This window comes from Myxine glutinosa, chromosome 7 (genome assembly GCF_964187855.1).
Source record: "Myxine glutinosa chromosome 7, kmMyxGlut1.1, whole genome shotgun sequence".
NCBI lineage: Eukaryota > Metazoa > Chordata > Myxini > Myxiniformes > Myxinidae > Myxine > Myxine glutinosa.
In genome coordinates, this window is record NC_136267.1 from 46,567,637 (window position 1) to 46,669,619 (window position 101,983).

General features: G+C 46.3%; 1 protein-coding gene across 2 annotated transcripts; it reads left to right on the forward strand.

Annotated features, from left to right (window-relative positions):
• Positions 1 to 540: 540 nt before the first annotated feature.
• Positions 541 to 93,356, forward strand: LOC137431197 (sulfotransferase 1C2). 2 transcript variants are annotated; one of them, XM_068122235.2, is made up of 9 exons: positions 541 to 927; positions 19,576 to 19,752; positions 51,552 to 51,671; positions 82,792 to 82,889; positions 90,930 to 91,056; positions 91,385 to 91,479; positions 91,604 to 91,781; positions 92,214 to 92,349; positions 92,445 to 93,356. In XM_068122235.2, exons 1-8 carry the CDS (start codon positions 915 to 917, stop codon positions 92,324 to 92,326), a joined length of 921 nt encoding a protein of 306 aa, XP_067978336.2. In that variant the 5' UTR covers positions 541 to 914; the 3' UTR covers positions 92,327 to 92,349; positions 92,445 to 93,356. The 2 variants fall into 2 exon arrangements, with proteins under 2 accessions (XP_067978336.2, XP_067978337.2); XM_068122236.2 differs by lacking the exon at positions 51,552 to 51,671 and having other exon boundaries at positions 782 to 927.
• Positions 93,357 to 101,983: the final 8,627 nt, after the last annotated feature.

The following is a 101,983-nucleotide window of genomic DNA, read 5'->3' on the forward strand; positions in this document are numbered from 1 at the left end:
TATTAACCTCCCGCACCCCTCCACCCCAAGCCCACTTCCTTCCAAATTTCCAGTTTTCCCTCCAAAAGGGCTTGCATCCATCTTGTCCACCCATGCGATTTGCCTACCCCTCATTCCTCCCCACACCTCCAAGTCTATCTCTATTTTGTCCCTTCCACCTTGGTGTTTCCCCCTTCTCTATTCTTTTCCTCTTGTTCTGTTGCGTCTTGATATGTTCTGTGTTCTATCTCTTCCATGAGCCTCAACTCTGCACATTATACAGTACAAGAAATATTTTACCTTTCTGTGTAACTAATCTCGTACCTGAATGTTATCCAAGGTGACGTTATTTATCACTTATGCAAATGATATTCAAATGAAGTTTTTGGGTGCATTCGGTTTTCTTTATTCCTAGGATTGATGCAATTATTTTGATTTGATTTTTGCCAGAAATTTGGGACAAATGGATCCATTGTCTTGTGCTTGAGGTACAATGGTAATTAAAGAAGAAGTTGTCGAAGATTGCTGCGCACCAAACATGGCAGTAATTGTAGTCAAACCAGATTCCGTGTGGAGTCGAGCTCAAGGTGAGAAGCTCAAGGTGATAAGCTCAGTGTCGATCAATATCGCTGGCTTAAAGTAATCCAACGTACCTGTTCCCAAGTGGAATTTTGATGTTTTGACCACAAGTTGCCCCGCCTCTATGAAACTTTTCACGAATCAGTCATTGATCCTTGTTCCACCCCTGAATCCGATCCGTCCACTTACTTGTCCCTCCTGCAAATAATGGACCAATGAGCGAGCAGTTTCCTTGTTGTTCCAGACGAGTCACAAAATAAATATCCTGTCCTACATTCAGTTCTGCTTGCACATCATTGCATGCCTGTCGATACTTCCCTCTTTATCCACCTGCATAGCATCCTCACCATCAATCTATGTCTTCTCAAGGTAAGGGATGAACGGATTACCTTTGTTTTTGTTTGTTATCGTTCATGTAAACTGTTAAGCCATGACATGATGAACTTTAAAAAAAACTTTCGTAGCTGTTAACTAGTTGTGAACGAAATGCGTAGTGGAAAAACATTGCTCCTCCTTCTTCTTTGTTTCTCATGTTTGTTTTTTCCATCACAGACATGTTAATATGTCCGTCTGTCTATCGATATTGTTTGGCTTCATTTTGCCTTTGGTTTCATCATACAGTATGCGAATATGCTTTAGTTTTGGTTTTATCGGGCCATTTTGTGGTATGGGTTTCCCGACAGGAGCTTGAGAGGTTTTACGTTGTGGTTTAATAAAGGCTTGACTCGGACGTTGAACCTATCGGATGTCTTTTCTCGAAAGCTAAAATTGAAACAGTCAGCAGATCCGAGTAAGTCAGAGCTCATCTATAAAGTATAATGAAGAACTAATCTTGCTGGTGTTACCACAACAATGAGTGAGTGTTCATCCTCAGTATAATGTCAATTATTCTTAGGACAATACCACTTCAAATATAATTAGTAAGGGTGATCTTAGTTGTGCAGTTTATGTGACATACGGTAATCGACTGTCATTATGAGAATAATGTAAAACTCCAAGTCATGTAAAAATCCAAGTCATGTAAAAGTAACTTTTTATCTAGTTTGGTATTATTAGCAAAGAGCTCTCTCTGTGTGATCAATGTGTCATTACCTTTTTCTTTTTTTTTTCTTTTTTTTGTATACTGATTCGAGGCTCGTGAAAGAGCTAACATTTACTTCACAAACAAATCAACCAGACAAACGAGATATATAAAAAGAGGGAGTGGAAAACAAGATGGGGAGAGAAGGGGAAGCACACAAACACAACATTTGAGAGCAGGCAGATGTGTGGAAGGGAGAGGGCTTGGGGGGAGGGAGAAGTATAAAACACAAGGACACCAAGGACTTCCAGGACAGAAGTTGGTATTTCAAAAAAGTGGAATTCGGGTGAAATTAGCGGGGGTAGAAAAGATCAAGGTTTTGGATGGGGGAAGATAAGAGATGGTGGTGAACAGCTGTTTTAAAGACCTGGAGGGTAGAGTGGGATTGAAGAGAGTGAGGGAGTTTGTTCCAGAGGTGGGAGAAGAGAGGAAAGAAGGAGTGAAGGTGAGCAGAGAGTCTTGATTTTGGCAGTTTAACCATAAGAGGGTTGCAGGCAGATATTGTGCGACCTGTAGGAATATTTGCGGGACAGAGCCCAGAGAGAGCTGGGGGGGCAAGGCCAGAGAGGAGTCGGTAGAAGACGGAAAGACCACCAACCTGCCTGTGGTGAGTGAGTGAGAGACCCTTGGAGTTAGCTTCATCGCGGGAGATTCCAATAATTCTGAATGCTTTGGTTTCAACAGCGTGAAGACGAGCTAGGTGTGAGGCAGGAGCACCAACCCAGAGGGGAGAGCAGTATTCCATTGAGCTGCGGATGAAAGCCTTGTATGTGGTGAGGAGCTCAGGTGTGCCAAGGAAGGACTTCGCACGACGGAGGATGCCCAGTCGGCGACTGGCTTTGGAGGCCAGATTTGAAATGTGGTTTTCCCAGGAAAGATCATGGCAGATAGTGAGACCCAAAAGCTTGAGTGACAGAACTTCTTGGAGAGGATTATTCAGAAAGTGGATGGGAGGGTTGTCCAGTCGGTCTTTACGGAGAGACATCGTAAGAGTGAGAGATTTGTCAGGATTGAAAGACGTGTTCCACTTGTTTGCCCAGTCTGTGATTTTGTCCAGGTCTGCAGAGAGTGAGGAGGCTGCAGACTGCCGATCTGAGGGATGAAGAATGGAGCGACAGAGAGTAGAGTCATCAGCAAAGAGATACAGAGGATTTTCAAGAGAGTCAGAGAGATCATTGCTGAAGACCAGAAAAAGCACAGGGCCCAGAACACTGCCTTGTGGAACTCCAGCCTGAACAGGAAGAGGAGATGAGAGAAACCCATTCAGGGCCACACGTTGACTATGACTCGAGAGGAAGTCCGCCAGCCATGCGTGGAGATTTCCATGGATACCAAAAGAGGAGAGTTTGGTGAGCAGAGCAGGGTGCCAGACCGTATCGAAGGCACGTGATATGTCAAGGGAGACTGCTCTAATTTCCTATTTGGCATTGAGGACCTCCATCCATTGTTGAGAAAGCAGAAGCAGCATGTCCAGAGTAGAGTGTCCAGGTCTGAAACCAAATTGATGATCAGAGATCAAGCCATTGGAGAAGAGGAAAGATTTCATATCTGAAGCAATGATGGATTCCATGACTTTGCTGATAATTGGGAGAGGCTGAGGTCTGTAGTTGCTGGGATCTGTTTTTGCACCTTTTTTGTGCAAAGCGGTGATGTTGGCAGATTTCCAAGCAGATGGAAGATGATCTTGAGCAAAAGAGAGGGTGAAGAGAACAGAGAGAGGGAGTGAAATAGCGGAAGAACAGGATTTTAGGACCCGTGGGCTGATGCCGTCAGGTCCAGTTGCAGAATCCGAGTCGAGGGTTGACAGAAACTTTTCCACCTTGTCAGTGGGAAAGGCCACAGAGTCCAGGAGCAGCTGGGTACGACTGGGTACGGTGGGTACAGAGAGGGATGGGTTTGGGACACAAGATTTAGAGGCAAACACAGAGTTGAGGCATTCAGCTTTTTCACGTGCGGAGTCAGCCGTGTGGCCATTTGAGGTGAGGGAGGGGATGGAGGGGGAACAAACACCAGAAACAGATTTGACCAGACGCCATCAGGATTTGGAAGAGGGAGACAGATAAGAGAGTTCGGTCCTGAGAACGGAGAGATATTGTTTCCTGGCTCTCCTGAGGGTGGACACAAACTTGTTTCGGGCTTTGTGAAAGGAAATGAGATTTCCTTCCGTTGGATTTGCTTTCCAGGAGACGAAAGCAAGTTGTTTCTGGGCAATAGCCTCACCACAAGATTCCGTGTACCATGGACGGGAGGAAGGGTATGACAACAGAAGACGAGATGGGATAAATCTGTGCATGAGAGAGAGCAGTTTGCTTTGGAAGAATTCCCAGGAAGAATTTATGTCAGAGGCAGTAGAGATGGGAGACCAGTCCAGATGATTGATGGCTGCTTGAAGACCGTGCCAGTTGGCCTGAGTGAAATTCCAGACTCGTCGACGCTGAGGAGGCTCTCTGAGAATGGTCAAGTTTAAATTTGTTTTTTTGCCAAGTTTTTTGCCAAATTTTGTTTGCCAAGTTTAAATTTATATTACCTCCACCACCAAAGGTGGATGGAGGTTATGTTTTCACCCCTGTCTGTTTGTCTGTCTGTTTGTTTGTGAACATATCTCAAAATGTTGTGGACGGATTCCGACGAAATTTGCAGAGATGTAGTGTATGTGACAAGACCGAAATGATTAGATTTTGGGGAAGATATGGATCCGGATCCAGCTACTAGAATTTTTAAAGTGATTCTTCACCATTGGGAGATTGGGCCAAAAACGATACAGAGCAGGATATCTCAAAAAGTTGTGGACGGATTTGGACGAAACCTGGTGGACCTGTTGGGTGTCTGACAACGACACATATGTTCGATTTTGGTGAAGATCTGAATATGGATTCGGATATGAGAATTATTAAAATTTTAAAGTGATTCTTCACCATTGAGTGATGTGGCCAACCAGTTGAAGGTATGCTCTCCACTGAGTGCCATTCTTGTTACCCTCACCAAAGGAGAGGGTATTGCATTTGAGTCTGTTTGTTTGTCTGTTTGTTGAGACATGGCTCATTGTAAAGAACTCTCCATGGGGAATAAAATATGTAAATGATGACGTCATCGGTCACGTGGTTCGGCCGCCATCTTGGAAAAACCGAAAAACTTATCTCCTCTATATCTCCGAAAGTGCTGAATAGAAAAAATTGAGACATGGCTCATTGTAAAGAACTCTCCATGGGGAATAAAATATGTTAATGATGACGTCATCGGTCACGTGGTTCGGTCGCCATCTTGGAAAAACCGAAAAAATTTGCACCTCCATATCTCCGAAAGTGCTGAATAGAAAAAATTGAGACATGGCTCATTGTAAAGAACTCTCCATGGGGAATAAAATATGTTAATGCTGACGTCATCGGTCACGTGGTTCGGCCGCCATATTTGTCCTAAATGGCTGATAAAAAAGTAAAGTCTGGCAATCCTCGGTCTCTGACCGATTTTTCATCTGTCTGTTTGTCTGTTTGTTACTTGCCGGAAAAGATCCCGGCAAGTATGTTGATCGGTTGGTTTGTCTGTCTGTTTGTTACTTGCCAGAAAAGATTCCGGCAAGTATGTTGATCGGTTGGTTCGTCTGTCTGTCTGTCTGTCTGTCTATTTGTCTTTTTGCAGCACTACGTCTACACCGTTGCATGTAGAATCGCCAAACTTTGCACACATATTTGTCTTGTTCGGGAATAGACTGTGCCCAATTGATGACGTCATCGGTCGCGTGGTTCGGCCGCCATTTTGGAAAAACCGAAAAAATTTGCACCTCTACCTCTCCGAAAGTCCTGAACAGACAAAATTGAGCCATGGCTCATTGTAAAGAACTCTCCATGTGGAATAACATGTGTTAATGATGACGTCATTCGTCACGTGGTTTGGCCGCCATCTTGGAAAAACCGAAAAACTTAGCACCTCCATATCTCCAAATGTGCTGAATAGAAAAAATTGAGACATGGCTCATTGTAAAGAACTCTCCATGGGGAATAAAATGTGTTAATGATGACATCATCGGTCTCGTGGTTCCGACCGCCATCTTGGAAAAACCGAAAAAATTAGCACCTCTATATCTCCGAAAGTGCTGAATAGAAAAAATTGATACATGGCTCATTGTAAAGAACTCTCCATGGGGAATAAAATATGTTAATGATGACGTCATCAGTCACGTGGTTCGGCCGCCATCTTGGAAAAAACGAAAAACTTAGCACCACGACATCTCCGAAAGTGCTGAATAGAAAAAATTGAGACATGGCTCATTGTAAAGAACTCTCCATGGGGAATAAAACGTGTTAATGATGACGTCATAGGTGCCTCCATTATGATGTCATAATTCCATAAGTACAAAACTTCATCCCATCAAGATGCAATTTCTTGAGCATCATCAAGGAATTAATTTAGTTTAGAAAACAAATAATGATGACGTCATCGGTCACGTGGTTCAACCGCCATATTTGTCCTAAATGGCCGAAAAAAAGTACATTCCGGCAAGTCCTCGGTCTCTGACCGATTTTTCATCTGTCTGTCTGTTTGTCTGTCTGTCTGTTTGCAGCACTACGTCTACACCGTTGCATGTAGAATCGCCAAACTTTGCACATGTATTTGTCTTGCCCTGGAATAGATTGTGCCCAATTGATGGCGTCATCGGTCACGTGGTTCAGCCGCCATCTTGGAAAAACCAAAAAATTTGCACCTCTATATCTCTGAAAGCACCGAGTAGAAAAAATTGAGACATGGCTCATTGTAAAGAACTCTGCATCGGGAATAAAATATGGTAATGATGATGTCATCGGTGCCTTCATTATGATGTCATAATTCGACAAGTACAAAACTTCATCCAATCAAGATGAAATTTCTTGAGCATAATCTGGGAATAAATTAGTATTGAAAAAATATATATGAAAAAATGATGTCATCAATCACATGGTTCACCGCAAGGATATATCAGGGCACGCCGAATGACATTTGCGCTCTTGCACAACCAGTTCTCTCTGGCGCAGCACGTCCCTCTGGCCCTCTTGCACATCCAGCTCGAACCCTTGTGCTTTCTGGCTGTCTCTGGCTGTCTCGTGCTCTCTGCGCTTCCCTGCTTGGTCTTGGGAGATCCCTGGTGGTCGTTGGCTCGGGCCTTTATGGTGCAGCGGAGATTGGAGCCAAGTGGGGATGACAGACCACAGACAGATAAGGACGCACCACAGAACATTACACGACGAGACATTTCCTTTCGTAATCCATTTGTGTGTGGCGTCTTTGAAGTGCGGTGTGTGGTATCCCAAATTAGGACTTTTATTTGATTACCGTCGTGTTTCATTGTTATCGGGTGCCGGGAATAAACGTGTTTATTTTTGTACATTAAATATTGTGGTTGTTCAGTTCATTAATTCCCTGCAGGATCGAAGCCGCGGTCGGCGCGCTCCAGGTAAGCGCTTTTGCCGCAGCTTTCCACTTCCCTTCCTCTTCCCGCACTACATAAGTAAAATCCGTGTTTGGTCGTCGCCTCAAGTAAATCCGTTCTGGTCCATCTGCGAGCCCTGGTATTAACCGAAGGGTCCACACGACAATATTATACAGAGCAGTTGAATGTTATTCATCATCTTTCATATTACACTACACCTTGCCTAGAAGTACACAGACTGAAGAAATCACAGATGGATGTCATGGGCATATGCATCAACATATATGTGGATTTAAATCAAACGACAATAGCACCCAGACTCTGAATAAATCACTGGTAGATGTCATGGGTTAGTATGGGATGTAAGCGTCAACATATATGTGGATTTAAATCAAACAACAACAGCACCCAGACTCTGAATAAATCACTGGTAGATGTCATGGGTTCGTATATCATGTAAGCATCAACATAAATGTGGATTTAAATCAAACGACAATAGCACCTAGACTCTGAATAAATCACTGGTAGATGTCATGGGTTAGTATGGGATGTAAGCATCAACATATATGTGGATTTAAATCAAACAACAACAGCACCCAGACTCTGAATAAATCACTGGTAGATGTCATGGGTTAGTATAGCATGTAAGCGTCAACATACATGTGGATTTAAATCAAACTACAATAGCACCCAGACTCTGAATAAATCACTGGTAGATGTCATGGGTTAGTATAGCATGTAAGCATCAACATATATGTGGATTTAAATCAAACGACAATAGCACCCAGACTCTGAATAAATCACTGGTAGATGTCATGGGTTCGTATAGCATGTAAGCATCAACATATATGTGGATTTAAATCAAACGACAAGAGCACCCAGGCTCTGAATAAATCACTGGTAGATGTCATGGGTTAGTATAGCATGTAAGCATCAACATATATGTGGATTTAAATCAAACGTCAATAGCACCCAGACTCTGAATAAATCACTGGTAGATGTCATGGGTTAGTATAGCATGTAAGCATCAACATATATGTGGATTTCAATCAAACGACAATAGCACCCAGACTCTGAATAAATCACTGGTAGCTGTCATGGATCATGGATGTAAGCATGTAAGCATCAACATATATGTATATTTAAATCAAACGACAATAGCACCCAGACACTGAATAAATCACTGGTCGATGTCATGGGTTAGTACATCATGTCATATATGAAGACGGAATTGAAATAAAACCACCAATGGGGTGGAAACAACTCAGGGAAAAGTTATCACATGCATAGACGTCAATCAACAATTGAAACATTACTGTAGATATGAGTCTATGCACTAACTGAAAACATTACTGTAGATATGAGTCTTTACGACATCAACACAATCAGGATAAGTCAGCAATCGTGCAGACAACCAGGCGGTCGCCAAGCGTGACTGGAGCCATGCAGGTCGGGTGCAGACGATAACTGAGGGTCGGTCAGTTGTAGCACCGAAGCACGGATGACTGGCTGACCCGCTGACCACAGCGTGGAAGGTAGCGATCCATACAAGTTTGTACGGCTGTGGCAACCTCCAAAGGGACCACCGGGACCAGGAGCGGCACAGGCGGCAGAAGTGGTATAGGTGGTGAAACAGGGGGTGGTGGTGTCCAACAATCCCTGGTATACTCCAGGTTGCAATCAGACTCACAATGATAGGGTTGCAAGATCGCGCCGGCGGAGGAAGGATGGACGTGAGCCGGAACCCGCCAACATCAGTCCTGGCGAACCCCATCGGCGGATGAATGCAGCTGTCCGCCCATGATTCCGTGGACAGAACACCACGGGAGGTCCAGTGATGCCACAATATGTCGGTGTCGTGCCGAGGACATGCCACGATCCACAGCGAGGCAAACGAGGCCACCAACGGGAGGCAAATCCACACACAAAGGAGTCAGAGCAATGAGCAGTGTCACCCTATGCCCGTCGTTGACAATACAAGCGGTAGTAAAGGAAGTGACAGTCCCACGAAGAACAAGGACCAACCGGCGGTAGTATTTAAGGATGTCGGTAGCAAAGGAAACTGCCACCGTGTCCGGGGAGCTCACAGTTGTCTGCTCAATAGCCAGGTAAGGAAAGTATGGACCGAGCTTTATGGGGAGGTCCGTGGTGCTAGAACTTCCGCCCTGACCGGCCACAGAGTGAACAAAGGAAGGCTCAGGCCAAAATTGTGTAGGTTGCTCTCCACAGTAAATCTGTTCAATGTCAGAGGTCGTCATGAGTTGCGAAGCTTGATGCAGGCTGATATCATTTGCAAATCACCCATAGGGTTCCCACGAGCAGATTCCCATTCACACATCTGAGCCAGCTTGGGGCTGGCAATATAAGGTCTCACATCAAAGTAGTCTTCTTCTTCAGAAAAGTGAAAAGTCTTCTTCTTGCCTCAACTCTGTGTTTGCCTCAAAATCCTTAGTCCCAAACCCATCTCTCTCTGTTCCCACCTTTCCCAGTCGAACCAAACTGCTCCTGGACTCTGTGACCTTCTCTCCTGACAAGGTGGAGGAGTTTTTGTCAAACCTCGACTCTGATTCTGCAACTGGACCTGACGGCATCAGCCCACGGGTCCTAAAATCCTGCTCTGCCGCTCTATCTCACCCTCTCTCTGTTCTTTTCACCCTATCCTTTGCTCAAGGTCATCTGCCAGCATCCTGGAAATCAGCAAACATTACCGCTTTACACAAAAAAGGTGCAAAAACAGATCCTTGCATCTACAGACCAATCAGCCTGCTCCCAATTATCAGCAAAGTCATGGAATCCATCATTGCTTCGGATATGAAATCTTTCCTCTTCTCCAATGGCTTGATCTCTGATCATCAATTTGGTTTCAGACCAGGTCACTCTACTCTGGACATGCTGTTTCTGCTGTCTCAACAATGGATGGAGGTCCTCAATGCCAAACAGGAAATCAGAGCTTTCTCCCTTGACATATCACGTGCCTTCGATACGTTCTGGCACCCAGCTCTGCTCACCAAACTCTCCTCCTATGGTATCCATGGAAATCTCCATGCATGGCTTGCGGACTTCCTCTCTGGTCGTAGTCAACGTGTGGCCCTGAATGGATTTCTCTCATCTCCCCTTCCCGTTCAGGCTGGAGTTCCCCAAGGCAGTGTGCTGGGCCCTGTGCTTTTTCTGGTCTTTATCAATGATCTCTCCGACTCTCTGGAAAATCCTCTGTATCTCTTTGCTGATGACTCCACTCTCTGCCGCTCCATTCCTCTTCCCTCAGATCGGCAGTCTGCAGCCTCCTCACTCTCTGAAGACCTGGACAAAATCACAGACTGGTCAAACATGTGGAACATGTCTTTCAATCCTGACAAATCTCACACTCTTACTATGTCTCTCCGAAAAGATCGACTGGACAACCCTCCCATCTACTTTCTCAACAATCCTCTCCAAGAAGTTCTGTCGCTCAAGCTTTTGGGTCTCACCATCTGCCATGATCTTTCTTGGGAAAACCACATTTTCAAGCTGGCCTCCAAAGCCAGTCGCCGACTGGGCATCCTCCATCGTGCGAAGTCCTTCCTAGGCACACCTGAGCTCCTCACCACATACAAGGCTTTCTTCCGCAGCTCAATGGAATACTGTTCTCCCCTATGGGCTGGTGCTCCTGCTTCACACCTGGCTCGGCTTCACGCTGTTGAATCCAAAGTTTTCAGAATCATTGGAATTTCCCTGCGATGAAGCTATCTCTGAGGGCCTTTCACTCACTCACCGCAGGCAGGTAGGTGGTCTTTCTGTCTTCTACCGACTCCTCTCCGGCCTTGCTCCCCCAGCTCTCTCTGTGCTGTGTCCCCCAAATATTCCTACAGGTCGCACAAGATCTGCCAGCCACCCTCTGATGGTTAAACTGCCAAAATCTCGGCTCTCTGCTCACCTTCACTCTTTCATTCCTCGTTTCTCCCGCCTCTGGAACAAACTCCCACACTCACTTCAATCACACTCCTCCCTCCAGGTCTTCAAAACAGCTGTTCACCACCATCTCTTATCTTCCCCCATCCAAAACCTTGATCTTTTCTACCCCCACTAATTCACCCCAGATCCACCTTGTTTGAAATTCCAACTTCTTTCCTGGAAGTCTTGGCAGTGTCCATATGTTTTATACCTCTCCCACTCCCCCCCCCCCCCCTTCTCATGCCTCCCCCCAAAGCCCTCTCCCTCCCACAGTTCTCTCGATGTCTCCATGTCTCTCGGTCCCTGCTCTCAAATGTTGTGTTTGTGTCCTTCCCCCTCTCTCCCCATCTTGTCTACCGCTCCCGATGTTATTTGTTTTGTGTGTCTGTTTGTCTTTCGGTGTGATTAATGTTCGCTCTTTCACGAGCCTCGATCTTGTATACAAAAAAAAAGAAAAAAAGAAAAAAAAAGTGGTTAAACCCACGTGCTGAGCACTAACCTCAGAGGCATGAGGGACAACATCAAGGTTGGCTTCCTCTTCTTCTTCTACATTGCAATCGCTAATGGTTAATGGGTAGTCGTTACTCCATATGCCACAATCACTGACCTCGTAGTTGTGAGGCTCAGGTTTCACGTCAAAGTTGTGTTCTTCTTCTTCTTCCCCGTTGGAACAGTCGGTAATCCACAGTTTGTTGTATTCTTATTCTTCTTCACTGTCATAGATCCACAAAGGCTTCACATCAAGGTACTCATAAGCATGAGGGTCAGACTCTACACCAAGGTTGGCTTCCTCCTCTTCTTCTTCATAACAGTCATTGAGCGTTAATGCGTAGTTGTTAATCCCGATGTCACAAGCACTGACCTCGTAGGCATGATGATCAGGTTTCACGTTAAAGTTGTGTTCTTCTTCTTCCCCGTCGGAACAGTCAGTAACCCACAGTCTGTTGTATTCTTCTTCTTCTTCTTCTTCTTCACTGTCATAATCCACATAGGCGTCACATCAAGGTACTCATCAGCATGAGGGTCAGACTCCACACTGTCATGTATGAAGCTGCAAATATTCACCGTTGTATCCCTACACCGTGACCGCATTGTATCCATACGCCCCAGCTCGGATGGCGCTGCAGTTAATCGGGCCTGTATCGGCAGGGTCAATAAACGTGTGCTACAATCAATCGTAGTTTGTCGAGATACCTTACATGGCGACGAGGATAAACATCTAGACCATGACTTCTTTCGGCCATATCGATGAATTCGACCCTCATGAGGGGGATTTTGACACGTATTCTGAGCGGTTGTCTTTCGACTTCGAGGCAAACGACATCGCGACCGAAGCCCAGATGAAGGCCGTATTCCTGTCCGTTTGCGGGGGTGAGACGTTCACACTCGTTAAAAACCTGATTCGTCCTCGGACAATCCAGGAGCTCACGTATGCAGAGCTCAAGGCCGCTTTGAAGGAACATTGTAATCCATCTCCTTCAGTCATCCTGTGTCGGTTTAATTTTTACATGTGCAGACAGCATCATGGTCAGTCGATCGCAGACTTCATTGCACACCTCAAAAAACTGTCACATCTGTGTGAGTTTGGGGACACGATTGATGACATGACCGTGACTTGCTGGTGGTTGGCATGTCCGATGACCGCACTCGTAGATGCCTGCTTGCTGAGAGAAGACTGACGTTCCAAAATGCCAGAGACACTGCCATTTCCATGGAAAGTGCTGAACGCAATGCTACAAGCATCGGTGCCACTCGCTCATCTGGTACCAGCCCTGCTGTGAATCGGTTGGATCATGATCAGCCAAAACGTTGGAACAAGTCTCTTCGTCAGAAGCCAGTGCAGTCTCAAACACACAACAACTGTTTTCGGTGCACCGGAAAGCACCCTCCAGAGACGTGTCGGTTCAAAGATGCAACCTGCCATTTCTGTTCGAAAACTGGCCATATTGCTCCAGCTTGCATCACTCGCAAATTGGGAAAAGGGAAAGCTGCTGACAAGAAGATTCATCAGTTTATCGGTTCGGAGGAACCTGAGTTTGACCAGGTGAGCTCTGTTTCCGACAACTCAGAATCGTGTGACCTGTTTCATATTGATTCTCACCATAAGCGGGACCCTCTTCTTGCCATTGTTGTCGTCAACAATCGACCATTGCAAATGGAGGTCGACACTGGTACGGCCGTCTCGCTCATCAGCCATGCTGTTTTCACAAACCTGTGGAGTGATGCTGACCGACCCCATCTGAAACCTACTACCTATGGACTCTCCACCTATACAGGTGGGAAGATTGTTCCCTGCGGTACATGTGACGTCACGGTGGGCTACGATAACCGTGAGTTTCACCTACCCCTGATCGTCATTCCTGGAAAGGGCCCTTCCTTACTCGGCAGCGACTGGTTGAGCATAATTCGACTGAAGTGGAAAAGCATTCATCAACTCCGGGCAGCCAACGTTTCTCCTACCGCAGCATACACACTCAAAAATGTGCTGGATACATACCGGGATGTCTTCAAGGATGAGCTTGGAACCTTGAAAGGACATACGGCTAAACTCAGGGTTGACCGGGATGCCAATCCTATATTTTGCAGAGCTCGCCCAGTCCCTTTCGCCCTGTGGGAGCGGATTGACAAGGAACTGGATCATCTTGAAAATCTGGGCATCATCGAGCAAATCCAGTATGCCGAATGGGCGGCGCCCATCGTTCCGGTCATAAAATCGGACCAGTCCATCCGTATATGTGGACATTATAAAATGACCGTGAACAAGTGTTCTTCATTGGATAAATATCCAATCCCGAGGATCGAAGACCTTTATGCTCGCCTCACGGGAGGCAAGACTTTTACGAAACTCGATCTCAAATCCGCCTATCTACAGCTCCGCTTGGACGAGAATTCGAAACAGTATCTTCCCATCAACACACGTCGTGGGTTGTACAGGAACCACCGACTCAGTTTTGGAGTGAAATCTGCACCTGGAATTTATCAGCGTGTCATGGACAGTTTGTTTGCCACCGAACGCAACGTCGTTTGTTACCAGGATGTTATTCTGGTTACTGGTCGTACGGACGCAGAACATCTACAGAACCTGGATAGAGTTCTGAAGAAGATTTCGGACTCCGGCCTACGTTTGCGTCGAGACAAGTGCAAGTTTATGGTGCCATCAGTCACGTAACTGGGTCATACGATTGATGCCGAGGGTCTACACCCGGCAGATGAGAAAGACCAAACTATCAAGGATGCTCCTGCTCCACGAGACGTGACCGAATTGAAGTCATACCTCGGTTTGCTTCAGTTCTATGGTCATTACATCCCGAATGTGACCGACGTTTTGGGCCCCCTTTATCAGCTTTTGAGGAAAGGAGTCTCCTGGAGCTGGGGATCCACTGAACAATCAGCATTCCAGACCTCTAAGGATCTGCTCAAATCGTCCAATGTTCTCGTTCATTTTGATCCAGAGAAGGATCTTGTGCTGACATGCGATGCCTGTCGGTATGGAGTGGGGAATGTATTATCACACAGGATGCCTGATGGTACGGAAAGATCTATCTCAAATGCAGATGCCATGAGTCGGTTACCCCTTCCAGAATCCGTTGACGATTCGCCTACACCAGGATCCATTATCGCACTAATGGATCATCTGGAAGATTGTGCTGTCGATTCCGGCCAGATCCGCACTCATACTCGACGAGACCCCGTTCTGTCCAGAACTGTCTCGGCTGTACAGCTTGGATGGCATTCGCTACCTGAGGGTGACCCAGCTATTGCGGCTTTTAAAGCACGTAAAAACGAACTCAGCGTGGAAAATGGTTGCCTACTCTGGGGATGTCGTGTCGTGATCCCGGAAAATCTGCATTCCAGGGTCATGGATGAAATCCATGACTGTCACCCCGGGATTGTGAAGATGAAGTCACTCGCTAGAAACTATGTGTGGTGGCCGAATCTTGATGCTGATATCGAACATCATGTTCGACATTGTTACCCCTGCCAGAGCACCCAGAATACACCTGCGAAAGTGCCACTGCATCCCTGGGATTGGCCCAGCGAACCGTGGCATCGCCTACATCTCGATTATGCCGGGCATATTAACGGCAGCATGATTCTAATAATTACGGACGCATACACAAAATGGATTGATGCCTATGTGACGCATGGTACTACGTCAGCCATTGTCATCGAAAGACTCAGACGCTGTTTCGCCACTCATGGTCTGCCCAGGATGATCGTGAGTGATAACGGTACGTGTTTTTCCAGTTCCGAGTTTGCCGAGTTCACACGTCGGAACGGCATCAAACATAAGTTTGTCAGCCCACATCACCAGGCTTCAAATGGCTTGGCCGAACGATCCATGGGAATCATCAAATCCGGATTGCAGAAACTTCAGGAGGGAACCCTGGAAACAAAGCTTTCTCTTCTCCTGTTCAAATACCGCATCACGCCACAATCAACAACCGGTGCAGCTCTGTCTGAGTTATTGATGAAACGACACTTGAGATCGACACTTGACAATCTCAAATCAGACATATCATCAAACGTTTATCAGAGCCAGCTTCATCAAAAGTTGGTGCACGATAAGACGTCCAACAGTCGCTGTATCAACATTGGAGATCCAGTGTTTGCCCGAAATTTTGGTGCAGGTGCGACGTGGCTACCGGGGGACATCATCGAGAAGCCAGGTCCACTGTCCTGCGTGATTCGCCTGCAGGACGGCCGCGAAATTCGTCGACATCAGGACCACATAACCTACCGTCACTGTGAGTCGATAGAGCCTGCAGCATTGTCACAGTCAAAACGACAGTTCGACCCGCCACTGCCGGAGATTGTCGTGGCCGCTCCAGCCGGCTCGGATGCCACGAAAACCTCTGCGAACGCTACACCCTTCGTGGAGACCAACGGAATCACCTCGGACTCTGTATCCACTGGTACACCGCCACTCAAAGGGATCACCTCGGACTCTGTATCCACTGGTACACCGCGACGCTCAATGTGTGAGAGAAAAGCACCCGACCGGTTGAATCTTTGAAGATGTTTTTTTCACGTTCATTGGGCTTGCTCAGTATTTCCAAAGGTATGTCAGCAACCTAAGCACTGAGCTTGCAGCGCTGACTCAAATGTTGCGTCGAGATGTTCATTGGAGATGGAGTTCGGCGGAACAAGCAGCATTCAAATGAGTCAAAGCTCGCCTTACTGCAGACGCGGTGCTCGGTACTCGGACATTACAAACCTTCACGTCTTCTCATTTTGGCGTGTGCACCTCGACGTACGACGTCGGTTGCCGTCTTGTCTCAGGTAATGAGAGACGGTGCTGAGCGTCCGGTGTGTTTTGCGTCACGTGCTCCGACACCTGCAGAGCAGAATTATGCTCAAATTGAGCATGAAGCGCTGAGTTTGGTATGGGGCGTGTGAAATTTCGTCAGTACATGATAGGTCTGCATTTTCTTCTGCAAACTGATTACCAGCCGCTTCAGTTGTTGTTTAATCATCAGGTCATTCCAGTCACTACCGCTGCTCAGATACAGAGATGGTGTCTTGTCCTCAGTGTGTACGACTATGAAATCAAATTCTGTGCTTCCGAATGGCACACTAACTGCGATGGCTTGTCTCAATTGCTGTATACAATGGCCGGTGCTGAACCTGGAGATGAGGTCGAGGTGTTCATGTTGGAACAGATTGAATCTGGTCCGGTAATCGCTGCGGAAATGGCTGCTTACGCTCGTCGTGATCCCGTGCTGTCACGTGTTGCACACGTTTTGTTACGTTATTGGCGCGAGTTGTCCTCAACGTCAGAATATACTCCATATATGTCGTGTGCGTCCGAGCTGTCTTTAGCTCAAGGTTGTGTGATGTGGGGCATGAGGGTGGTCATTCCTGCTTCTTTGCGTCAGCCCTGTCTCAATATGAGTTGCATGAGGGTCATTTGGGTATATTCAAAACAAAGAGTTTAGCCCGGAGTTTGTTGTGGTGGCCCGGGCTTGATGCGGACATCGAGCAGACGGTAAAAGCATGCGATACGTGTCAAACCGATGCTGATAATCCTTCACGTGTGTCGTTGTTATGGCCGCCTGCTGATAGAACGTGGCAGCGCGTTCATGTAGATTTTGCAGGGCCAGTCATGGGGCGGGCTGCATGTTCCTGGTGGTTGTTTTTGTTTGGTATACAGCCTGTGGCTGCTGGTTGCATCATTTCTCTGGAAGTCCATTTGCGCCGCTGATGCAGTGCCCCAATTACCAGTGAGCTGGTACTCAATTTGCCGACCTTGAAAGGATGACAGGCTGAGTCAACCCCCCTGGCGTTAATTCAACGATCACCGTAAATTCAAACTCAGGATCCTTGGATCCCAAGCCAGCACCCTAACCATTAAGCCAACACAAGGCTCTTTCTGGTGGTGATCGACGCTTACTCAAAGTGGAAAGAAGTAGCTACAATGCAGTCCACCTCAACAGAGAACATGGTGGAGCGTCTGCAGAGTATTTTTTGCGAACAAGGGGTTTCCAGAGATTTCAGTTTTGGATAATAGTTCGCACTTTGTATCTAAGGTGTTTGCTGTGTTCATGCATGCTAATGGTTTGAAATACCTGAGGTCAGCGCCTTACCACCCTGCTACAAATGGTCAGGCTGAGTCATTTGTCAAAGTGTTGAAACATGCCTTGCGTAGAGGCCAAGCAGTCCGATCTGTGCAGAGTAGGGTTCATGTGTTTTTGCATGCTTATCGTAATTCAGTGCATTCCACTACACAGGAAACGCCTGCATTCCGCATGTAGGGCAGACAGTTGCGGTCGCGCCTGGATTTGCTTCGACCTGGTGCACCTGAAGTTGTTACGGAGACCAATGTTCGTTCATTCACGGTGGACCAGCCGGTTTTGGCATGGGACAATGTACACCAACAGAAATGGGTGCCGACTGTTGTGGTCCGAGTTTTTGGTCTGGCTAACTACATTGTTTTTACTTCGGCCAGGCTTATCTGGACACGTCATGTGAATCAGTTGTTGGCTCGTGGGTCCGGTCATTCACACACAACCAATTATTTTCTGTCGTGCGATTGTCCTCATCCATTGAGGTGCCCGTGACCACATTTCAGCCAGCTGCCAATCCATCTGTGGATCCGGATGTTCAGGGCAGTGAGAGTAGCATGGATGTTCCTCTGGTTCCGGTTGAGCCTAATTTGGTGTCTGGTGGGGAGTCGTCATCTGTTTCCAATGCCTCACCGTCGCCGGTCGTGTCCATGGCTCAATTCCCGTGTGTTTCTTCTAGACGCATTGTGCGACCAGAATATTTGAAAGACTATGTGACTTAAGGGGGGGAGAGGAGTTTATGCCGTGCACGGCTGATTGGGAGCCGCTGTGGGTAGGCCGAGTGAGGCCTGTTTTTCCTGGAATTAAGATGGGGCTTAATCCTCTCTGCATGTCTGCATCTGTGTACTAAAAACACCACAACATGTTCAGGGACATGTCAAGAAAGATTTTAGAAATAGAGGGAACTTTAAAAATATCAAGGGTGACCATCTTCCAAGATGATTCCAAGATGGCATTCCATCCAATCCCCGGTACACTGGCCAGCAAGGAGAGTTTATGCGCCGGCTCTTCTGAGCTTACCACCAGATCGACAATCCACCCTCACTTGGACAGTTTTCCCACCACCTCACACCCCTCAAGGATACTCCATGCTGCGCACGCCGCGAGGATCCTGTAGTGCCAACGTGGTTTCCAAATTCACCAAAATTTTCTCGCTCACGGATCCTGTAGTGCCAACGTGGTTTCCAAATTCACCAAAATTTTCTCGCTCACGGGGAGCTCACCAGTCCCCTCAGTCACGCTAACCACTACCCATGTTTGGGTCGATGCCTCACTTGCTAACTGATGCACTCCATTTTACCGATGCACTCACACTCCGCACAATTGGCACTCCAAAAAACCCGTCTCAATCCCACAACAAATAAAATACACAACTGCACCAGCCCACACTGAAACGCTACAACTACCTCTAACATAGATATATTCATGCAATTGTTACTATTGTCACCTATGACAGAAATGTAACATGTTTTTTTTAATTTTTCATCCCACATGGTTTTTTCGTTTTTATATAATGTTTTTTCTGACTTGTCATAACATAATGGTACAACATATCACAGGGTAGTACTCCTGGTTTTACTTAGATCGTTTGAGCAAAATTATTCTCAACCACATACAAACACTTTGTTGTTGGCTCTCCATTCCGTGTGACAAACTTTTACTTCCCATATTTTCCTCCTTTCTGAATCATGAGGGAAACGATGCATCTTCTTCCTGATGTCCAGACATTTGGCATCTATTACACCCCAAAACTTAGAGACCACACAGATACACCCAATCTTGCATTTTGCTTGGTGAATATGGGTAACAAGATGGTGTCTTGCAGTTATGTGATAACGTATCCTCCAATCACAGTCGTTTTCACTGAAAGCAAGTTCGCCCAACTCTATTGTTCTTGGGCATTGTAGTCACCAAACTCTCCCCCAACCCATATCTTCACAGATCCCCTAGAATGACACAGATGTGATTGATTGGGGAGATGTCCTCTTCATGTATTCACACTCCTTTTAATTCCCTGTGTTATTTGTATTATATTGCAGGAGATCACAAGCCAGGATCAGTTGGCAAAGGTGCAGCTGTTGGAGAACATGAAAAACCTGAACCAGTTATGGCTGATGGATTGTTGGTGATGCCAGGAACTCTGCGGCAATGGGAAGAAATAAAGAGTTTTCAGGCCAGGCCTGATGACACCTTCATTGCTACATATCCCAAATCAGGTGTGTGTAAATTTGGGTACTTTTTTCCACTGATTCTTTTTAACGTTTTGAACGTGGGGTAGCATGACAAAAGTTCTGCACGACAAGCAAAGGAATGACCACACATGAAAAAGAGGAGGGGAGGCAACATAGTACCACCATAACCTGCAAGAACGAGGGGGGTGGTGGTGGTGGTGGTGTAGTAGTAGTAGTAGTAGTAGTAGTAGTAGTAGTAGTAGTAGTAGTAGTAGCGGTAGTGGGAGTAGTAGTAGTAGTAGTGGTAGTAGTGCTTTTGTTGGAAAGGCTATAGAGATTTGCGTTCAGAGCTCATGCAAGCTCAGGCAAACATATTATGTTCCCAGTTTAATGTCGCTCAATTCCTCATCTCTGCAAGTCCATGGTTTGAACTACAGTAGACAAGGTTGAGCATTTTGAAGAGAAAGCACCACCAAGACAGATAAGGGGAAGGTAAAAGAACGCCAAAGAACACCAAAAAAAAGAACGCCAAATAACACATTTATACAAATAAGAGCAAAGTATCTTGTGGGGAGACCGTACAAAGTGCATCATTTATAGTCCAGGTTTCCTTAAACTTTTGAACAGTGTTACTATATTCTGCCGCCTTGTACTCCGAAATAATGCGTGAGCGTATTAAGCCCTTCAGACATACAGAACTGTGTTCCACCACATCTCTCTCAATTTTTGCCTTCCTGGTTTTATATATTGCCATTTTTGCACAGGCTAAAATAAAGTTAACAAGGAGATCTCGTGACTTGCTTAGTTTCTTTACCGGTGCCCGATGATAAAAAGTGTTGGAGAGAAGTGAAGCCAGAAGCGCAAGAGAAGATTTTTCATCAGTAAGAACACTGGTTCAAGACGGTGGCATTGAAGGTATATGTGAAATATAGTTTCCCTTTCACCACAAAAGCAGCATTCCTTTAGAGAGTTAGTGAAATGGCGCATCATAGAACCAGAGCTCAGTGCACCATGTAGCAACCTCCAACTTAAGACTGCCATCATTCTTGGCGTTGGGTAGAGATAGAGTGAATACCAACGTGGATGAACAGTCAAAGGAAGTGGAGGAATCTCACGCCAGGGAGTATCTCTAGTCGGGTTGCAAGAGCTATATAATGGAGCGAGTGGATCACTAGCAGGTATATATTTTTCCTTGATAGCCCACAGAACGACATTTCCACTGTGCCAGGGGTCTTACTCATATTGTTTGCTGGTATTGGCTGAGAGAGCTCGCAACATCGTGGTCTGATTTTAAAATCCATGGAGTTACCGATGGACATCTGTCCAGATCCATCACCCTCTTTGGGATTCTCTAGATATTCCAGACAATCGGGAGGCAAGGAGCTTTTGACCTCTTCAAGTATCCTGGAGGGGATCCTGATTGTCCTTAGGCCCATTTTTGCTGTGAGTTCCTTTGGTAAAATAAGCCTTCTCTTCCCATTGGTCAGAAGGTCTCCCACTGTGGATATGCTACCAGCTAAGAGGTTCCTTCTTACTGAAAAGGAAGCCAGAGTTGGGCCCTGTAGAAGAGGGTTGAGAATGAGCGGTTCTTCTAGCAGGTCCTTGCCTGGATAAGGAACTGTTCTTTGTACGTCGACTACATTCCAAGCCTTCAGCATTTCTTGATAAAAAAAGAGGCAATGTAGCACTAGACAGGCTCCGAGATGTAATGATGAAAAGGTTCCTTTTGTACCCAAGATTGAGCACTTTGCTGAAGAAGTTTGATGCCAGTGAGCACCATTGCGGTGCAGGGCTCACATGTAGGTAACGTTGTATGGTCTTCAGCCTGGATGCGTGGAAGTGGCTTCGAAGGCAGGGAAAAGACTGTCCACCTTTTGCAAAAGGCAAGCTCAGAATGCCCAGGGAAACCCAGTGTTTACCATTCCCAAAGTAGTCCAATAGCTTCCTCTGCATCTTAACCAGAAACTCCTCGGGAGTGCTTATGCAAGAGAGCCTGAATACTAACTTCGGAATTATAAACTGTTTAATAAGGAGTGTTTTCCCCTCAGAGACAGGACTTTTAGTAGTCCACTCCAGTCTCTCAACTTTGCTTCGATCTTGTCCCCTAAAGTGTTCCAGTTAATGAGTGGTGAGTACCCATGGGAAGTGGACAAGTGCACCCCCAAATATTTGAGCCCATTGCGACTCCAGGTCAATTTCTGAAAAAGTGTTGGTAACTCCTTTACCTGCATTTGTCCAATTAGAAGCCCAGAGCTTTTCCTCCAATTGATTGTAGCAGACGATGCTGCTGAATAGACCTGCTGACAATCATAAAGTACTTGCATATCCCTTGCATTACTGGCAAACACGAGAACGTCATCTGCATATGCAGACAGCTTGAGGTTGACCCTGTTGTGTGGCACCACAAATTCACAATGCCAGTTAGCCTTCTTCTCATCAAACAAAGGAAGGGTTCAATACATAGGGAATATAATTGGCCGGACAGGGGACATCCTTGTCTTATTCCTCTCTCAAATGGAAAGGGCGCGAGCAAGAAACCGTTGACCTTAACTAGGCATTCTGCTGACATGTACAACATCTGAATCATGCCTACAAATCTCCTCCCCAACCCAAAAGTTATCAAGGTTTCAAAGAGATACTCATGGTTCATCTGATCAAAGGCTTTCTCCTGATCCAAGGAAAGGAATCCGACTTGAGTCCGAGTCATGTCCACATACTGTATCAGGTCTCTGACAAGGGATATGTTGTCATGTATTGTCCTGCCTGGAATGGCATAAGATTGGTCCGGGCTGACTAATTTTGTCAGGACTGGTCCGAGACGGAGTGACAACATTTTAGCCATGACCTTGTAATTCACACACAGCAGAGACACAGGGCGGTAATTCTTCAAGGCTCTCAAGTCACCCTCCTTGGGGATCAAGACCAGAATCGCTCGACGCCAAGAAAGGGGCATTATACCTGTATCACATGCTTCCTGAGCTACGCTTAGGTAATCAGGTCCAACCAAGTCCCATACTTTTGTATAGAATTCACATAATAAGCCATCCATGCCGGGAGATTTATCTCTTGATAGGCTGTGCAGGGCGGTTTTCAATTCTTCCAGAGATAATGGAGTCTCCAGCTGCTCCCGGTCTTCTACAGAGGCTTCAGGAAGATTACTCCACAAAGTGCCACCTGCACCTGCATCTGTGCTCTTACCCGAATATAGCTGAGCGTAAAAGGCTCTAATTCGTTTTTGAACACCCTCAGAGCCATTTAGCAAGAGACCATCTTCTGCGAGAACACTCGATATAGTCCTGAATTGACCTTTGCGTTTTTCCACCCCTTTGAGATAATTCAGGACATATTCATCCTCAGAAATAAACTGTAAACGAGAGCGCACATACGCCCCTCGTGCCTTCACACGACTACATGCTTTACGGGTGCTCTTATTTTCTTCGTATGCCTGCAGTTCAGTAGAGGTAAGGGTGGTCAGGTGCTTCTCAAGGTGCAGCAGTTCCTCTTCCAGTCTTTTGATCCCTACCCCAAGTGTTTTGCTCGAACCATACGAGTATTCCTGACATAGCAATTTCAATCGTACCTTGCCTACATCCCGCCAGAATCCAAGTGAGCAAAAATCTCCTTTTTTATTCCTCCAGGCTTGCCAAAAATTCAAAAAGATTGACAAAAAGGCTTCATCCTGACTTAAAGCATTGTTCAGGTGCCACAAGCCAGGGCCTCGCCTTGTTTCCGCCAGGGAAAACTTAATCCAGGCCAAGTTGTGATCTGTGAAATGGGCAACTTTTATGCCGGAGTCACTGACACTCTTACACCAACGGTGAGACACGTAAATTCTATCGAGCCGGGATTGTGATATATGACCACCTCTGATACTCGTATACGTGAATGTTCTGTCTGTGGGGTGTTGTATGTGCCAAGTATCTCCCAAGTTTAACAGTGTTATGGTTTGTTGTAATATTCTAACAGAGGGATTATGCGGCTCCTGACCTATTCGATCAAGGGAGGGGTCTAGAGTGCAATTAAAGTCTCCTCCAAGAATTACACACTCTTCACCAGGCAAGGTGAGCATGAATCTCTGCAACCGGTTGAAGAAAATCCCCCTTGCAACTCCTACACAAGGTGCATAAATGTTGACGAAATTGACAACAAATTCTTCAAACGTTGCTTTTATATGTAGCAACCGCCCCACACTGGCTTCCTTTACGACAAGTATTTCAGGTTTCCTCTTTGGTGAAAAGAGGGTAGCCACTCCACAAGATGTGTCCATTAGGTGACTGAAAAAGGCCAAACCTTCCCATTGGTTTTCCCATCGGGATGCAGCCTCTGGGGTCGTGTGGGTTTCCTGCAGAAAGGTTACTTCAAGTTTTTCCTTCACACAGAATGACAATACCTGGTGCACACGGAATGCATCCTTACAGCCGTTGACATTCAATGATCCTATTCGTAAGTTTGATGTTATTATTGTATTGAGAGTTTTGTTTCTGTGAAATTCATCATCTTAAACCAATTTATATTCAGGCCGTAACTCAACAGCTTTGCTATAAACTTCCTGACTCGGGCTTGTTCGGCCGAGCCTGAAGTCCTTGTTTTATGTCCTTCTCTCCTTAGTACGTACAAGGAATGCACTAGCAAGTCATAATCTTTCCACCGTTTCAGCGCATTTTCCACTTTCTTCCTGCTATGCAAGCTTTGTTCCAGGAACTCGAGTATCTCCTGGCTGGGAATGCAGAAATGGCGTCCTGCAGGTAGGTCTGTCTCTAAACCAGTCAGTGACCCTTGATAGTCTTCCCCATCACCAATACTTTCCTCATCATCGCTGTCTGGAGGTTCAAGATCCTTCTCCTTTGGTGTACTTGTACAATGTGTCAAGTCTTCTGCCATGTCGTCTCTCAAGGCTGACTTGGCATAATCTTCTGGTGCAGAGGAACGCTCCTTTGGCTCTGATGCGGCAGACGTTGCTTCACCTGTGGGAATGGATGCCTCCTCCTCAGTTGGTATAGGAGATCCAACCTTTTGGGGTGGTAAAATAGAGATGTGCTCAACTATTCCCCTTTCTGCACCAACAGTGAGTGAAGTGACATCACCTGAGATGTCGGTCAGTGCCAGCAACTTTATTGATGCTTGTGTGTCTGGTTCCCTCTCTCTGTCTGTCCCACCGATGAATGCTACTTCAGCATCCTTTGAAACTTCGGTGTTAATCCTTCGGTTCAGAACTGCTCTTGTAGATGTTTCAATCCCTGGTTTATTTTGAAGCTTCGTTGCAGTTGTTAGATAGTCAGATGTGCGGGGTATCGTTGAGTCAGATACGGATGTGCGGGGTATCGTTGAGAGAGAGGAAGACAAATGATGAATTGCGAAAGATGATAGGAATAGAGCCTGTGATTGATGCTGTGAAGAGGAACAGGTTGAGATGGTTTGGTCATGTGTTGAGGAAGGATGAAAGTGACTGGTTGAGAAAAGTGATGGAAATGAATGTCGAAGGAAGTAGAGGATGGGGAAGACCGAGAAAGACTTGGCTAAAGATGGTGGAAGAAGAAATGTGGGCAAGGAGGTTAACAAGGAGAGATGCAGAAAATAGGGCAAAATGGAGAAGATTGTCATGGGGACCGCAAGGCTAACCCCCGCTCTAGCAGGGAAAATGGCCTTTAAAATGCATGTTGTTGTTGTTGTTGTGTTGTTGCAGTTGTTATTATTGGATGCATTTTCTCAGGAACCAACATCACAGTATCGTTTGGCCCTGTCAAGTCAGATACCTCTATGTTGTTTATCTTTACCATGCTGGGTTTACTACCTGACGGTCTCCCTTCCTGTTCATTCTTCAAACTGTCTTTGGGTGGATCTGAGAGAGAAGACTCTCCATATCCTGTCGTTTGATAAATAGTTTCCTCTTCTTCTACTTCCATTTCTTCAGATTGGGTTACCACTCTTTTCTCATTCAGAATACTGGGCCTTACAAATCCCTTTGACACATTACTTCCCGTGTCATCCTCAATTGTACCAGGGTGTTCCGTGGTCCCATCCTCTGCGGGTTCTGATTTCCTCTTCTGTGCTGTCTTTGCCTTCCCTGCTCCCACTGTCTGCCATTGATTTATGGCAGCGGAAGAGATGGGATGAGAAGCTGGTATAGAACTTTCTTGAGGGGCCACTGCCGTCGAGCACAAAGGAGCAGCCGCCTCTCTTAGGATACCTTCAGTGACGCTGGGATCCTCTCGAGGCTGATCTGGACATTGAGGAGCTGCAACCTCTTTAATGATAGTGGGGCAGTCTGTTCTCCTGTGATCCTTCGCTTTGCATACAAAACAACGGGGTTCGTTTGTCATATAAAACACCCTGTAATTCTTTCCGTCAAAAGGAATAACAAACGACCCCTCACATTCAGCATCCTTTCCCAATTCAATGGAGACTTGTCTTTAAAAAGACCAGACATGTTGTAGGGAGGGCTCATGACAGCCCAAAGACACAGGCTTGATGGGTGATCTCAACACTCCCAGTCGTTCCAGGAAAGGCACCACGACATTGTCAGGCACGTAAGGGGGTATATTAGATATAATTATCCTTGTACCAAGACTTGAGAGCGGCTCGACTTGTACAAAGAGGCATCTATATAATAATAGCTTAAGGACTCGACTTTGTTATCCCTTTTACGCCGCACCCAGTGACCCGATGCCCACGGCACTAATGGATTTATGATCTACGAACCGCGCTCTTTGTTTATCACGTACAGACATACTCGAAGAATCTGAATTAGCCGACGTTGGGGCCCAAAAGCATCCGATTAACTGCCGATACGATGCCATCTTACGACTCCATCGTATTGGCGTCTGCTGGGCGAAGGCGAAGCAAGCCGTCCGCTGATTGGACAGGCGAAGGCGAAAGCAAGTCGTCCACTGAGTGGACAATCCAGAGCATGCATTTGTGCCGGCGTCGGCGATCGTTGTTCATATACGCACTCTTCATTCTCATCTTTCTTCCTAACTCTTACTCGGACAAGCAAATCCCCTATGCCATCCATAATGGTACACTCTATCCATACACCACATCCTCCCTTCCGTGGATGTTCCACGGGTTTCGGCTAGTGATTACTATTAACGGTATATTTCCCGTCAAATGAAAATGAAAAAAAAGTATCAATTAGCTCATTCAAGCTTTTGCTTATTTTAGCACGACCGTACCGGTATGCTAATGATTAACTCAAAAGGATAATCAAACGCGAGCTGAGCAAATAACTTATCGGCTTAATCGCCAAAACTATGCAAATTTAGCACAGAAAGTCAAGGGTGATTAAGCAAAAACAAGGAAGTCAAACAGTTTGTGATACGCCACAAATCGGGTGCGGCAAAACTAGTCCCACACGGGTGCTGCCGCACGCCGCGGCTAGGCCCGAACACAAAAGGACTAATAACTCAAACGGGACGTCAAAGTAAAATAACAAAATGAACCAGCTCGGTTCAGATAACCCAAATAAACCAAAAATACAAACGAAAACGGAAGAGGATGAGGAGGAAATGTCGAAAATAGCACGGCTCGAGGAGCAGCAAAATGGCGTGGCATAGTAGTAGTAGTTGTAGTAGTAGTAGTAGTAGTAGTAGTAGTAGTAGTAGTAGTAGTACTACTACTACTACTACTACTACTACTACTGCTACTACTACTACTACTACTCCCACTACCGCTAATACTACTACTACTACTACTACTACTATTCCCACTACTACTACTACGACTACTACTACTACTACTACTACTACTATTCCCACTACTACTACTACGACTACTACTACTACTACTACTACTACTACTACCACTACTACTACTACTACTACTACTACTACTACTACTTGTAGTACTGTAGTATAACCCCAGACAGTTCTCTCGACCAAGCCTACGGCAGAGGGAGAGAGATACAGAGACAGAGAGAGAAAAAAGGGGAGGGGGGGGGGGGGGAGGGAGATAGAGAACGCATGGATAAGCCTCGACCCATTTTGTAAACATATCTACGATTACTAAAATATAGCTGAACGACATGCTCGGTTGCATGTTCACAAAATCGAATTGGATGTGTACAGTTGGACCCCATGGTTGAGGGTGGAAAGCATCATGTGCATGTCTCGGCGGTGCCCCCCTATTGTGTTGTTGGCGAACCACGCATGACTGACATACGAGGGACGCAATAGCTGACAACCCCGGTGCCGCCAAAGAATATCTTACCTGCTCCATCACCCCCCTCTTGCACACATGGCCATTCTGGTGCACCATACGTGCAAGCCAAGGTAGCAGTTCCTTAGGTGCTATCGGTTTTCCTCCGAGGGTCCAGATCTCACCGTTCCTGGGTCGTGCTGCCCCCCTTCTTACCCAATCGTCATGTTCCTCTGGCGGTGCTGCTTCTTGCAACCTGAGAATGTCGTTATTGCCTCTCCTCAGTGAAAGACACATGAAAGCCCGCTTGGAGTTTGCAAAAAAGCACCGAAAGGACTCTCAGACTGTGAGAAAGAAGATTCTGTAGTCTGATGAAACCAAGATTGAACTGTTTGGCTTCCATCTGGCCACTCTGCCTTAAAGCCCAGATTGGTGACATATCACAGTCTGACATATCACAGTCTGTTGCAGTGATGGTTGTCCTTCTGGAAGTTTCTCCCATCTCCACACAGGATCTCTGGAGCTCAGCCAGTGACCATCGGGTTCTTGTTCACCTCTCTTACCAAGGCCCTTCTCCCCCGATTGCTCAGTTTGGCCGGGCGGCCAGCTCTTGGAAGAGTCCTGGTTGTTCCAAACTTCTTCCATTTAAGAATTATGGAGGCCACTGTGCTCTTGGGAACCTTCAATGCAGCAGAAATTATTTTGTATGCTTCCCCAGATCTATGCCTCGACACAATCCTGTCTCTGAGCTCTACAGGCAGTTCCTTCAACCACATGGCTTGGTTTTTGCTCTGATATGCATTGTCAGCTGTGAGACCTTATATAGACAGGTGTGTGCATTTCCAAATCATGTCCAATCAATTGAATTTACCACAGGTGGACTCCAATCAATGTGTAGAAACATCTCAAAGATGAAGAGAGATGGGAGGCACCTGAGCTAAATTTCAAGTGTCACAGCAAAGGGTATGAATACTTATGTCAATGTGATATTTCAGTTTTTTCTTTTTAATAAATTTGCAAAACTTTCTAAAATCCTGTTTTCTCTTTGTCATTATGGGGTATTGAGTGTAGATTGATGAGGTCAAAAATGAATTTAAACGATTTCAGCATAATGCTGCAACATAACAAAATGTGAAAAAAGTGAAGGGGTCTGAATACTTTCTGAATGCACTGTGTGTGTGTGTGTGTGTGTGTGTGTGTGTGTGTGTGTGTGTGTGTGTGTGTGTGTGTGTGTGTGTGTGTGTGTGTGTATATATATATATATATATATATATATATATTGTTGTGGATATGAGAATGTTTTTTTTTTTTGTTTTGTTGTGGTAAAATGTTGTTGTAAAAGTTTGTGGTAAAATGTCACCCTCCTTCCTGCAATTGTTGTTGTATAAAGATCAAAGGGCGTTCCCCTAGTTAATTCCATAAAGCATACACGAAGGACACCATATATCCCTGTTCAGTAGTTATATCCTTATTATGTGTATTAGGCTAAGGATTTGTCTTCCATTAATTTGACACTCCATTGCACTGCATTAAATAAAGTAGATCCCTCCGACATGGCATCTTCCAAGTGCCAGGTTTAGCCACTTTGCTGCATTTCATCTGCCGTCCACTTTGCTGCATTTCATCTGCCGTCCACTTTGCTGCATTTCATCTGCCGTCCACTATGCTGCAATTGCCAACTGCATTTTGGGCGGTTTTCTTCATTGCCATTGCTGCCCTTTGGCTGGGGCTAGCTCGAATCGCCCCCAAAACCACCATTGGCCACGAGGCAAGGTCGGGGAAGAAGGGCGTGTCTCCACCTCGTCATAGAGGGGAGGAGTGAACCAGCCCTTGCCGACCAACCCAGAACGAGGGGTTGGCTTTAGAGGGCGGAGAGAGAACGTTTGGGGGAGGTTCGCAAAAGGGTCAAGGGTGGGGCTTATATAACCCGAGGCAGAGGCCCCCAGAGAGAGTCGAGGAGGGAGGAGATCAGAACACCGAAAAGCCTGGAAGTTGTTGTTGGACTAAGCAAGAGAGGAAGTTGTTGGACTGGGTTGGACTAAGAAAGAGAGAGGAGAGAACCCGTCACGCCAGACCCCCCACCAGCGCGTCGGCTCCACCAAGCAGCTCCGACCCATGATCCCACGCACACGACAGGATCGGTGGCATCGGCGGCCGTCGAGGTCCAGCCCGACATCCCGTGCGGGATCAAGCTCCAGCCAGTGCCGTGCCTTCCTCCCCCTCCAGCCACCCACCTCCTTCCAGCCAATCCACTCTGCAATTCCCCGTGTGAGTCCGTCTTTGTTTGTTCTGTCCAGGGAATAAGTTAAGCCTGTTAGGTAAGCTAGTATTTTCACTGTGCCTCTGATTTCTTCTGTAAACTGTTTTATTATCCTTCCTTCTCCTTGGTTTCTTTGATTGTGTAAATAGTAGGAATAAATTTAGTAGCATTTCAAACCTTTTTGTCTTCTTCTTCTTCTTCTTCTTCTTCACATCCGTGTCGCCTTTGACTTTTCCCTATTGAATATCTGTGGCGCGATTCGGCCAACGTCCAGGAATCGGGTTAGTCGGGGTAACTGTTAGGGCCGCGGCGCCATCCGCTCGGCAAATCAACATCTTATCCGCAGTCCGTAACAATTGGTAGTCAGGAGTTGGGATTCGAACCTGGGACTAAATTTATTTAGCCCAAATTTCGGGACACCAATTGTACTATTGGCCGTAACAATTGGTGTCTGGGAGTGAGATACGAGGCCCGAACCAAATTTTTTTTTTAAACATCTCGAAAAAATTTGGTCAAAATTTGGAGCGGCCGAAATTTGTTTTGTTTAAAAAAAAAAACCCGAACTTTGAAATCGCGCCATGGCTAGTCAAGGCGATCGGATGCAGGTGGGTGAGCTAGAAGAGGGGTTAGGGGTAACACAGGACCACAGGGAAGAAATGGAGGAGAGCAATGAGGAGGTGGTTGAGGAGGTATCAGGTGCACAAAATGGCGCTCTCGCGCACGTGGTATCAGACGCACAAAGTGGCAGCTCGCAGGAGCGCGGGGTAGCCGCGCCCGCTGTGCAAATAGGGGGAATTGATGTGTGGGACCTCATGGCGCAGATTAATGCAGCTATACTAATGGCGAATATGGGGCTAGAAGCCAAAATGGGAGAAATGGGGGGCAACATGGGAGAAATGGGGGGCAAAATGGGAGAAATGGGGGAGCGGCTGGAAGCTAAATTTGAGGGGTTAGACAATAATTTTAAGGGGTTAGACAATAATTTTAAGGGGTTGGACAATAAATTTGAGGGGTTAGACAACGGGATAAAAGAGGTGAAGAATGGGTTAACGGGGGTGGAAAATAGAATGGCTGCCCAGGAGAATCAGATAGAGGGGGTGAAAAATGGGTTAGAGGGGTTAGAAAACAATATGGAAAACAAATTGCGGGAAATAGGGGAGCAATCGGCCCGGGAAATTAAACAAATGGGAGAGCAGATAGAGGAGGTGAAAATCGGGGTAGAAACCAAATTGGATGCCCAAAGGGATGAATTAGGACAGATGAGGGCGGCATCCACAAAAGAGATGGAAGAGATGGAGGAGATGAAGGAGGAAATACGACGAGGTGTAAGCGAGGAGGTCTCGGGGGTAAAGCGAGGTGAGAAGCGTATGGAGAAAGAGGTGAGGAATAATACGGCTAGGTTACAGGGGGGCATAGAGGGTCTGACGAGGGGAGTAGAACAGCTGACAGTGGGACAAAAAGAACTAGTGGATCAAGTACAAAAGAACACTGCGGTACTAGGAGGGTTAAAAGCGACACAAAAAGAAATCAAAAATGACTTGATAGCGACGAAGAGGGAATGTCAGATGGTACGTGAGGGACTGACAACGAGGTTGGACGAGGTGACAGAAGTAATGGAGACGAAGGACCGAGAGGTGAGGACGCACATAGAAACGGTTAAGGTGGCGTTAGAGGAAGAAATAGAGGGGGCGCACCGGGAAATGAAGGAGGTAAAGGAAATATTAGAGGAGGTGGAAGAGGGGGTGAGTGAAATTAAGAAAAGACGGAGGGAAACTAAAAAGGAGATAAGGGAGGAAGTGATGGAGTATGTGCAAGGTCTGTGTTCAAATCATGATGATGTGCTCATTAACCAAATAAAGAGTTTGCAGGTGGTGAAGGAGGTGCGGAGACGAGGTGCCAAGGTGAGTGGCGATATACGTGTAAATGTATATGATGTGAGGGGAGCTTCAGTCGGCTTGGGGGTTGATTTGGATCCGGGTGTTCGTGAGAGGCCGTTGGTGAAGTGTGCGACAGGTATGGTGTGCGAAAGAGGAGGTGTGCGAGAATGTCCGACTCTGGGGTGTGTGAGGAAAAAGTGCGCGCCGAGGAGTGAGTGTGCTGTCGAGAGTGAGTTGGTCGTAGCGCGTGTGCGAGGGGGCACATGGAAGCGTGGAGTGGGGAGTGTTACAGAGGATGTAACGAGAGAGTGCACACCTGTGGCGAGTGTTACGGAGGGTGTAACGGGAGAGTGTGCGCAAGAGGATGCGCAAGAAAGGTGTGTAACGGACGGGTGCATGAGTACAGAGTACGCTGTCGAGAGTAAGGGTGAGTGCGCGACCGAGTGTGGAGGTGAGAGTAGTAAGAGTGACACGGAGCGTGAGTTGGTTGTGGCAGGTGAGAGAGGATGTACACCTGGAATGGAAGGATGCACACCTGGAATGGTAGAGCGTGTGTGGGAATGCACACTTGAGTTAGTAGTGAGGCACATGGTTGGGTGTGCAAGTGAGAGCACACCTGTGGTTGTCACAGAGGAGGTGACCGAGGAGGGGGCGCGAAGAGGTGTGTTGGTGAGGTGTGCGAACGATGAGTGTGTGCAAAGTTGTGCGATGGTCAGGTGTGTGACCAAGTCTGTAAGCGGATTGAGTGTACCTGGGTGTGTCAGGGAATGTGCAATGACAAAGAGCATGGAGACAGCTGGATGTACGAGCAAGGAACGGGCTGCGGGGTGTGAGCATGCAAGTGGAGCATCGACGGTAACCGGGTTAGCGGTTAGAGCGACGTATAGCCGAATCGGGCCTTCGGTGCGAACCGGGCAGCTTTGCGTGCCGCGGGGATCCGCGGCGGTTTGGAAAGAACCGCCGTGCGAGATCCACGCCGGGCCGCGCTTTGAACGGCCGCGTCCGTGCTCCACTAAGCGGAGCGGGCGGCCCTGTAGGAAGGGTCGTCACGACAACCTTTTGTGGTTGAGGCGTTCCGGCAGGTCGAAATCGGGCCATTGGACGGCTCCATGCCGAGATGGTGCGTGGGATCTCAGCCCGGGTAAGCCCCCGTCCCTGCACCGAATGCCGGACAGACCCATCCGCTGGCAACGAACCACCCGCATCCATTGCTCGGCTTTATGAAGCAGAGCTTTGGAAACGAATTGGCGCACCGAGAGGATCCAGTGAGTAGACGGGTGATGATGATAGTGGTTTGGACCCGAAATTGCAAAACAAAATTTGAGAATTGGCAAAGGATTGGCAGAGTGATGATTGGTAATGGTAGAGTGATTGGTAGTGATTGGCAAATTTTTGATTGGCTGGAATTTGGTGAGCAAAATTTATAGTGAAAGATGCCCGATGTGGTGGGATGGCAACTCTGCCATCGCTCACACACAACGGGGGCAAAGGAGCACTAGTTTATGGGGTTTATGGCAGTGAAAACTAGCCCGGGAGGGTTAGGATATAACGGTAGGGATCTAGAGAAGATGACAATAGGTAACGGTAAGGTTTAGGTAGTGACAATGATATGATAGTGGGGACAATGATAGTGGGGACGCAGGTAGGTTAGTGTGGATGATAATGACGAGGGAGCGCAATAGTTTAAAGGGACGACTGGGAAGCGCAAGTTCCAGAGGGGAGTAGTTAGATGAGATGATGCCGTGTGTGTGAGAATCGAAAGTTTATTGAGCAGGGTATGAGTAAATGATTGTGAGTGTGAGTTGGAGGTGAGATTGCACAGGTGTGCAACTGGACAGGTGTATGGAGCAGTGTGTGAGTGAGTGAGTGATAGTGATGTGAGTTGTGCTGACCAAATGGTCCAGGAAGGAAGGAGGGTGCAGGTGGCACCAGGTATGATGGCACAGGTGTGCAACTACCGGTGAATGGAGAATGGTTGTGTGGAATACATGGAGTGTGGAATATATGGAGTATGGAATGGATGGTCGTGGAGTGAGTATGGTGGAAACTGTGGAGTGGAGTGGATGGTGCAAAGGTGTGGATGGGGGAAAGGAGGATGGACCCCATCACGAATACCCGGGGAGGGTAGTGTAAAAGTTAGGTAGAGGGTACAGGTAAATTGTGGTTGGATACTGGCATCTGTGGTGCGTGGTGGAAGAATGGTATTTGTATGGGTGCATTAGTGGAAATGGCTGGGCGTGTAGCCTGTTAGTGTGTGTAGTTGGTTGACACTCCGCCACTGTTAGGATGTCGGCCAGGTGAGGCCGCAGGTGGGCTCTGGGAGCCGGTAGAGTTGTTGTGGATGGGGCCCGAGGATCCGGAGGACGGACCCAGGTAGCCCAGTGCCAGAGGGCACCAAGGGGTGACAGAGCCAGGAGGGGCCTTCCCCAGTTAGATAGGTTAGGGTGAGGAGCTAGGTAAGCTTGGGTGGCAACTGCAGTGGTGGAGGTGTGCAGGTGGGTAGGCCTGCTGAGAGAGCTACACGCCCCAGTCCTGAAATTGTGCAAGGGCACAGGGAGTTGCATCGGGGGAGTGAGACCTCAAATTGAGAAGCACCACAGTTTGGTCAATGGGAATTGGGTTTTTTAAACCGCATAGAGTGTAAGATTGCCAATGGATTGGCAGGGAAAGACCCCGGGTAGTGTAAAGTGTGTTAATGTCATTTAGAATGTAGATAAGATTAAGAATCTCCTCGCACCATCTACATCCACTCACCTGGGATGACGTAACTCCACACCATGCCATGTTTTATTATTTTTATTGTGCAGATGTTTGGAATGTGAGAAGCATCATGACGTGGGTGTGACATTGTGCTTGTTGTTCCATCTCTCCCTCCTTATGAGGATTGATGATGAATTGGGTGATGGCAAATTTTGGTTAGAGGGATTGTGGTGACGAATTTGGTATAGGAGAGATATGGGGAGAAGTGACAGTAGCGACCAATTTGTAAAGGTGTAGATTTTGTAAATATGGGGTAAGGGTAGAGTAGGTGACAGGGGGGGTGACATACGGTAGGGACGAGCTTTCTCACTTCGCTCTCCGTACGCACTTCGCCTTGCATTGCCTTGTTTGATGTGTACCCTTGAGACCTTACCCCTCGCTCATCTGTCTTTCCTCCCCTTTTGTCTCCCACATGAGGACCTGTGTGCCACTGGGCGCCGAGGGGAGCGTGCGTGAGTCCGCCATTGGGCTCCCGAAACTCTCGCAACCACAGCTGTCTGCATCGATGCACCACCTTATGGACCACATGTCTGTGGCTGAGCACCACTTATGGACCCCATGGGTTGGGGCATGGCCCCTCTGCTGGAACCAGCCATGAAGGCCCGAGATCTTGCTGGCGGACCTTGGTCACAGGGCACCGATGCCCCACAGGTGAACCACACTAGTCGGGCCTGTGGGCCATAAATAAATAAAAAATGGACACGTTGGGTGCATTTTATTATTGCAAATAGGCCGCCAGCAAAGAAGATGACAACACCTGGAAGATAGCAATAGCCAGCAGAGGGAGCCGAAGAGCAAGACACCACCAAGGGTTTGTTGTTTTTATTTTCATGAACAGTGATGACTGTGCACCGATTGGTGCTTGAGGGTGCATTGATGCAGAGCAGACTGTCTCCCCCCCCCCCTAAAGAACGATCACAGGTCCTGGGTTACGTTTTGTAAATAAAAGTAGAGTCATTGTAAATAATGCGCCCCCACCGTAAATGTATAGTTTGAAGACCATTCCGCAATTCGGTTAGCTGTGGGCGTGAGTCTGTTAGGTAGGGTGCAATGGAGCAGTGGGACATATTTATTGGTGTTTTAAAACTGTCACACTCAGGGTCAGGTTAAAAGTAGAGGGAACTACACCTACGTGCCACACTAAGGTAAAAGTTATAGGCCCGGGATGTGCCTAAGGGGAGGAGGGTGCAGTGTTGTGGATATGAGAATGTTTATTTTATTTTATTGTTGTGGTAAAATGTTGTTGTAAAAGGTTGTGGTAAAATGTCACCCTCCTTCCTGCAATTGGTGTTGTATAAAGATCAAAGGGCGTTCCCGTAGTTAATTCCATAAAGCATACACGAAGGACACCATATATCCCTGTTCAGTAGTTATATCCTTATTATGTGTATTAGGCTAAGGATTTGTCTTCCATTAATTTGACACTCCATTGCACTGCATTAAATAAAGTAGATCCCTCCGACATGGCATCTTCCAAGTGCCAGGTTTAGCCACTTTGCTGCATTTCATCTGCCGTCCACATTGCTGCATTTCATCTGCCGTCCACTATGCTGCAATTGCCAACTGCATTTTGGGCGGTTTTCTTCATTGCCATTGCTGCCCTTTGGCTGGGGCTAGCTCGAATCGCCCCCAAAACCACCATTGGCCACGAGGCAATGTCGGGGAAGAAGGGCGTGTCTCCACCTCGTCATGGAGGGTAGGAGTGAACCAGCCCTTGCCGACCAACCCAGAACGAGGGGTTGGCTTTAGAGGGCGGAGAGAGAACATTTGGGGGAGGTTCGCAAAACGGTCAAGGGTGGGGCTTATATACCCGAGGCAGAGGCCCCCAGAGAGAGTCGAGGAGGGAGGAGATCAGAACACCGAAAAGCCTGGAAGTTGTTGTTGGACTAAGCAAGAGAGGAAGTTGTTGGACTGGGTTGGACTAAGAAAGAGAGAGGAGAGAACCCGTCATGCCAGACCCCCCACCAGCGCATCGGCTCCACCAAGCAGCTCCGACCCGTGATCCCGCGCACACGACAGGATCGGTGGCATCGGCGGCCGTCGAGGTCCAGCCGACGTCCCGTGTGGGATCAAGCTCCAGCCAGTTCCGTGCCTTCCTCCCCCTCCAGCCACCCACCTCCTTCCAGCCAATCCACTCTGCAATTCCCCGTGTGAGTCCGTCTTTGTTTGTTCTGTCCAGGGAATAAGTTATGCCTGTTAGATAAGCTAGTATTTTCACTGTGTCTCTGATTTCTTCTGTAAATTGTTTTATTATCCTTCCTTCTCCTTGGTTTCTTTGATTGTGTAAATAGTAGGAATAAATTTAGTAGCATTTCAAACCTTTTTGTCTTCTTCTTCTTCTTCACATCCGTGTCGCCTTTGTATTTTCCCTATTGAATATCTGTGGCGCGATTCGGCCAACGTCCAGGAATCGGGTTAGTCGGGGTAACTGTTAGGGCCGTGGCGCCATCCGCTCGGCAAATCAACATCTTATCCGCGGTCCGTAACAATATATATATATATATATATATATATATATATATATATATATATATATATATATATATATATATATAATATTATATATATATATATATATTGTTGCGGAGATGAGGACTGTATTTTTTTGATTGTGTGCTGTATTATTATTATTATTGTTTATTCTGCGCCCCCCTACCTCCGGAGCTGTGTAAAGGTGAAAGGGCATCCCATAATTAGTCCACAAGCATACACGTCAGCCAAGTAATAGAATACCCCTGTTGATAGTTATCTCTTATTCTGTGTTCTAGGGTAAGGCTGTGTCTCCCATTAATTGAAGTACTCCATTGCACCAGTGAAAGAGAATAGATCCCCTTTCATTCCCATCCCCAAAACCTCCATTTCCTATCACATCCCCTTTCGTCATTGCCGAGCCTCGATTGCCCATATTACATCCCCTCTCGTCATTGCTGAGCCCTCGATTCCCAATCACCTCCCCTCCAATAACCGCCATTGACCACGAGGCAGGGTCGGAGAAGAAAGGCGTGTCTCCACCTCGTCATAGAGGGGAGGAGGGGCGTACCCGCCCGTCGTCATCGAGGGCGGAGCCCGAGGGTCGCGCGACCAACCAGGGCCGAGGTGAGCACCCCGATGGGCGTGTCCAAAACGCCGGCGGCTTAATCGCTGGAGGCGCTATAAAAGGCGCGCACGGAAGTGAGTCGTGAGTTGGTCTGAGTTGGTTGAGAGTCGGTCGTCAAGTGGAGAGTGGTGAAGAGTCAGTCAGTAGAGTCGGTGGTCAGTTGGTTGCATTGGTTGCGGTGAGGAGTCGGTGGTGGTGGTCAAGTGGTTGCGTTGGTTGCGGTGAGGAGTCGGTGGTAAAGAGTGAGGGACCAAGAAAGAGTTGAGGGTTTGGACCAACGAGTCAGACAAGTCCTGGGACCGCAGCGGAGGCCGCAGCAGCAAGAACACCCAACAGCCACTTGGGGCCTGAACGGCGGTTTGGAGCAGGGCCGAAAAGGAACGGCGGCTGCTAAACGCGCCGGTTGAGCTGCAGGACCCCCTTGGACCTCCCTCTCCCTCCAGCCATCCACCTCCTGCCTTTCCATCCTTCTTGTGTACGTGAGTTTGTTTTGGTTTGTTCTGTCCCTGGGTATTTAATTAAGTCTGTAGGTAAGCTAAAATTTGCACTGTGTCACCTGCGTCTTATGTGTTGTAAATAAACCTTGATTGCTCCTTTTTGCTTGTGTAAATAATAAATCCAATTACTCTTCTGTCCGTCTATTCGTTTTATTCCTTTTCCTCTTTGCATTCGTCGTTTTAGTCTTTTCCCCTCATTGAGCAGCTGCGGTGCGATCCGGCCAAAGTTCTGGGTGAATCGGGTGAGTCAGGGATCCTGTAACGGTCGCGGCAATACCACCGCTCGGTAAATAACATCTTAATCCGCGATCAGTAACAATATATATATATATATACTGTACATATATATATATATCTATATATTGTAGCGGTTACCGGAAGCATGACACAATTACCGTGCACCGGCCGATGACGCAACCGGCGAGCGGTCATGTGTCCGGACTCGCCCGGGCGTATCCAGACTTGCCCTTCTTGGGCGAACACTTGCCTTGCATACCACGCCCCGTCGGGAGGCGTGACTTACCTATTTTGCATACCATGCCCCGCCTGAGAGGCGTGGCTTTTGTGTGTTGAGTTTGCGATATAAATTGCCGCCCGTTCGAGGGGCGGATTCAGTGTGCTTTTGAGTTCTTTGGTTTTGAGCTAAATAAATAGCTCGGTGAAACTTCGTTCCTGTGTCGTCCATTTTGTCTGGCTTTATTGTGCGAGAACAGCTCCCACAATTGGTGACCCCTTTCTAAGAACATGGCGATGGAGTCAGCTGCAGCTTTGAAGCTCCCGGGCTTCTGGGAGTCGCACGCGGCCGTTTGGTTTGCTCAAGCGGATTCTCAATTCGCCCTGCGAAAGATTACGAAGGACACGACGTGCTACAACCATGTGGTCTCTGCGCTCACCGCCTCCTCCACTGCCCGGGTCCTGAGCTTCCTCCAGCACCCGCCGAACGCCGAAAAATACGGCGCTCTCAAAGGCCTACTCCTCGGTGCGTTTGGACTCACGGAGACCGAACGCGCACGACAACTACTACACCTCCCGGAGCTGGGCGAGGCCCGTCCATCTGAAAGCATGGACCACATGCTTGCTCTTCTCGGTGACCACAGCCCGGACGTCCTCTTCCGCGAGCTGTTCCTCCAGCGGCTACCCGGGCAGGTACGGTTAGCTTTGGCTAATTCGCCCATCACGGACCCTCGCGCCCTGGCCAAGGAGGCCGATAAATTTTTCTCGGCCAGGCGACATGTCAGAGCGGCCACCTGGGACCCTGGGCCGACCGAGGCAACGCCTGCACCATGACCAGCGCCTCCACCGGCCGTGTCCGCGCCACTGACAGCAGCGGCCGCCGCGACACCCCGTCGACCGAACCCGACGCGACCGCCGGAGCCTCCACCAGAGCGGACCATGTGCTATTACCACGCCAGGTTCGGGCAGAAGGCCAGAATGTGCCGCCCACCGTGCACTTTCGGCAGGTCGGGAAACGACCAGGCCGGCGCTCGCTGCCTGCCATGAGCGTTGGCCTTTCAGGCAGCCTTCTGTTTATCACGGACACGGAGTCCGGGCGGCGTTTTTTGTCCACCTTGGTCGCCGCAAACGGTTCCTCCATCCACACCTTCGGTTCGCGCAGTGTCGCATTCTGCTTCGGGGGCCAGCGCTTCAGATGGGACTTCATCACGGCGAACGTGCCCATGGCCTTGCTGGGTGCAGATATTCTTTGTGCGCATGGGCTTTTGGTCGACGTCAAACGGCGTCGGCTCATCAACGCGGAGACCTTCAGCTCGCTCGCTTGCTCATTGAGCGGCTCCGCTCCGACCAAGCTAGCCTGCGTGCTCCCGGCCGTGGACGATTTCACCCGCCTACTCGCCGAGTTTCCCGCCCTCACGCAGCCGACGTTTTCGGCCGTCACCGTCAAGCACAGCGTCGAGCACCACATCCCGACCACAGGTCCACCGGTCGACGCCAGGGCTCGCCGCCTCGACCCAGCCAAACTCGCCGTGGCGAAGGCGGAATTTGACGCGCTGGAGCGATTGGGCATTGTGTGACGCTCGAATAGCGCATGTGCCTCGCCCCTGCACATCATGCCCAAACCGGGTGGCGACCATGCGGCGATTACCGCTGCCTCAACGACGCCACCACCCCCGACCGGTACCCGATACCACACACACAGGACTTTTCCGCCAGTTTGGCGGGGCGGGTGATCTTCTCCAAGGTCGACCTTATTCGGGGCTACCACCAGGTACCTGTCCGGCCGGCCGACGTTCCGAAGACGGCTGTAATTACACCTTTTGGCCTCTTTGTGTTCCTACGAATGCCGTTCGGCCTTAAGAACACGGCCCAGGCCTTCCAGCGGCTGATGGACAGTGTGCTGCGCAATCTCACCTTTCTGTTCGTCTACCTGGATGACATTCTCATCGCCAGCACTTCCTGGGCGGAGCACCTCGTACACCTGCGCATGCTTTTTGAGCGCCTCGGCCAGCATGGCCTCATCATCAACCCGGCGAAATGCCAGTTTGGCATAACGGCCGTCGACTTCCTGGGGCACCGCATCACGAAGCGCGGGGCCGTCCCACTGCCTACCAAGGTGGAGGCAGTCACAAGTTTCCCGCGCCCCCGCTCCATCAAGGCCCTACAGGAATATTTGGGGATGGTAAATTTCGACCACCGGTTCGTGCCTTGCGCCGCCCAACTCATACGCCCCCTGTACGAAGCCCTCCGGGGCAAGCCGGCCAAGCACGACGTCGCCTGGACCACAGAGATGGACGCGGCGTTCACGGGCGCTAAGCTGGCCCTCGCCAACGCGACCATGCTGGCGCACCTGGCGCTCGACGCACCCATCGCCCTCACCACGGACTCTTCCGACTACGCGGTGGGCGCCGTGCATGAACAGTGGGTGAACGGGGCTTGGCAACCGCTGGCCTTCTTCAGCCGGCAGCTTCGCCCTAACGAGCGCAAGTATAGTGCATTCGACCGCGAGCTCCTCGGCCTTTACCTGGCTGTTCACCATTTCCGCCATCTTTTGGAGGGCCGCCCGTTCACGGCGTTTGTAGACCACAAACCCCTGGTCTTTGCTATGGCCAAGGTTACGGAGCCGTGGTCGGCCCGCCAGCAGCGCCACCTCTCCGCCGTGTCCGAATTTACGACGGACATCCGGCACGTCACGGGCAAGGACAACGCTGTGGCCGATTGCCTCTCCCGGTCCGGCGTGAACGCCGTCCACCTGGGTGTGGACTTCGCCCGCATGGCGGCCGACCAGACCACTGACCCCGCGGTGCAAGCCCTCCGGACAGTGGACACAGGCCTGTGGTTGGCCGACGTCCCCTTCGAGGACACAGGCACAGTTCTCCTGTGCGACGTTTCCCTGGGCCAACCTTGCCCCATCGTGCCCACTAGATGGCAGCGGCACATTTTTGACGCCCTCCACGGCCTTTCCCACCCGGGCCGGGAAGCATCACCGAAGCCCGTGGCAGCAAACTTCGTCTGGCACGGGCTCCGTAAGGACGTCCGCGACTGGGCCAATGATGCCTGTGTCACCTGCCAGCGTGTAGTATAACCCCAGACAGTTCTCTCGACCAAATGCCCATCTTCATTCCCCATATTCTCCGACCATGTCATCACTCTCACCCGCCCCCAACTCCAAATTACATGTCCCAATTTAATAAGCAAGTCCTGAAGCCTGGGACAGTAAACATCAAGGCCTTACCTCTACCTTGATGAGCAGGTAATTACCGGTTGGTCAGGTCCAAAAGTGCCATCCACCCATAAAATCCCAAAATTTCTCATTGGACCAATCAAATTTCACCAAATCTCACTTTTCTCCCCACTATACTGGCAGGTATGTGGGTCCGCATCCAACGGTGATTATCACTACACATCTACCTGTGGCCACGACAGCTCCACACGCCACATGCTCGGGCGGCGCCCCGACGGACAAGGGACGCCACATTCCACCAAACCCCCCATGGGGCCGAGGTCGTACCTCGACACACAAGGCTGGACCCCACGTCCAAATCTCGCCAGCACAGCCCCCCAGCTGGCTGGCATAACATAATTTCCAAAGGGGCAACTTTTGCCCGAGGCCATCACCAGTGACCTCGCCTGGTCCACATTCTGCAGCCCACGGGACCAACTCCCGTCAAGGCTGTTCCAAATCACATTCCCATTTCCATTTAATTTTAAATTTCCTTTTAACAATTTTTATCTCCCACCCCAAACCACAGCTGCAGGTAACAACCCCTACCACAGGTTGTTCTGCCCCTCCCTGCAGCTGGTCCAAATTCCCAAACGGGGACCAAATTATCTGAGGCTCGATCTCCCGATCCTCCAATGTCCAAATCCAGCCCGGAGCCAAAACACTCCCCCAACTGGTTGTCCAATTTCGGAGCCTCCGCCACCAAACCGCAGTGCGTGGTGAGGGTCCCTTCGGTCACTTCAACCACCTCCTAGGACCAACTCAACTCATCCCCAAAGCTCCATTGGATCTGGTCAACCTCTACCTCCATGGGACTGTCCCAGGTCCCCAGCCGCTGTCACATCATGTACATCCCCATTAATCATTTGCGGCCCCCACAGGCCTTGATCAATAAATACCCGGTCCGGCTCCATTACTCGGACCCCCTATTGTTATCCCCTCTTGCTCTGCACCACCACCCTGGTGCTGCACCATTCCAAATCCATCCCCCTGTTGATGTGTTGTGGCATCCACCCGGCCCCGATAAACCTCCAGGCCAGCATGTAACAAACATTCGCCATTACAATTTTCACATTCCCCATTTCCTTCCAAATCTCCTTCCCTACCTTCCCCATTTATTTCAATTGCCATTCCTGGCTTCTGACCCCCATGTGAATCATTCTTTTGTTCTTCCTCCAATTCCTTTGTCCATCCTTCAATTTTGTTTTCCACTCGCTCACTCCATGCATCCATTTTGTTAATCATTCGCCTCATGTCTCCCTTCAATTCGCATTTCATTCCATCAATTTTATTTTCCAATCGCTCACTGCTATCGTTTAGTGCCTTCGTGCTGTCATTAATTTGCTTCATCAATTGCATTATGACCTGGTTGTCTATGGGGGCCGTCCCTACGGCGGGGAGAGCTCCATCGCTATGCTCCACCCCAACCACCTCCGATTCACTTCCAATGCTATGCCCATATTCCATTCTCCCTTCCTCCATATCGCTCACCTCCTCCTCCGTTTACAAGAAGTAGCTTCCCTGTGCGTTTTATCTCAGAAACCGATTACATTTAATGATGCGCCGTTCGCGTCTCGCACACCGATCGACTATTCAAATTTATCGCCTCGGACTACGAAAATTTTGTTTCCAAATTATCCACACTCTTGACACCAAATTTATAACAAGGTTCTATCCCACTTCTGACACCAGTTGTCGTGCGAATACCCTCCGGTTAATACAAGGGCTCGCGAATGACCAAACAGCTTTAATTGATGCGACGACCAAATACGGATTTTGCCATCACAGCATGAGAGAAAGAATGAAGAAGAAGAAGCGGAAGCGCTTATCTGGAGAGGGAACGAACTTAGATGGGAATCCGGGTTTAGAAGGAAATGGAAAAGAATACAAGGGTTTATTTTACAAGATATAGCGGGACAGGAAAATGCGCGATGATAAATAAAGTGTCCTATATCGGGATCCCGCACACCTCACCTCAGAAACAAGACAAAGGAAAATGAATTACCAAAAATAACTGTCCGTCGTGTAATGGTTCGTTGGTGCCAGCTTATCTGTCTGTAGTGCAGTGCCCGCCGTCCAACACGGCTCCGAGCTCCGGCGTGAAGGAACCCTCCGTCTGCCTCGCTCGCACGCTTCGCCAGGCCCCGCGTAGCCCGCACCGCTCCAAAGTCCGAGTCGATTGCACACGAAGCCCCAGCACCACTCCAAGCTCCGAAAGCACCGAAAAGGACCGCTCCAAGCACCACACACCACGAAGAACGTGATCTCCAATCCCAGCGCCGAGAGCACTAAATTTGCATTTATGTTTATTTAAATTATACAATGAACTACAAAATGTAAATGTTTCATGATATTTGTTATATTATATCACCTTTATATGTCAATATATATATATGTACACGGAGGAATGATCAGTGTGAAATCAACAGAGAGATACAGACAAATGGTATATTAATGTTTTTACACACATACAGATATGTACAGTACGTACTGCGGTACTGCTCTGCATTTCATCAGTGACATCACATTATATTCCCATGTCATCGTTTGGAACTTGGAAGTGCCGTCGTCTACAGCTCACCAGAAATATTTCCTCTCATGAGTGAAACTCTTTGACATGTACACAAAAATACGATTAAAACAAAACAAAACAACCTATATGGAGGTTTTCGTATTTTCGTCGTTAGAAGCACATGCCGTGGCAAATTTGGGTTTTTAATCACTTATTCGTATATGCGGATTCGTTTAACCCATTTTATCCGAATGGCATTTGGCCATTGGCCAACACTCCTGTGTTTATTTACATCATTACGTCAATACAGCGATTAATTATCATTTAAGAATTTATTTTTTTTTTTTTTTTTTTTTTTTTTTGTATACAAGATCGAGGCTCGTGAAAGAGCGAACATTAATCACACAGAATGACAAACAGACACACAAAACAAATAACATCGGGAGCGGTAGACAAGATGGGGAGAGAGGGGGAAGGACACAAACGCAACATTTGAGAGCAGGGACCGAGAGACATGGAGACATCGAGAGAACTGTGGGAGGGAGAGGGCTTTGGGGGGGAGGCATGGGAAGGGGGGGGGGGTGGGAGAGGTATAAAACATATGGACACTGCCAAGACTTCCAGGAAAGAAGTTGGAATTTCAAACAAGGTGGATCTGGGGTGAATTAGTGAGGGTAGAAAAGATCAAGGTTTTGGATGGGGGAAGATAAGAGATGGTGGTGAACAGCTGTTTTGAAGACCTGGAGGGAGGAGTGTGATTGAAGTGAGTGTGGGAGTTTGTTCCAGAGGCGGGAGAAAAGAGGAATGAAAGAGTGAAGGTGAGCAGAGAGCCGAGATTTCGGCAGTTTAACCATCAGAGGGTGGCTGGCAGATCTTGTGCAACCTGTAGGAATATTTGGGGGACAGAGCACAGAGAGAGCTGGGGGAGCAAGGCCGGAGAGGAGTCGGTAGAAGACAGAAAGACCACCTACCTGCCTGCGGTGAGTGAGTGAAAGGCCCTCAGAGATAGCTTCATCGCGGGAGATTCCAATGATTCTGAAAGCTTTGGATTCAACAGCGTGAAGCCGAGCCAGGTGTGAGGCAGGAGCACCAGCCCATAGGGGAGAACAGTATTCCATTGAGCTGCGGATGAAAGCCTTGTATGTGGTGAGGAGCTCAGGTGTGCCTAGGAAGGACTTCGCACGACGGAGGATGCCCAGTCGGCGACTGGCTTTGGAGGCCAGCTTGGAAATGTGGTTTTCCCAAGAAAGATCATGGCAGATGGTGAGACCCAAAAGCTTGAGCGACAGAAATTCTTGGAGAGGATTGTTGAGAAAGTAGATGGGAGGGTTGTCCAGTCGATCTTTTCGGAGAGACATAGTAAGAGTGTGAGATTTTTCAGGATTGAAAGACATGTTCCACATGTTTGACCAGTCTGTGATTTTGTCCAGGTCTTCAGAGAGTGAGGAGGCTGCAGACTGCCGATCTGAGGGAAGAGGATTGGAGCGGCAGAGAGTGGAGTCATCAGCAAAGAGATACAGAGGATTTTCCAGAGAGTCGGAGAGATCATTGATAAAGACCAGAAAAAGCACAGGGCCCAGCACACTGCCTTGGGGAACTCCAGCCTGAATGGGAAGGGGAGATGAGAGAAATCCATTCAGGGCCACACGTTGACTACGACCAGAGAGGAAGTCCGCAAGCCATGCATGGAGATTTCCATGGATACCATAGGAGGAGAGTTTGGTGAGCAGAGCTGGGTGCCAGACCATATCGAAGGCACGTGATATGTCAAGGGAGACAGCTCTGATTTCCTGTTTGGCATTGAGGACCTCCATCCATTGTTGAGACAGCAGAAGCAGCATGTCCAGAGTAGAGTGACCTGGTCTGAAACCAAATTGATGATCAGAGATCAAGCCATTGGAGAAGAGAAAAGATTTCATATCCGAAGCAATGATGGATTCCATGACTTTGCTGATAATTGCGAGCAGGCTGATTGGTCTGTAGTTGCAAGGATCTGTTTTTGCACCTTTTTTGTGTAAAGCGGTAATGTTTGCTGATTTCCAGGATGCTGGCAGATGACCTTGAGCAAAAGATAGGGTGAAAAGAACAGAGAGAGGGTGAGATAGAGCGGCAGAGCAGGATTTTAGGACCCGTGGGCTGATGCCATCTGGTCCAGTTGCAGAATCAGAGTCGAGGTTTGACAAAAACTCCTCCACCTTGTCAGGAGAGAAGGTCACAGAGTCCAGGAGCAGTTTGGTTCGACTGGGAAAGGTGGGAACAGAGAGAGATGGGTTTGGGACTAAGGATTTTGAGGCAAACACAGAGTTGAGGCATTCGGCTTTGTCACGTGCGATGTCAACTGTGTGGCCATTTGAGGTAAGGGAGGGGATGGAGGGGGAACAAACACCAGAAACGGATTTGACCAGACGCCACCAGGATTTGGAGGAAGGAGACAGGTTTGAGAGTTAATTCTTGAGTGAGGAGAGATAGTGCTTCCTGGCACTCCTGAGGGTAGACACACACTTGTTCCGAGCTTGGTGGAAGGAACTGAGATTTCCTTCAGTTGGATTAGCCTTCCAAGAGGCAAAGGCAAGTTGTTTCAGGGCAACTGCCTCACCACAAGATTCAGTGTACCATGGACGGGAGGAAGGGTAAGACAACTGAAGGCGAGATGGGATAAATCTGTGCATGAGAGAGATCAGTTTGCTTTGGAAGAATTCCCAGGAAGAATTGATGTCAGAGGCAGTGGAGATGGGAGACCAATCCAGACGATTGATGGCTGCTTGAAGACCGTCCCAGTCGGCCTGAGTGAAATGCCAGACTCGTCGACGCTGAGGAGGCTCTCTGAGAATGGCCAGAGAGATGTCCACTTTGACAAGCACATGATCAGAAGAACCGATTGGAGCAGAAGAAGAGCAGCAGACATTAGCAGGGAAGTTAGTCATAATCAAGTCTAGAAGAGAAGATACTCCATTGGCTGAGATCCGGGTCGGGAAATTGACAGATTGTGTCAATCCCAGTGAGTCACAGAAGTCCTTTGCTGAGGTGCCATGACTGGTGAGAGAGGAACCCACACCCAACCAGGTGGCATGATGACAATTGAAGTCACCACATATGAGGAAGAGAGAGTTGGGATGAGTGGATAGAAGTTGGTCCATGTTGTCGGACAGTGAAATGTAGATGGAGTCATCACTGTTTGGGGGACGGTACAGAACACATATGAACAAAAGGTGGGAGCGGAGAGGAAGCCGTAGCCAGAGGTACTCCTGGGGGTGAGGAGGAGAGAGGGCAGTGCAAGGAGAGTGAGGAAGAGAGTTTTTGATAAAGATAGCCACCCCACCACCAGGCCGAGGCTCAGGTCTATCATACCGGAGGAGGGAGTAACCAGGAAGAGATATTAAGGAATCAGAGACATCTTGAAGGAGGAAAGTCTCTGTTAAGCAGATCAAGTCTGGATTGTCAGAAGCAACCTGTATGGAGAGATCAGTCAGGTTTGAGCGAAGGCCCCGGATGTTTGAGGTCCATACCGTTAATGAAGAGAGAGGGGGAGCATCGGGTACAGGACAGGGGACGGGAGGAGTAGGGTAAGATGAAGGATGAGAGGGGGAGGTAGGGAGAGCAGTTGTTAGTGTGTCAGCGATTGCAGAAGAGTTCCAAGAAAGGGAAGGATGAGGAGGATGAAAGGTTTGAAAGTGAAGGGATGAGGCACAGTGAGGGGTTGTTTGAGGAGGGGCAGAGGAAAGAAGAAGGTTGGGGGGGGGGTGGAGGTATGAGATAGAAGGGAGACGACGTGGGGAGGAGGCAGCTTTGAGGAGGAGGGGGGAGGAGGGAGAATTGGAGAGGAATGGTATGGGGGGAGATTTGAATGGGAGGGGTTGGGGGGGAGTTTTGAAGGGGAGGAGTGAGGGGGGAGTTTAGGAGGGGAAGGGCAAGGGGGGAGTTCAGGAGTGGAAGGGCAAGGGGGGAGTTCAGGAGTGGAGGGGCAGGGGGGGAGTTTAAGAGTGGCGGGGCAAGGGGGGAGTTTAGGAGTGTAGGTGCAAGGGGAGGGATTTGGATGGGAGGGGCAAGAGGGGAGTTTAGAAAGTGGATGATTAATGAAAGACGAACATTGAAAACAAATTGGGTTTGTTGTGATTTTCAAGTTAGCAATCCGGTTCAGAATGATGGAGGAGGGATGGAATGAATGTGAATTTAGACCATGTAGTGAGGGAGACGTATAAGATATTGAATTTCTTTTTTTTGAGGTGGAATGAGTTGGAGAGGAAATTGAGAAAAGCCTTTTAAATAGGAAGAAAAACAGCGTGTTGTAAAATACCACTGAGTAAAACACTGAAGGGGAAAGGTTATACATATTTAAATAATATTTAAACAGAACCGTGAACAATCTTATGTGCACAAAAATACCAACGGGGGGAGAGCCGAGAGGGACCACCACGAGTCACGTGAAGGGCAAACGGTGGATTGCAAGGAGTTAATGGGGGCGGGGCGAACAGCACACCTGGACAGAAAATACAGGATGAGTCAACAGTACACGTGGAGAAAAGAAAAGAAATGTTTTTTTTTTTTTTCTGTTTGTGTGGTTTTTGGGGGTGGTGGGGGGGGGGGGGAGGTGGGGATTTAGAACGTTAGACAGAGTATTATGTTCGGGGTAGAAGGGAAAAAAACTAAGAGCCAAGCAAAACACGATTAAGATAACAAACACCGACGGGGGTACAACTACAAGGCCGCACACGAGGAGCAGAACACGATTAAATAATTACAAGTTACAGGAAATTCAAACCAAAAGTAACTATAATCAAAACAATAACGCATGGACGATAAAATAACGAGTTGAAATTTGACAATCTATCTGGGGAAATGGGGGAGAAACACGTGGTCGAAGAACGAATGAACAAACGAATAAGAATGAATAAACGAATGAGAACAGAGAAGGAAATGTTTTTTTTTGGATTTTTTTGAGTTGTGCTTTACACAAGGAAGAGGGCTATGGGGTGAAAAGGTTGGGAAAACAGAGAACGAAAGTTATTGGATCACAAAAACACGGACCGCTGAGAGAAAAACAAAGCCTCAAGGTTGTACAGTGTTCACTGTACAACTACAAGGCCTCAAAACACGACCCGAATTAACACGATTTTCAATACAGGTATGAAAGATTTGCACCGAAAATCTTCGTCGGGAGACAATATATACACCATAAAATAAATAGTTATAACGAAAATACAAATGGGAACAATTACTTAACTTCGATTTCGATGGATAGCATGGAGAGCTGAGAATAAACGAACCCTCGCCAGCAAGACCGGAAACGGAAGGAATTCTTCCCACAGTAGTTTATTCTATGTGAGAGGGTGACAATAGCATAATACTCCCCATGGCAATGTAATTATATTTATAAGGATAATCCCATAATGAAACAAAAAATTGAAAGAATAATTATGGGCCCCTATTAGGTCCATGCCTTGGGGTGGTCTCCTCCCTCACCCTCTCTCGGTGGCCCTGTCTCTTCCCCAAATATTCCTCAAGGACGCACAAGATCTGTCAGCAACCCTCTTCGGGTGAAACTGCCAAAATCAAGACTCCCTGCTCACCTTCCACTCTTTCATTCCTCTTGTTTCTCGCCTCTGGAACAAATTCCCTCACACTCTTCAATCCCACTCCTCCCTCCAGGTCTTCATAACAGCTGTTCACCAACACCCCCCATCTAAAACCGTGATGTTTTCTAGCCCCATTAATACACCCCAAATCCACCTTTTTCAAATTCTGTTTTCTTTCCTGAAAGTCCTTGTAGTGCTCATTTGTTTTATAGTGTACCCCACCCCAGGTCTCTCCCTTCCAGAGATCTTCCGATGTCCAGATCATGATATGGTGATGCTTTTCAGCGGCAGGGACTGGGAGACTTGTAAGGATAGCGGAAATCAATGAATGGAGCCAAAATACAGGCAAATCCTTCTGGAGAATCTTCTTCAGAGTGCAAAAGAGCTTTGACTGCAGCAAAGATTTACATTCCAACAGGACAATTACCCCAATCATACAGCCAAAGCAACACTGCAATGGCTTCAGAACAAGAATGTGAAAGTCTTTGAGTGGCCCAACCAAAGCCCAGACTTGAAACCCATTGAAAATCTGTGGAAAGACATGAAGATTGCTGTTCACCGACGCTCCTCATCCAAATTGACAGAGCTTGAGAAAATCGGCAAGGAAGAATTGGAGAAACTCTCCAAATCCAGATCCAGATATCAGATAAAGCTGATACAGACATACCGAAGACTCGAAGCTGTCTTTTACAGGAAGTAAAAATATTACAAACCAAAAACATGTTTGATTACCTTTTTAAATAGTCGATAAAGCTGTTTAACAAGGACCTGAAATAAATTTGGAGAAATCCGGAGATTAATCCATGCTTCGATCATGTCAATGATCGCTCCTGATCGTAGATCTACTGCGGTCTATATACCCCACAAGGGTTAATAACAAGACCCTTCCTGCCGCTTTTGTGGAGTTCTTCCAAGGCATTTTCATGGCGTTTTTCAAAGCTGCTTCTCATTACAAAAGTAACAAGAAAGAGCAATCAGAGATTGCAGACCCTCGCCAGGACGTGTTTTCAGTGTTTTTTTTTAGGGCTTTTGTGTTAAAACAAATATGGCGGCCGTACCATGTGACCGATGACGTCATCTTTTTTTTTTCTCCACCAATTTATACCTGGATGATGCTCAAGAAATTTCATCTTGATCGGATGAGGTTTTGTACTTGTTTTCCAAAAACATGTTTTCACTTTGACATTATGGCGTATTTTGTGGAGATCGGTGACAATTTTTTTTAATGTAATCAATTTTAAATCCAGGCTGCATCCTAACAAAATGTGAAAAAGTGGAGGGGCATGAATATTTTCTGAAGGCACTGGATATCCAATGAGGATGAGACAACTGTTTGTGATGAAATTTTTGTTGTTTTATTGGGAATGAATATGTTCTATTTGGAAACACTTTGTGACCATAAACCATATTTTATGAACTGCTTTGATTCTCAAACGGACCACATATTCTTTCTTTCCAGGCATGGTGTGGTCAACACAATTGATGGAAATTATTCAGCTCCAAGGAGATGTTCAGGCCTACAAAGTCAACAAGCAAAAGCTTTCCTTCTTGGAAATTAGCATACCAGATGATGAACCAGGTTTTTATATTTTGTGTATTTTCACAAGTGATTGCCCTTGATAAAACCGTTGAGTGTTATTACTACAACAAATACTCATTCTTGCTCTTTATCTACTTTGCCACAACATGAGGAATAGCCATTCCGTCCCCCTCGGATTGCAATTTATAAACGGTCTTTTCAAGTTACATTACATCCTACTGTGCTGTAGATAACTGGGTCAATTACCTCCGAAGAGTTAACAACCTTTGCTTCATACCGGCCACTGAGTTAATTTGACCTTCGGAAGTGTTACAATGAAACAGAGTTTGTTTAGCAAAGGACAAGCAAGCATTGCAGGTGCAGTGTATTGTGTCGATGGAGATGGGATTACCAGGCACAATGGAAATGGTAAACAGGTTTTTGAATACTAATTAACTTATCTCCCAACGTCAGCCAGAACGCTCCAGGAAGAACGGTGCTTGATGTCTTAAAACTCTTTACTTTGAAACTTCTCTTTACCTCAATATCATTTTTAAAACTTACTTATTTGAACTCGATTAAAATATTTTATATCTATATATGAGTATATTTTAAAGGCAAAACGTAACGATATTTCCCTAAATCATAATTCGACATCGTACAGATGAATCAATAGCATGTAATATCGTACCAATGAACCAAATGGTTTATCATTGTCTTGTTTTGTAAGGAATTAAACAGGAGATTGTTTGATACACATGTTTAACATGTTAAAAGATTTCCTAAATTGTAATTCGTCATGTATGTAACATGCTATGAAAGATTTCGCCATTATAGTAACGGAAACATGAAAATCTGTTAACTAAATTGTTACCAAAAAATTTCTTCACCAATATGTTTGTAAAGGTGTGTAATAACATGTGTTAAAATGTTGAAGGTCAACTCCCGTGGGAAACCCAGAAAAAAAGCTGTTGAATTCGGGTACCGAAAAATTATTTTCGAGAATTTTTTTTTTTTAATCGGCCCTTAAGTAACTTATGAGGGGTCAAATAAGGGTTTTTCATGATTCTGAGTTGATTGTTAACATTTATATTTCACCACAGACACTCCTTTGTGGAAAAATAATTTCTAAATATATCTCATTTTCTACTTTGCAGGACATGGAGTCTAGCAACATGGATGAAGACGTTACTCCACCCGTGCTCAATTGCTTCATCTGTGCACGCTCGGATACACCAGCTGAAAGGCTCATACAGGCAACTCCAAAGGGAGACTCAACTTTATTGAAACAAGCAGAAACTGTCGAAAATGTTACTGTTGTGGAACGTATGAAGGAGGCTCAAAAGGAAGGAAAACTGAGGTACCACCAGAAGTGTAAAAATGATCTGTACAACAACTTTGTTGCAACCACCAAGAAGTCAGCTCAAGCATCAAAGGCAGAGAAAGAGTCATCAAAGTTGAAGAGAAGACGCACTACTTGTGAGTTCAGTTCATCAACTGGCTGCAGTTCTAGAAGATCACAGTCAGTTGACCTCCTGTATAAGGATGTATGCATTCTTTGCAACCAACCAGCCCAGCTCTACAAAAATAATCGAGCACAAGCTAGAAAGAAATACAGAGTGCCAGATAATTTGACTGCAGATACACTGAAGGCAAGCTTGCTGAAGACAGCACGGAGTCGCGGGGATGACTGGGGCACTGAAGTCACTGGACGCCTGGAAGGGATCAACGACTTGGTAGCAGAAGAAACACTGTACCATTTGCGATGCAAACTTATGTTTGCGAGAGGTGACAGTTTGTCCAAGACTGATGAGGAAGGAAAAAGGAAGAGAGGACAGAGGAGTATTGATGAGGAGCGAGAGGCAGTTTTTATTGAATTCTGCGAATGGTTAGACTCAGAATTAGAGCATGGGGTAATGAACATGGACCAAGTCCATGAAAAGCTGCAGGAGTTTGATCAGTCACCAGAGAAGAGCCTTTCTTATTCAAAGCATTGGCTAAAGATAAAACTTCTAGAGAAATACGAAGACACCTTGTATTTCACAACACAGGAAAGAAGGGCAGATGTACTCTGTCTCAAAGATGGCACCGACAATATTCTGCGAGAGCATAATGCTAATCTTGACCATGGAGATGAGAAGGCTCAGATCATAAAGACGGCACTCAAGTTAATATCCAATGATATTGCCTTGATTGATTTAGGTCCAAAGTCATACCCCACAACACACAGTATGACTGACATCGATAGTCAGCTGACACCCTGTTCCTGCAAGCCTTCAGATGTTCTTGAGACCGATTGTCAAGACAGACGAAAGAGTTGCCGTTTGGGGGCAGAATTTTATTAAGGCCTGTCGACCTCGGTCTGGAGTATTGCCACACCAAATGGGGCTTGCCATACAACTTGATCATAGATTTGGGTCAAAATGGATGCTCAACAAGTTCCACCGGCTGGGATACACTGAGTCTCACACGGAGACACAAAACTACAAATACTGCTTCCTTAATAGTAGGAGTGGAGATGATGTTCCAGATACTTCTGGCACTCTTGACACCATTGTGGAGGAAACAGATGAACAGATCAATGATGAGGTTGCGGTTGATGCTGCGCTTGAGGATCAATCAGTGATGACAGCCAAAGTGCCAGCCAGCGAAAGTGAATTGTCAAGTAATGATCAGGTGGTCTTTATGGAGGTTGGGGAAACAAACAATGCAGTCACTCAGTTTGTTGGAGACAATATAGATTTAAACATTGTCTCTATTCACGGAAACACTCCCTTTCACTCAATGGGTTGGATCGAGGGTGCAGCCTCCAACAGAGGGTGCAGCTGCACAACATTCACTCCGTGCCTACCTGCAGACCCGGGACTGGATCCTTTTACAGAGCATGTCTCTGAACCCCAGTGACTATGGATGGACAATAGGTGTGCATGGGTATGAGCCAGTTCCCACACTGGACCCCACGGCTCCTGAGGAGCTATTGCAGTTCACGAGCTGTAATTGTCATGGAGATTGCAGCAACCGGCGATGCAGCTGCAAGAAGAATGGGGTCACGTGCATCTCGGCCTGTGGAGTCTGTAATGGCATTACATGCAGAAACTGCAGTCATGATGTTGTTGAGTCTGAAGAAGACATAGACAATGACTGTTGAAACTTCTGACATTGTGAATGAAAAATAACTCTTGAGTATTATATATGTATGTGAAATAAAAGCTACTTTGTGTGTAAATGTAAAAGTGAAAATATAAATGTTAACAATCAACTCAGAATCATGAAAAACCCTTATTTGACCCCTCATAAGTTACTTAAGGGCCGATTAAAAAAAATAAAAATTCTCGAAAATAATTTTTCGGTACCCGAATTCAACAGCTTTTTTTCTGGGTTTCCCACGGGAGTTGACCTTCAACATTTTAACACATGTTATTACACACCTTTACAAACATATTGGTGAAGAAATTTTTTGGTAACAATTTAGTTAACAGATTTGTGAAATATCTCATAAAATGCCCTTACTATTAAGAAAACTTAATTCCAACATCATGTTGAAATGTTAAAGCACATATATATAGTTACGGATACGGGGGACGGCTCTCCCGTTAGCAAGGGGTGATAAGCCCCGTGTCCTGTTAAGCTGGCCGTCTCCCCGGTCCTGGTACTTGTAACGCTATCCCACGGGATGGAACGGATCAGGGTTATGGGTCCAGGGTCTATCCCGAATACCTTTATCCGTCCCTCCGCAGACTAGGGAGACAAGTACCACTCAAACCCCAGTTTGGATGGTCTAGTTAGTTGCCGAGCGGTTTTTAGCAACCCGAAGTTCGAGTCATTAGCCTTCACTAAACCCGATCCTGAACGTTGGCCGAATCGCGCCACGTACACTCAATATGGAAACCTCTAAAGCGACCGAAGAGCATGACTAAGTAAAGACAAAGTAGGGAATAACAAGATTTATTACTATTTACACACAACTAAAGCAGAAAAGAAATGGAATATGATTTACAAGGCAATGGAAGGAGCAGGAGACATAGTGCAATGATTAGCTTATATATATATGGCAGTCTTACTTATAAACCCCAAGACAACATGAAAGACGGACAAACGGGCACACTTACACGGGGGAAATGATGGCAGGAATCACTGGAGGGAGGAGAAGGTCCAAGCCGATGGCAGGGCAGGAAGGTCCGGGCAATTCCACACCGTCGAGGTCCACGTTCCGTGCTCGAAGCGAACAGCAGCTGGCAGCTCCGTGTCTCCACAACTGGCAATAGGGCCTAGAGGGTCTCGGCATATTGCTCAGTATCAGCACCCCCTCACGTCTCGTTCTCTCTTGGCTGCTTTAGCTGGATCGCGCATCTGCTGCACCTCTCTCTCTCAATCTTCTCCAAAAAGCCAGCTCTATAGAAACCCGCGCGTGTCCTTTTATAACGTGCTTTTGGGTTTCTTACCCGCGTGCGTTGTAAACGCCCCTCGGTCAGCTCGCCTCGGCCTTGATTGGTCGCGAGGGCTACCGATCCCGCCCCTCTTGATGACGTGTTGGCAAAGCCAAGCCTTGTTCCTCGCGCTTGGCTGACTCCTCCCCCCCCGATGATGAGGTGGACACGCCTTTCTTCTCCGTTGGTTACCTCGTGCGTAATGGAGTCAAATGCAGCAAACAGTGGATGAAATGCAGCAAAGTGGCTAACGAAGTCAATTGCAGCAAACCTGGCAAACCTGGCACTTGGACGATGCCATGGGGCGTCGGAGGGACCTACTCTTATTTAATTCGGTGCAATGAAGAGTCAAACTATTGGGAAACACATCCTTAACCTACATAAAATAAGGGACTAACTATTTAAAAGGATATATGGTGCCCTGTGTGTAGGTTTATGGAATTAACTAAGAGGACGAGCTTCGACCTTTCTTTACCTTATGGAGGGTGCCATGTACACACAACAAAACCATAATTCTCACATTCTTTACATTTTCTCAAATTCGTTACACTTCTCAAATTCGTTACACTGCACCCTCCTTCCTTCAGGCCCGTGCTCGGGCCTATAAAACTTTAACTTAGTCTGACACGTAGGTGTAATTCCCTCTACAATTAACCTGACCCTGAGTGTGACAATTTAAAAACACAAATAAATATGTCCCCCTGCTGCATTGCACCCTGCCTAACAGATTTGCGCCCACAGGATAACCAAATTACGGAATTGTTTTCAAGCTATACATTTACGGTGGGGAGCATTATTTACAATGACTCTGCTTTTATTTACAATACTAACCCAGGACCTGTGATCGTTCTTTTGGGGGGGGGGGGAGACAGTCTGCCCTGCATCGATGCACCATGAAAGCACCCAAAAACGCACCAAAGCACCCTCAAGCACCAATCGGTGCACAGTCACCACAGTTCAATAAAAAATAAACCGACAAACCCTGCTGGTGGTCTCTTACTCTTCGGCTCCCTCTGCTGGCTAATGCTATCTTCCAGGTGTTGTCATCTTCTTTGTTGGCGGCCTATTTGCAATAATAAAATGAAACTTGCACAGAACGTGTCCATTTTTATTTTCTTTATTTATGGCCCACAGGGCCGACTACGTGTGGTTCACCTGTGGGGCATCGGTGCCCTGTGACCAAGGTCCGCCAGCAAGATCTCGGGCCTTCATGGCCGGTTCCAGCAGAGGGGCCATGCCCCAACCCATGGGGTCCATAAGTGGTGCTCAGCCACAGACATGTGGTCCAAAGGTGGTGCATCGATGCAGACAGCTGTGGTTGCGAGAGGTTCGGGCGCCCAATGGCGGACTCTCGCACGCTCCCCTCGGCGCCCAGTGGTGCACAGTCCTCATGTGGGAAACAAGGGGGGAAAAGACAGATGAGCGAGGGGTAAGGTCACAAGGGTACACATCAAAAAAGGCAATGCAAGGCGAGGTGCGTATGGAGACGGAGCAGAGAAAAGCTCGTCCCTACCGGACGTCACCCCCCCTGTCACCTACTCTACCCTTGCCCTTACCCCATATTTACAACAATCTACACATTTACAAATTCGTCACTACTGTCACGTCTCCCCATATCTCTTCTATACCAAATCCGTCACCACAATCCCTCTAACCAAAATTTGCCATCACCCAATTCATCATCAATCCTCATAAGGAGGGAGAGATGGAACACAGCACAATGTCACACCCACGTCATGATGCGTCTCACAATCCAAACATTTGCATCAAAATAAAATAATAAAAACAACCTGGCATGGTGTGGAGTACCATCGTTACCTCAGGTGAGTGGATGTAGATGGTGCGAGGAGATCTTAATCCTAACTATCCTCTAAATGACATTAACACACTTTACACACTTTACACTTTACACTTTACACTTTCCCTGCCAAACCATTGGCCATCTTACTCAATGTGGTTTTAAGAACCAAATTCCCATTGACCAAACTGTGGTGCTTCCTCAATTTGGGGTCTCACTCCCCCGATTCATCTCCCGGTGCCCTTGCACAATTTCCGGGCTGGGTCGTGTAGCTCTCCCAGCAGGTCTCCCCACCTGCACACCTCCACCACTGTAGTTGCCACCCGAGCTTACCTAGCTCCTCACCCTAACCTATCTAACTGGGGAAGGCCCCTCCTGGCTCTGTCACCCCTCGGTGCCCTCTGGCACTGGGCTACCCGGGTCCGTCCTCCGGATCCTCGGGCCCCATCCACAACAACTCTACCGGCTCCCAGAGCCCACCTGCGGCCTCACCTGGCCGACATCCTCACAGTGGCGGGGTGCCCATTTAACTACACACACACTAACAGGCTACACGCCCAGCCATTTCCACAACACTAATGCACCCATCCAAGTACCATTCTTTCACCACGCACCACAGATGCCAATATCCAACCACAATTTACCTGTACCCTCTACCTAACTCTTACACTACCCTCCCCGGGTATTCGTGATGGGGTCCATCCTCCTTTCCCCCATCCACACCTTCGCACCATCCACTCCACTCCACAGTTTCCACCATACTCACTCCACGACCATCCATTCCAATACTCCATATACTCCAGACCATTTATTCCATACACCTGTTCTCCATACCTCCTGTAGTTGCACACCTGTGCAATCACTCCTGGTGCCACCTGCACCCTCCTTCCTTGCTGGACCATTTGGTCAGCACAACACACTTCACTATCACTCACTCAAACACTGCTCCATACACCTGTCCAGTTGCACACCTGTGCAATCACACTTTTTAACCATACACACGGCATCATCTGAACTACCTGTTGCCCTGCTAACTTAGTGCTCCCCGTCTTCCCTTTAAACTAAGCACATACCACGTCATTATCATCCAAACTAATCTACCTGCGTCCCCACTCCAGGTATCATTGTCACTACCTAATCTTACCGTTACCTAAGGTCATCTTCTCTAGATCCCTATCATTATCCTAACCCTCCCGGGCTAGTTTTCACTGCCAACCCCATAAATCTATTGCTCCTTTGCCCCCGTTGTGAGAGATGGCAGAGTTGCCATCCCACCACATCGGGCATCGTCCACTACAAATTTTGCACACCAAATTCCAGCTAATTAAAAATTTGCCAATCACTCTATCAATCATCTGCCAATCATCACTCTGCCAATCCTTTGCCAATCATCAAATTTTGCTTTTCAATTTCGGGTCCAAAACACTATCATCATCATATGTCTACTCACTTGAGCCTCTCGGTGCGCCAATTCATTTCTAAAGCTCGGCTTTGTAAAGCCGAGCAATGAACGCGGGTTGCTTGGTGCCGGCGGCTGGATCCGTCCGGTACTCGGTGCAGGGAAGGAGGTTTACCCGGGCCGAGATCCCACGCACCATCTCGGCACAGAGCCGTCCAATGGCCCGATCTCGCCCTGCCGGAACGCCTCAACCAAAAGGGGTCGTCATGACGACCCTTCCTACCGGGCCGCCCGCTCCGCCTAGTGGAGCACGGACATGGCCGTTCAAAGCGCGGCCCGGCGTGGATCCCGCACGGCGGTCACAATCCCCGCGGATCCCCGCAGCACGCAAAGCTGCCCGGCACGCACCGAGGGCCCGATTCGGCTATACGTCGCTCTAACCGCTAACCCGGTTAGCGTCGATGCTCCATTCGCATACTTACACCCCGCAGCCCGTTCCTTGCTCACACATCCAGCCGTTCCCATGCTCCTAGTCATTGCACCTTCCCTTACACATCCAGGTACACTCATACCGCTTACAGACTTTGTCACACACCTGACCACCGCACACCTTTGCGCACACTCATCGTTCGCACACCTCACCAACACACCTCTTCGCGCCCCCTCCTCGGTCACCTCCTCTGTGACAACCACAGGTGTGCTCTCACTTGCACACCCAACCACGTGCCTCACTACCAACTCCAGCATGCATTCCCATACACGCTCTACCATTCCAGGTGTGCATCCTTCCATTCCAGGTGTACATCCTCTCTCACCTGCCACAACCAACTCACGCTCCGTGTCACTCTCACTACTCTCACCTCCACACTCGGTTGCGCACTCACCCTTACTCTCGCCAGCGCACTCTTTCCTCATGCCCCCGTCCGTTACACACCTTTCTCGCGCATCCTCTTGCGCACACTCTCCCGTTACACCCTCCGTAACACTCACCACAGGCGTGCATGCTTCCGTTACATCCCTTGTAACACTCCCCATGACGCGCTTCCATGTGCCCCCCCGCACACGCGCTACGACCAACTCACTCTCGACAGCACACTCACTCCTCGGCGCGCACTTTTTCCTCACACACCCCAGAGTCGGACATTCTCACACACCTTCTCTCTCGTACTCCGTACCTGTCGCACACTTCACCAACGGCCTCTCACGAACACCCGGATCCAAACCAACCCCCAAGCCGACTGAAGCTTCCCTCACACCATATACATTGCCGATTATATCGCCACTCACCTCGGCACCTCGTCTCCGCACCTCCTTCGCCACCTGCAAACTCTTTATCTGGTTAGCGAGCACACCATCACGATTTGAGCATCGACCTTGTACATATTCCATCACCTCCTCCTTTATCTCCCTCTTAGTTTCCCTCCGTCTCTTCTTAATTTCACTCACCCACTCTTCCACTTCCTCTAACTTTTGCTTCACCTCTTTTATTTCCCGGTGCGTCTCCTCAATTTCGTCCTCTAATGCCACCTTGACCGTTTCTATGTGCGTCCTCACCTCCCGGTCCTTTGTCTCCATTGCCTCCGTCACCTCGTCCAACCTCGTTGTCAGTCCCTCACGTACCATCTGACATTCCCTCTTCGTCGCTATCAAGTCATTTTTTATGTCGTTTTGTGTCGCTTTCAACCCTCCGAGTACCGCAGTGTTCTTTTCCACTTGGTCCACGAGTTCCTTTTGTCCCACTGTCAGCTGTTCTACTCCCCTCGTCAGACCCTCTATTCCCCCCTGTAACCTAGCCGTATTATTCCTCACCTCTTTCTCCATACGCTTCTCACCTTGCCTTACCTCCTCGCGTGCCCCCGAGACCTCCTCGCTTACACCTCGTCTGATCTCCTCTCCCATTTCTCTAGTAGATGCCGCCCTCATTTGTTCTAATTAATCCCTCTGAGCATCCAATTTACCTTCTAACCCGACTTTCACCTCCTCTATCTGGTTCCCCATCCGTTTGATTTCCCGGGCGGATTGCTCCCCTATTGCCCGCAATTTTTCGTCCATCCTAGCTTCTAGCCCCGTTAACCCATTCTTTACCTCTTTTATCCCATTGTCTAACCCCTCAAATTTAGTGTCCAACCCCTCAAATTTCTTGTCTAAACCCTCAAATTTATTTCCCATATTGTTTAACCCGTCTCTTAATTGCTCACTAGTACCCCTCGCTTCGTCCCTCATTTGGCCCCTCAATCGCTCACTATCAGCCCTCGCTTCGTCCCTCATTTGCTCACCCATTTTTTCCATTTCCCTGCTTCTTTTTTCGTTGTCGCACTTCGACTCTACCATGTATTCGCTAAACCGTGCCATGAACTGCTGCATGTCAAACGGCTGCATGTTAAAGCCCGCTGATACAGCGGGCTCGGCTACCGCGCACTTGTGCGAGGTGCCATTTTGCGCCTCTCCAACCACGTGCGCGAGGGCGCCATTTTGCGCCTCTCCAACCACGTGCGCGAGGGCGCCATTTTGTGCGCCTGATACTCCCTCAACCACCTCCTCATTGCTCTCCTCCATTTCTTCCCTGTGGTACTGGGTTACCCCTAACCCCTCTTCTAGCTCACCCACCTGCATCCGATCGCCTTGATTGTCCATGGCACGACTCAATTTGGGATGTTAAACAAAATTTCGGCCGCTCGTAATTTCGACCAATTTTTTTTGGTGTTATAAAAAATTTGGTTCGGGCCTCGAATCCCACTCCTGGCACCAATTGTTACGGATACGGGGGACGGCTCTCCCATTAGCAAGGGGTGATTAGCCCCTTGTCCTGTTAAGCTGGCCGTCTCCCCGGTCCTGGCGCTTGTAACGCTATCCCGCGGGATGGAACGGATCAGGGTTATGGGTCCAGGGTCTATCCCGAATACCTTTATCCATCCCTCCGCAGACTAGGGAGACAAGTACCGCTCGAACCCCGGTTTGGATGGTCTAGTTAGTTGCCGAGCAGTTTTTAGCAACCCGAAGTTGGAGTCATTAGCCTTCACTAAACCCGATCCTGAACGTTGGCCGAATCGCGCCACGTACACTCAATATGGAAACCTCTAAAGCGACCGAAAGAGCATGAATAAGTAAAGACAAAGTAGGGAATAACAAGATTTATTACTATTTACACACAACTAAAGCAGAAAAGAAATGGAATATGATTTACAAGGCAATGGAAGGAGCAGGAGACATAGTGCAATGATTAGCTTATATATATATGGCAGTCTTACTTATAAACCCCAAGACAACATGAAAGACGGACAAACGGGCACACTTACACGGGGGAAATGATGGCAGGAATCACTGGAGGGAGGAGAAGGTCCACGCCGATGGCAGGGCAGGAAGGTCCGGGCAATTCCACACCGTCGATGTCCACGTTCCGTGCTCGAAGCGAACAGCAGCTGGCAGCTCCGCGTCTCCACAACCGGCAATAGGGCCTAGAGGGTCTCGGCGTATTGCTCAGTATCAGCACCCCCTCACGTCTCGTTCTCTCTTGGCTGCTTTAGCTGGATCGCGCATCTGCCGCACCTCTCTCTCTCAATCTTCTCCAAAAAGCCAGCTCTATAGAAACCCGTGCGTGTCCTTTTATAACGTGCTTTTGGGTTTCTTACCTGCGTGCGTTGTAAACGCCCCTCGGTCAGCTCGCCTTGGCCTTGATTGGTCGCGAGGGCTACCGATCCCGCCCCTCTTGATGACGCGTTGGCAATGCCACGCCTTGTTCCTCGCGCTTGCCTGACTCCTCCCCCCCGATGATGAGGTGGACACGCCTTTCTTCTCCGTTGGTTACCTCGTGCGTAATGGAGTCAAATGCAGCAAACAGTGGATGAAATGCAGCAAAGTGGCTAACGAAGTCAATTGCAGCAAACCTGGCAAACCTGGCACTTGGAAGATGCCATGGGGCGTCGGAGGGACCTACTCTTATTTAATTCGGTGCAATGAAGAATCAAACTATTGGGAAACACATCCTTAACCTACATAAAATAAGGGACTAACTATTTAAAAGGATATATGGTGCCCTGTGTGTAGGTTTATGGAATTAACTAAGAGGACGAGCTTCGACCTTTCTTTACCTTACAGAGGGTGCCATGTACACACAACAAAACCATAATTCTCACATTCTTTACATTTTCTCAAATTCGTTACACTTCTCAAATTCGTTACAATATATATATATATATATGTTGGAACCCATCTGTGGATCGGTCCCATCGGCTGATGGGTCTGACCCATCTGTGGATGCACGAGAAATGACAATGCAGACCCATCAGCCGATGGGTCTGCGCCATCTGCGGATGTGTTGTTCACCTTGAAGGAATGTGTTGACAGAATGGTGCTCTTCAATCAGGTACACAGTCATTGGAATTACATGTGGTAGGAATTTAACAGAGATGATTTTTAAATGTTTTATTATCTATTTCTACCCATCTATTTATACATTTTGTCAATACATTTTGTAATTAACAGATACATGGCAGTTTTAGTAAAGCTTTACATAACATACTCAACATTCATACAAAACATTAGGTGTTCTTCTGATAATGGCGGAGGGGAATGTTAAATTCCTTTATATTAAATTAAATAAAATAAAATTTAAATTAAATAAAATAATAAAATTTAAATTTTAAAAATAAAAGTTAAATAAAACATTTAAAAATCATCTCTGTTAAATTCCTACCACATGTAATTCCAATGACTGTATATATATATATATACATACATACATACATACATGTATGTATGTATGTATGTATATATATATATATATATATATATATATATATATATATATATATACATATACATATATATATATATATATATATATGTATGTATGTATGTATGTATATATATATATATATATATGTATGTATGTATATATATATATATATATATATATATATATATATATATATATATATATATATATATATATATATATATATATATATATATATATATATATATATATACAGTCAGGTGAAAACGTAAGTACACCCCATGTAAAGTTTTGACTTTTTCAACATATTTCAACATACAGCCATTTGATCTTCATTTCAACAATATTGATAGATAAAGGTGATATAATATAACAAATATCATGAAACATTTACATTTTGTAGTCCATTGTATAATTTAAATAAACATAAATGCAAATTTCGCATGTGGAAAAAGTAAGTACACCCTTGGCTCTAATAGGTGGTATTGCCCCCTTTGGCAGAAACAACCTCAAGTAGGTGTTTCTTATAGTTATAACTGTCTACCAGTCTCTGACATCGACTGGGAGAAATTTTTTCCCACTCCTCCATGCAGAATTCTTTCAGCTGTGCGATGTTTGAGGGGTTTCTTGCATGCACAGCTCGTTTCAAATCCCCCCCACATCTCGATGGGATTTAGATCCGGGCTTTGACTTGGCCATTCCAGAACCCTCCATTTCTTTCTTTTCAGCCATTCCTTGGTGAATTTACTGGTATGTTTAGGGTCATTGTCATGTTGCAAGGTCCACCTTCGGTTGAGCTTCAACTTTCCGCCAGATGGCCTCACATTATCCTCAAGCACCCTCTGCTACAATGAAGAATTCATAGTGGATTCTATGATGGTGAGTTGCCCAGGCCCTGATGCACCGAAGCTGCCCCAAACCATAATATTTCCACCACCATGCTTTACAGTTGGTATCAGGTTCTTGTGGTCAAATGCCGTCTTTGGTTTTCGCCAAACATGTCTTCGAGTACTGTGGCCAAATAGCTCTACCTTTGACTCATCTGTCCAGAGCACATTGTTCCAGAAGTGCTGGTCTTTGCCTCGGTGTTCATTGGCAAACTTTCGTCTTGCCCTGATGTTCTTTCTGGACAGCAAAGGTTTCCTCCTGGCACACCTCCCAATGTAGATCAAAATTGTGCAGCCTCTTTCTAATGGTAGACTCGTGCACTTTGACATCAACAGTGGCAAGAGCTACCTGTAGGTCCCGTGATGACATTCTGGGGTTATTCGAGACTTCTTTCAGCATCTTGCGGTCTGCTCTCGTGCTGAACTTGCTGGGGCGGCCTGGCCTGAACTAGTTGGCAGTTGTTTGGATTCTTCTACTCTTGTAGATGATCTTCCGGACAGTCGAATGATTGATTTCAAATTGTTTGGAGATCTTTTTAAATCCCTTCTCAGACTCGTAGGCATCTATAACCTTCTTTCTGAAGGCCTCAGAAAGCTCTTTTGATCTAGGTATGGTGATGCCGCACACTTCTACAACAAAGAGCAAACCAAACTAAATGTCTGAGGTTTAAATAAGACAGGTTCCTCCAAGATCCTCTCTAACGATGTTCCAATCATTTGCACCTGAGCTGGTGCACCTGATTCTAATTTTAGGTATTTGAAGTAGTGATAAATGTAGGGGTGTAGTTATTTTTTCCACATGTGAAATTTTCATTTATGTTTATTTTAAATTATACAATGGACTACAAAATGTAAATATTTTATGATATTTGTTATATTATATCACCTTTATCTATCAATATTGTTGAAATGAAGATCAAATAGCTGTATGTTGAAATATGTTGAAAAAGTCAAAACTTTGCATGGGGTGTACTTACTTTTTCACGTGACTGTATATATTTATGTATACAATGCATTCAGAAAGTATTCAGACCCCTTCACATTTTTCACATTTTGTTATGTTGCAGCCTTATGCTGAAATCGTTTAAATTCATTTTTCCCCTCATCAATCTACACTCAATACCCAATAATGACAAAGAGAAAACAGGATTTTCGAAAGTTTTGCAAATTTATTAAAATAAAAAAAAAGGAAATATCACATTGACATAACTATTCAGACCCTTTGCTATGGCACTTTAAATTTAGCTCAGGTGCATCCCATTTCTCTTTATCATCTTTGAGGTGTTTCTACACCTTGATTGGAGTCCACCTGTGGTAAATTCAATTGATTGGTCATGATTTGGAAAGGCACACACCTATTTATATAAGGTCTCACAGCTGACAATGCATATCAGAGCAAAAACCAATAGTCAGAGAGCCTACTACACTCTATTTCAACCCATAGCATACAAAAGGTTTGACCCCCTAGAGTTGTTGGGGGTATCAAGCTGAGTAAAAAAAAGTATGTAAGATTGACCCCCCCTGCTGGAACTAGTCACCAGACCCCCCTAAAATGACCCCAATAATGGGTTATTTCAACCCATCTCATACATGGACCAAATTTGGTTACAATATAGTGTCATGTCAGGACATTACAAAAATGTCAAATCTAACAACTTACCCTGCTGGAAAGGTGATGTTAGACCCCCCGCAAAGTACCCCCCAAAATGGGTTATTTCAACCCATCTCATACATGGACCAAATTTGGTCACAATATAGTGTCATGTTAGGACATTACAAAAACATCAAATCTAACAACTTACCCTGCTGGAAAGGTGATGTTAGACCCCCTGCAAAGTGCCCCCCCCTAAAAACGGGTTATTTCAACCCATCTCATACATGGACCAAATTTGGTTACAATATAGTGTCATGTCAGGACATTACACAAACATCAAATCTAACAACTTACCCTGCTGGGTAGGTGATGTTAGACCCCCCGCAATCTCCTATTGCATATACGAACCAAATTTGGTCACGATGTACAAATATAACAAATCTAACGTTACCCTTCTGGAAAAGGTGGGTGATGTTAGACCCTTCCTCAAAACAATCTACACACAAAATACATGATACTTCAAATATATAAACTCACCATCAGTCAATGAGGATTACTATTTATTATCACAAGACTCAAACATAAACGAAACATGACTTCCTGTCAGCAACAGAGCTCTTATTTTAGGGAAGACATCATGATTTATCGTTGTTTTAAAATTCATTTAAAACAATAAATGATACAGGAATAGGTCATTGGTGTGGTCATCAGCATCATCATCAGCGTGGTTTATTAAGTTTATTAAGGCTACACAGAGAGAAATGTTTACACAGCTTGTGTACAATTTTACACATTTCTGATGTTAAAATAGAACTCCAAAACTGTTATGTAAACATTTACATAGGACCTGATATGTAAAATTTTACTAATTAATTATGTTAAGTTTTACATAATTCATATGTAAAAAAAAATTACATATCTCTTATGTAAACTTTTTGCACAGTAATTATGTAAAAATAGAACTCCAAAACTATAATAAATAATATATTGTTTACTGAACTAATTATGTAATTCGCGATTCCCGGTGCACACGAAGCGGTGAGAAGCTGTCATAAATGTCTGCCGATTTTGCATGGTTTGAAGGTAATTATACATTCTCTTTTGCAATTATTATGACTCACATACACTGTAGAATGCTGTGATTATTTCAAATTTGCCGACACGATGATAATTAAAGCAAAAATCAAGTAGGATTCATGTCACACAGTCGTTAAGTCAGGATCCTCAGATTGAACTGCACTACGGTAACATTGGCAGATATTTATGACAGCATCTCACCGCTTCGTGTGCACCGGGAATCGCGAATTACATAATTAGTTCAGTAAACAATATATTATTTATTATAGTTTTGGAGTTCTATTTTTACATAATTACTGTGCAAAAAGTTTACATAAGAGATATGTAATTTTTTTTTACATATGAATTATGTAAAACTTAACATAATTAATTAGTAAAATTTTACATATCAGGTCCTATGTAAATGTTTACATAACAGTTTTGGAGTTCTATTTTAACATCAGAAATGTGTAAAATTGTACACAAGCTGTGTAAACATTTCTCTCTGTGTAGCCTTAATAAACTTAATAAACCACGCTGATGATGATGCTGATGACCACACCAATGACCTATTCCTGTATCATTTATTGTTTTAAATGAATTTTAAAACAACGATAAATCATGATGTCTTCCCTAAAATAAGAGCTCTGTTGCTGACAGGAAGTCATGTTTCGTTTATGTTTGAGTCTTGTGATAATAAATAGTAATCCTCATTGACTGATGGTGAGTTTATATATTTGAAGTATCATGTATTTTGTGTGTAGATTGTTTTGAGGAAGGGTCTAACATCACCCACCTTTTCCAGAAGGGTAACGTTAGATTTGTTATATTTGTACATCGTGACCAAATTTGGTTCGTATATGCAATAGGAGATTGCGGGGGGTCTAACATCACCTACCCAGCAGGGTAAGTTGTTAGATTTGATGTTTGTGTAATGTCCTGACATGACACTATATTGTAACCAAATTTGGTCCATGTATGAGATGGGTTGAAATAACCCGTTTTTAGGGGGGGGCACTTTGCAGGGGGTCTAACATCACCTTTCCAGCAGGGTAAGTTGTTAGATTTGATGTTTTTGTAATGTCCTAACATGACACTATATTGTGACCAAATTTGGTCCATGTATGAGATGGGTTGAAATAACCCATTTTGGGGGGTACTTTGCGGGGGGTCTAACATCACCTTTCCAGCAGGGTAAGTTGTTAGATTTGACATTTTTGTAATGTCCTGACATGACACTATATTGTAACCAAATTTGGTCCATGTATGAGATGGGTTGAAATAACCCATTATTGGGGTCATTTTAGGGGGGTCTGGTGACTAGTTCCAGCAGGGGGGGTCAATCTTACATACTTTTTTTTACTCAGCTTGATACCCCCAACAACTCTAGGGGGTCAAACCTTTTGTATGCTATGGGTTGAAATAGAGTGTAGTAGGCTCTCTGACTACAAGCCATGAGGTCAAAGGAACTGCCTGCAGAGCTCAGAGAAAGGATTGTGTCGAGGCAAAGATTTGCGGAAGTCTACAAACAATTTTCTGCTGCACTGAAGGTTCCCAAGAGCAGAGTGGCCTCCATAATTCTTAAATGGAAGAAGTTTGGAACAACCAGGATTCTTCCTAGAGCTGGCCGCCCGGCCAAACTGAGCAATCGGGGGAGAAGGGCCTTGGTAAGAGAGGTGACCAAGAACCCGATGGTCACTCTGGCTGAGCTCCAGAGATCCTGTGTGGAGATTGGAGAAACTTCCAGAAGGACAACCATCACTGCAACACTCCACCGATCTGGGCTTATGGCAGAGTGGCCAGACGGAAGCCAAACAGTTCAATCTTGGTTTCATCAGACCACATAATCTTATTTCTCAGTCTGAGAGTCCTTTAGGTGTTTTTTTTGCAAACTCCAAGCGGGCTTTCATGTGTCTTTTACTGAGGAGAGGCTTCCGTACCTTCAATGACCTTGACCTTCAACATTCAAGGGTAGAGTGAAAATTAAGAAAATGTGTCCCAATCTGGAGTATATCCATAAAACTCACGTCTTGAAAATTGGAGGAAAACGATTCAAGATCCATCCTGTTTATCCCATGTATCCCGCCTCAGCTCTCTCTCTTCCACATATCTACTGATGTCCCTGTTCCCTACTGTTGTTGTGCTTCCTTATCCCCCCCCCCCCCCGCCCCTCCCTCAAGAGTCTCCAGCTCCCTTTGTTATATTTTCTATGTGTTAGCTCTTATACGAGCCTCAACTAAGTATACAAAAGAAAAATTCAGATTTTGAGAAAAAGAATACGAGGAATTGTGCACATGTGCAAATTAGTGTCGCTATATTGTGCATTGTCATAATATCGATAACTAGCACGGATGTGTGTAACATCCACACAATGTAAAATGTGACTTCAAGTCCTCAACTCCCACCTGCCTCGCAAAGCCCAAGTCCACAACCTCAACCTCCTATTCCCAAGTCCTCACCTTCCCCTTACCACAACTCATCAACGCCCCCCCCCCCACCCCCCAAAAGCCTCAACCTCCCACAACTAACTTTGTCCCATATTTGCTTACACCACCCAACCCCAACTCTGTCCTCCTGTCCTCACCCTCCTTCCATTCATCGAAACAGCAGAATAATGAATGCTTTCCCCTCCCTTATCGTGCTATCACTGACTTCACTGAAATCATGATCAAAACAGCTTCTACATGGCACAGACCATCACGGTTGCCTATCCAGCTCACAATCCCACAAGATATATGGAACCCCCGTGGAATTGCAAATGTCAAGTGACCATGTGTAAGGTATCTCGACAGACTACGATCGATTGCAGCACACGTTTATTGACTCTCCCGATAAAGGCCCAATTTACCGCAGCGCTATCCGAGCTGGGCCGTAACTTCCGGAAAAACCGAAATAAACCCGCGGTCACGGTGTAGGGATACAACGGTGAATATTTGCAGCTTCATACACGACATCCTCCCCTTTAAGTCCAAAATTACCAAGAGCAATACGTGCTAGACTTCCAAAATTGACATTTCCAAAGCAACATTTCCAAAACATGTGAAAATATGTGTGCAAACGATTATGAGAATAATGAAAATACGTGAAAATAGAACATGTGTCACCGTGAGAATAGAACGTGTGTCACCGTGAAAATAGAACATGTGTCAACGTGAAAATAGAACATGTGTCAACGTGAAAATAGAACATGTGTCACCGTGAGAATAGAACGTGTCATCGTGAAAATAACAACATGTGTCAACGTGAAAATAGAACATGTGTCAACGTGAAAATAGAACATGTGTCAATGTGAAAATAGAACATATGTCAACGTGAAAATAGAACATGTGTCAACGTGAAAATAGAACATGTTCAAAGATTCAACCGGTCGGGTGCTTTTCTCTCACACATTGAGCGTCGCGGTGTACCAGTGGATACAGAGTCCGAGGTGATTCCTTTGGGTCGCGATGTACCAGTGGATACAGAGTCCGAGGTGATTTCTTTGGGTCGCAGTGTACCAGTGGATACAGAGTCCGAGGTGATTCCTTTGGGTCGCCGTGTACCAGTGGATACAGAGTCCGAGGTGATTCCTTTGGGTCGCCGTGTACCAGTGGATACAGAGTCCGAGGTGATTTCTTTGGGTCGCAGTGTACCAGTGGATACAGAGTCCGAGGTGATTCCTTTGGGTCGCCGTGTACCAGTGGATACAGAGTCCGAGGTGATTCCTTTGGGTCGCAGTGTACCAGTGGATACAGAGTCCGAGGTGATTCCTTTGGGTCGCCGTGTACCAGTGGATACAGAGTCCGAGGTGATTCCTTTGGGTCGCCGTGTACCAGTGGATACAGAGTCCGAGGTGATTCCTTTGGCTCGCGATGTACCAGTGGATACAGAGTCCGAGGTGATTCCTTTGGGTCGCAGTGTACCAGTGGATACAGAGTCCGAGGTGATTCCTTTGGGTCGCAGTGTACCAGTGGATACAGAGTCCGAGGTGATTCCTTTGGGTCGCGGTGTACTAGTGGATACAGAGTCCGAGGTGATTCCTTTGGTCTCCACGAAGGGTGCAGCGTTCGCAGAGGATTTCGGGGGCATCCGAGCCGGCTGGAGCGGCCACGACGATCTCCGGCAGTGGCGGGTCGAACTGTTGTTCTGACTGTGATGATGCTGCAAGCTCTATCGACTCACAGTGACGGTAGGTTATGTGGTCCTGATGTCGACGAATTTCGCGGCCGTCCTGCAGGCGAATCACGCAGCACAGTGCACCTGGCTTCTCGATGATGTCCCCCGTTAGCCACGTCGCACCTGCACCAAAATTTCGGGCAAACACGATATCTCCGATGTTGACACAGTGACTGTTGGACGGCTTATCGTGCACTAACTTTTGATTAATCTGGCTCTGATAAACATTTGATGATATGTCTGGTTTGAGATTGTCAAGTGTCGATCTCAGGTGTCGTTTCATCAATAACTCAGACGGAGCTGCACCGGTTGTTGATTGTGGCGTGATGCGGTATTTGAACAGGAGACGAGAAAGCTTTGTTTCCAGGTTTCCCTCCTGAAGTTTCTGCAATCTGGATTTGATGATTCCCACGGATCGTTCGGCCAAGCCATTTGAAGCCTGGTGATGTGGGCTGACAAACTTATGTTTGATGCCGTTCCGACGTGTGAACTCGGCAAACTCGGAACTGGAAAAACACGAACCGTTGTCACTCACGATCATCCTGGGCAGACCATGAGTGGCGAAACAGCGTCTGAGTCTTTTGATGACAATGGCTGACGTAGTACTACGCGTCACATAGGCATCGATCCATTTTGTGTGTGCAGCTGTAATTATTAGAATCATGCTGCCGTTAATAGGCCCGGCATAATCGAGATGTAGGCGATGCCACGGTTCGCTGGGCCATTTCCAGGGATGCAGTGGCGCCTTCGCAGGTGTATTCCGGGTGCTCTGACAGGGGTAACAATGTCGAACATGATGTTAGATATACGTATCAAGATTCGGCCACCACACATAGTTTGTGGCGAGTGACTTCATCTTCACAATCCCGGGGTGACAGTCATGGATTTCATGCATTTTTTTTTTTTTATGACTTATCATGGTATGACTTCAATTCGGTTATCCATGACCCTGGAATGCAGATTTTCCAGGATCACGACACGACATCCCCCAGAGTAGGCAACCATTTTCCACGCTGAGTTCGTTTTTACGTGCTTTAAAAGCCGCAAAAGCTGGGTCACCCTCAGGTAGCAAATGCCATCCAAGCTCTACAGCCTGGACAGTTCTGGACAGAATGGGGTCTCGTGGAGTATGAGTGCGCATCTGGCCGGAATCGACAGCACAATCTTCCAGATGATCCATCAGTGTGATGATGGATCCTTGTATAGGCGAATCATCAACGGATTCTGGAAGGGCTAACTGACTCAAGGCATCTGCATTTGTGATCGACGAACCGGGCTTATAACATATGGTGTAGTTATAAGCAGCGAGAAACAGGGACCAGCGGATGATCCTGGGCGGTAGTGTGTCAGATGTCGCCTTAGTTGGACCAAACAGACTGATCAGCGGCTTGTGATCAGTGCGAATTGTGAAATGATGTCCAAGAAGGTACTGGCGAAATTTGCTGATGGCGAAAACGATTCCCAATCCTTACTTGTCAAGTTGGGAATAGTTCTTCTCTGCCGGGGGCAGCGTTCTGGATGCAAATGCAACAGGTCTTTCCGTACCATCAGGCATCACGTGTGATAATACACTCCCCACTCCATACCGACAGGCATCGCATGTCAGCACAGGATCCTTCTCTGGATCAAAATGAACGAGAACATTGGACGATTTGAGCAGATCCTTCGAGGTCTGGAATGCTGATTGTTCAGTGGATCCCCAGCTCCAGGAGACTCCTTTCCTCAAAAGCCGATAAAGGGGGCCCCATACGTCGGTCACATTCGGGATGTAACGACCATATAACTGAAGCAAACCGAGGTATGACTTCAATTCGGTTACTTCTCATGGAGCAGGAGCATCCTTGATAGCTCGGACTTTCTCATCTGTCGGGTGTAGACCATCGGCATCAATCGTATGACCCAGGTACATGACTGATGGCACCATAAATTTGCACTTGTCTCGACGCAAACGTAGGCCGGAGTCCGAAATCTTCTTCAGAAATCTATCCAGGTTTTGTAGATGTTCCGCGTCCGTACGACCAGTAACCAGAATATCATCCTGGTAACAAACGATGTTGCGTTCGGTGGAAAACAAACTGTCCATGACACGCTGATAAATTCCAGGTGCAGATTTCACTCTAAATCTGAGTCAGTGGTACCTGTACAACCCACGATGTGTGTTGATGGTAAGATACTGTTTCGAAATCTCATGCAAGCTGAGCTGTAGATAGGTGGATTTGAGATCGAGTTTCGTAAAAGTCTTGCCTCCCATGAGACGAGCATAGAGGTCTTCGATCCTCGGGATTGGATATTTATCCAATGAAGAACACTTGTTCACGGTCATTTTATAATCTCCACATATGCGGATGGACTGGTCCGATTTTATGACCGGAATGATGGGCACCGCCCATTCGGCATACTGGATTTGCTCGATGATGCCCAGATTTTCAAGATGATCCAGTTCCTTGTCAATCCGCTCCCACAGGGCGACAGGGACTGGGCGAGCTCTGAAAATATAGGATTGGCATCCCGGTCAACACTGAGTTTAGCCGTATGTCCTTTCAAGGTTCCAAGCTCATCCTTGAAGACATCCGGGTATGTATCCAGCACATTTTTGAGTGTGTATGCTGCGCCTGCTGCGGTAGGAGGAACGATGGCTGCCTGGAGTTGATGAATGCTTTTACACTTCAGTTGAATTATGCTCAACCAGTTCCTGCCGAGTAAGGAAGGGCCCTTTCCAGGATTGACGATCATGGGTAGGTGAAACTCGCGGTTATCGTAGCCACCGTGACGTCACATGTACCGCAGGGAACAATCTTCTCACCTGTGTAGGTGGAGAGTCCATAGGTAGTAGGTTTCAGATGGAGTCGGTCAGCATCACTCCACTGGTTTGTGAAAACAGCATCGCTGATGAGTGAGACGGCCGCACCAGTGTCGACCTCCATTTGGAATGGTCTATTGTTGATGACAACAGTGGCAAGAAGAGGGTCCCGCTTATGGTGAGAATCAATATGAAACAGGTCACACGATTCTGCGTTGTTGGAAACAGAGCTCACCTGGTCAAGCTCAGGTTCCTCCAAACCGATAAACTGATGAACCTTCTTGTCAGCAGCTTTCCCTTTTCCCGATTTGCGAGTGATGCAAACTAGAGCAATATGGCCAGTTTTCGAGCAGAAATGGCAGGTTGCATCTTTGAACCGACACGTCTCTGGAGGGTGCTTTCCGGAGGTTGCATCTTTGAACCGACACGTCTCTGGAGGGTGCTTTCCGGTGCACCGAAAACAGTTGTTGTGTGTTTGAGACTGCACTGGCTTCTGACGAAGAGACTTGTTCCAACGTTTTGGCTGATCATGATCCAACCGATTCACAGCAGGGCTGGTACCAGACGAGCGAGTGGTACCGATGCTTGTCACGTTGCGTTCAGCACTTTCCATGGAAATGGCAGTGTCTCTGGCATTTTGGAACGTCAGTCTTCTCTCAGCAAGCAGGCATCTACGAGTGTGGTCATCGGACATGCCAACCACCAGCAAATCACGGAGCATGTCATCAATCGTGTCCCCAAACTCACACAGATGTGACAGTTTTTTGAGGTGTGGAATGAAGTCTGCGATCGACTGACCTTGATGCTGTCTGCACATGTAAAAATTAAACTGACTCAGGATGACTGAAGGAGATGGATTACAATGTTCCTTCAAAGTGGCCTTGAGCTCTGCATACGTGAGCTCCTGGATTGTCCGAGGACGAATCCGGTTTTTAACGAGCGTGAACGTCTCACCCCCGCAAACGGACAGGAAGACGGCCTTCATCCGGGCTTCGGTCGCGATGCCATTCGCCTTGAGGTAGAAAGACAACCGCTCAGAATACGTGTCAAAATCCCCCTCTTGAGGGTCGAATTCATCGATACGGCCGAAAGAAGTCATGGGCTAGATGTTTATCCTCGTCGCCATGTAAGGTATCTCGCCAGACTACGATCGATTGCAGCACACGTTTATTGACTCTCCCGATACAGGCCCGATTTACCGCAGCGCCATCCGAGCTGGCCGTAACTTCCGGAAAAACCGAAATAAACCCGCGGTCACTGTGTAGGGATACAACGGTGAATATTAGCAGCTTCATACATGACACCATGAGACATGAAATTAATGAGCTTCTTCCGAATGCATGTACACGGTCGTTAAAAGCAAATAATGATGGCTATTTTATTTCACAATGTCACGAGATTCTGGGAAGTCCTCGGACAAAGACTTTTATAATGACATCCATGGTCGAGTTGTTGAAGAGAAAATAGTCCGAAATACTAGCTGGTCGGAAATAGCCTGCGTAACCTCCACGATAAAAGCCATTCTTGTGAGAATGCCACATAGTTATTTAGGTGGTGTATAGACAACAGACTGCTACCTCGATCGCTGAGGCCTACCTTCGCAAGCCAGTGACGCCTATCGGTTCAAATTCCGTTTAGCTGTCGCTTTGGTCATTTTACACTTAAGGGAAAACTTACAGGGAGGACATGGTGATTGTGAATATGACAGCTCTGAAGATCTCTTTGGCTTCACATAACAGTTTGCACAAGCATTGCGGCGGTATGATTGTTTTTATGCCTCCGTTGATGAAGTCGTAGGAGGCATTATGTTTTCAGGTTGTCCGTCCATCCGTCCGTCCGTCCATGATACGTTTTTGTTACCGCGATAACTTGAGAACGGCTGAAAGGATGTTAGTCAAATTTGGTGCAGGTATGTATAATGTCAATGAGGTAAAGATGAAATTATAAAAAAAAAATTGGATCACATGGTGAAAGGCCAAAGGTCATAGGTCATGTTAGGTAAAAAAATACTGTTACCGCTATAACTTGTGAACCAGTGATGGGATTTTGACCAAATTTGGTACACTTATGTAGAATGATGGAAAGATGAACTGATTATATTTTGGGGTCAAGAAGTCAAAGGTCAAAGGTAAAAGTCTAATATGTCTATAACTTGAGAACGGCTGAAGTGATCTATTTCAAACTTGGTACACATGTATAATGATGGAAAGATTAAATGATTAGATTTTGTGGGCAAAGTTCAAAAGTAAAGTCCTAATAGGTCTATAACTTGAGAACGGCTGAAGTGATCTAATTCAAACTTGTTGCAGGTATGTATAATGATGTAATGATTAACTCATTAGATTTTGGGGTCAAGAAGTCAAAGGTCAGAGGTCGTGTCAGGTAAAAATGTGATAACTTATGAACGGCTGAAGTTATCTATTTCAAACTTGGTACAGGTATGTATAATGATGTAAAGATTAATTGATTAGATTTTGGGGGCAAAGTTCAAAGGTAAAGTCCTAATAGGTCTTTAACTTGAGAACGGCTGAAGTGATCAAATTCAAACTTGGTACCAGGTTTGTATAATGATGTAAAGATGAACTCATTAGACTTTGGGGTCAAAGGTCAAAGTCTGTAATAGTTCTATAACTTGAGAATGGCTGGAGGGATTTAATTCAAACTTGTTACAGATATGTATAATGATGTAAAAAAAATAACTGAGCAGATCTTGGGGTCAAGAGTTCAAAGGTCAGAGGTCATGTCAGGTAAAAATGTGATAACCTGTGAACAGTGATGTGATGACTCCATTTACATTTCTCTGTCGGACAACATGGACCAACTTCTATCAACTCATCCAAACTCTCTCTTCCTCATATGTGGCGACTTCAACTGTCATCATGCCAGCTGGCTGGGTGTGGGTTCATCTCTCACCAGCCATGGCACCTCAGCAAAGGACTTCTGCGACTCATTGGGACTGACACAATCTGTCAATTTCCCGACCCGGATCTCAGTCAATGGAGTATCTTCTCTTCTGGACTTGGTTATGACTAACGTCCCTGCAAATGTCTGCTGCTCTTCTTCTGCTCCAATCGGTTCTTCTGATCATGTGCTTGTTAAAGTGGACATCTCTCTGGCCATTCTCAGAGAGCCTCCTCAGCGTCGACGAGTCTGGCATTTCACTCAGGCCGACTGGCACGGTCTGCAAGCAGCCATCAATCAACTGGACTGGTCTCCCATCTCTAATGCCTCTGACATCAATTCTTCCTGGGAATTCTTCCAAAGCAAACTGCTCTCTCTCATGCACAGATTTATCCCATCTCGTCTTCAGTTGTCTTACCCTTCCTCCCGTCCATGGTACACTGAATCTTGTGGTGAGGCAGTTGCCCTGAAACAACTTGCCTTTGCATCTTGGAAGGCAAATCCAACTGAAGGCAATCTCAGTTCCTTCCACCAAGCTCGAAACAAGTGTGTTTCTACCCTCAGGAGTGCCAGGAAGCACTATCTCTCCACACTCAAGATTGAACTCTCAAACCTGTCTCCTTCCTCCAAATCCTGATGGCGTCTGGTCAAATCCGTTTCTGGTGTTTGTTCCCCCTCCATCCCCTCCCTTACCTCAAATGGCTACACAGTTGACACCGCACGTGACAAAGCCGAATGCCTCAACTCTGTTTGCCTCAAAATCTTGTGTCCCAAACCCATCTCTCTCTGTTCCCACCTTTCCCAGTCGAACCCAACTGCTCCTGGACTCTGTATCCTTCTCTCCTGACAAGGTGGAGAAGTTTTTATCAAACCTCGACGCTGATTCTGCAACTGGACCAGATGGCATCAGCCCTCGGGTCCTAAAATCCTGCTCTGCCGCTCTATCTCACCCTCTCTCTGTTCTTTTCACCCTCTCTTTTGCTCAAGGTCATCTGCCAGCATCTTGGAAATCAGCAAACATTACCGCTTTACACAAAAAAGGTGCAAAAACAGATCCTTGCAACTACAGACCAATCAGCCTGCTCCCAATTATCAGCAAAGTCATGGAATCCATCATTGCTTCAGATATCAAATCCTCCCTCTTCTCCAATGGCTTGATCTCTGATCATCAATTTGGATTCAGACCAGGTCATTCTACTCTGGACATGTTGCTTCTGCTGTCTCAACAATGGATGGAGGTCCTCAATGCCAAACAGGAAATCAGAGCTGTCTCACTTGACATATCGCGTGCCTTCGATACGGTCTGGCACCCAGCTCTGCTCACCAAACTCACCTCCTATGGTATTCAGGGAAATCTCCACTCATGGCTTGCTGATTTCCTCTCTGGTCGTAGGCAACGTGTGGCCCTGAATGGATTTCTCTCATCTTCCCTTCCTGTTCTGGCTGGAGTTCCCCAAGGTAGTGTTCTGGGCCCTGTGCTATTTCTGGTCTTCATCAATGATCTCTCCGACTCTCTGGAAAATCCTCTCTATCTCTTTGCTGATGACTCCACTATCTGCCGCTCCATTCCTTATCCCTCAGATCGGCAGTCTGCAGCCTCCTCACTCTCTGCAGACCTGGACAAAATCACAGACTGGTCAAACAAGTGGAACATGTCTTTCAATCCTGACAAATCTCACACTCTTACAATGTCTATCCGAAAGGACCGACTGGACAACCCTCCCATCTACTTTCTCAACAATCCTCTCCAAGAAGTTCTGTCGCTCAAGCTTTTGGGTCTCACTATCTGCCATGATCTTTCTTGGGAAAACCACATTTCCAAGCTGGCCTCCAAAGCCAGTCGCCGACTGGGCATCCTCCGTCGTGCGAAGTCCTTCCTTGGCACACCTGAGCTCCTCACCACATACAAGGCTTTCATCCGCAGCTCAATGGAATACTGTTCCCCCCTCTGGGCTGGTGCTCCTGCCTCACACCTTGCTCGGCTTCACGCTGTTGAGGCCAAAGCTTTCAGAATCATTGGAATCTCCTGCGATGTAGTCAACTCCGAGGGCCTTTCACTCACTCACCGCAGGCAGGTTGGTGGTCTTTCTGTCTTCTACCGACTCCTCTCCAGCCTTGCTCCCCCAGCTCTCTCTGTGCTCTGTCCCCCCAATATTCCTTCAGGTCGCACAAGATCTGCCTGCAACCCTCTTATGGTTAAACTGCCAAAGTCTAGGCTCTCTGCTCACCTTCACTCTTTCATTCCCCTTTTCTCCCGCCTCTGGAACAAACTCCCCCACTCCCTTCAATCCCACTCCTCCCTCCAGGTCTTTAAAACAGCTGTTCACCACCATCTCTTATCTTCCCCCATCGAAAACCTTGATCTTTTCTACCCCCGGTAATTCACCCCAGAGTCCTTGCAGTGTTCATATGTTTTATTCCTCTCCCACCTCCCCCCAAGTCCTCCCGATGTCCCTGCTCTCAAATGTTGTGTTTGTGTCCTTCCCCCTCTCTCCCCATCTTGTCTGCCGCTCCCCTTGTTTTTTGTGTTTTGTGTGTCGGTTTGTCTTTTTGTGTGATTAATGTTAGCTCTTTCACGAGCCTCGATCTTGTCTACAAAGAAAAAAAAAAAAAAAAAAAAAAAAAACAGCTGAATGGATTTAAAGCAAACTTGGTACAAGTATTATAATGATGTAATAATGTGGGCGGAGGCATATCGGTCGACGTCATGATGTCAAATAGCGCCGTTCTAGTTCAGGTTGAAATTGTGGGTGGAGACAGGTAAATTGTCCAACCAATGGGTGGAACAGAATGTTACACACACACACACACACACACACACACACAAACACACCAACGGACGAACACGCGTATTATAATATAGACTTGCAGCGTACCCATCTCTACTGGCTTCACACAGTATATGTCTCGCCCAAAATGAGCAATTTTTCGGAGTGTGTATTGTAGAAACAGGAATTCAAAGTGAAGTGATGATGTGGACCGTGACATGACATGTGGTACATGTTAACCTTATAGACAATGGCGCTCCGCTCAGAAGAACTATCATTAATAAATAAAATTATATATATTTCATGCCTCGCACGATACTTGCGAAATCCAAATAAACAATAGTTGCCATGGAAACAGTATTTTGTTTTTTTTATGTGGTGTTTAACATGATGGAATGCTGTGCGTAAAAAAATTGCCTGATACATTTTCTATTTTCTGCCGAAGAGGTGTTTTACATATTTTGGATGACATTGATGTTGACCTTTAAAAAAAAAATTCATTAACTCACCTGGAACATAGTTCCAGGGGGCTTATGGGACAGTGTGTCGTCTGTCAGTCAGTCCATCAGTCCATAAACACTTACAACTTCTTCTCTGAAATTGCTGATGGGATTGTGACCAAACTTGGCACTGATATTGGAATGTTGCAACTCAAGTTTGTTCATGATGTTTAAAAAAATCCTCGTCTAAAGGGGTCTACCGTGGGTCAAATTGGTCCCAGATTTGACCCCCCAAAGAGGAATTTGCTTTCTGCTCTAATACTACAAACACAATTTCGATGAAACTTGACCAGAACCTTCATCACCCATTATCATTTACCAAGGTTCGTTTACAGCATTAACAAAATCTGGCCCGAAAGGGGTGTACGGGGGCTGGTTGCCCCCCCCCCCCAAAGTAGGTATTTGCTCTTTTCTCTGAAACTACACACACAATTTCGATGAAACTTCACCACAACCTTAAAAACCCGTGATGTACCAATGTTTGTTCAAGGCATTATAAAAATTGGGGTCTGAGGAGGTGTACGGGGTGTGGTGGGGGGTGGGAGTTGCCCCCCCCCCAAATAGGTATTTTTTTGTTTGTTTAAAGTCTTATGATTATGTTAGTAAGATTCTACATGCTTCCCTGTCTTCTAGTAACCATTGAAATTGGTTTAAAATAACTTTAGTCAGTGCAGTATACTGTTTAGTCTACCAGGTGTATTGCCCCTATTTTTAGTCGTCTTGACATGTCATTCAGAGTTCGTTTATGCCTTAGAGATATGACGTAGGGGTAGAGCTTGAGTTCAGAAGTGAGAATGCCCCACACAGATGAGGCTGAGATCGCCAGTTCTCGGGAATGCCAACGGTGGGATTTCTTAGCCCTTTCGATAGCAGAATCTCACACAAGATCAATGTTCCCTTGGTCCTTTGTAACACCACCCCCTCCACCCCATCCCCTCCACCCCACCCCCCTACACCCCCAAATCTTTTTAATGCCGTAAACAAACTTGCATACATGATGGGTGATGAAGGTTGTGGTCAAGTTTCATCGGAATTGCCTGTGCAATTTCTGAGAAGAAAGCAAATACCTACTTTGGGGGAGGGGGGGGGGGGGTCAAACCTGGGCCCACTTTGACCCCAGTAGACCACTTTAGGTCACGATTTATTTTTACGCCGCGAACAAACTTGAGTTGCAACATTCCAAATATAATTTTAGCCAAGTTTGGTCACAATCCCATCAGCAGTTTCGGAGAAGAAGTTGCAAGTGTTTACGGACTGATGGACTGACGACGCCCTGTCCCATAAGCTCCCCGAAAAACTACGTTCCAGGTGAGCTAAAAATGGTAAGTGTTCCTTCCTTGCTTGACGTTCAGCATTTAAAAGGATAGAGCACGGCCAATCCCCATTGGTTGGCTTCCATGGGGAGGAGGAAATTCCTCCTGATGAAATGCCTCACTGAGTGTGGTGAGAAAGGCGGCACCATTTTTATGACGTCGCTGGTACCCAGAGTGCCCCGGGAAGTGACCACAGTGTTGGCACTTCCCCCAAGTGTAAAGTGTTTGTGTTTGTGTGTTTGTGCGTGTGTGTGTGTGTGTGTGTGTGTGTGTGTGTGTGTGTGTGTGTGTGTGTGTGTGTGTGTGTGTGTGTGTGTGTGTGTGGGTGTGTATATGTATGTGTGTGTCAGCTCCATTACGAGCCTTAAACCATGTATTACAAAAAATTTCCTGTACTTAATATGCTTCCAACACATTCCTAATACGATGAGATATTGCACAAATGAAGTCAATGCTGTTAGATTAACAAGTTAGGATAAGTTTTTACTTTCATAAACATACTGTATCCTGTAATCCTAACACCTAACTGGTTGTTCCTAGTCATCTGGCTATGGTACTGGGGGTGAGTTTTACATGAATTGAGTATTTGCACACAATGTAGGATTCTTGGCCAAGTGTTGTTTAAATGATCATTTACCTGAAATCAATCTATTGTTTTGGTTTGAATTGCTGACATATTAAGCAGAATATGAATTCCTTTAAGCTAACTCAATATATGTAGTGGACCAATGTGACAAGAATGATATTTGGATAGTTTCCTCTTCATATGGTCTGTAACCTGGTAATATTGCACTTAGTGATAAATTTACCTGTGCTTTTATATTGATATTATTTATGTATCGTGCAGCTGTGGAAAAGATCAACAATCTGCCTTCACCAAGGGTTATCTACATCCATGCACCAATCTCCCACATTCCTAAATCTATCCTGGAAAATAAATGCAAGGTAGGACATAAAGAACATCATGCGAACTTGTGTCAAAGTCAAAGAAAGCTTTCAGATTTGAAACATGTTGTGGCCAAGTCGAAGAACCACCATATAATATGCATCCTACAAATGGTCAATATTGTGAAACAATCCAAAGAGGATTTTAAAACTATTTTGGATTTTTTTTGAACATTGTACTGTTTAGACTTTAGGGTCTTATAATACCATGGAATCATAAAAAATGTTTGTGAAAGGCCTTTTAGAGGTTTATAAATAGGGGAAAACAATATATTTTTAGGTGTTATTTTATTCTATTTTTATTTATGATTATTTAATTATGCCATGATGCATTTTGCAATCCCATCATAACGTCAGCAATGCCTGATATAGAAGAGGACCTCCATTCATATTGTTGTGTTCCGGGGATAAGACCCTTGAGTGACGGATGGCCGACCGAGCTTTAACTCCGAGGCTTCTAAGCCGAATCGATGGCGGTGTTGTATCTTTAACACATGCGAGGGTGGAGGGTAGCAAGGGCTTACCTGTATGGAGTTCACTGGGCATCCTCGAACCCACCATGGATAAACAAGACAGAACACAAGGGATTGAAAATGCAACAAATATTGAATTTAATGAAAATAATACCAGGATAACAAAAATGAAAGGTAAGGAAAAATCTAATTCCTAGTTGTGGCGCAAAAATCACACACAATTGCATGACACAGGGAGAAATAAATGAAATAAAGAAAAGGTTGTGTGAGTTGGCTGATACTCAGCTTTGAGTTCAATGAAGTGGTTTGGGTGGTTGAATGGCTCCAGTTGGTCGGCAAAACGACTGCGCGATAATGATAAACAAGATGGCGCCGAGTCGCCAAGCGAGTACAAAGAGCTGCAAAGTGGTAGCGAAACGTCCTTCTCTCTCAGCCTCCGACCGTTCCACACTCCATAAAGCTCCGATACTTCTCAGGTGCACATGGCACGAAGCACCTCTGTCCTTTTTCCCAGCCAGAACAAGCGAAAGAGAGAGTATCAAAGCGTGACTGCTCCAAGCGCAGCTGCCCCTGTCAAGGGCAAAGGGAGAGAGAGGGAGAGGGAGAGGGAGAGGGAGAGAGAGAGAGAGAGAGAGATAGATAGATAGATAGAGATAGATGCGTCCGCCTTCCACGAACCCAGGACAGACAGAGGGCAAAATGGCGGTCGCTTCGCCTTTTTTCTCCAGCGCTAGAATGTTCGATAATGACGTCACACTCTAACCAACCATGCAGCGCCATCGCATCACCACATCATTCCTCAACCAATCATCCGTCGGGGCGTGGCCTCAAGGTCCATCGAGAAGATTCAGCTGGGCAGGGTATTAGTGTCTGGATACCGCGGCGATTATGTTGTTTGTAATTATGTGCCGAGTGCATGGCTGGCCGAATAAATGTTTCATAAGAAAAAAGGGAAAAATCACAGAGGCATTTACACACTGGAAATTTATCCTTATGCCCTACCTAATTAGCATAGCTCCACCCCTCGCATGGAGACACATATATGCTCACACGGACATCCGACCCTAACTTAAATACATGAAGGTTTATTCTTCGTCTTCGCGGCGCAGCTGCTCCTGGAAACTGTGTCCTTCTCACCCGACAAGGTGGAGAAGTTTCTGTCAAACCTCAACTCTGATTCTGCAAATGGACCAGACTGCCCACGGGTCCTAAAATCCTGCTCTGCCGCTCTATCACACCCTCTCTCTATTCTATTCACCCTCTCTTTTGCTCAAGGTCATCTGCCATCAGCTTGGAAATCAGCCAACATTACCACTTTACACAAAAAGGTGCAAAAACAGATCCTTACAATGACAGACGAATCAGCCTGCTCCCAATAATCAGCAAGGTCATGGAATCCATCATTGCTTGTGATATTAAATCCTTCCTCTTCTCCAATGGCTTGATCTCTGATCATTAATTTGAATTCAGATGAAGTCCTCAATGCCAAACAGGAAATCAGAGCTGTCTCCCATTCACATACCTCGTGCCTTTGATACAGTCTGGCACTCCACCCTGCTCACCAAACTCTCCTCATATGGCATCCATGGAAACCTCCACACACGGCTTGCAGACTTCCGCTCCGGTCGCAGTCAACGTGTGGCCCTGAATGGAATTCTCTCATCTCCCTCCCTGTTCAGGCTGGAGTTCCTCAAGGCAGTGTACTGGGCCCTGTGCTTTTTCTGTTCTTCATAAATGATCTCTCCGACTCTCTGGAAAATCTTCTCTATGTCTTTGCTGATACCTCCACTCTCTGCCGCTCCATATCTCATCCTTCAGATCAGCAGTCTGCAGCCTCTTCACTCTCTGCTGACCTGAACAAAATCACAAAGTGGTCAAACAAGTTGAACATGTCTTTCAATCCTGACAAATCTCACACATTCACTTTGTCTCTCTGAAAAGACCGTCTAGAAAACCCTCCCATCTACATTCTCAACAACCCCTTCGAAGAAGTTCTGTCACTCAAGCTCTTGGGTCTCAATATCAGCCGTGATCTTTCCTGGGAAAACCACATTTGCAAGCTGGCTTCCAAAGCCAGTTGCCAACTGGGCATCCTCCATCATGGGAAGTCCTTCCTTGGCACCTCTGAGCTCCTCACCACATACAAAGCTTTCATCCGCAGCTTGATGGAGTACTGCTCTACCCTCTGGGCTGGTGCTCCTGCCTCACACCTAGCTCGGCTTCATGCCGTTGAATCCAAAGTTTTCAGAATCATTGGTATCTCCGGTGATGAAGCTGATTCCGAGGGCCTTTCTCTCTCTCACCGCAGGCAGGTTGGTGGTCTTTCTGTCTTCTACCGACTACCCCCCGGCCTAGCTCCCTCATCTCTGTCTGTGCTCTGTCCCCCAAATATTCCTTTAGGTCGCACAAAAACTGCTAGCAACTCTCTTCTGTTGAAAATGCCAAAATCAAGACTCCCTCTCCCATCCCAAGAAAAAACCCCCCAGCCCTCTCCCTTCTACAGATCTCCCGATGTCTCTGTTTTCTACTGTTGTGCTTGTGTGCTTCCCTCTCTCTCCCCATATTGTCTCCCACTCCCTTTATTATATTATGTGTCCGTTTATGGTTTTGTGTTTAATGTGCTAGCTCTTACACGAGCCTCGAGCTTGTATACAGAAAAAAATAAATCCTGTGCTCATCTACGTAGAGAGCCCCTTACATCAGAGGTGGTCAGTTTGAGCACCCGGTCGTCCGATGGTAGCGGGTCTTTGATAGCCGGCTCCCTGTTGTCCATGTCAAAGCGAGCATAAAAGTTGTTAAACTCGTCAGGGAGGGAGGCGTCACTGGTCGGGGGACAGGTGTTTTTGCTCTTATAGTCCGTGATGGTTTGAATGCCTTGCCACACGCGCCGAGAGTTTGTATTGTTGTGGAAATGGTGCTCAATCTGTAGTGTGTAGTTCCGTTTGGCGTTCCTGATGCCCTTTTTCAGGTTAGACCTGGCTGCACTGTAAGCGACAACGCGTCGGATTTGAATGCTGCGTCACGTGTTTTCAGCAGCGAGCGGACCTCGTTCTTCCATGGTTTCTGGTTGGGGAATGTCCGTATGTCCTTCTGGGTTGTGAGGTTTTCTACACAAATGTTTATGTAGCATAAAACTGTGGTAGCATATTCCTCCATGTCAGTGTGAGAGTGCTGCGTGGCTACCTGAGCAAACGTGTTCTAGTCAGTGCGTTCAAAACAGTCCTGCAGTTCTGAAACTTCCCCATCTGGCCATACTTGAAATGATCTTACAAATGGTTTGACTCGTTTGATGAGAAGTCTGTATATCGGGGTTAAGAACAAAGAGAGGTGGTCCGACTGCCAGAGGTGGGGGCAGGGTGTGGCCTTGTATGCGGCTGCAATATTGGTGTTAACATGGTCCAGTGTATTCTCACCTCTTATAGGGCAGGAAACATTCTGGTTGAATTTAGGGAGTACGGTTTTGAGGTTTGTTTGGTTAAAGTCCCCCGCAACAATAAATGCTCCATCCGGGTGCGTGGTCCGTTGTTTGCCAATGGCACTGTGGAGGTCGTTCAGTGCTGGCCCAGCATTAGCATGTGGTGGCATATAGATGGCGGTGATGATAACAGCCTTAATTTCCCTAGGCAAGTAAAAAGGCCTACACTTAACCGTAAGGAATTCCAGATCAGCAGAACAGTGTCTATCGATAATGTCCGAGTTTGTGCACCAAGCATTGTTTATATAAATGCACAATCTGCCTCCTTTGCTCTTACCAGAGTCCACTGTTCTATCGGAACGAGGGACCGTGCATCCTGCTATCTGGATGGCAGTATCAGGGATACCGTTGTTTAGCCATGGTTCCGTGAAGATCATAACACAGCCAGCAGTCCTTGTCTTTTCTATGAGGCGAGTCTTAGTCTGATCTTAACTAATTTGTTCGCCAGGGACCGAATGTTGGCCAGGCAAACACTTGGAAGGGAGGCTCGGAGGGGCGCACTCTTTAGCCTAGCATGTACAGTCACGTGAAAAAGTAAGTGTACCCCATTTAAAGTTTTGACTTATTCAACATATTTCAACATCCAGCTATTTGATCTTCATTTCAACAATATTGATAGATAAAGGTGATATAATATAACAAATATCATGAAAGATTTACATTTTGTAGTCTGAGCCTGGTGTTGGCTTAGCAGTTGGGGTGCCGGCTTGGGATTCCAAGGATCCTGGGTTCGAATCCTGGTCGATCGCTGAATTAACGCCAGGGGGGTTGACTCAGCCTGTCATCCTTCCGAGGTCGGCAAATTGAGTACCAGCTTGCTGGGATGAATGATCACGGTGTGTACCCCGGCCTAGAATAGGTACACCGTATCCCTGCACATCGTAAGAGGCGACCAAGGGTTGGTGTCAGGAAGGGCATCCGGCCATAAAAAGCATTGCCTCAAACAGGGAACCATGATTGTCATGGGGCCGCAAGGCTAACCCCCGCTCTAGTGGCGAAAATGGCCTTAAAACGATCATTCATTCATTTCATTTACATTTTGTAGTCCATTGTATAATTTAAATAAACATAAATGCAAATTTCGCATGTGGAAAAAGTAAGTACACCTTTGGCTCTAATAGGTGGTATTTTCCCCTTTGGCAGAAACAACCTCAAGTAGGCGTTTCTTATAACTGTCTACCAGTCTCTGACATCGACTGGGAGAAACTTTTGCCCACTCCTCCATGCAGAATTATTTCAGCTGTACGATGTTTGAAGGGTTTCTTGCATGCACAGCTCGTTTCAAATCCCCCCACAACCTCTCGATGGGATTTAGATCCGGGCTTTGACTTGGCCATTCCAGAACCCTCCATTTCTTTCTTTTCAGCCATTCCTTGGTGGATTTACTGGTAAGTTTAGGGTCATTGTCATGTTGCAAGGTCCACCTTTGGTTGAGCTTCAACTTTCCGACAGATGGCCTCACATTATCCTCAAGCACCCTCTGGTAAACGAAGAATTCATAGTGGATTCTATGATGGTGAGCTGCCCAGGCCCTGATGCAGCAAAGCTGCCCCAAACCATAATATTTCCACCACCATCCTTTTGAGTTGGTATCAGGTTCTTGTGGTCAAATGCTGTCTTTGGTTTTTGCCAAACATGTCTTCTGGTACTGCGGCCAAATAGCTCCACCTTTGACTCATCTGTCCAGAGCACATTGTTCCAGAAGTGCTGGTCTTTGCCTAGGTGTTCATTGGCAAACTTTAGTCTTGCCCTGATGTTCTTTCTGGACAGCAAAGGCTTCCTCTGTCACACCTCCCATGTAGATCAAATTTGTGCAGCCTCTTTCTAATTGTAGACTCTTGCACTTTGACATCAACAGTGGCCACAGCTACCTGTAGGTCCTGTGATGACATTCTGGGGTTGTTAGAGACTTCTTTCAGCATCTTGCGGTCTGCTCTCAGGCTGAACTTGCTGGGGCGGCCTGGCCTGGAACAAGTTGGCAGTTGTTTGGAATCTTCTCCACTTGTAGATGATCTTCCAGACAGTCAAATGATTGATTTCAAATTGTTTGGAGATCTTTTTAAATCCCTTCCCAGACTCGTAGGCATCTATAACCTTCTTTCTGAAGGCCTCAGAGAGCTCTTTTGATCTAGGCATGGTGACGCCGCACACTTCAACAACAAAGAGCAAACCAAACTAAATGTCTGAGGTTTAAATAAGACAGGTTCCTCCAAGATCCTCTCTAACGATGTTCTAATCATTTGCACCTGAGCTGGTGCACCTGATTCTAATTTTAGGTATTTGAAGGAGTGATAAATGTAGGGGTGTACTTACTTTTTCCACATGCGAAATTTGCATTTATGTTTATTTAAATTATACAATGGACTGGTGTTTCCTGCACCATGCAGCTGCACCATGCACCATGCTGCACCATGTTTCCTGCACCATGTTAGGGCAAATGGACTACAAAATGTAAATGTTTCATGATATTTGTAATATTATATCACCTTTATCTATCAATATTGTTGAAATGAAGATCAAATAGCTGTATGTTGAAATATGTTGAAAAAGTCAAAACTTTACATGGGGTGTGCTTACTTTTTCACGTGACTGTATCCTAGCTCGCTTGCCCCGCTTTTGTCTGTGCGCACCACCATCCCATGTGATCTATTCTGTGCTGTAGCTCTTCCATGAGTCTTGACCCTGCAGTCAAAACAACTGTCGTAGGTTGGCAACCATTGTGTATGCTTGATGGGCCGAATTTATTTCTGTGTTGAAGTTCCTTGGACGGGGGGTCATCTATTTTGTATTGCGAACAATGGTGTCTGTCCATGCATATGTTTGTCTCCCATTTACGGCGGCTGCTCCCTGCACTGTGTTTGAAAAGCTCAATATTCATTTTTGAAATGACAGGAGAACATGCATGCATTTTGTTGATGCCAAATTTTATTTTGCAAGCGACATTTGCCCTCTTTTGAGACAAATCCAACCTCCATCGCCCTATGTTGCACCACCATTACGCAATGGACAGTATAGGTAGCTCAGAGCTTTGGCTTTGAGTGAAACAAAGAGTGCAACACAATGAAAAATTTTTTCAACCAAATGAAGTCAACCAAATAATTTAAATTTTAAAGATTAACTTGAACTTTTCCTGTCAATGGGATGGGTACTTCTGCTTGCTTTTCTCGTCACTCGGGACAGGTAATTTTGCTTGCTTTTCCCATCATGGGTATTTTTCCAAGTGTTTATATATTTTGATGACTTTTTTTTTAAACTCGACATCAAGGCAAATTAAAGAGTTGGACAACAGAGGGTACTAAGACGTCATACAACTGGGTAAAGGGGAGTATGCGAACAAGGGAGAAACGTATTGTTGCGGTTTTAGGAAACTGCTCAGAGGCAATGGCAAACACCATACAGGTCCCTTAGAGTATTTATTTCTGTAGTGTAAGGTCAGAGTAGCTCATTCCACTTCTCTAATGGGATAGAATGTCCATAAATGCATTGGTGGAGGGTAGAGAGGTTTTTTTTTCCTTTTTCTCCCCATTTCCTTGGGGTTAATTGTAAATTATATATGAGCTGTGTGGGCGCACTGTACAATGCGTGTTCTAAATTGCATATCATGCACAAAAGCTGGTTTGAATCGCGCGCTATGGGTGTGGGTTGAATGGTTGTCTCAGAACCAACATTCTATTCCTACTGGGGTGATAACGATGACATAATCGGTGAAGTATTCCAGCCATAATTGCTTGAAGCAAAATCCTTATCTGAAAAATCGGAACCTTTATATATCTGATTTATGACCCGATGTGAGTGTCGAATTAAAATTATGGCATCATATGTCACGAGGTCTGGTGGGTATATTAGCTTGAAAATAAAAAATTAAAAAGACTTCTTCTTCAGAAGCACGTATACGATTGATGTGAAACTTCAAACACATAATCGACTTGCCATGGGGAATATAGTTTGAATATATTTTCATATTAACCTTCATTGCTGCGATGAAATGTGACGATGAGTCAACTGTGTTCAACATAATGAATTGACAAAGCAATATTTGAACTTCAGAAATGTTCACAAGTTTATCAACGGATTATGTTCACCTACATACAGGTTATATGTGTTTTACGAAACCCAAAGGATGTGGCTGTTTCCTACTACCACTTCCATACCTTCTCCAATATGCTTCCAAATCCTGGTACCTGGAGTGAATTTTTGCAAAACTTCATGATTGGAAAAGGTTAGACTTCCACATTGCACAATAAGCTCGCTACTCTTTCTCTGTCTGTGTTGTTGCTGGTTTCAGATTCTCCTTTTACAAGTAATTAAGCTATTGAGAAAAACATGTTTGAAAATTAATTTTATCTTACTTGATCAAAAAGAAGAAACAAAGGTTGTTTTGAACAAAATAATGAGCATTTCAAGGGATTTAAGTTTGATGTTTTTCATAATTAAACGTTCTTGGGGCTTCTCTTACTTTCTCTTTATATCTAGGGTCCAGAGCTTGAGATATCTAACTTTGTGCCATGAGTAATAATTACGGGACAATTTTTGATTCCTGTGTGCAGTGACATATGGTTCCTGGTTTGATCACGTAAAGGGATGGTGGTCTCTTCGTAAACAGCCAAATATCTTCTTCCTGTTCTACGAGGCGATGAAGAAGGTTGGAAACTCAAAGGGAAAGGGGATGGTTTATGATAATGGCCATAGGAGGGATCTTTACTAATTGGGAAGTAAATGTATTGCAGACATTAAATTGTAGTTTTATTGAATCTCATGTTTCTCAGGACCTGGGTTATGAAGCCGGCCGTCTGGCCTCCTTTCTGGGACGTGATCTCTCACCAGAGGCAATGAAGAACTTGGTTGAACAGCTTTCCTTCAATTCTATGAAGACAAACATGGATGGAAAGTTTCCCAATATTGGCTCAGTGACAGGTTTTACCTTCAAGCAGTTTATAAGAAAAGGTATTCATCTCTCTTCTCTCACCTGCAGAACCATCTTCCTGAGTCTGTTGTATCACCTTCTTCCCTCCAATATTTCAAGTCTGCTGCCCACCACACCCAATGGTCTTTCTCATTTATACTTCTGAGTTTAACAAAAACACACCTGGACCGTGTTCGCACCCATCACTTGCAATTTCTCCCCTTGTGCTGATTGATCTGTCTATTCATTCTTCCTGCTTTCCCTATGTCTCATTTGGTGTCTGTTGACCCTTTGCTCCTGTTATTGTGCTCTTTCATGAACCAAAATACAAGTAGAAAAACAAGATTATCACAGCAATAATTGTACATACACTGTATAGTTCTTAAGCAGGTAAACCTATAATGCCTTAAGACAATGAATTCCTGAACATGTTAAATTTACTGCTATTTTTCCACATCTTTTATTTCCCACAGGGCAGGTTGGCGATTGGAAGAATCACTTTACAGTCGCACAGAACGAGGTCATGGATCAACTTATCCCTGATCAACTTAAGGGGACATCATTGGACTTCTGCTATGAGTTGTAATGTAACGAAAGGCATATTGCAAGGTTGGTACGTAGGACAAGAAAATATATGACCCAATCAACAGAGGACAGATTTGAGAAATGATGCATAATCGTTGCATTTGTCATTTCTATCACAGCAAACTTCAAATCTTCTGAAGTGGAGTGCCAGAAATTACCCAATCTCGTCATGTGCTTGTTAGGTGTCATCAAAGCTCCGCCCCTTCTGCACCAACAAGAGAAGCACCATTTTGTTTGTTCGGCAAGACCGTCATCCTTGCGGGCTCGTGTCGTGTTTCTAGATTTTGCCTTACTCTCATGTGAGGTTTCCTTGTATAATTACCTTAAACACATAATGTATAACTTGTAGAAACAATCAATGCAATTGTCACGATGGTAATTTGTTGATTTAGCATGATAATCATTTCTGTCCAATGGTGAATGCGGAACACTGTGTCAAATACAAAATAAATATTTTAATTATTCTAGCAGATTATCCTGACATGCGTCATGAGATATTTTCCTTGGTTTCATTGCTGTGTTTGATATGATTGGAATATTGTGTTGTATTAATCCTCACGAATGAACTTAATTACTTTCGTTGATACCGAACTATATTTCTCGACTTCAGGGATGCACTGGATCAACCTGCACTGTAACCCTAACTGGTTGTGTTTCGTTATCTGGCAATGCTAATGGGGGTGAGTTTTACATGAATTGAGTATATGCACACAATGTAGGATTCCTCGTCATGTGTTGTTTAAATGATGATAATTTACCTGAAATCATTCTATTTTTCTGGTTCGAGTTGCTGACATATCAAGCAGAATATGAATTCCTTTAAGCTAATCAATGTATGCAGTGGACCAATGTGACAAGAATGAAATTTGGATAGTTTACTCTTCCTCTGGTGATATATTTAGCTGTGCTTTTATAATTCATAAGGTTGTAATACCGGTGTATTGCGTCATTGTTGTTTCATTGGCTTCACAGGATTTATTTACCTTTGGTTCCTTTCGGTGCCAATAAATCACATATAGAAAACCTTATAAGACTCCTTGTTTTTTCTTACTGGGGGAAAGAGTAGGTTTGCCCTTCACATACATGGTGTCAGAAGTGGGATGTGTGGAGTATTTCGCTCTGTGGTAGGGCCGGGAGGGAGCCAACAAACATGAGGCAGAGGCCGGGAAGGAGCCGAGGAAGATGAGGCAGAGGTCGGAAGGGAGCCGAGGAAGATGAGGCAGAGGCCGGAAGGGAGCCGACGAGAAAGAGGTCAGGAAGGAGCCGACAAACATGAGGCAGAGACTGGGAGGGCCGGACGGACGACGCACCATCGCATAAACTCCCCGGAACTATGTTCCTGGTGAGCTAAAAATTAGGTCAATGTCAAAAAAATAAATATTACGTCAAAAATATTATGGTCAAAATTAACAATTATTATGTCAACAAAAAATATTACATTATTATGTCAAATATTATACTTACTATTCACATTATTGTTGCAAAATTTAATTCCGAAAGTTCATGAACATTGGCAGAAAAAAGCGGAGAAAAATCTAAATGGTGGTTTAATAGGCGAGTGGGAATTTGACTTTTGACCTGGAGGAGTATGATGCAAATGAAGCGTCAAGGCGGCTTGCTCGAGGTATGTATAGAGGGCAATTCCATTCTGACTGGAGAAACTTTAGTCGAGTTCTGGTGAACAATGTTTAAATTAGCAATTAGCATCTAATTAGGTCATGACCATAAAATTTAGGTCAAGGTTAAAAAGATTGTCAACCCCGCATACTTTTATTCCCATTATTGATGCAAAATTTCATTCCAATGAGAGCGCAGGAAGGATTTTTTTACAGCGTAGCCCATTGGGGGAAAGCCATCTCGAACAGTGTTTCTCGTATGTATGTATGTATGTATGTATGTATTGTTATGGATTCGGGGTCGGCGCTCCCCTTACCAAGGGGGGCGGGGGGGGTTAGTCCCCTTGTCCGTGACTGACCGACCCGAGTCCTTTGGAAGTTATAACGCTCTTCCGTGGGCGAGATTGGCCAGGGTGATTGGTCAAGATGAAGTCCCAAATACCTGCATGCCAATCCCTCCGCGAAGCAGGGAAATAACTCCCGCTTAAACCACGGTCAGGTGGAAATTGCCGAGCGGTTTAGCAATCCGCGATTCGAGCCGTTAGCAAAAAGACTAACCCGATTCTGAGTGGTTCTAATCGTGCCACGTATACTCAATTGAGAAATCACGAAAACGATCGGGTGGAGAGGAAACCAAAAGGTAGGAAGAACAGAGATTTATTAATTACGTCCAAAAACCCGAAGAGGAAACGAAAGAAGGGCATGTACAAGGGAAGGAGAAGAAGCAGACACAGGGCAACCTTATACAGTCTTAATTAACATGCCCAGGACAACACAAACAGACTTACACGAAAGGGGAATAGCAGGAAGGTCCAAGGAGATGGGCCAGCGTTGGCTCCGGCCCCGGTCCACGCTCCACTTCAGTCCACGCTCCGGTTCCGTGGCAAAACCCGGCAGGCAGCGTGATGGGTATTGTCGGTGCGAGCGGACCTTACATGCGGGGGGGGGGGGGGGGGGGTCATATATCGGGGAGGAATTTCGCCGTGTGCCTCGTGACTCTCCAATGGTGCCCTGCCCTACTTTGACACAAGGAAGCAACTGTCATTTTTGTCGAAATTGAGTTATCACTTGTTCTAGGGTATTTGAGGTATGCTCTACACGTTCGTACACAAAATAAAGTAACACGACCCTCCATTTCTGAGATATTAACATGTCAAAAGGAAGCAAGTACAGAAATATTGTCATAAAACTTTGACAAAAGGAAGCAACTGAGCAGGTCTTAGTTAGCCAATCATATATTAGCATAGAAATGGCAGATTGAGGGAGTTAACCAATCAGAGAGCTCCTATTATCCAGCTTGGCTTTCTCATGGTTTTTGCTCTGTGTTGTGCTTGTGCAACTGGTTGTGAAACCGCCCGAAAATGCTGAAATTCTCTGATGTTTTCGCCCATTTGAGAGATATGTAAGTACCTGACTGTTCAATATGCTATTAGGCATTCAATTTTTAGACTCTTTTGAGTGAAACTCACGTTAACTAGTGTTTATTGTCTATTTACTAGACGTTTATATGCATTCTTTTCCGTTGACATGCAAAAAGTCATCATGCTACCACGGCTGCCGGGTGTGAAGACTTGTGTATTTATGCGCAGACTTGTGTTATTCCACGAGACATTTGCACCTCTTGGAGGCAAACAAGCGGGCAGAAATAGACAGCCAATCGGAGTAGTGTGGCATGAAGGCATTGCCGGCCGGCAAGCAGAAGCAGAGGATGTCGTCAGTGCTTATGACAAGTTGATTCATGACAGGGCCTACCGCGATTGTGAAAATTTCACATTTTGGGTCGACAATTGCTCAGCCCAGAATAAAAACTAGGGTTCTCTTCACAGGCATGGTGCTTATGGTCAACGAGGATGGGGGACCAAACACTGTGACTCTCAACTACTTTGAGAAAGGACACACCTTCATGTCTGCAGATGCATTCCATGCACAGATTGAGAGGGGCATGCGATCAAAGAAGAACATCTACGACTTTGCAGACTTCGTTGAAGTTGTTGACAAGAGTGGTGCTGCCAGCCAGATGGGACCAGCAGACTTCAGTTGGTGGGAGAATGGAATGAGCAGCGCAGGATTCACCAACAAACCAGTTCTCCGCACGGTCCATGTTGCTCAGTTTCGGCGAGGATCTACTGGAAGACATCCATCGAGGATGATGATTTCTCGTGCGGGGAATTTCTGAAGAAGAAAGTTGCTGAGAAGTTGTTGAAGGGGCAACGTTTTCCCTCCAGTAATAGTGCATGGGGAATCCCAAGCAACAAGAAGGATGACATCCTGAAGAAACTGTGCCCCCTCATGCCTCCAAACGAATGTCAGTTCTGGAGAGACATTGCCGAAAACCAAGCATCTCAAGATCTCATTGACAATGAGTGAAACAAAATGAGGACAAGATATGTGTGACCATGTAAATATCAGGTTTTTGTGATGTACATTTTCATGTAGCATTTGATTTAATATCATTTTATCTTTTTCAGCTTTTTAAATTAAATATTGCCTGTAAAGTAACGCTCTTATTACACGTATTTTGCGGTTTCATGTTTAATGTAATGCATGTATATGTACAGTGGCATGTTAATTCCATGTACCTGGTAACACGTTTGTATTACATGTAATTTGTTCGACCTTTCCGTATTATGTACATACACATGTTTGTACTCTGTCATGATTTAACACTTAATTTGTTTTTCCTTGTCATCTTCCACTAAGAATAAACTGAATGCATGACCAAAGAAATTACATTTCTCCACATATCTGGTTGTTTATTCTTTTTCCAGTTGTGATACACGTTCTTCTGTAGCAGAAGTGTTTGAGTAAGTATTTAAACAAAAACAAAACAAAAAAAAACAAGCCCAAAACAAACCAAAACAAAATAATAACAAAGGGTCTGCTTTAGGATAGTATTGTGCATTGAAAGTACTAGGGCATGCCCGTACTATATATATGCCCGTACTATATATCTATCTAAAATTATATCCCCCCCCCCCTCTATTTACATGAAATGGTTTGGTCCATTCGCAACGCCAAAGCGAACGGCGAACGGCTTGCGAGTACAGTGACAATCCCCCCCCTCTATTTACATGAAATGGTTTCGTCCATTCGCAACGACCACAGAACCCCCCCCTCTATTTACATGGAATGGTTTGGTCCATTCGCAACGCCAAAGCGAACGGCGAACGGCTAAATCGCCATAGCTCGGTAAGTACTTGTCCGATTAATTTCAAACCTTGAAAAGGCACATCCTCGGGTCCCCAGCAATATACCTGGCAAGTTTCAAGTATATCGGACCGGTAGTTGTCGAGAAATCGTTGTCGCATACATACACACACACATACACACAGAGATTAGTGGAATTATAGATAGATTGTTGCGGAAGCGGTTAAAGATGTTATTTACCGAGCGGTTGGTATTACCGCGACCGAACAGTTCCCCCGATTCTTCCCCAACTCACCCGATTCACCCAGACGTTGGCCAAATCGCGCTATGCCAAATCAATGAGAGAAAGGACACGATGACTGGGAAAGAGGAAACGACGCAAGGGGAACAGTTCTCAAGACCTCCGGAGGAGGGTATAATTACAGTGGTGGAGAAAAGGGGTAGATTACAAGGCAGTGAGGTAAAGACACAGAAGAGATGGGCACTTAATTACCGTCTTATCTTATCCCAGACAGACCACAGACAAACGGAACAAGGCAGACTTACACAGGGATTGATGGCAGGAAGGGACAGGTAGGTCGATAGCACAAGGTGCACCTTGGCTCGGGGACAGGATAAAGCACGGTCCAGAAGATGCGGGGAGGCCTCACAGTGCTCGGAGGGGACGTCTTTCTTTCTCCAAGCTCAGCGCGCATCTGACGTCACCTCCCCCTCACTGCGCATGCTCAGCGGGGAGTGACACGCCCTCGGCTGGTTGGTTCCGCCCCACTGGGGCCGGTCCGCCGCTTCCATTGGGTGCGGGGGTTACCGGGCTCCGCCCTTGATGAGGAGCTGACAGTGAGCCCCTATTTGGTAACCCCGTCGAGCACATGTTTGATGGCGGCTCGTTGGGAAGGCCTGGTGCCCTTCCAACACCCCCTACCAACCAAGCCGGAGTGAGGACGCGCACTTCCTGCACTCGTTGTTGTTGTTGTTGTTGTTGTTGTTGTTGTTGTTAGGAAGAGCTGCGGGGAGGTATTGGGAGGTCCTAAACTTCCTAACGGTGCCATACAATCACATTCTGGTGCAACGAAGGGTCAGAATTAATGGAAACGAGTCCTTAACTGACATAGACTAAGAATAACTAGCAAGATGTCCTATAGTTGTCTTACATGAGATGCGGTGAACCTGGGCACGACATTTAATGGGGGAAATAGGGGGAGGTCGGGTCTACAGAGTGTTGTTTACAGAAAATGGGACTAGGGAATGGGGGATTGGGGATAGTTGGGAAGTATTGAGGAAATAGGGGAATATTTACAAGCGGATATGGATGGATGCAAATCCCATATCCGCAACAGTATTCTGCCTTTTTATAGGGTGGCGGGGGGGACGTTGATTACATACATGTGCCTGCACATACCCTTCCTGCCCTGTCACTCCTTGATGTGTAAACAAATTTGGATTATTAATAAATACACACAAAACCAATAAATATATATCAAGCACAGTTTCATACCAGAGTGATCAGAAAATTTGAAAAGTTGCTTCCTTTTGTCAAAGTATTAGGCCTGGAACTATTACCATAATACTTTGACAAAAGGAAGCAAGTGACATAATTCACACAAAAATATGAATTCATATCTCCAACCATGGTTGCCTAAAAAGTCTTCTTTGAGTACAGTTTGAAAAACTTTATACCCAGGAAGTAAGAAACTCTGCTAAAGAGAGCAGAAAGAAAAACACATTTTCCTCATTTACAAGAAAACTCCTTTCAGGCAGTTGCTTCCTTTTGTCAAAGTAGGGCAGTGCCACTCTCCCCGGCAGACTCTCAGACTTGGCGGCTCAGACTCGGCAGACTCCAACTCCAACCAACTCGTGTCTCTGACTCAACTCCCTAAGTAGTCCCACGCGAGTGCTTATATTACGTGCTCGCGTAGCAAGCCGCATGCTTTTCGGACACACCCACCGGTGAGCTCGCCTCGGTCCTGGTTGGTCGCGAGGGCTCACCGACTCCGCCCTTAACAGGGCTATGCCTCGCTCCGATAACTCCTCGCCCTTCTTCTCCAGCTTGACCGCGTGGTTAATGGCGTCTTGAGCCAGGCAGCAAACGCTACTGGCAAGCAAGGGAACACAATTTGGAGGGAGGCAAGCCGCAAAATGAACGGGATTGAAAAGGGGCCTATGTTATTTGATTAATGCAATGCAGAGTCAAACTATTGGAAACAGAGCCTTACCTGAAACACACACTAATGAGATTTTTTTTTTTTTTTTTTTTTTTTGTATACAAGATCGAGGCTCGTGAAAGAGCGAACATTAATCACACAGAAAGACAGACACATAAAACAAATAACATCGGGAGCGGTAGACAAGATGGGGAGAGAGGTGGAAGGACACAAACACAACATTTGAGAGCAGGGACCGAGAGACATGGAGACATCGAGAGATCTGAGGGAGGGAGAGGGCTTTGGGGTGGAGGCATGGGAAGGGGGGTTGGGGGGGGGGTGGGAGAGGTATAAAACATATGGACGCTGCCAGGACTTCCAGGAAAGAAGTTGGAATTTCAAACAAGATGGATCTGGGGTGAATTAGTGGGGATAGAAAAGATCAAGGTTTTGGATGGGGGAAGATAAGAGATGGTGGTGAACAGCTGTTTTAAAGACCTGGAGGGAGGAGTGGGATTGAAGGGAGTGTGGGAGTTTGTTCCAGAGGCGAGAGAAAAGAGGATTGAAAGAGTGAAGGTGAGCAGAGAGCCGAGATTTCGGCAGTTTAACTATTAGAGGGTTGCTGGCAGATCTTGTGCGACCTGTAGGAATATTTGGGGGATAGAGCACAGAGAGAGCTGGGGGAGCAAGGCCGGAGAGGAGTCGGTAAAAGACAGAAAGACCACCTACCTGCCTGCGGTGAGTGAGTGAAAGGCCCTCAGAGATAGCTTCATCGCGGGAGATTCCAATGATTCTGAAAGCTTTGGATTCAACAGCGTGAAGCCGAGCCAGGTGTGAGGCAGGAGCACCAGCCCATAGGGGAGAACAGTATTCCATTGAGCTGCGGATGAAAGCCTTGTATGTGGTGAGGAGCTCAGGTGTGCCTAGGAAGGACTTCGCACGACGGAGGATGCCCAGTCGGCGACTGGCTTTGGAGGCCAGCTTGGAAATGTGGTTTTCCCAAGAAAGATCATGGCAGATAGTGAGACCCAAAAGCTTGAGCGACAGAACTTCTTGGAGAGGATTGTTGAGAAAGTAGATGGGAGGGTTGTCCAGTCGATCTTTTCGGAGAGACATAGTAAGAGTGTGAGATTTGTCAGGATTGAGACATGTTCCACTTCTTTGACCAGTCTGTGATTTTGTCCAGGTCTTCAGAGAGTGAGGAGGCTGCAGACTGCCGATCTGAGGGAAGAGGAATGGAGCGGCAGAGAGTGGAGTCATCAGCAAAGAGATAGAGAGGATTTTCCAGAGAGTCGGAGAGATCATTGATGAAGACCAGAAAAAGCACAGGGCCCAGCACACTGCCTTGGGGAACTCCAGCCTGAACAGGAAGGGGAGATGAGAGAAATCCATTCAGGGCCACACGTTGACTACGACCAGAGAGGAAGTCCGCAAGCCATGCATGGAGATTTCCATGGATACCATAGGAGGAGAGTTTGGTGAGCAGAGCTGGGTGCCAGACCATATCGAAGGCACATGATATGTCAAGGGAGACAGCTCTGATTTCCTGTTTGGCATTGAGGACCTCCATCCATTGTTGAGACAGCAGAAGCAGCATGTCCAGAGTAGAGTGACCTGGTCTGAAACCAAATTGATGATCAGAGATCAAGCCATTGGAGAAGAGGAAAGATTTCATATCCGAAGCAATGATGGATTCCATGACTTTGCTGATAATTGGGAGCAGGCTGATTGGTCTGTAGTTGCAAGGATCTGTTTTTGCACCTTTTTTGTGTAAAGCGGTAATGTTTGCTGATTTCCAGGATGCTGGCAGACGACCTTGAGCAAAAGATAGGGTGAAAAGAACAGAGAGAGGGTGAGATAGAGCGGCAGAGCAGGATTTTAGGACCCGTGGGCTGATGCCGTCTGGTCCAGTTGCAGAATCAGAGTCGAGGATTGACAAAAACTCCTCCACCTTGTCAGGAGAGAAGGACACAGAGTCCAGGAGCAGTTGGGTTCGACTGGGAAAGGTGGGAACAGAGAGAGATGGGTTTGGGACTCAGGATTTTGAGGCAAACACAGAGTTGAGGCATTCGGCTTTGTCACATGCGATGTCAACTGTGTGGCCATTTGAGGTAGGGAGGGGATGGAGGGGGAACAAACACCAGAAACGGATTTGACCAGACGCCACCAGGATTTGGAGGAAGGAGACAGGTTTGAGAGTTCATTCTTGAGTGAGGAGAGATAGTGCTTCCTGGCACTCCTGAGGGTAGACACACACTTGTTCCGAGCTTGGTGGAAGGAACTGAGATTGCCTTCAGTTGGATTAGCCTTCCAAGAGGCAAAGGCAAGTTGTTTCAGGGCAACTGCCTCACCACAAGATTCAGTGTACCATGGACGGGAGGAAGGGTAAGACAACTGAAGACGAGATGGGATAAATCTGTGCATGAGAGAGAGCAGTTTGCTTTGGAAGAATTCCCAGGAAGAATTGAGGTCAGAGGCAGTGGAGATGGGAGACCAATCCAGACGATTGTTGGCTGCTTGAAGACCGTCCCAGTCGGCCTGAGTGAAATGCCAGACTCGTCGACGCTGAGGAGGCTCTCTGAGAATGGCCAGAGAGATGTCCACTTTGACAAGCACATGATCAGAAGAACCGATTGGAGCAGAAGAAGAGCAGCAGACATTAGCAGGGAAGAAGAGATAACTAGAGAAGTTCCTATGGTGCCCTACGTGTTGCAATATGGACTAACTATGGGTGCGACCTTTGACCATTTGAAG

What these genes read in the sequence shown, in the direction of transcription:
- LOC137431197 (XM_068122235.2), top strand. An exon ending in CATACCAGATGATGAACCAG is followed by an intron (nt 51,672 to 82,791) that starts GTTTTTATATTT and finishes TGTATCGTGCAG; the next exon opens with CTGTGGAAAAGATCAACAAT. An exon ending in TCCTGGAAAATAAATGCAAG is followed by an intron (nt 82,890 to 90,929) that starts GTAGGACATAAA and finishes ACCTACATACAG; the next exon opens with GTTATATGTGTTTTACGAAA.